At 40.1% G+C, this 102,672-nt stretch overlaps 3 protein-coding genes and 1 long non-coding RNA gene across 22 annotated transcripts in view; 3 read left to right on the top strand and 1 right to left on the bottom strand.

Annotated features, from left to right (window-relative positions):
• The window catches only part of COL4A3 (collagen type IV alpha 3 chain), a 161,038-nt gene extending 151,876 nt beyond the window's left edge, over positions 1-9,162 (top strand). Inside the window, exons 46-53 of the mRNA XM_043444777.1 lie at positions 2,207-2,278; positions 2,368-2,493; positions 3,564-3,662; positions 5,528-5,740; positions 6,667-6,844; positions 6,972-7,086; positions 8,032-8,204; positions 9,037-9,162. Coding sequence (XP_043300712.1) covers positions 2,207-2,278; positions 2,368-2,493; positions 3,564-3,662; positions 5,528-5,740; positions 6,667-6,844; positions 6,972-7,086; positions 8,032-8,204; positions 9,037-9,121 — 1,061 coding nt within the window. The 3' untranslated portion in view covers positions 9,122-9,162. The remainder of the gene's footprint in view (positions 1-2,206; positions 2,279-2,367; positions 2,494-3,563; positions 3,663-5,527; positions 5,741-6,666; positions 6,845-6,971; positions 7,087-8,031; positions 8,205-9,036) is intronic.
• A 6,652-nt stretch (positions 9,163-15,814) lies between these two features.
• MFF (mitochondrial fission factor) lies at positions 15,815-44,418 on the top strand. 19 transcript variants are annotated; one of them, XM_043445281.1, is made up of 14 exons: positions 15,819-15,952; positions 16,866-17,040; positions 19,125-19,236; positions 20,021-20,196; positions 21,132-21,352; positions 22,402-22,571; positions 26,706-26,794; positions 29,669-29,743; positions 30,554-30,628; positions 34,262-34,420; positions 38,073-38,105; positions 39,619-39,678; positions 42,618-42,702; positions 43,553-44,418. In XM_043445281.1, the coding sequence occupies exons 4-14, from the start codon at positions 20,159-20,161 to the stop codon at positions 43,682-43,684; spliced, it is 1,137 nt and encodes a 378-aa protein (XP_043301216.1). In that variant the 5' UTR covers positions 15,819-15,952; positions 16,866-17,040; positions 19,125-19,236; positions 20,021-20,158; the 3' UTR covers positions 43,685-44,418. The 19 variants fall into 19 exon arrangements, with proteins under 19 accessions (XP_043301222.1, XP_043301215.1, XP_043301224.1 ...); XM_043445287.1 differs by lacking the exon at positions 16,866-17,040 and having other exon boundaries at positions 15,815-15,952; positions 20,021-20,109; XM_043445280.1 differs by lacking the exon at positions 16,866-17,040 and having other exon boundaries at positions 15,815-15,952.
• A 4,247-nt stretch (positions 44,419-48,665) lies between these two features.
• Positions 48,666-59,349, bottom strand: TM4SF20 (transmembrane 4 L six family member 20). Its single transcript, XM_043445305.1, has 4 exons — positions 59,089-59,349; positions 52,745-52,810; positions 50,613-50,764; positions 48,666-48,957 (listed from the first exon to the last, which is right to left on the bottom strand). Exons 1-4 carry the CDS (start codon positions 59,269-59,271, stop codon positions 48,666-48,668), a joined length of 693 nt encoding a protein of 230 aa, XP_043301240.1. The 5' UTR covers positions 59,272-59,349.
• Positions 48,933-56,838, top strand: LOC122426405. The gene is made up of 2 exons (XR_006265155.1): positions 48,933-49,147; positions 52,496-56,838. It is a non-coding gene; the product is annotated as an uncharacterized LOC122426405 (long non-coding RNA).
• Positions 59,350-102,672: the final 43,323 nt, after the last annotated feature.

The raw sequence follows: 102,672 nt of genomic DNA, 5'->3' as shown, positions 1-102,672 counted from the left end.
GGGATGGGGAATACATGTAAATCCATGGCTAATTCATGTCAATGTATGACAAAAACCACTACAATATTGTAAAGTAATTAGCCTCCAACTAATAAAAATAAATGAAAAAAAATTAAACCATATCTTAAGGATGGAAACTAGAAAAGCTTAAAACAGAAATAGTTTGAAGTGGTGACCTTTGAGTGTACTGATGTGTGTTGGGCTAGAGAATGGGGAACTACATCAATAGCAGCAGTGTTGCTTTGAATGATTTATTTTACTTTGTGCCTGTGTGATAATTTTAAAAAGATAAAAATCTAAAAGAATATTCACAAACTGATCATGGGGAAGTGTAAGTAAATTTTTATATGCATATTTAAGTGTTTGGTTTTTTATGGGGCACATATATTATGTTTTTTAATCAGGGAAATATAATTTGGAGTTTTAAGTTTAAAACATTCATACACATAAAATTTAAACTTCATGTGTTCAGAAAATCCCCCATAATGGTAGTATGACCTCAAATGACATTTTAAATATTGGATGTGTTGTCTTAGCAGGTTGAATCCACTGGGATTGTTTTGTGTGTGCAGGGAATTGATGATCATATTATAAATAGATGCTAAATTAGTATTAACCAAAGTGAACAAAAGCACATTTCTATGAAAGACACTTTTTCAGTTCTGAGGGAGGACAAGGTGGAGGTCAAAGATAGCCTTTTCAGTTTTTCAATCACTGGCTCTTCAAAGAGCAAAATAACTAAGGAGAAACCAAAGCAAGAGATTCTGAGAAATCTCACTAGCTGCTGGGTGGGTGAACACTGGCAGGCAGCCTGGAGAGGATGTGGACCATTTGTCACTCTTCCAAGTCTCAGAACAGGAACAGCTAAGACTTGAAAAATTATAGAAATGCTATACCAAAGAAAGAAATATTCTGGTGAAATATTTAGATGTAGATCGAGGGCATATGTGCGTGCATGCTAGGTTGCTTCAGTCATGTCCGACTCTTTGCGACCCCATGGACTGTAACCCACCAAGCTCTTCTGTCCATGGGATTCTCCAGGTAAGAATACTGGAGTGAGTGGCCATTTCCTCCTCCAGGGGATCTCCCCGACCCGGGGATCAAACCCATGTCTCTTATGTCTCCTGCATTGGCAGTTGGGTTCTTTACCAGTGGCGTAACCTGCGAAGCCAAGGAAGATTCATAAAATAAGAAGTATTAACCAGTTCTTTTGAAATATGTTCCATGAAACACATTCAGTTATTCTCTTAGATGTCAGAATAAGACTGTCCATCATCTGACACCACTAATGAGTTTGAATTCTTTATTTGGAAATTTTTATTCCCCAAAAGATTAGGCATCTTCTGGTAGATATAAGCAAATATTAACGTATCCTCAAGTTCTGATATCAAGTGGATAATTTATAGTGTGATTGCCAGTTAACTTTTGATAATATAATTGTTTTATTACATTTCTGCTATGAATATCATATTTAGTATTAAGTTCTAAGTAATTAGATGTTATAGCAACCCACTCCAGTATTCTTGCCTGGAAAATCTCATGGACAGAGGAGCCTGGTGGGCTACAGTCCATGGGGTCGCAGGCAGTCAAACATAACTTAGGGACTAAACAGCAACAATGTAGATATGATATGTACATTTTGTCAAGATTTTTAAAAAGAGTGTTTCTCCAAACCAATGTTTCTTGGTAACTTTTTATTCATGTCAAAGACTGAGAGAGAAACCTTACCACTTTGATAGTTTTAATCAAACAAGATATTCCATATGAGCTCATGAGAGTTCCTAATATAACTAACTTTGGGCTATTAGTAAAGCCAGAGTAAGAAGCCAAGAAAGTAGATAACTATGACAACCAATATAACTCACTAGGAAGTGCTAAAATAAGATTTAATGTCACTTCATATTTTACCTTAAATATTAAATTGGTTTCTGAACTTAAAAAGTAAGAACTCTTCCCCTTCAATGCTAAGATACTAGTACTTAATGCGTACTTCTAGAATACATTTTTAATAAACACTACGCATGACCAGTTGGGTCCAAATAAAATGCTACAACCCACATGAATATAACTAAGTCGCAGTCCTTGTCATGCAGCTCACAACCTCCAGTCAGCAATCCCAGAATCTCCCCTTAGAGACAGTAATCAATCTGAAGAGCTAGGAAACCCATTGTTCTATGTGGAATGACATTGCCTTTTTTTTTTTAAGGGGAGAAGGGTAATTCAGGATTTCCAGGACCACCTGGACCTCCAGGGCAAATTGGGCCAAAAGGACCACCTGGTAAGTATATTATTTCCTTCATATTGCTCTCAGTGAAGAAAGAGTAGCTCATAAGGAAAGCCATCATCCTCTTCTGTTCATGCCAATAGGTGTACGTGGAGAGCCTGGCACAGTGAAAATCATCTCCCTTCCAGGAAGCCCAGGCCCACCTGGTTCTGCTGGAGAACCAGGGATGCAAGGAGAACCCGGGCCCCCGGGACCACCAGGAGATCCAGGTGTGGGATCACTAGGAAGTCGTTGAACCAAACTTCTTGTAAAGAGATTTGGAAACAAACAGTACAACTTCACAGAAAATGTTATACATTATAGTGTTTTTAATAATCAGCTTTCAGTCATTTTAGTTCAGTCGCTCAGTCATATCTGACTCTTTGCAACCCCATGGATTGCAGCACGCCAGGCCTCCCTGTCCATCACCAACTCCTGGAGTTTACTCAAACTCATGTCCAATGAGTCAGTGATGCCTATCAACCATCTCATCCTCTGTCATCCCCTTCTTCTCCTGCCTTTAATCTTTCCCAGCATCAGGGTCTTTTCAAATGAGTCAGCTCTTTGCATCAGGTGGCCAAAAGACTGAGCTTATTTTACTCTAGACCAGCAAATCAAAGACCTTTTGACCCTATTGACAACTGGTGTTTATAGTATAAAGTTGAGCAAATACACTATAGGGCACTCAGGATTGTTTTTTATTAAGGTAAAAGTATGAAGGCTTCTCTGAAAACTGCCAGTCTTAGAGCTATTTCTAAATGATTGCCTGAATAAACCCGAGTTCTATGTAAAATATTTATACCTTTCCAACACTTTGCACAGCCCTTGGAAAATTAGTAAATGCAAATGTACTTACTACTATGAAATCTTTTAAAATTATTGGTGCATGGAAATTGAACCAACCCCTTTCTATTGGCCTAGCATATTGTAATAGACCTCTGGATGGAATTGTGTTCTAGGTTCACCTGAATCACCTGAGAGATGAGAGATTTTATTACTTTGATCATACAAGGGCATAGTGAATTCTGGAGTAGCATTAATCTAAATGGTAGCACAGTATTAAAATGCTGTATTTCATATACCCCTAGTTCATTCTTTAGTCTTTTTTCTCTCCCTTGGGAAGTAGATTGTAGCATATTGGATAACCAGTTGTCCCAGTCTGCCCAGGGATGAGGGTCTCTTCTATTTGCAGGACTTCTATTATTGACACTGGGGAAGTCTTGGCTAAAATGGGATGGTTGGCCACCTTGCCTTTTATCCTATGTGAACCATTCAATACAATGTTGGTTTTTTGCTTTAGGACCCTGTGGGCCAAAAGGTAAACCAGGGGAGGATGGTCCACCAGGACCTCCTGGACCAACTGGAGAAAAAGGCAACAAAGGTTCTAAAGGAGAGCAAGGTAAAACAAAACAAAACAGCTGACTGCTCTTCTTCACTGAGGGAGAGCTATTCTCTGTATATAGAGAGAAAGGAGACTTGTTTGAACTTATGAGAACTCTAAATATTTCAGTGTGTGCTGTGCAGAGAAGACTAAGCCAGGGGCAAAACATTCTTTTTGAAATAGACAATCAAGAGTTATTGGAATATACCATTATTCCTATATCTTAACTGGGCAAATGTACTCCTGATTTTTAACCTGCAGGCTCATAGACTCATAGACCTAATGAAACACCAATTCTATTTTCAGAAAAGCTGATACTATGTACTTAGTTAATAACATCTACCTCTAAGCATGGCACCTAATTTTTGATACCTACTGTAGAAAGTGATGATCTACTTATTTAAGATTAAGGTTTAAAGACTTCAATTAAGAATGGGTTTTACTTATTGGCCTGTTGATACACATGCATCTTATGAGATAAGAGCATGGCAGAGTTAATAAAGCACATAGATTGATATAGACTTTGCAAACTATCATACTTATATAAATTTTGCTATTGTAAAGTCAAAATCACCTTATAAATTCTCTTCAGTTTAATTTTTACTATTAAGCTAATTTACAACAGAAATATATGAACTGCACATGTTTTTTCAAAGAAAAGAAAAAGAGTGGCAACTAAGGCATAGTTGGAAAAATATTACTTTGGTATGAACAGAAGAGCAACTTAGTATCATTATTCAGGAAAGCCATCTTCTAACTATCCCCTTGAATACAATTCAACAACTCATGTGTGTGTCCTGAAAAGGGGCCTCTTTTAAGTACTTCAGGCTGAACATAAGCTTATATGTGTCAATTTGATATGCCTGAATCAAAGTCTACCTTCTGCAAAAGTTTCAAAACACCCTTCTAGAAAATATCTAAATGTCCAAATCTTATTTTTTAGGATTGAATCTTTGTTAAAGTAAGAAAAAATTCTAAATGTGATTTCCCAATTCATTGACATATGCCCAGATCTACTATGACACAACTGTATAAAGATTAGAGATTTGTCTTTAAAAATTCAAATATAATGCTAGCTAATAATAATAATGGCACAATTGCTCATGATTTAGTACTGTCCTGACTGCACTTTAAGACACTATTAATCATTTGACTTTCACCAAAGTATGTTTTTCAAAGTGGTAAAAACAAAACTTTTAATAATAATTATATGAATTTAAAAACTTTACTGGCCACATCTGGCTTTCAAAATTGGGCCATAGCAAGATTAAGGATACTACAACACAAACTGTGTTGAGAATTACTAGCAAGTAGACAGAGATGGTCTTGATGCCGGGCACCAAAGGACAACATAGAGATGAAGAGCTGATCTCAAAAAACTCATCATCAGATATACACAAATATTTATAACAAGAGGCATCTGTAATAAAATAGTCAACATTTAAGAAAGTTCTTTGGCCATTTTATAAACCATACTTCTTTAGGACTCCTTTCTGTAGTTGAGGCTTAATGCTGCTGCTGCTGCTAAGTCGCTTCAGTCGTGTCCGGCTCTGTGTGACCCCATAGACGGCAGCCCACCAGGCTCCCCCGTCCCTGGGATTCTCCTGGCAAGAACACTGGAGTGGGTTGCCATTTCCTTCTCCAATGCATGAAAGTGCAATGTGAAAGTAAAGTCGCTTAGTCGTGTCCGACTCTTAGCGACCCCATGGACCGCAGCCTACCAGGCTCCTCTGTCCATGGGATTTTCCAGGCAAGAGTACTGGAATGGCTTGCCATTGCCTTCTCTGTGACGCTTAATAAGTATATGTAAATATTTGAATTAGTATTTTGGATAACCAAGTTTGAGGTATTGTGTTGCCACATGTATAGTGTGTTTTTTAAAGGACCACCTGGATCCGATGGCCTGCCGGGCTTGAAGGGGAGGCCTGGCGACACTGGACCACCAGCAGCAGGGACAGTGATGAGGGGCTTTGTCTTCACCCGGCACAGCCAGACCACAGCGATCCCCTCCTGTCCAGAAGGGACAGAGCCACTCTACAGTGGATTTTCTCTTCTCTTTGTACAAGGAAATGAACAATCCCATGGACAAGACCTGGGTAATGCCCCCTGTTTAATTTCTATCTACTTCGTTCCACATACAGACAATACATTTTTATGGCATGGGGTACTTCCCTCTGAAGTTAGGTGTAAACAATCCAAATATCTTTAGCACTTTTGTTTTTATTTTTTGTTTTTTAATTTTTACAATGTTGTGTTGGTTTCTGCCATACAACAATGTGAAGCAGCCATAATTATACGTCCCATCTCCTGCCTCCTTCCCCTCTCCCCATCCCATCTTTCCAGGTCATCACAGAGCGCTGCTCCACAGCAATTTCTCACCAGCTATCCATCTTACACCTGATAGTATATATCTGTATTGATGCTACTTTCTCCATCCATCCCACTCTCTCCCTTCCCTACTGTATCCACAAGTCTCTACATCTGTGTCTCCATTCCTTCCCTGCAAATAAGTTCATCAATACTTTTTAAAGAGAGTAAATAAGACATTGGCCTCATGTCTAATATTCATTCTGGATTGTAAGCTCTAGAAGGAGCCAATCTAGTTGGTCTTATTTAAAAAAAAACAATTTTCACTTAAATAACCTGTCTGCTATTCAGGCTTAAAAGTAAAATCTTTTCCAAAGCTTGGCCTGGTTATTGGCCATCGTATACATATGAAGAACTGGGGATACTTTGAGGCAAAGACATTTTCTCAATGACCTCTGCTAGTCCTCAAGTTCTAGATAATTAGAAAGGGCCCCAGAAAGTGTTAAAGGTGGAAGAAGGAAGATTTATGTCCCTATTGGATCTTTAATTCCTATCAGTATTAAAACTTTTCAATCACACATTTTGCAAATAGCTCTTTTGTGTCGTGTTTCTCCAGTTTTTGCCACACGTTATGTTTTAATTAGCTTCTATCTAGTAATGATAATCAAAATATTGGAATTCACTGAAAGTGATACCCAGTCTGATGTTTTATTAGGAACACTTGGCAGCTGCCTGCAGCGATTTACCACAATGCCATTCTTATTCTGCAATATCAACGATGTATGTAATTTCGCATCTCGAAATGATTATTCATACTGGCTGTCAACACCAGCAATGATACCAATGGACATGGCTCCAATTACTGGCAGGGCCCTGGAGCCTTATATTAGCAGGTAAAATCCCAGTCCCTTAGTTTCACGATGGCAACAGGTGAATCACTTCCTTTGCCACAGAATGTAAGGCAGCACACCGTGGTGCAGAAAGTGGTGATGCACCCGTATTTTTTGTTTCATGTTACAGATGCACAGTCTGTGAAGGTCCTGCAATTGCCATAGCTGTTCACAGCCAAACCACTGATATCCCCCCCTGTCCTGCTGGCTGGATTTCTCTCTGGAAAGGCTTTTCTTTCATCATGGTAAGGAGAAAAGGAACAGTACATTCATAGTAAACATTATCCATGGAATCTGACATTGGGCTGGGTGAGATGTGGTCTATTGTTAGACATCAGCATGCACAATCTGCTGTGAATATTTGCTTGAAAATCTGCAAATATGCTTTAAGTTTGTTTGTTTTTGTAAATAATGGAGCATTTTAAAAAACAGACTTCTCAGAAAGAGATTACCCACATATTCTAAGTAAGGCCCTTTGAAGTTCCTTATGAAGATGGGAACTAAAAGAGAAATAGCCTTTTAAAGAAAAATTCTCCAGATGCAAGTACTAAATGAAGAAATCTATGGATTGACATTTGTGATTTTGATACCTGCACAGATGTGGTTGGTGATTATTCATATTTTGTGTAACATCATTCATGATACTTTATTCTCCCTTCTCTACACAATCACTAATTCAACAAATATTTATTGAATGCCTACTCTGTGCTATGACCATTCTAGGCACTAGGATACCAGCAGTGAACCAAAGTTCCCGCTCTCATGGAGCTTCTTTCATAGTGGTAGAGATATAAGTGAGAAGACAACATAACAACGGTAGTATGTAGCGAGTTCAGATGGTGAGCAGTCCTATGGAGAAAATAAAGCAAGATAAGAGGAGAGACTTGATAGGGATAAGGTCAAGGAAAGCTTAGTGGAGCAGGCCCCTGAATGACAAAAAAAGAACAAGTCAGACCTGGGGGGCAGAAAGCATTCTAGGCAAAATAAACAGCTTTTAGATTATTTTTGATGACTATCCTTCAACTTGGAAGGTACCTGGAATGTTATAGTAAATTTGGGTAAATAAGCACAAGAAGTTCGATGCATGCTTTTTTTTTTTTTTTGTCTTCTATTAAGAAAAAAAAAATTAGAGCATTGAAAGTGTGAGCACTATGCACAGAATTCTTATTTGGATCCTTTTCTTGTGACAGTTCACAAGTGCTGGTTCGGAGGGTGCTGGGCAAGCCCTCGCATCCCCCGGCTCCTGCCTGGAAGAATTCCGAGCCAGTCCATTTATAGAATGTCATGGAAGAGGAACATGCAACTACTATTCAAATTCCTACAGTTTCTGGTTGGCTTCATTAGACCCCAAAAGAATGTTCAGGTAACTATTCAAAGTTAAGTTTAATCTGATGACTCAACTGTGTAACTATTCAAAGGTTGCCTGTGTTAGATTTTCATTCCCTGTGTGCTGATGTACTCACATTAAAAAAAAAATCTCCCTGTGCCAATAAAATCCTGTTTAGCTTGGCACTCCCAGTGTACAAGTGGTCTAGAGTCAACAAGTAGCCCTGGTTTGTGCTACTTTACCAAAAAAGACCAAAAAATATGACTTTTGTCATTGTTAAAAATATTTAATATTGATATATGAATTTACAGACTACTGAATAAACTACTAAAATGAAAGTGTTAGTTGATCAGTCATGTCTGACTCTTTGCGACTCCATGGACTGTAGCCCACGGACTGTGGCTCCTCTGTCCATGGAATTTTCCAGGCAAGAATACAGGAGTAGGTTGCTATTTCCTCCTCCAGTGGATCTTCCCAACGCAGGGACTGAACCTGGGTCTCTTACATTGCAGGCAGATTCCTTACTGTCTGAGCCACCAGTGGGCTCAAAAAAAAAAAAAAAAAAACTATTAAATGATCTACTGATTTTAATTTATCATGTTGGAAGACTTTTAAGTATTACAGAGAATTAAAAGGGTAGGAGTATTTTTTCAGAAAAAAAAATCTGTAAGTTTGCATTTATAAGTTACTGCTAAATACAACTAAAATGATAAAGTGTTGACACATGTATCTTTTCAGAAACATACCTCCCTGAAATAAAGTTTAAGTGAGCTACCATATTTATTAACAAAACTCAGACCCAGGAAGTTTTTCCCTTTTATCTATAAATTGATGAGATTTTTGGTGTTCTTTTTGCTTTTGATTTCAGAAAACCCATTCCATCAACTGTGAAAGCTGGGGAGTTAGAAAACATAATAAGTCGCTGTCAAGTGTGCATGAAGAGGAGACCATGAAGAAATAAAGAAAAAATAAAACTGTTACTTTTCATCCTAAATAACCAAGTAATATTGCAGAACATGCACTTATTTAAGTATCTTTCTCTCTTGGAACACCAGTACAAAGTTTCTATTTGTTTCCCCACATAACAAAGCCTTCTTTTAAGTTGGTTCTGTGATACTGGTCTATAAATCTGTACTGTGTCCAAGTTCCCTAATGCAAAGCACTAAGCTTTTCACAAAGTATCACCAAAATCTTGTATTTCACTTTTATCCCATGCACTAAGTAAATGGTGATTGTATAAAGTTTGATACTACAAGTGAAGAGCTATTTGGTCCACTGGATTCCCAGGATTCACCCCCTTTCTATTCCAATCTTGGAGACTCAGGGAGGCTAATTCTGTTTTAGATTGCCTGATCACCTGATTCCCAAAGCTTTAGATCCTGGGTAGGGAAGGGGATGAAATGGGATATTAGAGCATCATGAATAAACTGGACTTTCAAACCTGGTGAGTAATCTAAGACCTAAGGAAACCAGAATTGAATTGAGGTTCATGGATTGTCTAGTGCTTTTTCAAACACACCCAAGACTAAGGCCAGAAGGGGGTTGCCCTGAACGGAATAATAATAGCCTTGGAAATACTGTATGGTTTTGGTTTACATTTTTTAAAAGACATTTTTGTTTGTCCATTGAATTCATTTTACTACAGCAATATAGCTTGCTTATATTCAAATAGATATAATTTTTGCCCTTATAAATTAACTACATCCACACAAATAACAGATTCCTTGATGTGCACTTTATCCCCATCCCTATAAATGTTGGTGCATACCTTATAAACTAGCAGGTCAGCAACCCATGGAATAACTGAAGGCATTTGTTGGCTAATCAGGCTCAAAATATTTTTCATTTGCTCTAAATATTCCATTTAACCTGGGTGTTCAGAGATGTATTCCCTTGTTAACTACATAATTCTTCCTTTGTTAAAGACATGTTTTTGATATTACATATTCTTATAAACCATTTGAAGAGTCCACTGTGTAAAAATTTTGATGTACAAATTGTATAGTTTGGTGGTTGTATGTCTTAAAACTTGCTTTTCAGTGTGTTGATAACATTCCCAAGTTTACCTAATTCAATTTAAGATTTTATTCAACACCAAGTCATATCCCAGGCGCTGCACTAAATTATAGACTCTAAGAGGATGAAAAGAGACTTGTTTCTGATCCAATATCTCAGAGAAGGTAACTTACTGTTTCTGTTAAGAATTCTACTTGTCTAAGTTGTTTTTCCTCCTTTTTTCTCTTTGTTCTTATATTTCATCAGAATAATTCACCAGGCCTCAATAAAGGTTCAAAAATAATATTTATGCCCAGGGAAAGCCCAGGACATCTAGCTTCTCCTAGGCATTACAGAAGCCAAGGTCTGAAAATGTTAAGAAAATGAAAATCTACAAAACCTTAAAGACCATTTATACTTGATAGTAGCACTATTTGATGAATCTCAGAGACCAGATGTCCAGAGATAAAGCTCTGCAGGTTCTTCTTAATCCACCGAGGTGGAGTTGGTGGTGCTGATATTTAAATTCAGGTTATTGCTTCAACCTCAGTTGCTTTGTAAATGAAGGTGTGACCCCAGAGGAAAGCACAGACTGTGACCTTGGTTGGCATCCTTCACTGCTCATGTGACTGCTTTCAAGCAATTTTTACATTTAAGCTGAGAAGTGCATTTTACTTAGATTATTTGCTTAGACTCACCTTATACTAAGACTTTTTTTTTTTTTTGCTTTAAATATATCCAACTTTCTTAATTGTACCATAATGGCATAAGGTTAGCTGATCTACACAAACCCTCTGTAGGTCAGCAATTCTCAAAGTGTGGTCCCTGGACCAGCAGCATCAGCAGCATCTGGGTGCTTGCCATCAATGCAAATGCTTAGCCTAGACATTTAGAATCAGAAACTCTGGGGGAAAGGCCCAGAAATGCATATTTTAACAAGCTTATCCAGGTGATTTCTGATTGAGAAGAGCTGTTCTAGGCAAACATCCGAGAAACTATTCTACAGACAGTTACCACTGTCTGTATAAATAAGGCCAACCAATATTGCTCCATCCATACCTCTCTTTAAAGTCCAAAATCACAGGTGACCTCAAGGTCATCTAATTTTACTAATGAGTTAAAGCCCTATATTGGTGCTAATGGCAAATGACTGGCCTCTGCTTGTCCCCAGGCTCCCTCTTTTCTTGTCCCATTATCAGTGTTTAACTTCTGAGGAAGACAAGTGATGCTAAAACATTAGATCCCAATGAAGCCATATTGAAAGTGGCTCAGTTCCCCTTCTAAGACTGAGCATTGAAACACAGCTCATGAGCATTACTTTCCAGATACCCATCAGTAGTATATAAAGTTATGAAGATTTAACTTTGTAGATAAAATGTAAATAACTTGGTTCTTTTAAATCTGGGGCTTCAACTTTGGAATTTCACAGTGTGCTGAAATAATGGGTTTCTCAGAGGTGTTTTTGCAAGATAAACATTATTAAATAACTTATTTATAAAAGTATTACAATGATTCTAAATTTGAATTTTATTGCTAATTTAACTTACAAAGATTTTTCTATGCATCCAGTGCAACTTACTGCTACTAAACTTAATTTAATATTTACTCTATAACCAAATGAAATATATTTAAAATATATTGAATATTTTATATTATTATATCATGACAGAATTACAATGTTGTACTAATATTTCTGTAATTACACCTTAAATATTATGTTGTTGTATTGTCTAAGAATAAAATTGAAAAATTTATATCTGGTCTTATTTTTTTCAAAATATAAACAAATTAATTTTTTTGGATTGTAAAAATAGTATATGTTCACTGTAAAAAATAACAGTAATTATGAAGACTATATAAAAATTGCCATGATCTAACCCCTCACCCCCATCCAAAAAAATTAAGGTATTATCATCTCAGACTTTTTTCTTGTGGACATATTTTTCAAATCAATAGGTAAGAACTAATCAGTATTTATATGGATTTCTCTACATAAATCAATGAATTGGCTGACGTTTAGTTTTATTATGGATGTATTATGAACATTTTATTTCATATTTGTCCAATTGTTTCCTCAGGATAAATCTCTAGGAGGAAAACTGCAAAAATCAAAGGAATTGCAATCTTAGGCCTTTGAAATATATATATTTTTTATACAAATACATACATGTTCTCCAGAAACATTGCTAGAATTTCTAGTTGCATCAATACAATGTTATGAAAACATTCATCTCCTTATGCTTTTACCAATATTGGACATTGCTGTTCTTTCACAGTTTTGCCAGTCTCAATTTACATTTTGCTCATTATCATCAAGGCTGAACATTTAGCACTTTAAATTAGTATTGGGGTTTTTATTTTTCTTAATTAATAGAGTTGTTTTTTCCTGTGAAAGACCTAATCATATCTTTATGCATTTCCTATTGAGGTATTTAAGGAGTTTTCATAAATCAAGAGGAAAAGGTATAAATTACAGAAGTTATGGATCTTATATTTTGATGTTTCCCATTTATAATGCACCCTATTCAAGGAAAAATATTCATAAAATTTCTAAGGTAGAGAAGTGGTAAAGATGAATGCCTTTAATATACAAAAATCTGAACTCTCATAGGTAAGGAATTTTGGGGTGTGTCAAATGACAATAAAGATATCATCATATGAAAACATAGAATGAATGGTGATGCTGGGTAATAATTCCAAGAAAACCAAGAAAATTGTTACCCAAATATTTAGAAACAGTTTCATAATTGGACCAAAAAATCTAATTGGAGAACATTTTGATCAAAAAGTATACTAATCCATTTTAATGAACTTACTTTTACAAGCAGAGGAATGAATGCTGTGTTGAGTCCATTCTCTCTACTTAGAAGCCTGTTTAGAAAGAAAAGTCTTCATCAGTCTCTAAGGGATTCCTTGTAACTCACTGACAGGGCACTTGCGGAGCACTCAGTGTGCCTCCTTCACCTCAGTCTTATCCCAGCTCTGCTTACTGGAAACTAAAAGACAACCAGACACAGAAGGAAAAGCAACTGATTTTGAATCATCATCAACATCATTCAGTCAGTCGTGTCTGACTTTTTGCGACCCCAAGGACTACAGCACGCCAGCCTTCCCTGTCCTTCACCATCTCCTGGAGTTTGCTCAAACTCATGTCCATTGAGTCAGTGATGCCATCCAACCACCTCATCTGTTGTCCCCTTCTCCTCCCACCTTCAATCTTTCCCAGCATCAGGATCTTTTCCAATGAGCCGGTTCTTCGCATCAGGTGGCCAAAGTATTGGAGCTTCGGCTTCAGCATCAGTTCTTCCAATGAATAGTCAGGGTTGATTTCTTTTAGAATTGATTGGTTTGATCTCCTTGCTGTCCAAGGGAGTCTCAAGAGTCTGCTCCAGCACCACAGTTCAAAAGCATCAATTACTTAGCACTCAGCTTTCTTTATAGTCCAAGTCTCACATCCATACATGACTACTGGAAAAACCATAACTTTGACTACACGGACCTTTGTTGGCCAACTGATGTCTCTGCTTTTTAATATGCTATCTAGGTTTGTCACAGCTTTTCTTCCAAGGAGCAAGCATTTTTTAATTTCATGGCTGCAGCCACCATCTGCAGTGAGATTGGAGCCCAAGAAAAAAAAGTCTCTCACTGTTTGCACTGCTTCCACTGTTTCCACTTCTGCCATGAAGTGATGGAACCTGATACCATCATCTTCATTTTTGAATGTTGAGTTTGAAGCCAGCTTTTTTCACTCTCATCTTTCATTCAAGAGGCTCTTTAGTTCCTCTTCACTTTCTGCCATTAAGTGTGGTGTCATCTGCATATCTGAAGTTATTGGTATTTCTCCCAGCAATCTTGATTCCAGCTTGTGCTTCAGTCAGCCTGGTATTTCACATGATGTACTCTGCATGTAAGTTTAAAAAGCAGGGTGAAAATATACAGCCTTGATGTACTCCTTTCCCAATTTGGAACCAGTCTGTTATTCCATGTCCAGTTCTAACAGTTGCTTCTTGACCTGCATACAGATTTCTCAGGAGGCCAGTAAGGAAGTCTAGTATTCCCATCTCTTAAAGAATTTTCCAGTTTGTTGTGATCCACGCAAAGGCTTTAGTGTAGTCAGTGAGGCAGAAGTAGATGTTCTTCCAGAATTCTCTTGCTTTTTCTATGTTCCAACAGATGTTGGCAATTTGATCTCTGACTCCTGCCTTTTCTAAATCCAGTGTGTACATCTGGAAGTTCTCAGTTCACATACTATTGAAGCCTAGCTTGAAGGATGTTGAGCATTACCTTGCTAGCACATGAAATGAGTACAACTGTGTGGTAGTTTGAACACTCTTTGGCATTCGTTCTTTGGGACTGGAATGAAAACTGACCTTCTCCAGTCCTTTGGCCACTGCTGAATTTTCCAAATTTGCAGGCATATTAAGTGCAACACTTTCACAGCATCATCTTTTAGGATATGAAATAGTTTAGCTGGAATTCCATCACCTCCACTAGCTTTGTTTGCAGTTGTGCTTCCTAAGGTCCACTTGACTTTGCACTCCAGGCTGTCTGACTCTAGGTGACTGATCACACCATTGTGGTTATTCGGGTCATTAAGATCTTTTTTGTATAGTTCTTCTGTGTATTCTTGCCACCTCTTCTTAATCTCTTCTGCTTCCGTTAGGTCCATACCGTTTCTGTCGTTTATTGTGCCCATCTTTGCATGAAATGTTCCCTTGATATCTCTAATTTTTTTGAAGAGATCTCTAGTCTTTCCCATTCTATTGTTTTCCCCTATTTTTTTGCATGTTCACTTAGGAAGGCTTTCTTATCTCTCCTTGCTATTCTTTGGAACTCCGTGTTCAGATGGGCATATCTTTCCTTTTTTCTTTTGCTTTTTACTTTTCTTATTTTCTCAGCTATTTGCAAGGCCTCCTCAGACCAGGCTCAATTTAACCATTCAGATAAATACTACCCTCTTTAGGTTTTTTGAGAAAATCCCATGGACGGAGGAGCCTGGTAGGCTGCAGTCCATGGGGTCGCGAAGAGTCGGACACGACTGAGCGACTTCACTTTCATTTTTCACTTTCATGCATTGGAGAAGGAAATGGCAACCCACTCCAGTGTTCTTGCCTGGAGAATCCCAAGGATGGGGGAGCCTGGTGGGTTGCTGTCTATGGGGTCGCAAAGAATCGGACACGACTGAGCGACTTCACTTTCACTTTAAATGGTTAGACAGCAAACATCTCTTGGAAACTAAACAGGGTTTCTAACTACTGTGAAACCAGGTTAGTAAAGCAGGTCAGGGTTAAGGACGACACAGAGGGCTTGGAAAATCGTCAAAATTGGAGTATAGTGTTTAAGAATCACGTGCAGAGCTAGCGAAATATGCAGATTATTAGGCCTCACACCAGTCCTGATTTTGATGCGGACAGTCCTGAAATCTAAGTATTTAACTAGCTACCGAAGGTTTACCTTTTAAACACGAGATGCGGTGGGCGCACTTTGCCCACAACAAAGATGTCGCGGAATCGCCGTCGCACAGCCCCGCTCCTCTGCTTGGGTCTTACGTCCGCCCTTCCTCGCGTCACATGACCACGAACCTGTCTCAACTACAGCTCCCGGAAGGGACCAGTCCCGGGCGTTCTCGCGTCTCTCTTTCTCTCCCCGCCCGCTGCGGGCGTCTCCGGCCGGTGATTTGCCCGGGCGCCTCCGTGCGCTCGGCCAACGGCCTCTGAGACCGCCCACCCGAGCACCCCGGGAGCCGGCGGGCGGCGGCCCTCGCCGGGGACCCTCCAGCGGGCCCAGGGGTGAGTGCTGACGTCTTCCCGACCCGGGACCCGGGGCCCGAGCCGTATGCGGGGCCTAGCGCCGCGGCCCGGATCCTCCGGCGATGGAGGGACCGGCTGGGACGCCAGCCGGTCCGTGGTGCAGTCTTGGCCTTCCCCAGTGGCCTCCCCGCTTCAACCCTGACCTTTCCTCCTCCTCGGGGCGTTGCTCCCCCCTTTAGAGTCTGAGGAAAGCACGGGAGAGCCGCGCACCCTGCTGCAATCGTCCTGGGGCTAACCTTTTCCGCTTTAGTTCTGTGCCTTCGTTTGGTCGAAAAATTGAGTTTTCCACGTAGAAAATAGTTTCTGGCGTGGGAAACCGTAAGGGCGTCCTGAGAGCTTCAAGCGAGGCTTGAGTGGTAGTCTCCTCTCATGCTTCCCAGCCAAGGTCCTGGTACCTTCCAGTATGACCTTGAACCTGCCGCCTGTCTCTTTGAAAGTGGTTTTTGGTTTGTTTTTGCTTTTACTTTGTGTGTGGGGAGGCGGGACGTGTTGGAAAAGAAAGGCCTTGTTGGAAGCCCAGGCGCCCCGGGGAGGCCCCTGGTCGCGCTGATTAGGAAGCATCCTTGCTGCAGGTGTGGATGTCGGGAGATGGTCCAGCGTTTCCTTCCAGGAGCTGGAAACTGGAGAAAGCTCGGATTCACCTTCCGTCAGCGTGTGACCTTCTTCGTCTGCAGGACGAGTTCCCCTTCTGTGGTAGAAGAAAACCCCTGGCTGCCTCCTACGAGAGGCATTCTCGAGGGAGGAGAACCCTTTCAAAAGTGGTGGCGTCTTTTAGTTGCAGAAGATAGAAAGCCTTAGCGCCTTTGTTTCAAATATAGAACCAGTTGTATACAGGCCTCTCACCCCACAGAGAGACTTTAACTGAAGGATCTTAAATGTTTTCTCTCCCTAGATGGAAAAAACATTTCTTTCGGTGTTGATTGCATCACCTAATGAGATCCCAAAGGAAAAACCCTTAGGAAAATAGATTTCGGAGAGAATTGAAACGATTTAGTTGTACCTCGGAGTCTCTGCCCGTGTAATTAAATTGTGTGTAGGACCTGCTATCTTTTTGGTTGCAAGCACTTGTGAGTTGGTTTTGCTCTTTTGTTTTTTTTCCCAAAGGAAATTGTGTTTTCTATCCCTTCCTGTCTGATAGGGCTACCGCATTTTATGATTACAAAGTTTAGCGGTTACTGTCTTCCCTTGTGGTGTTGAAACTTGTTTTCTGTGGATTGATAGCCTTATTTTAAAATTCGTTAACTGGTATTTTCCCAACTTTTCAGTGACTTTTCTTTAAAAATAAAAATGAATCCTGGGTTACTACGCTGTGATTTTCTTATACACCCATTATTTAAATATGAAAGTGAAAGTCAATCAGTCATGTCCAACTCTTTGCGACCCCATGGACTAGTCCATGGAATTCACCAGGCCAGAATACTGGAGTGAGTAGCCCGTTCCTTTCTCCAGGGGATCTTCCCAACCCAGGAATCGAACCCAGGGCTCCCAGATTGCAGACGGATTCTTCAAGTATAGATGCTTGAAAAGAGAACTGAAATAGGGTGACCGGTATAAAAGCCTTGAACTAGGTCCACACAATAAGTGACAAACAACCTGACATTTTTTTTAGTATTTGGGGAATTATAGAAATCTTTGTAACCACAATCAATTTGACCCAAGTTCTTTCTGTGACTTCCTGGGCTGTGTCTTTCGATCCCAGCATTCTAATATAGAAAATGAGAAGGTAAAGCTTGATTCATTCCCCAAATTGGGGACACTTTCCATCACAAGAAAGTGGATGTGACTTGACTAGGTGGTTTGCAGGTGAGGGGTTTTTTAAGAGTTATGTTTTTGTTACCTGTTTTTGTATGTGTACATTAAAGGATTTTGTCTCTTTAGTTATATCACAGAGACTCATGTACCTAATAGATTGTAAGTGACAAAACTGGAGTTAATGTCTTAACTCCAGATGAGAAATTTATTTTCTTTTTTGCTGAAAGATACTACCAAAAATGTCATAGTCTAATGAGAGAGAGAAAAAAAGAGATTTTGATCTAATTTACTTAAGCAGAAAAGCCAGTAATTGGAATAGTAAAATGTTAAATCTTAGTAGAAAAGTTTAATCTACCTTGTAAGTAGTTCAGATTGGCTACAGGAGAATTTGGCTTTTTCTAGAAGTTGTCTTTTCAGTGTCCATCTTTGGTGATTTAAATCCATGATACTTTACAAACTCAGAAAGTCTTGTAAGCAAAGATGTTGCTGTATAATGAAACGTTGAGACCCCTGGTATGTAGTAGTGGAAAGTTAATACGAAGGTTGAAAAGTAGTAAATGGAGTGAGGAGAATAGCACATTTTGGGGAGATACTGTTCTAGCAATTTGCATCCCTTGTTTATTATTATAAAATTTCAGTTTATAATGTCTTAAGGCTGTACTCCTTTTGAAGTGTCTCTTTCAATGTTATTTCCAAATACAAGCTTTTACTGTGCTTCAGGTACATGTATATGTAAGTATAAGAAGGGTATCTCATTTCTTATTTAGAATGATGCACAGAAATTGATGAGAGGCTACCTCTGGGGATCTGAGTTGTTACATAGTATAGGATCAGTGGGACACTTCATTGTTCTGTATCATCTTGTGTACTTTGTACCATGTGCATGTGTTACTGGTTCAAATTAAATACTGAATTAAAGTTATGAATGAAATTAAATACTGAATGATGGGGAATACGTGTAAATCTATGGCTGATTCATATCAATGTATGACAAAAAAAAATAAATAAATAAATACTGAATGAAAGTGGCTGGATGAAAATTTCGCCAGTGCATTTGTTTCTTCTTAATTTGTTTATGTATATATACACACATACATGCCTAAGTATTAAGATTCTGTTAAACATATATATATTTCATCAGCTATGTTTTTCTAAATTCAAATCAGAAACAATAATCTTTTATCTTGCGTTAACTAGTGAATGGTTGTAGGGCTCTGTCTCCAGGCCTAAAATTGGTGGGAAGTTTGTTCATTTTTTTCTTTATTTATTTTAGTGGTTTTTTTAAATGTAAGGCTATGCATCTTTAGTGGCTTTCATCATTCAGAGGATTTCCAGCAATGAATCTCTGATGTCAGTATCATCTAGTTTTTCAGTTAGCTCCGTTTTTTTTCTCCCCCAGGGACAAAAGTGGCTCTAAATCCAGCACGTGAGTACTGAGGCAAGTTAATGGATTTAATATGAAGCACAGAAGCAGATAATGCCAAAGAGCAAGCAGTAATTGGTACACATTTGTGAGTAAAAATTTTCTCTTTTGGGTCCGTTGTGTTAGTCTTTAAACCATTTGCATGCCAGATCCTTAAAATTCACACATTTTGGTAAAGAATAAAAGGTGCAAGTTAGAAGTCATAATTACCAATTGTCAGGGTTTAACCCCTTAACCAACCTCTAAGAACTCTCCAAAGCATGTCAGTGACGTGGAGTTTGAGATGTGTGATGTGTCTCTGACATGGAGTTTTAAGAAATGTCCCCACTGTGACTTAAATTTATACTCCTTAATTTTTTTATTGTCTTTAATTTTTATTGACCTTGACTTAAATATAATATCTTTCACTGAAAACTTAGTGTAATTTAGCTTTCAAAGTTATTTGCTTTTAAAGAAATCATTACTTATACATCAAATATTAAGTTACCACAAATACATCTTTCTGCCCTTTACATTATCTTTGTGATTTCTTCATTTTTACTTAGTCTAAAAAAGAAAAAGATTTCCCCCCCTTCAGAATATAATACTTAGAGGAATTTTGTGACAAAATATTTTCTTCTAATCTGACTTCCCATTTGCATATATGTTTGATTAGCTTTTCTTGACCCTGTTTGCAAAATCATAGTCTAGTGACTATGCCTAAAATGGCCCTTGTCATTTTTGAGGTAGAGAAGAACTCTTTTTAGGAGAGATTTGAAGATTGGTTTTGGTTGAAATCCCAAAATAATTTTAAGTAGATATTTACTTTGATTCATAGTTTTCATATGAAATGAATTGTTGAAATACTGATTTTTATTCTTTCTTTTTTACAGCTGGAAAAGCAGTGTCCGTGTTGTTATGTACACCTTCAAAAAAGTTCAGATCTGTAGGGGAATTGTTGTGTAAAGTAAACAACTCCAGGGTAGCAGTATTTTAATAGCTTTTATAGACGTGTATTTACTGTATTAAAAATGAGTAAAAGAACAAGCAATGACACATCACTAGGAAGGTCAGTGACGTTTTATTCAGTTGAGCTGGTATTATAGGCTTGAGACATAATGGCTTTAAAGCTGATTGCCCACGGGCTAATCATCTTTTACATTTTGATCAACATTTTTTATCTCTGGCAACTTCCTTTCTGCTGCCTTTCCTTGGAGCATGGATTCTTCTCTAATTAGAAGATTTTGCAGTGCATATGTTTTGCCTTTCCCTTTGAAGGCATGTCATGTTTTTTAAAAATATACATGCAAATATGATATTCAGTACAAATGATGAATAGTGTGAACTTTTCACACTATGGTCCCTCAAAATGAATGCATACATTAAGGATTTATTAATGTATATTCTTTATTTGATTTTCAAAATTTCATCTCAGTCATCAGGTATAAATTCAGTAAGAGAAGTTTTAATTTGTATTTTGTGAAACTCAGGGGGTTGCTTCTCTTTTAGTAAATTTAGAATTAACGTTATTTACCTTCTGAATCTGATTTTCATCATAAAAAAGTTTTATTTTTTCCATGCATGATAGCAGTTTCTAATTTCATTTTTATAAAGTCCTAGCAGCTTCCCTTCAAATAATTCACTAGGAAATTTCTATTTGAGTTTTATTTTCAGCAGTTTTTATTTATAAGCAGCATGCCTATCTGTTTATGCAACGAGGAGGAGAGTGTATGTATGTGCATATTCATGTTGTAGTTATACACAAATTTTAAAAATTTGCTCCTAAATAATAACCTCAAGGTGCAACTTCAACTAAGTGGGATGGTATTATGTTGAGAAAAGCGTTTTCTTCCATCTTGTATTTTTCCTTTGTATGTGTTCAGTACTCACAAACGAGAAGTCTTCTTGTGCTTTTTCTAAAAGGTATTGTCTTCTAACTCACTACATAGAGAAGACTGCATTTTAGCACTCATTCACCCCGTTCTGTAAATTTTTTGCCCACAGAGTGAGTGGGGCCGCTTTTCCTTCTCCCACTGCTGCTGAGATGGCGGAAATTAGTCGAATTCAGTATGAAATGGAATACACCGAAGGTATTAGTCAGCGAATGAGGGTCCCGGAAAAATTAAAGGTAGCACCACCAAACGCTGACCTGGAGCAAGGATTTCAAGAAGGAGTTTCAAACGCTAGTGTGATCATGCAAGTTCCAGAGAGAATTGTGGTAGCAGGTATTTTATATTTGTTTATAAAGTTGTCTGATAAACCTTTATTTTATCTATTTTTATGAAAACTTTGGGAAGTTTTCGAAAGATTTAGAAAAAGGATTGGGGCCCACTCCAGTATTGTTGCCTGGAAAATTCTGTGGACAGAGGAGCCTGACAGGCTGTAGTCCATGGAGTCGCAAAGAGTCGGACACGACTGAGCAACTGAGCACACAGAAAAGGGATTGAGAGGTGCAGCTTTACATTTTCTTCAAAAAGTTTATTAATTACCATAGTCTGAAATTTCAAATAGTATTTGTTAATAGTTCAGCTAATTATTGAAGTATGATTTGCATACATAAAATGTGTGTAATTTTAAGTGTATAGCCTGATGATTTTTGACAAAAGTATACTCCTGTGTAACCTCTACCACAGTCCAGATATAGAACTTTTCATAATCCCACCCCGAATGGTTTTTTATTCAGTTCTTACCCCTCAATTCCAGGCAACCATAATCTCCTTTTTATAACCAGAGATCAGATTTATCTTTCCCAGAGTTTTGTATGAATAGAATGATAGCACTATATTATATACTCTTGGGTCTGGCTTCTTTTGCGTAGTGTTAAGTTTTTGAGAGTCTTCCATATTATTGCTTGTATCGATTGTTCTTCCATTTTATTTCTAATATCCCACTGTGTGGATATACCACAATTAGTTTATATATTCACTTGTTGGTGGACATTTGAGTTGTTCCTTTTTTAGTGCTATTAAGAATAAAGCTGCTATGAAGACACATGTTTTCATATCTCTTAGGAACAAGTTGCTAGATCACATTATAAGTTCTAACTTTTAACTTTATGAACAGCTGTCAAACTATTTTTGAAATTGATTGTACCCTGCTATGTTCCCATCAGTGACATATGAAAGCTCCATTTGCTCTGCATCCTTGCCAGCACTTTGTATTGTTAGCCTTTTTAATTTTAGCTATTCCTGGTGGGTGTGTAGTGGCAAATACATTTGAATAAAACCAGTATCTTTTTAAAAACCTCCCTTCTCTGTATTGTTTTTACTCTCAGGAAATAATGAAGACATTCCATTTTCAAGACCAGCAGATCTTGACCTTATACAGTCAACTCCCTTTAAGCCTCTGGCTCTAAAAACACCACCTCGTGTGCTTACACTGAGTGAAAGGCCGCTAGATTTTCTGGATTTAGAAAGACCTGCTCCAACCCCTCAAAACGAAGAAGTAAGTACTGGAGCTTTAACAGCATCTGAACTGGAAATAACATAGACAACTGCAAAAGTTAAAGAGGCAAGAGCCTATAAATCCTGTCATTAGCAATACGTAATGATACCCTTCTGCATGGGCCATGGATTGCTATAAATTCTGGTTTATAGATACTCGGAATAAGATACTGTGCTTTTTTTTTTTTAATTTAAATATTATATTTCAGGAAAATGACAGTTTTGTGGAAGGCATTAACAATCATGGGATCTTGAAGGAAGAGCTTTTATGGCTAGGAGTCACTTTTAGCAAAAATTTGGGGAAGTTTAGCATGGGAAAAAATTAACACATCACTTTGTTATAAAAGCTGTCTGGCAGTTGGCAAAAGCTCTTTTTTCCCCTTGACACTACCTATTCTCTTGCTTGCTCCAAAGTTTCTACTGAGTTATTGTGTTTTGTAAGGTTACTAGCCCTTTTGACCTAAATATGGCAGTATAGGGACTAATAAGATGTTAGTAGCAAAAAAAAAAAGATGTTAGTAGCAAAGTTCAGATTTTGCCTTTGCTGTTGATTTAGGGCCAGTCTTGTAAAATTCCTTTGCTGTGATTTCTGTAGTTGCAACTTCATTTTAATTCCTGAATTCCTGTGTTGTCATGATTCTAATAAAAGACAATATGCAAAGATAAGTTTTTATTGATAATGAAACTGCCTTTGTCTTTCATCTTTCATATAGTCCTTCCTAAGAGAGTACATCATGCACATAACCTACAGGAGTGCAGTTTCCCGGTACTAGGTATAGCCTTTTCTTAGGCTGGAAGTTTTTGCTGAGGTGACTCAGATAATACACTTAGAGGTGCCAGTTTAGACATTCCATATATTTGCTTGATGAAAAGTACCAAATTTGAGTCTTCACATGATGAAAAGGCCCGAGGTGCTTGCAGGACTGTATTTAACAGACATCTTCTGAGCTTTTGTGTAAGACAGTGCAGCGAGACACGCTTCCTTCACAGTGGTCTGAGTGAGGGAAAGACCCTGACGGCTGTGAATAATACTGTCTTGGAATGAGAATTCTGCCAGAAGAGAAACCATCCCTTTGATATTCCTTTAGTTTTGTTTGCCTTCTGATCTTCATGATCCCACTGTTTTAGACACTGCTTGGTGTGAATAACCAGCCTGAAAACAAGCTGAGCACTGTCATGAGTGACCATTTTTTAATTAAAATAATATTTTATTTTAAAATAATAAATAAGTGGCACTTACATTTTTGTAAATCACCCCCTTTTTTCTGAATGATTAAGGATGAGTGATAGAAAATTTTTTACCAAGATTTCCCTCAGTAGACCTAGATTCTAAGCCTGTGTGAGGTTTACTCCTGCAGTAATTGTGATATTTAGTCAAATGTGATAAATGTCCAAAGTGTATAGCACTGAAGCGAAAAACTGAGCCTGAGAATTAGTCTTAATTTTGAGGGCCTACTTTGCTGCTTACTAACCACATAGCTTTCATCTAGTTGTTTAACTGTTCCAAGGCAAGGCTCATCTCTAAAATAAAGAATAATGCCAAGTACATAAGATTATTGAGAGAATTAGGTATAATAATATGTATAGTATGTTTAGCACATGGTTCTAATTGATGTTAAAAGATCAATAGGTACAAATATCATTGTTATGAAAGTTAGCATCCTCTGGCAAAAAAATATGGAAATAAGTGTCTTATCAACAGATAAATGGATAAAGAAAATGTGAGATACACACAGAGAAACACACAAATACAATGGAATACTACTCAGCCATAAAAAGAATGAAATTTTGCCATTTACATCAGCATGGATGGACTTGAAGGGTATAAGGCTAAGTGAAATGAGTCAGAGAAAGACAAATACTATATGATATTACTTATATGGGGAATCTAAAACATGCAACAAACTAGTGACCATAACAGAAAAGCAGCAGACTCACAGACACAGAATAAACTAGAGGTTATTAGTGGAGGGGTCGGCATTAAGAATTGGGGAGTGGGAGGTACAAACTATTGGGTGTAAGATAGGCTACCAGGATGTATTGTACAACGCAGGGAATATAGTCAGTATTCTGTAATAACTATAGAGTATAACTTTTCAAAATTATACGAAAAAAAAATAAAACGGACCATTATAGGGGAAAATACTAAGGAATCTGAGCAGATTCTTGAGGGAGAGATAAGATCTGAATAAATCTGGAGAACCAGTAAACAAAGGCCTCATGGACATTGATTTGTCCAGGATTCGTTTTTATATATAAATACCTTCAAGTGATTTTGACTTTTGGTTTAACTGTAAAGAACTCTTGCAGTAGGCTCCAAGCCAACTCCTTTTCTGTTTTTTTTTTTTCTTTTGTTCAGATAGATAAGTGGTTCATAATCATAACCAAATCTAAGCCACACTTTGAAGTTATGTGCCACTTAGTATGATTTTAAGTTTTATTGGCATGAAATACAGGATTTTTTCTGCTCTGATGGTGCTTATACCCTGGTGATCTAGTCCCAAGTCTTTTTTACCAGCATTAATGGATACTGGGTTTGCATTTTTGAGAATGTTAATCTTCAAGTCTGTTGGTTCACACACCAGTTGTCATTTACAATAAAATCTAAATTTTTTTTTAACCATTAAGTTGCCACAGGTGTTTCCAGTAAAAAAAAAAATATATTTTTAAGCAGAAAAGTTCATGATTACCATTGTTTGTTATCTCCTGTGTGCGTATGTGTGTTAGTCACTCAGTCGTGTCTGACTCTTTGTGATTCCCATGGACTGTAGCTTGCCAGGCTCCTCTGTCAATGGAATTCTCCAGGCAAAATACTGGAGTAGGTTGCCATTTCCTTCTCCAGGGGATCTTCCCAAACCAGGGATCGAACCTGGGCTCCCACATTGCAGGCAGATTCTTTACTGTCTAAGCCACCAGGGAAGCCCCACTTATCTCCTGCTGCCCATTAAACCACCCTAAAGTTGGTGGCTTGAAATAGAAAGAAATTGCTTATTTTGCTCATGGATTTTTTGGGTGAGGTATTTGCATCAAACATAGTGGGGAAAGCTTGTTTTTGTCGTATATTATCTGGGCCTAGGCCAGGAAGTCTCAAAGGCTCGGGATGACTCAACAGCTTGAGGCTGTAGTCATCTGAAGGCTTACTCACTCATAGGTCAGTTGATTCTAGCTATTGTGTAGACCTCGGCCAGGATTGTTGACTGGCATAACGGTACATGGCCTTTCTGTCTGGCCGCTTGGGTCTTGGTGCTGTTGTTCCAAACAATGAAAGGGAAAGAAAGCAGAAGCCTTAGTGTTGTTTCTCACTTAACCTCAGAAGTCACATTTATCATCTCTGTAGCAGTCGCTAGCCCACCTAATTTCAAGGGAAGGAAACGTAGATTCATCCTTTAATTCCATCTCTTTAATGGAAAGCGATCAATGATAACATTTTGTAAGAAGAGCATGTAAGGTGGAAGATTGTAGCTATTTCTAGAATGCTAAAACTTTTAAGCGTGTAAGATTTTTTTAGTTTTCAAATATCTAATCTGAGTTTGTTTTAACCTCAGAAACCTTATTTGTAATATTTACAAATATATCCCATTTCCTATAGTGTAAGTGCTTTTAAAAGCTGTTGTGAATTATTGGTAAGTAATGTAAGTACTGATGCTGGGAAAGATTGAGGGCAGGAGAAGAAGGGGACAACAGAGAATGAGATGGTTGGATGGCATCACCGACTCAATGGACATGAGTTTGGGTAAACTCTGGACTTGGTGATGGACAGGGAGGCCTGGCGTGCTGTGGTTCATGGGGTCGCAAAGAGTCGGACGCAACTGAACTGAACTGAATAAGTTTATTGCATAATTATAATAAGTAAAAATATTAATAATTGTACCAGGTAAGATTGAGACTTAAAAAGCAACTGGAAGTCACTATTTTCATAAAGAAGATAAGCATTCCGAAGTTTATCCGCATTATAGTAAGCAGAGGTTTTTTTCTTAACATGCCCTGCATATAATACACACACCAAGTAGCAATTCATGGTTGTGTTCTTTCTTAATTTTGTGAGTAGCCTTAGATTAAGGTCCTTTTGATGCTAAGCAACTACTAGACTACTAAGAATATTTTCTGTTCCTTTCCCTTTCTTTGTGCCTAACAGATCCGTGCAGTTGGCCGGCTAAAAAGAGAACGCTCTATGAGTGAAAATGCTGTTCGCCAAAACGGACAGCTGGTCAAAACTGATTCCATGTGAGTAGAACCACTAAGCATTGTATCTCATTCATAAGTTGTCTCTATACATTGCCTGTCCCATCCTTTTCTAAATGATTTACTTACTCTCAAGTATTTAAAAAGAAAAAAAGGATGAAGTGTATGTTTTATACCTAAGAACCTGAAGAAAAAAGTCATTTACTTCTAATAGTGTTTGCAGTTTATCATGTAATACGTTTACATCAGTTTTGTATTTTTGTAGTACTCTTCATAACCTTAAATTTGGGGAAAGAAACAAAATAAAGCATAAAAACACTTTGTTAAGGAAACATCTTCATTTTCAGGTTACTTAATTTGTGATTAGGTTGTAAAAGGACTAGTCGGCTCTGCTTCTATTGAGCCATGGTAAAGAATATAGCATAACCAAATGGCATTGTTTTTGCTTTCCAGGATTATTTTTTTAGCTCTCTTCCTACTGAGTGACAGAATTCTTAGATCCTTCTCATTTTCTAAAAATTTAAGTACATTGTTTAAAGGACTATTTGTGTAAACCTTTCTTTCTCATTTGATTATGTTATCATACCCTGATCTTAAAAGCTATCCCTACCATAAGATGTTTTAAATTGGACAAGTGATTTTTGTTGTTTTACTAAAATTGATTGGTGTTTTAAAATAAAATATCCCTTTAAAAACTGGTCAGAATTTTTTAAGTCTCAGAGCCATTGGTGATTTAAATTATATAAATTGCTGTTTCTTCCTCATTAAATTTTCAACTTTCGTGAGATCATTTATCATGAACCTGATTTGATGTCAGACATCACGTTAATCTCTCTGGGAACTAAGAAAGAATCAGGGGGTGATAATGTCTCTCACAGCTTGCAAATCTAGATAAAAAGCAAAACATTTAAACTTACATGGAAAATACCACACAGTACAATTATGCCATTTGTAGTAAACTGTGTGAAGTTTTAACCTGGGCTTGACTAAAGAATATAGGGATGCAAGAGGGACTTTGATGGGGATTGAGTCTCTCTTTTTTTGCATTAGGTGCAAAGGAGAACTGTAACTGTTTTCATTTCTTGGGGAATCTTGAAATGCCTCCTAAAGTAGTTACAGTTATTCTGAAGCATTATATAGGAAGATAGGAAGTTTGAAAGAATATATGTCTTCTTCAGGGAAGGCTTATCTGAAAGGTTCAGCCATTTTTAATAATGAATTTTTTTGTGATAATTTTATGTTTTCCTGCAGGCCCATGGCTGGCAGTGATAGCCAGTCCATGGAATTCCTTTTTCTAGACTGTGTTAAAATATGTTACACAAGTGGTGAAAAGACTACCTAATTTATGGTGAAGGTAGCTTCTTGATGTTTAGAACCCTCTCAGAATGATTAAACATAGACCTAAAGGCTTCTGTTATTTTCTATTTGTAATATTTTTGAGGGCACCAAAAGTTTCTAATTAACTTTCCTGTTATATAAAGATATTGCTTTTTATTTAGTCCATGATTACTTTGAAATTTCCCATAATGAAATAAAAATAGGACTATTTTACTATAGCATCACTTTTGATTTTTTCCCCCACAAAGTATATATTACTGATAGCTAAGTTCAGTTGACAAGAGAGGAAACGGCTCTGCTCTGTAATACATAAAAACCAGGCTTGTGAAGCATGAGCTAGAGTAAATGACTAGTTCATAGATACTTTTGCAGTTACCAGTGATGAAAGTTCCTCAGAAAAGATGAACAACAAAAAAAAAACAAAACAAACAAAAAAAAAGATGAACAAAGTTAGCTAATATTTGAGTTCTTTGTTTCTTTAAGTCCCTTGAAAGGCATTTTCTAGATCAGGGGTACCCCAGTCCCCAGGCCAGGAACCAGTACTTGGCCGTGGCCTGTTAGGAACCAGGCCACACAGCAGGAAGTGAGCAAGCCTGCAAAGTTTCATCTGTATTTACAGCCACTTCCCATCGGTCACATTACAGCCTGAGCTCCACCTCCTGTCAGATCGGTGATGATGTTAGATTCTCATAGGAGCACAAACACTAACCCTAGCGTCAAGGCAGAATGTCCTGAGATCGCCACAAAATAGAAATAAAGTGCACAATAAATGTAATGTGCTTAAATCATCCTGAAAATCCCCGCCCCTGCCCCTCCGTCTGTGGAAAATTTGTTCCATGAAACCAGTCTTTGGTGCCAAAAAGGTTGGGGACTGCTATTCTAGATGTTTAATGAAACAGAATCTCATGTTTTAATTTTCAGTTGTAAAAATAGCATGAATATTCAACTATACAGTTTTTTGCAATAGAATGCTTACCTTCCTTAACCATACTTTTTGTTTCGGTAGTTATGTATGTTACCATGGTAAGATACTTAACCATGTTTTTGTTGATAACCATCTTTTTGTTGATAGTGTGACCTTGCCCTTTCTTCTGCTGCTATTAATTTTATTATTTATAATTGTATTCATGTTTAAGAATCTACATTTGATAAACTTTCAAATTTTTATATAATGAGCAAATTATGTATTTAATGCTGGTAATGTGGTAAGGAAGAAGCTATTAACATGGTTCAGCTGTATTTTACCTCTGCCAAAGTAATCATTGGACTCTTCCTGTCTTTACCTACTTCAGCCTTTTCTCTGTGATCTGATCCGATTATGTGTCATTGTGCGTGAACCTTTGCCTGCCTCCACTTTATTTTATTCCTTGGATTTAGGAATAAAAGTCCATAGGGGTATAAGAGCAGGAGCGCTGACCTTGTTCTCTCACTTACTTTCTTTTTTTTTTTTTCTCACTTACTTTCAAAGAGACAATAGGGCTTGTTATTGACACAAAAATGATCAGTAGATTCGTATTTAGCTTTTTTCTTTGTGTTATAAAAGCTGAATATGTAAAAGAAGCATAATTATTATTTAAGGTGGTACAGATCAGATTCTGCCCCAAGAAATAAAATTTCAAGGTTCCAGGCACCGATTTCTGCACCGGAGTACACGTAAGATTTTTATCTGTCTGCTCTGCTTTTCACAATTAGGAGTTGTTTTAATTTTGCAGGCTTAATGTGACACTAATATTTCACCAGGTAATTGGCATGTACTGCCCTAATTCTCTTACTGTTTGGCTTTTAAGTACCTCTGTTTCAGGATTTCTCAAGCTGTTATCATATACTTTGTTTAAAAAAAAAAAAAGCTAGATCAGCTAAGGAAGTTATGTATGATTTGCAGTATAATGGTGAAAGTAGAATGGAATAATTCATACCAAAAATCCTTTCTAGTTCCTTTATTTTGCTTTCATTGGCATATTAGTTCTCTGTGGATTCGGTTCAATCAGATTCAGTGGTTTCAATCTTTAAAAAATTTTAGCACACTATCTTTTATTGTTTATTTTCACTCAGAAGGAGAAAAGGAGTCTAATGAGTCATTTAAGTTTTTTTTTAAATTCCATATATTAAGATTAAGCTTTGGAAGAATATTGTGAGATCATTAAACCCACTCTTTCTGTGTGTGTGATACAGCAAGGGATGGGAATGACTGGCCTCTTAAGGGGAGGGGAAACTTTGGCATGCAGTATAAGATTCAACAGCTAGTGTAGTTCTCAAGTACCAGAAACCGTTCTGACAACCGGTGATTTCTCTCTTAATTCTGATTCTCTTATACTTCTAGGAACCAGTAAATTACCTAGTGGCAAGAAATTAAAACTTTATCTGTATTTAAAATTTCAAGAGAAATGGTGCAAAATTTGTGATTCAGTGAAATTTTTTTCTTCCCTTTCTTACTGTTTTATCTTTACTATATTTTTGGAAAAGACTGGAGCCTCATCAAAGAGATTATCCTCGCAGTTTGAGAAACACTATTCCTATGAAAACCCGTGGAAAAAAGAGGTGTTTGACTTTGGACTTATGTTATAATAATAGCTATGCCAAGTCAATTTTCATTTAAATTTGAGTTCTAACATTGACTAGTGTTGTTTATTCAACACTCGCATAGTAAGAGTTCATATAGGCATGAGAAAGAGCTATTACTAATGAAATAATATGACACACATAAGTACATTCTTCAAAATTTCCTTTTATAAAAGAAAAAGGTAAAGCTGAGATTTTGCTGTTTTGTAACGTTACTAAGATGAATTTATCGTCAACATGCATTTTTATTAAATCACTAATACTGTAACATTTGCTTGAATAATCTCAGTACCTTTGCAATATGTTTACTTATTTTTCATAGGAGTTCATCTGTCAAAACAAAAAACCAAAGTCACTCCACTTTGGATGGGTGGGCAGAGATGAAACTCAGCTCTGAAAGCACTGTTTGCTGTCACGGTTAATGCCACCAGGGCCGGGCATCCCAGCTAGCATCAGGCCTATCACTAACATGGGGCTTATTCTTTTTTTGTTCTTAGATTTGTTTATTTTTAAAGAGACTCGCAAGACTGCTTAAAGCTTTGAAAAGAAAGAATTACTAGACTCTTTCTTCTAATTAGTGTAGCTATGATCATTTTATGCTTTAGTCATTCAGTTCATCTGTAGATAGAAATAGATTAACCATTAAGGGCATTTAATCTGTACGTATACTGCCCAAACTGGTCATCAGTGTATGAAGTACTTCTACTCTGATTTTGCTGTTTATGAAAGATTGTTTATGAAAAGTTAAGTTTCTTAACTAATCTTTGAAACTTTTGAGAAAAAGTTTTCTTTTGAGAAACAACCTGAAATCCAAATATGATTTTGATGTTAATCTTTGATGAAATATCTTTACTAGCATTAGTGAAGACTTAATTTTAATTTTATCTTTCTACGTTAATATGTTTTCTTACTAAGTTACCATTGAGGACTGTGATGGTTTTTTTCCATTTAATACCATATTCCAATTTTATATGATCATAGAATCTTAGAATTGAAGGTGATCTTACAGACTTTTTAAAACTCAGTCTTCCGTGCATTCCATCTGAAGAATGCTTTGCAATTAATCTGAAAATAATTTATGCTTGATGACCTGATTTCCCATGTATGGACAGGAAACACTTGTACTTTTAGAATTTAAATAAACAATTCCTATTGCTTATTTCTGACAAAGTGAGTTTTCTCCAAGGAAGCCTTCTTTCCTTTTGAATTTTGATGGGCAAAAATCCATCAAAGCTTTTTCATGGATTTGGATTCAGTTTGTTGGCATTTTTACTCTTAATATTATAATTCTAAATAGTGATCATTATAGACTTTATATAGGTAGCTCATTTATATACTGTTTCAAATTGGTATATGCAGTGTTCAATGTAAGCCCCAGAATATGAAGACAAAAGCTTCAATTATGTCAGTAGATACTGTCCTGAATAGTCTTTTAAAACTTGATTAAGTCAGTTTAGCTAGGTATGATGGTGTTGCTGTCGAGAACAGTGTCAGATGGATGCCTGTTTATGTTGATGAAGAACTGGCCATTTTATTCCTGCCTCTGGTGACACTTTTCTAACATGAATTGAGTCTGTTTTCTTAGAAGGAGCAAGAACTTCAGGTATTCTCTATGCTGCCTGAAGAGAATGTTGAGTACAAGCCTAGTACCTAGACTTTGAGTCCCAGATATACTGTTTCTTTTACTCTTTTTGGATACCCAGTTTGGGTTCTGCTGAGTACCATGGATCAGTTGATATTTATTGTTGTTGATAAGTTATATATATTCCAGAAGATTCCTAGTCTGTGGACAGATGTTTCAGGTAACCATCCATGAGTTTGCATCTGAAAACTTGCATTTATCTTGACACCATGAGGCCTCATTCATATGGTGAATCAGCCCTGACAGATTACTGGAAAACATGGTTTTCATGTATTTTGTACTTTTTGCTTTGGATCATCAAGACATTGAAAGTTATTCACATAATTGTGGAGAAGATTTCGTTTTTAACTTTCTGGGACTCTGGGAATAATATTAGATGACAGTTACCCTTTCAAAAATTATCCCACTCATTTTGTGGTTCCCAAAAATATTAAGTAAGAAAAAATTACACGGATCAAAGTACAATCTTTTCTCTTTTTTAAATTTTTTAAATTTATTTTTATTTTTTCCCAATTATTTTTATTAGTTGGAGGCTAATTACTTTACAATATTGTAATGGTTTTTGCCATACATTGACATGAATCAGCCATGGATTTACATGTGTTCCTCATCCTGAACCCCCATCCCACCTCCCTCCCCATCCCATCCCTCTGGGTCATCCCAGTGCACCAGCCCCAACATCCAACCTGGACTGGCGATCTGTTTCACACTTGATAATATACATGTTTCAATGCTGTTCTCTCAGATCATCCCACCCTCGCCTTCTCCCATAGAGTCCAAAAGTCTGTTCTATACATCTGTGTCTCTTTTTCTGTCTTGCATATAGGGTTATCGTTACCATCTTTCTAAATTCCATATATATGCGTTAGTATACTGCATTGGTGTTTATCTTTCTGGCTTACTCACTCTGTATCATGGGCTCCAGTTTCATCCATCTCATTAGAACAATCTTCTCTTGCACTTGTTCACTATCTGCTCCACCTGCACTCTTCTGTATATGATGAGCAAGGATGAGGCTCAGTCTAAGATGTTCTTGCCCTGACACTGAGAAAATTATTGAGCCCACATCCCATAGTTCTCTTATTGTAACAAATCAGATGCCAAGTCCTTAAATCAGTTAAATACCTCATATTGCTGATCATGCTCTAAAATTAGACAGTTCTCTGAAAATAAGAATCCACATTAGAACTGTAAAATCACTTCTTTGAAATGTGCTTAGCTTTTAGGAGAAACTGTAAGTGGAACCAAAGACATTGTAAGTTTCAACTCACATATAAAAGAATGACCAAGGTTATTGTTACTGAGAAACCAAAAAATGATCATTTAACCTCCATCTGGATAATTTAAGAAGTATCCTTGCCTTTTCATTGTATTCAGGGAATGTATGCTTTAATTGAGTAATCAAAATGCTTTTTGTTAGCTTTCTGAAACGTTGATTCATCTTTAAATTTACTCGGCATAAACTAATTGCTTCATTGTCTTTGTGAAGTATTTGAAATTGGCATTTTCACGGAATCCCTTTCGTTTTATGCATGTAAACTTTGCCTGACAGCTGTTTACTGAAATTCCCTATCTTACTCTTCTGATCATCTGTAAGTTGCAGTGCCGTGTTGTTTGTTAGAGGCTTGGGTTCACGTTTCTCCAGAGGCGGGGGCTGCAGTTGCTCTGAGGTAGTTCTCTTCCCTTTTAAAGTTGTCCTTTCATATTCAGTCTGTTTAACTTGACGCTTAAAGCTACGCAGTTACAGATGCTTCATGGTAGCTGGGTTTTAAAAAAACCACAGAAACAATTTAACATGTTTATTAACTTATTTGGCCTGACTCTGTGGGGACAATGAAGGGTGGGGGAAATGGGCAAGAAAACTAAGCTAATTTTTAAAATATGGGTGTTTGGGGAAAATGTTGAGCTGGGGTTTTACAAAAATCTGACGTGAGTGTTTTTCTCTTCATTTGCTGTGCTTGTGTGAACAGTGTGACACCATCGCCACCGCAGGTCCGGGTTTGCCCTCCCCGTATGTTACCTGAAGACGGAGCTAATCTTTCCTCTGCTCGTGGCATTTTGTCGCTTATCCAGTCTTCCACTCGTAGGGCTTACCAGCAGATCTTGGATGTGCTGGATGAAAATCGCAGGTGATTGGCCATCACTGACTCTTGCCAACTTTTCTGCATTATTTTTTGGCTCCTTTTTAGTGGACTGTGGTGTCTTCCTTTTATGTTTGCACCTTTGTCTCTTTCTCAGATGCAATGATTTAAAGAGCTTGCTTTGCTTTCTTTTAATTTGAAATTATTGTCCAAAATTCACATTTCAGAAGATTCTGTTAGCTTCTCTTCAGTTGAGGTACAGCAGGAGGGGGTGGGATACAGTTAGTAACTACCGATACACAGGAAATATATTGATTTTTCTCCCCCAAGACCTTGCTGAGCTGTTCTAAGTACTTGATTCCATTTTGGATATGCTGAGGGGTACTTTTGGATCCAGTGTGGGATGTTGGGCTGAATTGTACTCATTTTTATTAGTAACTCTTTAATCATTTATGATACTAATGTGGTTGGATTAGTAAGCAAATCTTTGAAGATGAAGTCAGTGTAGCTGCCAGGGCTTTTTTTTTTTTTCCCCCCCCTCTTCACTAGGGATTTCTAAGCCTGTGCTAAAAATCCCAGGTGCTGTTGTCTCTTTGTTAATAATACTGATTGTTCTCAATATGGATGGCGTGTCTCACTTTTGAATGCCTCCAGTTAAAATCACTAGTAGTGTACCTAGAATTGTTCATTCAAATGAATTTTTTGCCATTATTTCGAATAGCTTTTTCTCCTTGCTTCATTAGTAGATAGTGTTTTAAAAAGATGAAATTTGAGAGCTTTTTGGCAGAATGTGAGGAAAGTACAGTCAATTTCACTTCAACTCTAAACATTTTATGTAGTAATAACTCTGTTGAGTCAGTGCTTGAATTTTCATAATCATTTTATTAGGATGTTAACTTTGCTTTCTGAAGAATTTCCAATAAATTAAACAGGCCTTTCCAGTAGACCTTCTTTCTTACCTTGGGAACTGACATGTCTCGTGACTTGCTCTGAACAAACTTTTGCTTGTTACCTGCTCTTGAGCCTCACACAAGCCCCAGGTGTTTCACCGTCCATGATGAGCACCCATCGTGCCTCTGGACTAGGGTTCCTGACCCTTCCCAGGGTTCCCATACGTGTGGGCCCAGGGACTTAAAGCCATACTAGAAAGAGCGTAACAGAGAAAGTTCATGGCAAGGGCAAAATTGCATCTATGTGTACCTGTATTCATGTATGGGTGGGGGTGTGTGTGGGCGTGTATATATACACATTATGAATATATACATATATGTATGTGTATATATATCCCTCCCTAAGGGTTTAGAGTCCCTGTTACACTCTTTAAAGCTTCAAGGACTATATTAGATTATAAGAAGCATCATGGTTTAGAACAAAAAGCTTGGATTGAAGGGATTGGATTTAATCTTGGTCCACCGCACCGAGTAATTTGCCACATGCTGACCTTGAACAAATTGCCTAGCTTCTCTGGGCCTCGTTTTCTTCATCTGTTAATACTAATATTACCTAGTTTTCTGGATTCTCGTGAGGACTCTTCTTTCCTCCCCTGTCTTTATTTTAAGATATAAAGATGGCCTCAAATTTTTTGTTTAGTGTCATGAGAGATACTTAAAAAGATATTTAATATAAAGTACCTGGCACTTGACTAGTATTTCCAAATGCCTGTTTTCTTCTCCCTCCTTAACATAGATTTATTCTTTACCAGTTATCCTCTTTAACTTTTAATTATAATAGGTCCTTACAAGAGGCTAGTTTATTAGGTCAAATTTATTTTATCAAATGCTATTACAGTGAAAATATCTGAATGGGACAGATGTTTTATAAATCCTATATAGATGACAAAGATGCATCCCCCTGCATACACACAGCTCAATGCAGTATATGGAAAAATAGTTGTATTTTTTTTTAATCCATAATGGAACAGTTTTGCCTTAAATTCAAAAGTATCATAAGAAATCTTATTAATTGTAAAATTTGCTTTGTATTCTGTTATTTATGAAAAATTATCTTGAGCTTTAAGTGATTTTTTTTTAATTGAAATAAATTGATAATTTTAAAATTCCCTTTTCTGTGAAGGAAGTATTTTTCTTATTAAGTGAGATTTTTTAAAAATTCATAAAGTAGTTGTAGTAATAATTCTTTGCTCCTGTATATATACCTGGGAACCTGGAAGAATAGATTATCATTAGTATTATTGGTTGCTTTCAACTTGAAAGGTTTTTTTTCGCCCGTTGTATTTACTAATCTAAATGTTGTGCAAGATTTAATCAGAGTTGTAGATGTCAAATTAGTTTTTATTTCTGCTAGGAGAACTGTCTAGTTTGACTTATCAGATACAAGAAATAGGAATGTGAAATTTGGATAATGTTCTACTTGCATGACTATTAAATAATATTGCATATAAAGTTTGAAGTGCTTTTATGTTCCTTGCTCTGTATATCTTTTTTTTCCTTCCTATTTTTTATTCCTGGCTGTTATGCTAATGCAGTGTCTTATCTTTGGTCTTAAGCCATTGTATTAGATACAGTTAATAAAGTTAGAACTGTTTGACAGAAAGAATGAAAAAAACCTTTCTGCCTGTTTTATTATCATAAAATAAGGCATTTTCGCAGTTGCTTGGCATAAGAATTATTTTTAGTGTATACTCTGAGGGTCACTGTTGAAAGGTTTATGTATTTTGTTTTTATTTTCTCATCTTGAGAACTTATATGACCCAAAACCAAGTTCAACGTGAAAACAAAGTTAAATTCTAGGTATGCGTTAGAAAAGTTTACTTACATAGGTCGGTGCTATGCATTTGGAAAACTGAGGTATAAGAAAAAAAATTTACCAAACCATCTGAAACAGCAAGTACCAGGTGTGTTCTTTGGATTTAAAAATGCTGTTTAGTCCATGCTAGTTAGGAAATGCTCACATCTCCTGACACCTTCGAGAGCTCTGTATCTCACTCTCCAATACAAAATATTAATGTTTTTAAAAAGAAACTTAGTACCTCTGAAAGAAAACTATTTAAGTACTCAGATTAGTCATGCTCAGCATGCTTAGGTTTTATACTTCCTTGACAGTCCAGTAATGAAGACTCCACTCCTCACTACAGCTGCTAGGGACAAAGGTTCAAGCCCTGGTCAAGGAACTAATATCCCACATGCTGCCCAAGTACAGCCAAAAAAAAGGAGGGGCTTAATTATTTCTGGCTTTGATTCAATAGAGTAAGAAGCCAATTTGTAGATAATTTATATTTTTTGCAAGTATCCATGTAAATACATTACTTGGAAGACCTAGAAATGCAGAGTTGCAGTTGAGACAGTATCTGTTATTTATAATGTATCTTTTTAAAAAATACATGTAATTCCTGGTACATCTACCCTGTTTACTTACTGTAGCAGTTTCCATGTTTTATTTTGTTTTGTTTTTTAGCAAAAAAACATTCTACTAAGACCATTTATTTACTGAAAAATGTTGATATACAAGTTAATACTGGAAGAGCCTTGAATCTCATTCCCTTTTACCACTTTAATTACAAAACTTATTTTCAAAACTGAAAAGATTTTTTAATACGTTAAATCTTACTTATTTTCAAACTTAAAATGATTCCTTAATGTATTAAGTCATATTTACAGTAGAAAGTGGTACTTGAATAAAGTTTCTAACTTTGCCAAACACCTGTCTAATTTACTTTTATATTATATGTGTCAATTGCCAGTGTGAGAAGACAAAATGAAATACGTTGTGAAAGGTAAAGACTGTATTATTTTCTGGCTCTGCATTATAAAAGGGAAATCTCTGTGGTGGAATATGTTGGATATGGCAGATCCTTTTGAGCATATACTTGAAATTTTTAAAAAAGCTTTAGGTAGCACACAGCAGTGGCTTCACTTTTAACCTTTCTCATGTTAGTGTGATATAGGATCAGAAAGTAAGTTTTCCTAATGTCACAGGATAAATGAATTAGTAGGGTGGGATGAGTTAAAAAACCTGCCTCAAGCATTATGATTTCTTACAGTTCTTTAGCCAACAAAGGAGAAGTCTAATATCTGACTCAAAAGTCCTTTCCCCTCTAGGTTCTATAAATTTCTTTAAGCACCAGTAGTGCCTTTAGGAAACATACAACCTAAGCATTAAGATTTTCTCTTATAAATTGATTTGACATAAAATAGTGGTCTATATTGTAACAAAAATTCTACAGCTGTGCCAACTTACAGAAAAAAAAGTAGTAACATTTGGTGTTAAATGTTTCCTCTAAGAATTGTGTTGATACTTAAATTCAGGTAAAACCTGATAAGCCTGTAGAGAATGAGACATTCAAAATAGAATAATAATTCTTCAAACCCTCAATGTGGCTTCTGCACCCCACCCTCCTTTCTCTGGTTATAAGTATTGCTGATTCCTTTTGGGGGAGTTGACCAGTGACCACATAGAGCCTTTGTTTCCTGATTTAAAAAGTAAAATTTACTGAAGAGGTTATCTCTTACCAGTAGAGAGCTAATTGTGCACTAAAATCAAAGTATGTGCTCAGTGAAAATGCCCACAAAGTTTCCCGGTGCGCCCTAGTCTTCATTTCCAGCAGCCCCTGTGTGTCTCTCCTGGTTGCCCCTCGGGATCAGGCGCACACATTCAGTTGCACTTCCTGTGATGTGCTGTATTATGCCCTCAAGATGTGTCCCCGACCTCCTCAGCTCCAGAGCTGAGCTCCAGTTCTGCTCTTGGGAACTGAGGGTTTGCGTGCGACCCGGCTGCATTAGGATCCGAGGCAGGAAGCAGAGTTCATGAGGCGGGAGGCAGGGAATTGTGGGAAGTGGGAGTTACTTCAGGTTTGTAGCTTTCGAGATGGCTGTTGATACCAGATGAGCAGCCATGACCATGCAGGTGCTGCTAACCAGTTCCTGACACGCTTCTGAAGTTGCCGATGGTTGTTTTTTTCCCAACTCAAAGAGAGGAGTTACACATTTTGAACAGAATTAGTAGGATGTCAAGTACAAGCACCAAAAAATTAGTTTGTATGTTGGTGCTGTTTGTTACGAAAATAAGAGGTTCCCTTTGTTTTCTAACTCATTGTAAAATGCTCAATTCATGAAAGCCATAACATGGATGACAGCGAGACCAAGATACGTAAAGTATTTGAAATATATTGTATTGAAACATACAATATAATCCTATTTGACATTTGTTTGTCTTATTTTTGCTTTTATTTCATTACCCTCTGTTTCCTGACTCTGTCTTGTGCCTTCTCCTGCAAAAACCCGCCTTAGACCTGTGTTGCGTGGTGGGTCTGCTGCCGCCACTTCTAATCCTCATCATGACAACGTCAGGTAAACTCTGAGACTTTGTAATTACCAGGGTGAACAGTTGGTTGAATGTGTTATTTTGCAGGGCGTAATGCATGCAGTAGCCATGCCTTTAGATTATAGCTTTAAACTCTAGAGTTTTCTCTAGGTGGACCCCCTGCTTTTCTCTGAAAACAGTGAGTCTAATCACTCGTGACATTTGGCCAAGAGAGTATAAGGAAAAAGTTATAATACATCACTATGTGAACGTCTGAGCCGGTGTATTTAAACACAGTTTTAATGGACGATCATGCTAGTACACAGAAAAAAATAATCTTAAACCTTGCTTTGTGTGCATTATGTTAATTGTTGCCTGAGGTTCTGTCCAGCACTTCCTTTTTAGTTGTTAATTGTCTATAATGTCACTTTGTCACTTTCACTGTATAGATAAACATGTCTGTAAAGCATCATTTCAAATTGGGGAAATTAGGATTGACAGCCTGAGAGGTTAAATGGTTAGAAAGAGAATTTAGTTTTTAAACATTTTTGTCATCTGTTGATGAAGCTTTTCTCTCTTATTTTGTCCCTCTCACTTTGAGTTATGCTTAGCCTAAAGTAGGCATTTCTTCCTGTCGTGCACAAGGACAGATAGAATGGCACATACTAATACTTAAGGTTCTCAGGTACCCAAATTCTCATTTCCAAAGTTGTACAGTTGATAAAAAAAATGGTTGGTACAATAATGATACCATTACTGTAATTTTTTCAGAGCCAATTTTATTTATTTTAAGCAAAATCATCAGTAGATTTCAAACTGGCAGCATTATTTCAATGATGAGAGGAAGCGAGCTGGCACATTTCATCTTTAGGTAGAAGAGAGAAACATGGGTTTCTCGTTAATACTAATTTCTGATTGGAAAATTGAAATATGTGTCCTTAGGAGTCCCATTCCACTCAACTGACTAGTTTATTTTTACATTATTAACAAGTTTTTCCTTGTGTATTTCTCATAAGTTTGTTATACTTTTATTTTTCTGTTATTTTCAGCCAATGATCTGACTTAGAATTTCTTACAGAGATTTTAGGTCTGATAAATACATGTTTTGGTTAAAACACATGTTTTAAGTTGAATTATACAGGTAGAGTCTTTTGCATACCCTTAGATTTCTTAGCAAATGAAGATTTCCTTTACAGATGTTTAAAACTATAGTTAGTTCAGAATGTAAGTTGTGGGGAGTTCCTTTCAGTTACAGTTCATTTCTCTGCATTCAGTCTGGGTCCATTTACCTTTGAAGCAGTTGCTTCTGTTTGATTTTTTCCCCCCAATTATTTATCTAATATATGACCTCACAGAAATAGAAAACTTTTATTTTGAGGATAAAGTGTAGAGAAGAGGAATCTTCAACCTTTATTTTTTTCCACTAACTGTTTAATAATTCTGGTTAATGTTAAGAGGAATTCAGATGTTTATAAACCCATAGTTCTAGCACCTACTGACTTAGTAGCTTACGTCTCTACCCGATGCAGTTATTCTCAGTATTCCAGTATCTTTGCTCTATTCCCATGAAGGAAAGGGCAGATCACCTACTGAGTTGGTAGCTTACTTCTCTACCTGATGCAGTTACGCTCAATATTCCAGTATATTTGCTCTATTCCCCCATAAAGGAAAGGGCAGATTAGGAGAAAGCCAGTTAATTTAGCCATAAAAGGAGTGTTTAGAGATCATTCTAGGTTATCTGAAGTCAGTACACACCAAGTGTCATTGAAACCGCAACCTGTATAATTCTATTTGGTGTTCAGAATGATGGCACTGCAGGATTATAAAATTTAAAATTGTTTCACATTTTTTTTGTTTCACATTATTTATTAAAGTATTTTTGAATTATTTTCAGTAGCATTTATAGCAAAAGGATTTTCTAAATAGACTTGTCTAACATGTTTGAATGAAAAATATAATTCTCTTCATACGCCTTTGTACCCCTTTGTATGGTAATGTGCTTTTTGTTATGGGGACTTGCTTAGAGTATTAAAAACATGATGTATGTGCCAACTCTAGATTACATAGGAGTAACTTTTAAATCTGATTTATTTATAATCTGCTCATTCAGCAAAGTTAATGAGCCCATTTTATTGAAATAGCCATACAGGATTAAATAGACTGTACACGTGTGAGGTGAATTATCAGGTATGTAAATTGTATCTTACTTAAAATATATTTTAAAAGTGGAAGTCGGGACAAAGAGGAATAATAGCATTTGTGTGTTTCTCAGTAGTTGTTTGTCATTTATTTAAAAATCAATGCCCCTTTAGAAGTAACTGCATTTGAACAAGAAGAACTTTTTAATGTTTTCTCAAGAGTTTGTCTTAGTGGCCTTCCAGCATTATGTTATACACAGCTCCTTAACTACAGTCCTTAAATTCTGGATCTGAATGTAGCGGCAAGGTGTGTTCAGGTTATTTTAGAACTGCTTCTCTGGAGATACAGGAGAGATTAGATAATTGGAAATAAGAAGTGAAGAGTAGAAATGGCAAGAGGGGAAGTAGAAATGGCAGTGAGAAGAGATGGAGAAATAAAAAATGATCAGTCTTAGGCTTTTAGCTGGAGTTTGTTTACTTGGTATTCCCTGCCAGTGAGTCTCAGCAGGGACTTCTGAGCAGAATGACAGCTCTCAGATCTTTTCAACCATGTATCCTTTTTTAACACTGCCAGTCTCTCTGAGTTGAAAAGTGTCTCCTTATTTACATCCTTAGTCAGGGTTTCTTCTCTTTCTCTGACCTTTAAGACACTTTCCCAGGATTGTGGGTAGTTGTTCCCTTAAGCTCTTCTCTTTATTAATACCCGTTCAGATTGATAAATATTTTAATAATTTGTACGGTTAAATACCAGTCTTTATAACAGTCCTCTGAGCATTACATAATATGTTATGTGACTTGCAAGGTACTTTTAGTTCTGTTCTAATATTAAATCGTGTTTTATTTCTCAGGTATGGCATTTCAAATATAGATGCAATGATTGAAGGAACTTCAGAAGACATGACAGTTGTAGATGCAGCTTCATTAAGACGACAGGTATCTAATGTCCCAAACAGCATGAGACCCTAAATTCCATTGATGCTACATGTAAAGTGGTAGTTCCTAACATTTTATCCATTTTATCATTTTTCTCTCCATTGTAACCCATGAATTAAAATACTTTCTCTATCAAACTGTTTATTAAACCATAATTGATATTCCCATTTTGATTAAAGATATATTAAATCACAGTTTACAGGTTTTCATCAGCATAAAACAGTATTACCAAAATGGATTGGTGTAATTCTAGCCAGTCACACAGGGTGTTAACATTTTAAGCAAATCTATACAGCTGTATATTGCTCTGAAGCTGGGATAACCCTTCAGAGTTGGAGCGGGGAACCTGGGCCTTTAACACCATCACAAACCAGTTGTTGGATGCACAATGTCTTCATAAGGGAGCATGAACTTGGCGAGACAGTTGTTTGGCCCAGGGCTGCTCATAGTAACGACCAACAGCCAGGAACTGTGCTGTTGACCAGTGACCCTCCTGGCAGGTAGAGAATCAGCATTTCAGTCCTGAAGGGCCTGGGTGGCAGGTCACAGGGCCCACTCCAGTAGGTTAATACATGGAGCCCTCTGAGTAACTCAGAGAAAGCATAAAGCAGTTAAAGCAGGTTAAATAGGAAAAACTGAAGCTGAGTGACAGAAGCTTTTAAGAGAATTTAATGAATTTAAGCTGTCTTGGGTAACATTTTTTTCCCTATATACAACTTTCTTTTTTGGTGCCGAATGAAACTTCTCATGTTTATAATAATTCTTTTGAGAAATTAAGCTACTTAATAAGAATCTGATTGCATGATGCATTAAAGCTTCTATTCATTTTTCGATGTTGTTTTTCACTCAGATAATCAAACTAAATAGACGTCTACAACTTCTGGAAGAGGAGAACAAAGAACGGGCTAAAAGAGAAATGGTCATGTATTCAATTACTGTAGCATTCTGGCTGCTTAATAGCTGGCTCTGGTTTCGCCGCTAGAGGTAACCTCAGCTCTCAGAAATATTGTCTCAACAGCTGGAAATATAAAGAATTTGCAAACTTCTTTGTTTTCTGTCTTTGCATTGTATGCCATTTCACAGTCCACGCCCTGAAAATGTATTTCTCCCAGAAAGGAGGGGGAAGGACTTACATTTGCAGAAGTAAAGGTATATTCTGTCTCTTGACTGTATTTACTTTTAACCAGTTCTACCATAACACCTACTTAAAATTCACACTTTGCATGTTTTGTAAATAGGATCTAGTTGGGTTTTTTTTTTTTAAGGAATTTTTTTTTGCCTCTTCAGTCTGCACCACTAATTCTGAGTGTGAGAAAGTGTATAGAAAATGGGTTTAGCGAAATGTCTGTAAAGGAAAAATAGTACTTCATTTTGTCCTATTTGTAGTGTTTTCTCAAACCCCGTTAGATTAAACAATTTAGTTAATAGACATTTTTGCATCCACATGTCAACATTAACACTACTGAAGTCCTGGTCTGGTGTCAGGTTTAATAAAATCAAGCTACCCCATGTTTCATGATCACCTCCAACAAAATAATTCCTAACATTTTAAGCGGTTTATCTAAAATGTGGGTAAAAATGTGCATTTTTATTTTTATTTTGCAGATGGTTTTCTATAAAGTACATTTTTACTAAGTCCGTGTGTGAATGATTTAAAAAAAATACAGAATAAGGTACAAATGTAGTGTATTTAATAAACTGTCAACCAAAGCTGTATTTGTCTGTTTGAAAGATTTTATTTCATCATATTGTGCTGTGTGCTATATTCCATGTCATATTTCTTTATATGCACCTAAGTCTTCCCATCTCTGGAGCAAATAGTGCAGTTAATGACATGGCAGGTAGCAAGTCAGATCTTCATCCTGGTAGTGGTAGACACTGGTTTTGTTACAGCTGTTTTTCTAACATGTATTGTCTATAAAGTGATTCAGATAGAAGCACCATCAGTTCTGTTGCTTCTTCCGTTGTGTTTAGCTGATGTTCTAAATTTCATGAGATTAAAAGCATCAAGGAAACCAAATGCTGGAGCCTTTAGTTCCCAAACTATTTGTTTTTTTCCCTTTTTTTTTTTTTTTTTTGGTTCAGAAATGGATAGAATTTTACTTAGGTACAGCATTTGCCATACATCTTCAGTATCTTTCTACCAAGGCAGTAAGTTTTGAGAAAGGCAGTTAGGGGAAATTCCTTAGATAAAGGTGTATTCAGCTGTTCTTTTCTTGCTTCTTTCCTGTCCTTCAAAAAAATACTTGGAGGAGGGATTCTTTTCTTTAATTCTTAGGGTGTATCATGAGTTTGGTGGCAGTTTGTTTTTTTTTTACCCATGAAAGTCTTCTGACTTTTATATTAATAATATCCTTGTGATATCATTCATTATAGCAATTCTCTTTATATGTATATCTCAAGGTAATTTCTGTGAATAATTGAAACTACAAAAATAATTTAAAAAACAGTCAGGGTGGTCAGGAAATACATCTTAGATATTCAAACTGAATCTCAAAGTAAATAAAGATGTGATTTCAACAAGCAGAGAATGAAGAAAAGATCTCAGATGCAGGAAACAGTGGGAGAAAAGGATACAGTTAGGGCCAGTAACCCATTGTTCAACCTCCCAGGCTCACTAGGGCCATTAACAACTAAGTGGCAAGTACAAGTGTAGCAAGTGCCACTACTTTCAGAACTCTATTTAAAGGTTGGATTTTTTTTCACTTCTCGGAATATTTGTTGAAGCATTTGCTGGTTATTTACATTTGGGGGATGATTTTATGAAAATACATTTGCAAGAGAGCTTTCCTTCTTTTCCTGCATGAATGTCTGTTATCCAGCTTCTTAATTATAATTGTCATTGAATTTGAACTTTTTCTGGCCTCAAGTTTGGAAAAATGTAATTACTGTAACTGTTCTTTTACTTACAGTTTATTCTGCCAATGAGCAGACACTCCTGTGAGCACAGCACTGACCTCAGCAGTAAGCAGTTTCAGCAGATACACCACCACAAGCCCCATGGTTAAGAAATTGATAGATTGATGGAGGAGGAGGGAAATAAGGCTCATTAATGAATTAGAGGATTATAAAAATATTTTATGAAGGAGAAGGAACTTGAGATAAATGCTGAAGAATAGGGAGAGACTATTTCAGATGGATACAGTAAAAAAAAAAAAAAATTTTCCAAAATGAGATTGAACATGGGGGTGGAAGTGAGAAATAAAAAGCAATGAGCTTTGTAAGTAACTTAGGTGCATATTGGGCTTCCCTGGTGGCTCAGACAATAAAGAAGCAGCCTGCAATGCAGAAGACCCAGGTTCAATCCCTGGGTCAGGAAGATTCCCCTGGAGAAGGGAATGGCTACCCTCTCCTGTAATCTTGCCTGGAGAATCCCATGGACAAAGGAGCCTGGTGGGCTACAATCCTTAGGGTCACAAAGAGTTGGACACAATTGAGTGACTAACACTTTCAAGTATAGGTGCATGTTGTTGGGTTGGGGGTGGAGGGCGTTTTTACAGACATGTGTTTGTAATTTTAGGTATCAGGGTAGAGATAACATGTAGCCAACCCACCGCAAGTGGCCCATCAGCCTTAGGCATTTAAGGGCATTTAGGTGTATCTGCTATACACCATGGTAGCAGTTTCCACAAGACCAAAATAGCAAAGAAATAACTTACCAGCCATTTCAGCCAATTGTGCTACTGCCAACCATCCTTTATTTTGCCCTCCAAAATGAGAGGCTCAAGTCTCTGTTCATGACCCTGTAGAGAACTGGGGTCATCTCAGCCATTTCCATGCTGATGAGGATTATATACATCACCACTGACTTGTTTAGTCAAGTTCAGGGAGCTGTCACATTTACTTGTGTTTTAATTTTATGACTTAGCAGTTTAGCCTTCATTTAATATGCAGTGAGTCTTGGCTAAAAGCTGAGTTCTAAAACTCGGATTCATTTATGCAATAAAGTGTTCATAAGATTGCTACTTTGTATCAGGTACTGTACTTGGTTCTGACTGTACCAGAGTGAATAAAAGAAACATCCTTGTACCCGTGCAGCTTATGGTCTTATGGGGGAGAGTGAAATTTAAGGAACAAGCAGAAGTTAAAATGCTGTTGCCATTGTGATAAGTACTGTAAATGAAAGAATGATGAAGGAGAGAGGATGGGAAGCCCACTTTTCATTAGGCTATTAGGGAAAGCCTCTCAGAACAAGTAACTTGTTACACTGGGACGTGACATGAGGTATGATAACAGTGGTTTCGGTACCTGCTGATTTTTGTTGAAATCATGCACTCTAGGAAGGCTTTCTCAAGTAGGAGATGTTTAAGGGTAAGTAGGTATTTATAGGAGCATAGGGAGAAGATCTTTATAAATTGGTTCAGAAAAAAAATGCCTGTAAGGTCTTGATGTTACTGATTGGGGGACTCAGGCAGCTATAGGAATTGTAAATTATTTCTAGACTCTTAAGCCCAGTAAATATAATATATAAGTAATTGAAATAAAAATGCAGGCATGATCATAATTCAGAAAATGGTAGATTTTGAATTTTGTCTATAACATTTTAATATGGCCAATACACTGTTTTGTTACCCTGCCTTTTGAACTTGGCATATGTATAAGCCAGATTGTGAAAGACTTGATTTTCCCCCCAGGTATTTATTGTTTTTTAATTACTCTGAAAAATGCAAACATAAGAAAATTGAATCATGTAATGAATTGCCATATACCTGTCACCTAAATATAATAATTAACATTTTTCCACTGCTTCATTTTTTAGCTGAAATGTCTTAAAAACGTGATGTTTTCCCCCAAACGCATAAATATGCATTTCTGAAAAATAAAGACATTTTCCTGCATAACCATAAAACCGTCATCAGTCATAAAAAACGAACAGTAAGTCCTTAATAATACCTAAACCAGTCCTTGTACATGTTCCCCCAGTTACCCCTGACAAGGTCCACATAGTCCCTTTGCTTGAATCATACCTCTCTTTGGTCTCTTAATGTAGAATCGTTCCCTCAACCCATCCAACTTTTTGTTTTCTTTCTTGTACTACATTTTCTTGTTGAGAACAGTTGACTGTTATGTGCTATCCCACCTTTTGAATTTGTCTGAATATGTCCTCTTTTCTTGGATTTCCTGTAAGCTGAATGAGGTCTGAAAACTTGATTATATTCAGATTACTTTTCACACTTGAACAGCTTGGTCGGTTAGGGGCACCAACTTTCTACACAATCAAATGTTAGAAGTGTTAGTTGCTCAGTCATGTCTGACTGTTTGTGACCGCATGAACTGTAGCCTTCCAGGCTCCTCTGATCATGGGATTTTCCAGGCAAGAAAATGTTGCTGGCCATCCATATAATATGCCTTTTTTCCATATCCTTGGTTTGACTGTATCCAGGGCTCTTGTACCCACAGATTCAGTCAACAGCACTGAAAATCATGTGGTACTCTGGTATTTACTGTTGGGGAAAATCTGCTTCACAAGTGGACCTGCACAGTCGAAACCCCAGTTGTTCAAGGGTCAATTGTATATATTTATCATCTTTAATTATAAAGAAATACAAAAAAAAAAAGAAAAATCCCATACTTTGGCTTCTATTATAACTTCTGTCCTTACTCTCCCTCCCTTTCTCCACATATGAGAATATAGTTAGAAAATCCAAATAATACACCAGTACAGAAAGACACAAAATAACCAGAAAGCTTCTCTCCACTTTTCTCCAAAGTCAATGACTGATATTTTTCTTTCCATAGGAGAATTTGCATTTACCAGCATGCTTAACTGTGATTTGTTTTTTTAATTATATCAAAGTTGACTTTAAAAACAACCTTTGAAAAATAAAATAAAAACAACCTTTGGGCTAAACTGACTCATCCACAGCTTTCTAGGTAATGTTCTATTATTGAACTTCTAAAAGCATGTCTTTTAAAGGTTCTCAAATGATTTAAGCTAGTATTTCCATTTTATTGTTATTAAACTACACGATTTGGCTTCTTCGCTTAGAGACTCCTCCACACAGACAGCCAAGGAAGCCAATGATGATCTGACTGAGTCCAAACAGCATCTCGAGAATGCCCACGAGCAGCAGGCCTAAAAATACTGAGACATGGATAATCCTGTGTTTGTTTTCTATAGAATTGAAGTGCAAGTTGTGTACTCTCCAGTTACTGGCTGTTGTGTTGGTGATGGAAGGATTGTTGGAATCTGTAGGAGGAACACAAGAGTCTTCGAAGAACCACTGCAGATCAAAGGATTCGTGGTAATTGGTACTGGAAAAAAAAGAAAGAAATGATAAAAAAATAAATACTCAGAAATACTACTGACCATCTCGAGAATGCAGCGTGGCCTCCAGAAAAGGACATGTCCAGTAAAGCAGACACTGCTTTTAAAATATTGTGCCCAGAAACTGTCACTAGGATCAGGGTTCCAGAGGATGTACCCCTGTAACAGCTACAAAAGGTTGATTCATTATGTATCTCATCAACAAGCACTTCTAGAGCTTCCCTGGTGGCTCAGTGGTAAAGAATCTGCCTGCCAGTGCAGGGGACACAGGTTCGGTTCCTGGTCCAGGAATATCCCACATGCTGAGGGCAACTGAGCCCACAACTCAGGCACAGCTACTGAGCCTGTGCTCTAGAGCCCGGCAGTCACAACTCCTGTGCCCGTGTTCCGCCACAATAACCCCCACTTAATGCAACTAGAGAAAACCCAAGCAGCAGCATAGCCATAAATAACAAAAGTGAAAGTGGTGGGTTGCCATTTCCTTCTCCGGGGGATCTTCCCAGACCAGGAGCCCAACCCGAGTCTCCTGCATTGGCAGGCAGATTTTTTTTACCACTGAGCCACCCAGGCGGAAGCCTTCTGATTTCCTATTCCAACTCTATTAGTAAAGGGAATTTCTTTGGATTTTGATTCACAACTGTGGTATGCAAATTTTGAGAGATTTTTCTTTTTTAACCATTCAAGATAGGAAAAAGGGGGAGCAATTTTTTCCCTATGACCACAAAAGTGAATTCTAGTTGTTTTCTGTACTGAACAATATATAATTAACGAATGAGATTGTTATTTTCTTTGAGTTTTACCAGTTGTGCCTAGATTAAGGCACAGAACCATTTTAGAAGACTGAAATGAACCATTACCATGTAACTCTTCAGCATTACTTGCTACTCCGCGACTTAAGCTTTTGATTCATCCCCATGCCTATAGTGTATTTATATTATGTTTGCATGATTCCACTGGCTGCTGCTCTGTTTCTTTTTTAGGGCTTAGTGGTAAGCCTCTAGATTTTATTTGCTTACTGTGTTTTTGTTCAGATTTTCAAAGTAATATATGCTTAGGTTTTACAAGTATAATTGGGCTTCCCTCATGGCTCAGACAGTAAAGAATCTACCTGTAATGCAGGAGACCTGGGTTTGATCCCTGGGTTGGGAAGATCCCCTGGAGTTGGGAATCGCAACCCATTCCAGTATTCTTGCCTAGAAAACTCCGTGGACAGAGGAGCCTGACGGGCTACAGTCCATGGAGTGTCATAGAGTCAGACATGACTGAGTGACTAACACTTTGACTCATTGCACTACAAGTTTGCTTTGATCAGAAGTAGTGCTCCCTTCACTCCCTGAGGGCGTCCTCCATTACCATTCTTCAAGGATGGAAGTTTCTGGTTCACATCTTCAGAAATTTTTTATATACATGCACATATGCTGCCGTAGATTTTTGAGAGACAAGGATAATCCGTTTTAGCCAAGACCATACCCAAAGCATTCTGAATGCAGTGATTCCTCCGTTTCTCTGAGGTTGGGCCAACTGGGGTTACTGTACTAAATCTGTAAGACTGTCCCGTGAGAGAAAACATGGCACCCGGTCAGCACCACATTCTTCTAACCTAATTAGCTGCAGCTGTGTAAGGAAGCAAACGGTTACTCACGTTAAGTTTTTAAGTGAAAATTCACAACTGGAAGTTGCGTTGCTTTGAGAGTTGCAAATGAGAGGGCCCTCCTCGAGAGCCTGGATGGACACCAGCAGGCAGTATGCAGCTCCGATGACTGTGATGGCATTCAGAAGTGATGAAAGAAACATCTGAAAAATAAAGTAGGCACGTTTGCACACATTATTACATGAGCGTAGTCTGTCGCAAGTTTCAGCAGCATATGTGGTCTTTATCATCCACCACTGCCATTGTCCAGCTACCTTACAAACCTCAGTCTTAGGATCTAGGTGTGATTAGGTGGGACTTATGCAAGAAAGCAGAGGGCAAGGTCCCTGCCATTCAACTAGATTTCAAAAGATCACTGGTTTTGGACTTCCCGTGGTCCCATGCTTAGGAATTTGCCTGCCAATATAGGGGACACAGGTTTGCTCTCTGGTCTGGGAAGATCCCACGTGCCACGGGGCTAATAAGCCTGTGCACTACTACTGACCCCACAGGCCTAGAGCCCACGCTCTGCAAAAGAGAAGTGCGCATGCTCTAGCTAGAGAAAGCCCACACACAGCAGCAAAGACCCATTGTAGCCACAACTAAAAATAAATAAATGATCATTGCCATTGTTTCTGAAAAAGCTGAACTTTTATGCTCTACCTGAACCTTGTCCATTTCAATGGACCACTACAATGTGTCAGGACCAGAGAGAGACTATAAATAACTAGCAAAGTAACTATAATGCTAGATAAATACCAAATGTCAGAAAAGGTTTTTTTTTTTAATTAATTTTCTAATTTATGGTTATCAATATGTACACTTTTAAACAGTGGCTCTTACCCCTGGGAGCATATTAGAATCACTTAAAGTGCTTTTGAAAAATACTGATATAGGATCTTAGGGAGGGCCACAAGCCATGGGTATTTTTAACATTTTCCCTAGGTGGTTCTAATGTTCCCATCAAGCTGAGAATCATTGCTTTAAAACCTTAGACAGCCAGGAATATTTACTGTGATTTCTGGTTTATTGATCTGCTTGCTTCCTGAAAGAATTGTGAGAGGAGTCCTCAGAGTTACGGTGTAACCATGTTCATGGCATAAAGACTGGGAATTTTGGAATCTGATGGTGGCGGTGTGGATACAAATCTACCTGCTAATGGTGTAACACTGGCAGTTATTTGCTTCCTCTGAGGATTAATTTCTCAGTCAATAAAACAGAAATCATAAAACATGGATTTTCAGAAAAATGAGATAACGTGCTTGAAAATGTTCTGAGTACAGTGAGAGACTGGAGAAGGAAATGGCAACCCATTCCAGTATTCTTGCCTGGAGAATCCCTTGGACGGACGAGCCTGGCAGGCTGTAGTCCACGGGGTTGCAAAGAGTCGTACAAGACTGAGGGACTAACACACACACAGTGAGAGAAGGTTAGTAAATATTCATTTTCTTTGCTTTTCAAACTTTTTTTTTTTTGCTGCACCAAATGGCATGTGGGTTCTTAGTTCCCTGACCAGGCCAGGGATTGAACCTGAGCCGCCTGCATTGGAGGTGTGAGAGTCTTAACCACTGGACCACTAGGGAAGTCCTCCTTTACTTTTGACTTCGTTACAATCTTAAACAACCTTATACATACCAAAATGTTTGGGGAAAAAAATGGGATGTTCTCTTTTTTTGGGGGGGGGGGGCGGGGAATGTTCTCTTTTAACTTAGCTGCATAAGGACAGTTAACATTCTCTTCCTAGTAAACCGGTCTTTCACATGCATAAGAAAACTGAGAGCACTTTTCCCCAAGTACTTTATACACATCTCAAAAATAACAAGTACTTGAGTATTATGAAACTGATTACAGCTCTTAGAGTGACTTATAAATCTCCTTTCTTTGAAAACCTTTAGACTGAAATTGAAGATTGAGGAAAAGGTCCGAAAGCTGGCTCCAAAAATAAAGTTTTACGGGAAAGCAGAAAGACCAACTTCAGTCTCAGTATTATCGTATAAATCCTCCTAAATAGCGTGTGTCTAGGACCAGTCCCACCACTGGAGTCACACAGCTGATGCAGTTGCTGCTGACGCCTCGGCGACTTTGCTGAGATGCCAGGAACTGCTTCTGCCCTTCTGCTCCCGGACCAGCCGCACTGTGCTCACCCCGGTTTTGTTGTTGCAGCACGCTCTTTTCCTCGCTGCCAAGGACATCGTTGTTGCTGGAATGGCCTGAAAATTACATCAACAGGAACGATGAATATGATTACTTCTCAGCAGATGATAAAGCAGTAATCTTCACCTTCTGCTTACCAGCAGTTGTGGGAAGCCAAGGCTTCAGAGAACAAGAAGGAAGTGTAGCAATGTCCTTTATCTTGTGATCCCTGTCTGGACCATAAAGATTACAAGAAAGGGCAAAGGATAGGAGATTTCAGGATAGCAGTTTCAGACTTTCCCGTCTACATTTTAACACTACTCTGAGTCATCATGAGAGAGACTTGGATTTTAAATACAGTGAGTTATTTATTAATTATGTTGAAAGGAATGTTTCTGAAAGAGTTGGTTGCATCATCCAAAATTCACTTTTTTTTTAAAACTATAATCTGCAACCACTTACCCAATTTCCCTAAAATGGTGTGAGTTAATCCAGCAAGTGTTCAGAAAGGAAATTGATGGTTTTGTCTGCCTGGCAGTTGGGAATTAAGAATTCTATCATCACCCTTCTCCCACTCCCAGGGTCACTACCAGCTCCCTCATTCCCCAAACTTGTGATTTGAGGATTATTTTTAGCTCCACATTCTCCTTTCTACTCCTGTGTCCATGGCATGAAACAGTTTCACTTCACATTGATGTTTAGAAATCTTGTATTACATTCAATATCAAAGGAATACATACTGCTGGTGAAAGCTATAAGGAATGATGTCACATTCTCAGGAGTTTAAGTTCAAATGTTTACAAATAACTAGTCAGCAGCTGGGGCAGGAGACATAGGAGATGCGGGTTGGATCCCTGGGTCAGGAAGGTCCCCGGGAGGAGGGCATGACAACCCACTCTGGTATTCTTGCCTGGAGAATCCCATGGACAGAGGATCCTTGGTGGGCTGCAGTCCATGGGGTTGCAAAGAGTCAGACACGACTAAAGCGACTGAGCAGGTGCTCATGCAGTCAGCAGGTATGACTAGAAATTCTTCCTGGAAGAAGTTTTATATCGTTGAAGGGAGGGATGTCGATTACTTCCTTCCACTTAAGAAATTTTAGCCACAGGCTTTTTTGTTTTTTTGTGTGTGTGTTTTCTTTTTTTTTATTTTTTTGCCAGCTCAGCACAGCTGCCCTTGGGTAGTTCTCTGTCCTCCCACTCTTCTTTCTAACATTTTGTTGAGTTATAACAGCATGTGTTTTAGTTTATTCCCAACCTCATAAAAATCCTATGAGGTAGGTGCTAGTTATCCCCATTTCACTGGGGTGGAAAACTGAAGTCCAGAAAGCTTGAGTAACTTGCCTGAGAAAGTGGAAGAGATGAGGGAGAGGGGGGTCAAAGCTGGCCACTAAGGTTCCAGAGCCCAGACTCTTAACCACCATTCCAACCACACTGGCCAATTCTTAACAATTCTCTTTTCCCTCACAGAGCTTATTCATTCTCATCCCTACCACCACCGTCACCTCCCTCAGTCATCTCAATGTCCTCCTAACTGCTCCTTCCCCCCAATCTATCTTTCCAATACAATGTCTACCTTTCTCCTTTCAGAGCAGATCTAAGATTGAATACCTTGGTTTAGTCACTAAGTTGTGTCCAACTCTTGGGACCCCATGGACTGGGAATCTACCAGGCTCCTCTGTCCATGGGATTTTCCAGGCAAGAATACTGGAGTGGGTTGCCATTTCCTTCTCCAGGAGAACAGCCTTACAAGGCAGCTTTCCTGACAAACTTCACCCTTCTCTGACCATGAACTGACTCCGAAAACACTTTGTATTTTTATCAAGCTTTGCTTACAGACTGCCTTGAACACCAGCACCCTTATGATTCAGAGGGCACATGTATGTATGGTAGCCTAGACCCTCAATTGCTGAGAGCCCAGAAGCAAAGACGAAAGAAATTTATGCACCCAAATAGGTGTCAGTGTTCACGGGTTAAACGTCTTATGTTCTACCTGTAAGTGATACTGCCTTCTGAGCTTAAGGAACAAATTGTTTAGAGCAGGAACTGGCAAACTATGGCCCACAGCTGCTTTTTTGTAAAGTTTTATGAAAACACAGACATGCCCATTCACTTAATTTTTCATGCTGGTTTGGTGCACAAGCAGGAGGGGTGAATAGTTGTAAGGGAGACTGACTGGCTCCCAGAACTTAAAATATTCACTAGCTGGCTTTTTTGCAGGGAAAAAAAAAAGTTAACCCCGATTTAGAAAATTAATTAATCCGTTAAAAGAAAGTTGGAGCATCCATTACAATATAATTTAAATGGATAAGTCATTCCAGGTTGCTTATTGATATAAATTAAACTCTGCTAAATTTCTTGAAGATTAATTTCAGAGATGCTGAAAGAGATACATTCTCTTACAAAGGGGTTTTATAAATAATAGCTTTTCAAAAAAATAAATAAATAATAGCTTTTCATATATGAATCCTCACCTGATTGACTTCTGGCATGTTGACACATCTTTGTTACATTATTACTGGTAACTTGATAACTCATTGTATTTCAACCATTTTGCCCATTCAGAACTTTGGAGATTAGAGGGATTCTTTATAGGATTTACATTAAAATGTGCAAGTGTGTGTGTGTGTGTGTGTGACTGAATTATAAATCTTCCAGTTTGTCTTCTACAAAAATAAGTAATCTGGAGAATACTCTTTCTCTTCAACTCTTAAGCACATTAGAATGTATCAGAGTTTTTGTGAGCCTATTTTTCTTGATAGTCTTTTGTTTTTATAAAGAAAATTAGCATTGTTCACTTTTCATTACAGAAGCCCATACTTTCATCCAATTTTAGAAATAAGGCATATGATTTCATAAGAAGTCCAGAATAGCTTTAGACCACTACAACTCTGTTAGAATGCAGATTTCTGGGACTCGTCAAAGTACTTGAATATGAAAGTAACACAAAACTGTGGTTCATTATAAATATAAAAATTGTATTTTGAAAATTCTTATTAAACAGTATTTTCTAATTTGTTTAATGTTCAACAATTTCTACTCTAAGACTTTAATAATTGATTAATTATTACACAGTAAGTGAACTCAATAAATAATCATGATTAAGATTAGGCTTATAATTAACCTGTAAAATAAAACAGTCTTTATTTTTTAGAGGAAACGTTTCAAGGAAACATTTCAAGTTGTTTTTTTGGTACTTGGGAAAAGAATGTGTATTGATTTTCCATTTAGTAGATAATACATGAAGATAGTAACTTAATATTTGAATACTCTTAGTCATGGTTTCAAAGATGAAAAGATTCGTTTCTGTTTTGGGTAAATCATAAAGCCGTAAAATAACTGTATTTTATGAAGTGATCGATGATGAATTCCATAGTTTTTATTATTAACGACTTCCTGCAAAATTCCCTGTTTTTGAAACTAATTTAAAATGCTACAGATTAGAACTGGATTTCAAGAACTATGACGAAAGTACTTATTAAGGGAGTGATTTCTTCTTCATTAACTTTTCTGTGTATATACAGTATATTGAGAGTTCAATATTTTGAACTAAGTCAGTATTTAGATTGATGTAAAGGACACAATTCCCTTTGAAAAAGATATTCTTCCATATTCTATACATGGCTGAGGATCAAGAAAATAACCCTTCTATCATCCACCTATTTGCTTGTGAGCCTATTCTAGAGTTTGAATCTCTGTCAATAAAATGTCTATTGAATGCTTCAGAGAGTGGTTGATGCTGTGAAGATGCATGATACTGAGTAATAGCAAGAACCTGGTGTGATAGCAATACATTGTTAGTATTTATTGAGGGCGATAAAGGAAACTATCTGGAAAGAAAGTCCAGATTCTCTGAAACAGTTTCATACTTATGTAATCTTTCTATGCTTTGGTTTCCTGGTTACTTGAGTTTATGGGTTAAGTTGTAGATTTTGTCTTTCCCTTTGTCAGCCTGAAATCGATGATGAGGATTATGGTGCTAATACTGATGGGAAACAGAGGTTTAGAATCTGATAAATCTGGAATTGGGTTTCACACCTACTGTGCTACCTTGTTAACATTCTCAACCTTCTCTTGGTCTGTTAAAATACAAATGTTAATAACTACTCAACCAGATTTTTAGTGTAATGTATGAAGTCAGTGGCCTCTCTTTCTCTGTTTCATATATAATGACCCAACAGCAAGGAGATCGAACCAGTCAATCCTAAAGGAAATCAACCCTGAATGTTCATTGGAAAGACTGATGCTGAAGCCAAAGTTCCAATACTTTGGCCACCTGATGAAGAGCCAACTCATTAGAAAAGACCCTGATACTGGGAAAGACTGAAGGCAGAAGGAGGAGAGGACAACAGAGGACGAGATGGCTGGATGACATCACCAACTCAACGGACATGAGTTTAAGCAAGGTCCGGGAGATGGTGAAGGACAGGGAAGCCTGGCGTGCTGCAGTCCGCGGGGTCACAAAGAGTCAGACACGACTGAGCAACTGAAGAGCAACAACAACAACAAAGACCATTTTCTTGTAAGTCAGGAAATAAGACTAAGAACAGTAACTCATCATCATTATAACACAAAGGCGCATCCAAACAAGGGTGCCTTTCTCTAGCATTCGTGAGACCACCCTTAAGTAGGCCCTCAATGGTATAACAAAAACAAGCCTCTTGAATGCTGAATTTTCCAACTTTAATTACATTCCCACTTTTACTGATATGGAAACAAAATCACAAGATAAATGATTTGCTAGTAGTAATATACTGGGGACACAACCAGAACTGAGATATTCTGCCAGGTCTGAAAACAAGATTTGTTGCCACACCATGGGTCACACCTAACCCACCTACACCAGAATCCCCAGGAAAAGGCATATAAATCTGCATGTGTTACAAGTGCCTGGGTTGATTTATGGCCAGGTACGTTGGGCAGTTCTACCTTACACTGCTCGGCTACAGACTTCAACAAAGATAGACCTATTAATAATTATCAAACTTTAAACAAGCACCATGATGTTTGGGTTGTAAGTAAGATCTGAGTCAAAAAAGTCCCTGAGGTTAGAGACAGCCAGGGTTTCAAGTCCCAAACCTCTTAGGTCAACTCCCCTAGGTGTAAGCAGTGTCATATTCATGCCTCACAATTTTCATCCAGTAGGTTCACCGGGCATGGAATGTCCCTCCCCCTTCCTACTGAGCACTTCCCGCTCCTATTGTATTCCCTGTGAATACCTAGAGACTGGGATTGGCAAAGGAGAGCTGAGGCAACGAATTCAAAAACTCTTTACTGCTACCTCTGAAGCTTGGGAAAGCAGACTTATATGAGAAGTATTGAAATGGAGCAGCCTCCTATGATCCTTGCCCCCCAGGTCCTCAGCCTGCCTTTTGTCTGTGGAAAAACTTTAGCCAAAGAATAACGTTAATTAGAGAAGTGAGAAAATGCAGAAACAAAGGAAAACAGTGAAAGGAGACTAAATGATAACAATGTAGTCATTAAACAGGCTTCCCTGGTGACTCAGATGGGAAAGAATCTGCCTGCAATGCAGGAGACCGGGGTTTGATCCCTGGGTTGGGAAGATACCCTGGAGAAGAGAATGGCTGCCCACTCCAGTATTCTTGCCTGGAGAATTCCATGGACATTTTAATTCCTTCTCGAGTGCTGTAGGTAGTATTCTGAGCCATATTCTGTGAGCTCTCTTATAGATACTGAAATCCCCGCCAGGTGGAAAAAGTTAACTACATGGCAACCAGGATGTAGCCATGACATAAGCGGCCACAATTCTGAGAACCGGCCTCAAGAAGATTGGAACGAACTGAAACTGAAGAATAACTGTACCTAAAACAATCGAGATGACTCTGGTCAGACCACTGGTGACTGATTTCAAGATGACTGTCAGAGCTGACTGTACTGTTGCATATAGCCCCCTCCCTCTGTCTATAAAAGCTCTTGCCCACTGATTGTTAGTTTGGGGGAGTTTGATTTTGGACAGGCATCCCCCCTACCTCCCCCCACACACAATTGCTGGCATCCAAAATAAAGCAAAATTTCCTTGCCACCAGCCTGAACTCTCATGGCTTTTGAGCAGTGAGCTGCCAGACATGGATGTGGTAACAGTATGATACATAATAACCCAACCAACTTTTATCAATGTATTATTATTTTTTGGCCCAAGCTCCCTAGCCTATACCACGGTTCATTTAAATTGCCATTCTTCACTGATGCCCATACAAGTTAATACCATACCCATTTCCCCGCAGTATATCCTAAGCCAGGACATAGCTCACTGCAGGGCTGAAAGGTTGTCTTTAGATCATCTTCAATATAATAAGCAGGCGTTTCCCAAATTGAGTCAAATAAATTTCACTGACCATCACACCTGCTCCAATAATTCCAGGGAACCACCATTCAAAGCAGGAGATGGGGTTTTCAAAAAATTGGTCTTCATCCACATAGTTGACAATTAGAGGTATTGCGTTGAGAATTACTCCGAACAGAAGTAGAACCAGCAGGCTGAATCCATTGCAGGCTGTCCATCCTTCGCAGCAGGTCATGGTCGCCCCTGGTTTAGGAGGAGTCCTGTCTGGGTGGCTGTTTGTCTGGCACTGTTTTGCCTTTTGTCCTGTGCCTTCTAGTTAAAGCTCAGCACTTATAAAAAAAAATTACAGAAAGCAGGTCAGAGTCCAATAGGGCAGGACATTATTATGAGTATTACAGGAAGTAAGGATGATTTTATATTATGATGGGGTGGAGGAAGATAGGTGGGAAAAATCTATGAGTGCTACTAGATAAATTTATGCATGAAAATAGGCAAAAAAATCTTTAAAAAAGTTTAAAATATACTCTTCTAATACACTTTCTTTTACTCGTATGCCATATAAAAAGTAAAAATAAGACTATCTGATTAATATAACCTATTTTTTCTTGTAGTGATATTAATATCAACTATGAAAGTTCCTTATTTTGAAGTTGTTCAACAAAAAAAATGAATACATATGAAATTGGGAGAAAAAAATGTTTTCTCTGCTGCAAATATTCTTAATTAGTCGAAATGTTAGGGCTCAGTTTCAGGCTGTATGCTCATACACACAAAACAGGCTTTCTACTTCTTAATCTCTACCCTATGAAGACTGACTCTGGGTCCTGGCTTCGTTTCTTGAGATGCCTCTATATTCTTTTTTTTTTTTTTTTTAATCTTTTAATTGAAGGATAATTGCTTTACAGAATTTTATTGTTTTCTGTCAAACTTCTACATGAACCAGCCACGGGTATACACATATCCCCTCCCTTTTGAACCTCCCTCCCATCTTCCTCCCTACCCCACCCCGCTAGGTTGATGCAGAGCCCCTGTTTGAGTTTCCTGAGACATACATCTAATTCCCATTGGCTATCTATTCTTATAATGAATTTTCTCTTTGTTAATACTTTAAGTGGGTTTCTTTCTTTTTTCTTTTCTTTTTTTCAAACAAAAGCTGGAAGTTACTAACACCAAGGATAGAAAAGTATACAGATAACTTGTCACATGCTGTACTAAAACAGCAAAAGAAGTTCAGAAAAAAAGGAAGGATTCTATCAAGATGGGCAAAGAATCAGGATTCCTCTAGGCTTTGGAAGATGGCTAGAATTTGACACAAAAAGATGGTCAGAATAGTATTTTGAGTATCGGAGTCAGTTGCAGAAAACCCAAACCCTTCTGGCTATGTTAAGCTGGAGGAAGTATAACTGGGGAATCGTGTGTACAAAACTGCTGGGAGGTCTGGAGGGGCAGGCTCCAGCGTGGCCTCCAGGAATGCCTCCCAAGACGTGGCTGCAGGGGAGCTTCTGCCTCTGCAGTCCTCAGAAAGGCGGGGAAATTGAGAAACCACCTCTGCAAGGGTCAGACTCAAGCACGCACCATGACAGTCACAGTCCAGGGAGCCACGGCCATTGCTGCTGCCCCTGCCCCTCCACACACTCAAGGGTGGTAACAAGACCCCGGAACACTGAACTTGACTTCTGCTTGTCACCTCCTCCCCCACCCATCTTCCTTCAGAGCCACAGATGGAAGTGGCTGAAAGAGGGCCTCCTCCTCCTTGCTATCTTCCAGCGCATGCTGAGTCGCTTCAGTCGTGTCTGAACCTGCGTGACCCTGTTGACCATAGCCCACCAGGCTCCTCTGTCCATGGGATTCTCCAGGCAAGAACACTGGAATGCATTGCCATTTCCTTCTCCAGGGGATCTTTCGGACTCAAGGATCGAAACCACATCTCATACATCTCCTGCATTGGCAGATGAGTTCTTAACCACTAGCACCATCTGGGAAGCCCTGCTGTCTTCCATATTGTTATCGAAAGTAGGGTCTGGCTGCTTGCTGCTCAAAAGCCACTAAAGAAGCAAACTGGGGAGAAAGGAAAGTTTGCTTTATTTCAGATGCCAGCAACTGAGGGGCGGACAGACTCCAGTCCAAAGGCTGACTCCCCTGTTGCCCCCCTCCACTGATAATCATGGTGCAAGAGCTCTTATAGGCCAAGGGAGGGGGCTACATGCAAAAAACAGCACAGTCAGCTCTGACTGTCATCTTGAAATTGGTCATCGGTGATCTGACCAGCATCATCTTGACTGCTTTAAATACAGTTAATCTTCCATTCCAGGGTTGGTTTGTTCTCATTTCCTTGAGACCAATTGTCAGAATTGTGGCAGTTTATGTCATGGCTACAGTCTGGTCATCATATGGTTAACTTCTCCCCCTGGGGTTTCAGTATCTATAAGACAGCTCACAGGACATGACTCAGAACATTACCTATAGTTCTTGAAGAGGAACTAAAGGTCCTTCTCTTTCCTTAATGACCAAGCTATCATTTGGTCTCCTTTGACTGTTTTCCTTTGTTTCTGCATTTTCTCACTTCTCTGATTAAACTTATTCTTTGGTTAAAGTTTTTCTGCAGACAAAAAGCAGGGTAACTACATGGAAGAAGAGGCAAGGACAATAGGATCTTCCCCTGTTTCAATGTAGCACAAGGACTGATCTAATCACTGCAACATCCAGACCTTAATGGTAGAGTATTCTGGAAAATGTAGTGTTTAATCATCACAATCTCTACTGTACAGAAACATATACTAGAATGACATTGATATGGACATCGAGCAAGATAATTCACCATAGTGATTCCATTTAAATGATATGGAAAGAAACTTTCTCTAGAGTATGGAGTATTACCATTACTATGTATCATTTAAGTGATTTCCATCATGTTTCTGTTTCTTCCATGGCTTGGATGTCTAGAGTGTCTAGATGTACTTACATGTCTAGGCTGACATGTAACATTCCAAATGGGAACAGTCTTAAGAATATTAGGAAAATGTGTTTCTTCAAGACAGAAGAGAGTTAACATATGAGAGAGCATGGAGTCATGGTCAAGTCATGTTTGTGGCATTGGTGAAAATAAGAGGTAATGCAAAAGCACTTTGTTCTGTTCTTTCCCCCAACCCGAAGCTTCCCCTCTTAGTCCCATGCACACTGTGGACCTAGGAGCAGTAAGGATCATAGTCAAACATCAGGGACCACGTTTCCTAAAAGTCTCTAGCTTTTACCATCTTCTCCCCACCCGCATGAAAGGTTATGTGATCTTAAGCAGCTCCAACCATGCTCTGAGTGCGCCTCACAGTAATCTGGATAACTAACCCAGGAGGAATTCATGCAATACTGAATGGGTATTAAACACCCACCCATGTCCTGTCAGGCATCCTCTTCTAAACACACTCCAGTCAACCCAGTTTTATTAGAACTTGGGCTTTATACACAGATATGGCTAACTTTTAGCTTTCATAAGACTTGGGCTTTATACACAGATATGGCCATGCTTTTACCTTTCATAAAACAATGGTTGAGAAGTGTCTGGGAACTATAGTTCCCAGTTTCCCATGCATCTAGTTTGGGCCATGTGACTTCTTCTAACCAAGGAGAAGTCACTTTCAATCTAAGACACTTACAAAGTGACGGACGTTATCTATTTTCTTCTTTTCCATCCATAGTTTGCAGACAAGTAAGCTGCCTTGGAAGTCATATCAGCTTTCAGCAACCTAAATCTCTACCAGTTAGAGGCCCCATGCCCTTCCCTTTCTGTCCATCCAGAACTGCTCAAGATAGTTGACATCAACAAGCAATAAATGTCTATAGTGTTGTCATCATATAATGTGTCAGTGTTAGTGTAGCTAGCATTACCCCCAATAAACCCAGTGTATCCCTTGTCTTTGGCCTTATAACCTTCCTAACCTTTGCTACATGCTGCCAAACATCAACAATGTCACTCTCACCTCTCCGAAAAAGTGACATCAAAACAAAACTGTGAGATACCATATTTTCCTAGAGTTTTATTCATAAATTATATTCAGGAAGATTAGGGAACATTAGAAACTATAAGAAATGTACAATATATAACAAATATAAGTAGGAAGCTATGCTTAGTCATGTCTGACCCTTTTGTGACCCCTATATGGTCTGTAACCCTCCAGGCTCCTCTGTCCCATGGGATTTCCCAGGTGAGAATACTGGAATGGTTGCCATTTCTGCCTCCTGGGGATCTTTCTAAACCAGGGATCGAACCTACATCTTCTGTGTCTCCTGCATTGCAGGTGGATTTTTTTTACTGCTGAGCCATTGAGGAAGACTGTAAAGTAGGAATACAAGTGGAGAAATCCCAGAAACAGAAAAGTAAATGTTTCAAAAGAATGAAATATCTTTGAGAGTATTATTTCTTTCCACTGAGCTCATTAATAGGAACTTTTGCACCCTCAGTACCAAGCTTGCCTAGAGAATTTTGATTAAGGGATGATATTGGATTGAGAGCTGTTTATATATACATAAACAAATTTAATGCCCGCTATAACCAAAGAATATACATGAGTCTGTGAGGTAGAGAAACTGTGGATTTAATTTTGAGAGCTCAGTAGATATATGTACTCCTAAAGCTGTAAAGGTTCATGGAGATTCTTAGCGCAATCTTTTTGCTGTATAGATGAGTAGGTAAGACAATCAGATTCAGGGAAGCTGAGGTGACTCACTCATGGTTAGGTTGCTCTGGCAGAGCACGGACATGAATTTGGGGTTTCTGACCTCCAATCAGTTGTCTTTCTATTAAAGTATAAGCTTGATGTTTAGATGAACCAGATGAGATGAAAGTTTAGGACGTCTGAAAATCTAAGTACCTGCCAAGAGGACGCTGCCTAGTGGCAGCCTTGCTACTGACAACAGCCCTTACCACACCACTGCCCCCACCACAGACACCACCACGGCCATCTCCACAACTTCCACAACCACAGCAGACCATGGTGTCAGTAGAGAGGACTCAGGAGAGGTGAGGAGCGAGACTCAGGAGGGGAGGGAGGTCTGAATTCCTGCTGCTGGAGGAAGCCCTGGTTACTCTCTTTGGCTTGGCCGTGACCCAAGCACATGACTGGTTCTCTGTTGTTTATCTCAATTTCCCTGGGAGAAGTTTACAGTGCCTCTGGTTTACTTCCTTAAGGACTTCTGGCCTCATGAAATAGCTTATATCAGTTCTGAATTTATTTGTTTTAGGGACATATTTAGAATAGGATTATGAGGATCTGAAATATATTACTGTCGTCTTTATTTTCTGTTCGATCCATGCAAGTCTGACTCAGAAGTCTTAACTGAATCATAAACATGAGTAATATTGTGACGTTTAATCTTTCCCATCTTTTGTTCAGTGTCTTCATTGATCCTTTAAGAGATGAAGCAAAGAAATACTTCTGAGGCTGATGTCTCTACCAATAAGAGGCCTCAAACTTAACATTTCCAAAACCTCCTGTGTCTCACATAAAAGGAAAAGAATAATCTGTAGGTCTTCCCCATTCTTTTCCAGGCTTTTTACTGTCCCTGGTTAGTGTTCAGATTCTACAAAGAAGGGATTCACTCAAAAGTGAAGACTCTCAGAACCGCAGGACTTTGGGTCACAGGGTCAGGATTCAGAGCAGCTGGTGCACAGAAACCACATGTGATCCCACAGCAAGAGTGAGATCCACAGATGGACCCATGGCTGAGCCTGTCAGCCCAGGAACAGGAAGCATCTTCCTCCCCAGAGCATGGTGGCTTTCCACGTGGGCACACAAACAGGATAGAGCCTCCCAGGTGGAACTACTGGTAAAGAACCTGCCTGTCAATGCAGGAGACATAAAAGACACGGGTTCAATTCCTGGGTCGAGAAGATCCCCTGGAGGAGGGCATGGCACCCCATTCCAGTATTCTTGCCTGGAAAATTCCATGGGCAGAGGAATCTAGTGGATGTCCGTGGGGCCGCAAAGAATCGGACATGACTGATGTGACTTAGCATGCAGGCATACAAACAGATGGCAGGAGTAGTTGGAAAACAGATTCAATATAATTTTTCATTTGACAAATTAAATGTGCTACCTTTGAAACACAACAAATTACAAATAAATTTTGGCTTTAAGCCACAGGTTGTCAAGGAGACTCGCCTGGAGTAGGTGCTCATGTACAAACAAGCCAGTTCAGTGACACGATCTGAGTCCTGGTTTAAAGTCAAGTCCCATGAGGACTTCCCTAGCGGTCCCATGGCTGGGACTCCACACTTCCACTGTAGGGTCACAGGTTCGATCCCTGGTTGGGGAACTAAGATCCCGCATGCCCCATGGTGTGGCCAAAGGTCAAAGTATTTTTTCACATGCTTAAAACTTAACTTTTTTGAAAAAAAAAAACTTCAAAATTACCTACAAAATTAACAGAAAGTCAAATTTAATTAGTGACCATTGTAAATTTAAATTATTTAAGTAAAGCTAAAATATGTGTATCTCTACATCCTGACCCATCAACACAAACACAAACACAACCCAAACACAAAGCATTAGTGATTAAATTCAATTGTCTTTGATATTTTGCCAAAAGTAACACATGTACACAAATTTTTCTATGGTTTTTATGATGGTATATTTGATCAGGCAAAAGAATGAAGCACATTGTAGCAGTTTCTTAGCATAATTTATTACTTTACAGTATTGCAACTATACAGTCTGAAGTTCCATGTGTTCTCAAATCCCAGCCCTGCAAATGTTAGGGCTTCACTACATGCAGACAAAAGCAGAGCGCATCCAAGCCCAAGTACAAAAGAGGTATACAGAGATTAGGGCAGGCTCAGGACCATCAGGGTGTGTGTGTCTGGAATGGAGGGAGCAGAGAGGAACAGGGATAGCAGGGGCCACAGTCAAAGAGGCCAGAAAAAAGCCACCCTTTTTTTCTCTTAATACTGTTTTTTAAATTTAATTTAATTTATTTATTCTTTTTTTTTTTTTTTTTACTGTGGTAGGTCCTCATTGCTGCCCGTAGACTTTCTCCATTTGTGGAAAGCAGGGGCTACTCTCTCGTTGTGGTGCATGGACTTCTCATTGCAGCGGCTTCTTTTGTTGCCAAGCACAGGCTCTAGGATTCACGGGCTTCAGTAGTTGTGGCATACAGGCTTAGTTACCCCTTGGCATGTGGAATCTTCCAGGATGAGGGATCCAACCAGTGTCCCTTCATTGGCAGACAGATTCTTAACCACTGGACCAGCAGGGAAGTCCTGAAAATCACTCTTTACTGTCTGGCTGACCCTGTGGAGACTGGCAGCCCTGAAAGTCGAGGTGTGAGAGGAGGAAGCCCTAACAGTGAACAGGCGGGGCAGTCAGTTAGGAAGCTCAGAACCACATCTCCTGGGAGAGGAACCAGAAGATGCTATGCCCCTTCAGTTGAACGATGGGAAGTAGGATTTGGAGAGATCCAGTGCAAATCTTGCTTTTATATGGAGTTGCACCTCTTTTAGAGCAGTGGGGTTTTGTTACTGTTCTTCTTTGAAGCACCTGAGGTAGAAAAATATTAAGAAAAAAGAGAGCACATTCTTTAAAATGGATTATCTGGTCATTTCTTGCTTGTTCAAGGGATGCTGATGGAAAAAATATCCTTCAGGGGAGTGTTGTGGAGCGTGAAATTGGGGAACGTCCTGATATAGTAGGAAAATGCACTGGGAGGCAGGAGGCAATGTGACCCCTCTATACAGTGGGCTTATGCTGGTTCCTTGCTTCCTGTGTTTTCCTCATCAGGTTTCTTCTTCACATCTTATGTTGCTGTGATGTGGTGGTCATTCCCTGATCCTCTATCACATTCCACATTTCATTGTCTGAAAACATTTCTCACAGAAAATAAACATTGCTTTTTTAAAAATAATTTTTATTGGAGGGTCATTAATTTACAGTGTTGTTAAGTTTCTGCTGTATAGCGAGGTGAATCAGTTATACTTACATCCACCCTCTTTTAGGTTCTTTTCCCATATAGACCATTACAAAGTATTGAGTAGAGTTTTCTGTTCTATACAGTAGGTCTTCATCACTTACCTATTTTACACATCTAATTGTTCAGTTGCTAAGTTGTGTCCAACTCTTTGCGACACATGTTCTGCAGCACTCCAGGCTCTCCTGTCCTTCGGTATTTTCCGGAATTTGCTCAAATTCATGTCCATTGAGTTGGTGATGCTATCTAACCGTCTCATCCTCTGTCACCCTCTTCTTCTTATGCCTTCAATCTTTCCCAGCATCAGGGTCTTTTCCAATGAGTAGGCTCTTCGCATCAGGTGGCCAAAGTATTGGAGCTTCAGCTTCAGCATCAGTCCTTCCAATGAATATTCAGGGTTGATTTCTTTTAGGATGGACTGGTTTGATCATTTTATAGTCTGAGGGACTCTCAAGAATCTTCTCCAGCCCCCAAATTTGAAAGCATCAGTTCTTTTGGTGCTCAGCCTTCTTTATGGTCCAACTCTCACATCTGTACATGACTACTAGAAAAATCATAGCTTTGACTATATGAAAAGCTAATCACTTTGTCAGTAAAGTAATTTCTCTGCTTTTTAATATGCTGTCTATGTTTGTCATAGTTTTGCTTTCAAGGAGTAAGTGTCTTTTAATTTTATGGCTGCAGTCACCATCAGAAGTGATTTTGGAGCCCAAGAAAATAAAGTCTGTTACTGCTTCCACTTTTTCCCCTTTTCTATACCATGAAGTGATAGGACTGGATGCCATAATTTTTCGAATGTTGAGTTTTAGGCCGGCTTTTTGACTCTCTTCTTTGACCCTCCTCTTTGACCCTCATCAAGAGGCTCTTTAGTTCCTCTTCACTTTCCGCCATTAGAGTGGTATCATCTGCGTATCTGAGGTTGTTGATATTTCTAAGAGAGTTGTTTATTACATATCTACTATAAATAATCATGAGTGAAATCATTGGTTCTCTCATCCACCAAGGTAATTTTCCATACTGTTTCTAATCTAGTGCAGGTTAGATGTAGAGGATCTGACTGTGGTTTTCTGTAGTAGAAGCACATGTGATGATGTTTATAGTATTCTTTAGAGTTGCGAAATTATATAAGTCATTGGGGAATTGGTTGAATTGTAACTCATTGATTAATTCAATTCATTCATCAGGTGTTTACTTGAGAATCTACTATGTGACAGGCTCTGTTCCAAAAGCACATGGGGTCCATCAGTGAATGGACACAACACAAATCCTTATACCCTTGACATTTCCTTGAGTATGGGAGGAAACAAAATAAATATAATGGGTAAGTATTGAGTACATTAGAACATGCTAAGTTCAATGGAAAAGTAAAGGAAAATTAGAAATGTGGTATGATTTTATAATTTCAAATTAAATCATATCCATACTATGTGCTATTTGCAGTTTTTAGAAAATCAGATGGATGCATATAGTACACAATGGAAGAGCTCTAAGACGAAGAGGAAAAAAGCAAATTACAGAACAATTTGCTAGGAACTCATGTAGATGTGCATGTGTGCATGTGTCTGAAAAGATCTTAGGAGATATACAACAAAACATATGTGTGAAAATCTCCCATATCCCCACTACCCAAACTGCAGCGGACACTAAATAGCCACTTTGTCCTGAGTGGGTTTTTTCCAAGCCCTCCTTTCACTGAGGATGACTCTTTGAGGGCCGACATTTCTAACAGGGGTCTCTGCTTCAGTTCCCCTTTGCCCAACCGAAGGCTGCTGCATGTCAAATTTGTAGCCTTCTTCCATTTCTTACGCTGGGGTCTGCCTTTATTCTCCTGAGTCAACTCTACAATTAAAGGGGAGCTTTTTTTTATTTGTGCAGAATCTCTAAATGTTTTGCAGAAAGGGAAGGTTTGGGGGGATAGCTAGCCTATCATATTGCCAGAAATCAAAATGATCAATAGAATTTCCAAAGCAGCTGTAAAAAGTTACAGTTTAAGACAACAATTAATTTATTCTTTCCCTATCTGTTCTTGAAAGGAATATACTGACAATAGGACGCCACATCATGGGGAGGAAATTCTTTGCCTATCAAAATATTAGCAGAGATGCTTAGAGAGGATGATCGAGCCTTCCAGCATGCCATCAGGAAAAACATGCCGCAACCCTGCAATCAAATCTGACTTATTTGTTGTTTTAGAAATGAGCACACAGCAGTAATTATAACCTGTATTTTATTAACTATAAAACAAAATAATTCTTTGGCATCACTTTTAGCTTCATTTTTAAAGATCGGGTTGTAGTCAAAGTTGTTGCTAAATTATTTGCTGTGAAACTTCAGTTCCTGTTTAGATAGATTTGAGCTTTTTGCCCCTGTACCAATTACTCCTGGATAATGAAGACCTACCAAAAGAGGATACGGAGACTCAGAAATGTGAAGTACTTTGCCCAGCATACCCCAAGCAGTGACCTAGAGCCAGGTTTCTGGGTCAGGTCTCGGTGACGTCAGGCTCGGGCCCCGCCCCTTCCGAGCATGACGCCAGCGAGGGGCGGCAGCACCAGCGGCATCGCTGCAGCCCACCTCCCCTGTGACTTGTTGCCCTGCCTGTATCTCATCCTCTCTCCCAGACCTGGGACTCCCGCTCCATTTGGCCTCAGGATTCAGGATGTAGTTTTCGGGCTGTTTTCCAGGCTTCCATCGTCAGGGCAAAAACACGCTCCTTGCCCCACCCCGCCCAACTCCAGGTGAGAGACCTCTAGTCCAAGTGGGACCTGATTCGAATGGACCAGTCTCCTTCTGGGCCCAGAGCTGACAGGTGAAGGCTGTGTGAGTGCTGGATGCGAGGTTTCATATTCTGTTCCTGTGACATCACCGTGATTAGCTAAAATCTTGACCTCAGCAACTCAGCAGAGTGCCTGCGTCAGAGGGTGAGCCGGCTGGTCATTATTACGGACTGTGGCTGCGCTGTTTCCTTGATCTCTGCCTGCCTATGGGTCCCCTTGCCCCATTATCTGGGTTCCTGCCACAGCCCTATCACATGTTCAAGACGCAGTGACTCGTGATTTCTTATCAATGTTAATGTAGTGATATAATATATGACAATATATAAGGTAATTTCTAGACTTTGTTTCTCTAACACGAAGACTATCTTTTATGGAAGATGGAGAAACCAGCCTTTCTGAGCACACGGAAGGTAAACAAACATACAGTATTATAATTAAGGCCAAAATTTCCAGGAGTGAATTTAAACATGAGACCAAATTATCCATAATTGTGTAGATCCAACTGCTAGGGACACACAGTACTGTCTTCAAATTAGATTTCATCCCACTAAAAATCACTAGTTGTCTATCTTGTTTATATAGATTCTCAAGAAAAATGGGTATTCAAACTCTTTCTGCAATTGGGGACTTTTTTTTTTTTTCTCCCCATGTCATTAACCTAAACACTTCTGTAGTTTGAGGCTGGTCTTCCTCTGTCTTTGGAATAGATGGAAAACATCTGGCAAATGCAAGAAATTAAAAAGAGCCCTTCAGATGTTGACAAAAAGTTAGTATATTACCTTTTAGCCATTTTCTTGTCTTTTCTAGAACATGTTATTCATAGCCTTATTATTTATTTATTTACTTTTTAAAAAATTTAACGGAGCTCTTTACTTTGTAATACCTTTGGAAAACCATCCTTGCTCTAGCAGCTGTGACCTAATGAGTGCCCAAATTATCTCTCCAGACCCCTTGGCCATGCCTAGAGGCTTGGATCATAATCAAGTCTCTCTTTTTAAAATTTAAATTTTAATTCATTAATTGGAATATACTTGCTTTACAATGTAGTGTTACTTTCTGCTGTAAGACCATCCAAATGAATAAGCTATATGTATACACATATCCCCTTCCTCTCGAGCCTCCTCCCAACCCCCCTCTCCATCCCACCCCTCTAGGTACTTATTTATACTTCCTTAGTTCTGTTTCTTCAATTCAGTCTTGCCCATTTTCCCCCTTTCCTATTTAATTCTCTCCCCCGTCTTAACTCCCCAGTGCCTTCTCAGAGCTTTCAGAATAAAATCCAGACTTATGGTGTTTCACAAGGCCATTCTTGGGGTGTGCGTGAATCAACTCTTCAGTTTTCCCACTACTGCACCATTTTCCCTTCCTCCAGCCCTATCAGGCTCTCTTTCTCCAATACATGTGTTCCCACCTCAGAACTCTGCACTCAGGTGTATATCAGCTGGAATTGAATCAGGAAAAGAGAAGCTACTCTAATGATTGCTTTTGAAGGAGAGAAAGATGCCATTTAGGGGATACAATGAGTTAGTTGAAAGGATTACAAAGGATTAGCTTTGCAGACACAATCGAGCATCATGGTCCCATGGGGATCAGGGAACTGCTGCTGATGGGTACAACTGCCAAAGGGGTGACTGGCAGGGATATTGAGCCACAGCACATGAAAGACCAAACCCTGCCCCGAGGAGAAAGCATATGGACCTGTCTGGCCTCCTCCCACAGCGCCATGCGTGTGTGGGTGGGTGGCGCGGGAAACACAGTTCCCGGACTTCTAGGGCCTTTGGTGGAGGGTTGAGGATGGGGGCTGGGGCTGAAGCTGAAAGAGAACAACCAACAGAGATGTTCCTTCTGCTTCAGCCCACCAGCTCAGAGGCTCTCTCTTCTCATCCAATCAGCTCTTTCTAGAGTCTTTAACCCCTCCCTCACCCAGCAACTCTTGCTTAGAAGTCCTGACTTCCCTCAGAACTTAGTTCAGTGCAGTTCAGTCACTCAGTCATGTCTGATTCTTTGCAACCTTATGGACTGAGAATGCCAGGCTTCCCTGTCCTACATCATCTCCTGGAGCTTACTCAAACTCATGTCCACTGAGCTGATGATGCCATCCAACCATCTCGTCCTCTGTCGTCCCCTTCTCCTCCTGCCTTCAATCTTTCCCAGCATCAGTGTCTTTTCTAATGAGTAGGCTCTTCGCATCAGGTGGCCAAAGTATTGGAGCTTCAGCATCAGTCTTTCCAATGAATATTCAGAGTTGATTTCTTTTAGGATTGACTAGTTTGATCTCCTTGCTGTCCAAGGGACTCTCAAGAGTCTTCTCCAGCACCATAGTTCAATTCTTCGGTGCTCAGCCTTCTTTATGGTCCAACTCATACATCCATACATGACTACTGGAAAAACCAAGGCTTTGACTATACAGATCTTTGTCAGCAAATTAATGTCTCTGCTTTTTAATATGCTTTCTAGATTGGTCATAGCTTTTCTTCCAAGGAGCAAGCATCTTTTAATTTCATGGCTTCAGTCTCTGTCTACAGTGATTTTGGAGCCCAGGAAAATAAAGTCTGTTACTGTTTCCATTGTTTCCCCACCTATTTGCCATGAAGTGATGGGACCAGATGCCATGATCTTAGTTTTTTAAATGTTGAGTTTTAAGCCAACTTTTTCACTTTCCTCTTTCACCTTCATCAAGAGGCTCTTTAGTTCCTCTTCACACCATAAGTGTGGTGTCATCTCCATATCTGAGGTTATTGATATTTCTCCCAGCAATCTAGATTCCAGCCTGTGCTTCATCCAACCCATCACTGCATGATGTACTCTGCATGTAAGTTATTAGTAATAACCTAAATGATCATATTTTTTTCCTTGTGTATTTTCTGTCTTCCACCACTATATATGTATATATAAAATTGCAGTGATATATAAAGAAACATAGGAGAGGTGGATTCGATCCCTGGGTTGGGAAGATCTCCTGGAGGAGGAAATGGCAACCCACTCCAGTATTCTTGCCTGAAAAATTACATGCAAGAGGAGCACAGCGGGCTACAGTCCATGGAATTGCAAGAGCTGGACACGACTGAGTGACTGAGCATGCACGCAGGCACAACCAAAGACCCTGTACGCACATTAGATCCTGCACCCTTGTAGACCCTGAACTCACCGTGTAGACCCAGGGCTCACAACAGTGCCTGCCATAGAGCAGAAACAGGAGAAACGGTGTCCTGCCCCCACCCCTTCCTCACAGCCACATCCAGGAGGATTCTATTAAGACAGCAGTCCAAATAGTCAGGGCTGGCTTTCCAAGACAAGTGAGCATGGTGGACCCACCATGAGAAGAGCGTGGATTGTGACAGATTCCCGCTGCTTTCTCAGCAACCATCCATCCTTTGTCTGGATGCTTGCTCACCTGCGAGGCTTCTGCTTATGCTTGTGGTGGCTGAGAGTCCCACCTGATTATACTTTAGGGTCTGTCACTCACAGCTTCTTGGAGAGAGGAGTCCTGGAAGGTATTGGCAGGCTCAGAGATGAAGTTTGGATCTAGGTTCTGCTTTTTCTGGTTATGGAACTCCAGGATTTGTTTTACATCTCTGAGGCTCAGCCTCTCCATCTGATGCCTCTTCCCAGGGCATCAAAAAGTATGATCTGGTACTGTGTATATGGCCAGTTGCTCAGATGTGTCTGACCCTTTGTGACCCCATGGACTGTAGCCCACCAGGCTCCTCTGTCCATGGGATTTCCCAGGCAAGAATACTGGAGAGGGTTGCCATGCCCTCCTCCAGGGGATCTTCCTGTCTTCCATGGCTCCAGCATTGACAGGCGGATTCTTTACCACTGTGCCACCTGGAAAGCCAGGTGGTCTGGTACTCTCAGACCAGATAGTACTTATACCATCACTATTGCTCCTTACTCTACAGAAAGGGACAGCAAACTATGTCCCCAGGCCAGTTCTGTCCTTGGCCTGGTTTTGTATTGTCCCCTAACTCAGAATAGTTTTTACATTGTAAAAGTAAAAATGTGCAGCAGAGATGGTAGATTACTGCAAAGCCTAACCAATTTACTACCTGCCCCTTGACAAGAAAAGTTTGTGACACTGCTCTAAAGGTCTAACTTCCCTTAGACTGTTTTGTGGTTTGTTTGATTGATTAGAATGAAACTGAGACTTTTTTCTTAATTAAGAAAGCATGGTTATTGTTCTGGAGATTTTCCAAAAACTGATAAAACAGAGATACGTAAGCCAGTGGAGCAGGCCTTGAGGAACCAGTGACCGATTGATGTTGTATTCACCTCCGTCATCCTCCTGGGATTTATACTATCTAGGTGTGTCTAGGAATACATAGATTAGCTATAAATATCCCTTAATAGCACCTCTTTGGGAACATTGGATGAATTATCAACTAATGATTGATCTTGGAGAATTTCCAAGGTAACATTTATAGCTTTTGCTGTAATATTACATACATAAAATATGTCAACCCTGAGGCCAGCTCATTTTGAGGAAAGAGGAGTCCAGGGTGAAGTCCACCCAGCCTGCCCTCCACCCTGGCCACTTCTGCATCTTCCCTCCCACTTCCTGTTTAGCCCTCCACTCCATGCCCCCCTCTGCCCCAAGTCTGCAAGGCACACATTTGCAGGGGAGTGGTAAGGTAGAGGACATCCATCCCTCCAGATTCTGTCTTGATCATATCAGATCCCACAGACATTTCTCCTGCCACAGCTGTACTTGTTTCTTGGAAAAAACCTTCTGGACTCAAGTTTAACAGTAGTTGAATTATCTGGGGGAAAGTCTGTTTCATAGACAGGTAAATCTGTTGATGGAGTCCTGGGTAAAAAGATGTTTTAATAATTGTTGTTTAGTCGTTAAGTTGTATCTGACTCCTTGTGACCCCATGAACTGTAGCCCGCCAGGCTCCTCTGTTCATGGAATTCTCCAGGCAAGAATACTGGAGTGGGTTGCCATTGCCATTTCCTTCTCCAGGGGAATCTTCCTGACCCAGGGATCAAATCTGCATCTCCTGTGTCTTCTGCATTTCCTGCATTGCAGGCAACTTCTTTATCACTGAGCTGCATGGGAAGCCCATTTTAATAACATGCTCACTACAAAGGGCTTTTCCAGTCACTCCACCTGGGTCCTCTCTGGACCCCCATAGCATGCCATCCATCTTTGCTCCTGTTTCTGGGATTTCTCTGAGAATCCAGCATTGTCATTGTTACTTTCTACCACTGTATTAGGTAAAATGTTTTTGTTTTCCGGTATACTCTCACAGTCAGACTCCTTAAAGAGACTCCTAGAAGCCAAGAGATCGTCAGTGTCATGGGTTCCACCCTCACTGGAAGGCAATCGTGGTTACAAGGAACAAAAGATCTATTTTGGTTCCAATAGTGGGGGTGCTAGGAAGGAGAGGCTTAGGACAGAGGGAGCTTAACCGAGTTTGTGAGTTCAGGAAGATTCCCCTGGAGGAGACAACTACAGGGTAAAGTCTGAACAGGAACTGGCCACCAACGTGTGGGAGTGAGAGTATTCCAGGCAAAGGCAAGAACAGAATCTGAGGTAGGAACGTTCTAGAATCAGAGGACTTGAGGGAAAGCTGGAGATTATGGACTGTGGAAAAAGAAAGGGAGATGCTTGCAATGAGACTGCAGGGATGACAAGGAGCAAGTCTTATCCAGCATTGCAGGACCAGTGAGAATCCTGATCCTTCTCCTGGAATATGTGTGTGTGTGTGTGTGTGTGTGTGTGTGTGTGTGTGTGTGTGTGCGCGCGCGCTCAGTTATGTTCAACTCTTTGTGACCCCATGGACTATAACTCACCAGGCTTCTCTGTCCATAGAATTTTCCAGGGAAGAATAGTGGAGTGGGTTACCATTTCCTACTCCAGGGATCTTTCTGACCCAGGGATTGAACCCACATCTCTGGTGTCTCTTGCATTGGCAGGCGGGTTCTTTACCATTAGCACCACTTGGGAAGTCCCCTTTCTCCTGGGACAGCAGGTATACTCTTGGCAGGGCAGTGAGTGGTCCCTTTGCTGCTGTGTGGAGAGTGGGTTGGAAAGAGATGGAGAGACAATGAGGAAGCCATTATGATAGGCGAGCAGGTGGGATGGGTTGAATCTAGGGGTAGAAGTGGCTGCGGGAAAAAGTGAATGAATTAAGCATATGTTTAGGAGGACAGGTAAAGGAGGGAGGGGTGCGGTCAAGATTGCTCCAGGTTCTGAGTGACCAGGTGTGGGAAGACAGCTTCGTTGTTGGGGTGGTTTTGAAAGAGGGCCTGATTGTGACTTCCTGTGACGACTTCCTGCCCAGGCCTCTCACTTCCTGTTTAGCCCTCCACTCCACACCCCTTTTGTGTAGGATTGGAAATACCCATGCGTCATCCACATGAAGATGTCAGGCTGTGGGAAGGACAGACCTGGAACCAGAAAGGGACCAAGGTGGGGTAGTCCCCGTAGGAGCACACAGAAGGAGTGGCAGGAAAACCAGGGTGGTGTCTGCAGGCGCCAAGAAAAGAAGGTACTTCAGGGGAGGGTGAGTGATACTGGGAAGGCCGATTGGGCTGAGAGCACAGGGATGGGGCTGGCCGGATATGGCGCAAAGTATCCAGCAACATGGCAGCAAGAAAGGGCCACCGAATGCTATGACGGGCTCCATTAGAGTGGGCTGAAAAATGGAGGCAGCTGTTACACTGAGATTTCTCTTGGATTCTCCAACCAGGAAGAGCCCTGTCTCAGGCCTCAGAAAAGGGAAATGTCTTCAGGAATCACTCTGAAACTCCAGTCAGTCAATCTGACTGGGCATCTTACACGCTTCAGAGCAGGCCCGAAGACAGAGTTGTTACGTGTTTAATCTTTAATCTTATCCCTTTTACAGAAGAAGACTGTGAACCCACGAGCTCTGCCCTTTACCATTAATCTCAATTTATGCTAAAGAGAAAATCAGAAAAAATGATTACCGGAATAATTAGCTCAGAGCAAACAACACTCCGCCTATGCTAGGTAGATTGCTGTGATTACCACTGCCTGTTGGAGCCCCTGAAGGCAAAGGTCAGATTTATTCTGGTAACTGGGCACAGTTGGACCTTTGATCAGTGAGAGTAAAGAGAGAGAGAGAAGTGAGAAGCCTCTTTTCACAGAGATGACAAACACAGACACAGAACGCCTGCTTAAAGGGCTATTAGAAATGTCATGCTACCCAAATACCTGCCTCACCTGCTGGTCACTGACATGGTCTGTAAGTTTCTCGGCAGAGCTTTGTTCCCTGAAGTAAGGGATTGTGCACCCATTAAAAACAGGTGCACCTTGAAGGACAGAGGATGGAGCAGGCATAATGATCAACAGGGAAAAGCACAGTAATGGTGGAATGAGAATCCAAGAGGGGCCCACGCACCTCACCAAGAGAAGTCCCCACGCACCAATGAGACAAAGCCCATGGGCCCCAGTCAAGAGCCCGTGCCCCTCATCAAAGACCCAACTCAGCCCCGCAACATAAGAAATAAAAATAAATTTAAAATTTAAGAGTTAACCTGGAGAATGAAATGGCAACCCACTCCAGTATTCTTGCCTGGAAAATCCCATGGACAAAGGAGTCTGGTGGGCACAATCCATTGGGGGTCACAAAAAGTCAGACAGGACTGACTGCATGTGCGTGCGCACACACACATACACACACACACACACACAACTTCTGAACATTAGCCAATCTGACCTCCAGGAGACTAAGAGGGTAAGGTTGAAACTTGCAAGGCAACCCCCCAAGTGAACTCTGAACTTCACTAGCTAGCTCCTCTGTGGAGGCAGAGTGCCCTGAAATAGACAGCGTAAGAGAGAACTGTGCTGTTATTCTTGTCTGAGGTCGTACTCCAGATCCTCTTTCATAAGAAAGACCCGATTTTGATGAACTTCTTAAACGTGATCGTGTTGAGTTCATTGATGTTAGTGTCCTCTTTGCTGTGATCAGTAGACTGATTTGAGAATTGTATCATCACTGTGTAATAAGACTGGACACCACTGTTTGCCATCGTTTCCTCTTGTCATCCTGTGTATGGGGGTTGAGGGAGAGGGAATCCATTCCAGATTCATGAATAAATGATTTTTAAAATTCTGCCCTGAATAAACTGCAGCTGATAGTAAAAAATAATAATAATAATAAAATTTAAGGGTTAAAATTTTTTTAAAAATTAAAAGAAAAAGAGAATCCAAGAGGAGAGGTAGGAAAGCCCTAGTCTGATCGGTTCAGTTCAGTCGCTAAGTTGTGTCCAACACTTTGCGACCCCATGGACTGCAGCACGTCAGGCTTCCCTGTCCATCACCAACTCCCGAAGCTTGCTCATACTCATGTCCATCAAGTTGGTGATCATCCAACCGTCTCATCCTCTGTCGTCCCCTTCGCCTCCTGCCTTCAATCTTTCCCAGCATCAGGGTCTTTTCCAGTTAATGAGTTCTTCACATCAGGTCGCCAAAGTATTGGAGTTTCAGCTTCAGCATCAGTCCTTCCAATGAATATTCAGGACTTATTTTCTTTAGGATTGACTGGTCTGATCTCCTTGCAGTCCAAGGGACTCTCAAGAGTCTTCTCCAACACCACAGCTCAAAAGCATCAATTCTTCGACGCTCAACTTTCTTTATAGTTCAACTCTAACATCCATACATGACTACTGGAAAAACCATAGCTTTGACTAGACGGACCTTTGTTGGCAAAGTAACGTCTCTGCTTTTTAATATGCTGTCTAGTTTGGTCATAGCTTTTCTTCCAAGGGGCAAGCGTCTTTTAATTTCATGGCTGGAGTCACCATCTGCAGTGATTTTGGAGCCCAAGAAAAGAAAATCTGTCCCTGTTCCCATTGTCTCCCCATCTGTTTGCCATGAAGTGATGGGACAAGATGCCATGATCTTAGTTTTCTGAATATTGAGTTTTAAGCCAGCTTTTCACTCTCCTCTTTCACTTTCATCAAAGGGCTCTTTAGTTCTTCTTTGCTTTCTGCCATAAGGGTGGTATCTGAGATTATTGATATTTCTCCCGGAAATCTTGATTCCAGCTTATGCTTCATCCAACCTGGCATTTCACCTGATGTACTCTGCATATAAGTTAAATAAGCAGGGTGACAGTGTACAGCCTTGACATACTCCTTTCCCAATGACTTAGCACTCATGCAAGCAAAACAGGGTTTTAGAAGCTTAGTCTGAACATCTGTGCTCTTTTGTGGAGAAGGTATTTTATGAGGGCTGCTTCATAAGGATGGTCAGGTTGTGCATGGCACACCTCTGAAACAACATTTATTTCACAGCCAGGGTCTCCTGCAGAGGCCCTAACTGCAGTTTTCTGAAGGTGAGGTGCACTTGTCTGAGAGATATAGCCACAGGACATACATTCCTACAATGCAAATTCCTACAGTGTCTTTTTAACTGTGCAGGACAACACACAATTGAGTGTTCGGGAGATAATTTTTTAATGTCAGTGGTGGAAGTGTCTTTCATTCTAGTTTCTGCTTTAAAAGCAAATAGAATAGAGGCTCAGATCACCAGTCTCATCCAGGCTGTTCTGGGCCAGTGATCATGGGCTTTCAGATCCAGATGTTTTTCTGCTGTGCCAGAAGTTCACCTTGCATCCGCTGAAATGGTTGGAGAGAAGAGGACTGGCCATGGCAGAGATCTAGGGTTTTCCCTCTCCAAGCCAAGGTGTGTGAGGAAGATGAACAGTCTTACATTGTGACTGAGAGTGCAAACCCAGGGAATGGGTATATTTGTACCTCACACCACTTGCATATGTGGGTGTGTGTGCTGTGAATGGACAATGCAACTCTCCCCCCCTCCAAAAAAAAGAATTTGAAAGTGCTTCAAGGCAATGAATTGGATATGAAGAATCTAGGAGTACGTATTCCTTTTCTAATTCATAATTTCAGTTTATGGAAATGTTCAGCTCCATTAGAAAGCAGAATTTTCTGTCTCTGAGCTCTTGAATTTGAATTTTATCATGCCTGATTTTTTTACTTTATTTTCAAAGCTCTGAGTTGGGTAGTTAGTGCCACCTTCAAAACATTCTGGGCTATTCTGGACATTCAGGGCAATTGGATGTGTTTGTTTGCCTCCCCCTCAATACTGAGGTCTTTCTGCATGAATGGCGTCACTTGGCTGAGCTTTAGCGGCCGCTGGAAGCTACATTGTCAAATGCATCATAGACACAAGAGGGCGGTGTGTGCTTAGGAGTCAACGTGGGTGAGACATGCACCCCCTGCAGCAATGTCTGGGTTAACTCCCAGACCTAAAAGGGATTCATAAAATAGGTTCTCGAGGGGCGAGATTGGCCCTAAACTTCATCAAAGAGGCCCCAACATAAAGTCAGCATAAGGAGACAGCCTGGCAGGAGCTGGGGAGGAATTCACATTCTTGTGTTTGGAATCATGGCCCTGTCTGTGCCACAATCTATGCTCATGATGGTTGTAATCGAGACACGGCCTTGTGGGACTATTCAGAAAAGTCAGACTTCAAGACTGCAGAGAGTCTGCCACTGTCTCGATACCTGATCACAGAAACCTTATTCTGAGAAAGTCCCTCCTTCATTTGTGGGAAACTTATTGTGCACGTGCTATGGGCCAGGCCTGAGCCTTGGGACTCAAACAGCCCTGAGTCAGATAGCCCTGGCCCTAACCTCCTAAAGCTTACTTTCCAATAGGACAGCGGAATGAGCAAACAGGACACAAATCATTAACTTCAGAAACATTCAGTGTTCCCATCTTGTAGTTTCTTTTCTTTCTCGGCCGGTCCCAACCAGCACCATTTACATTGTCTATTCTTTTATATTAACTGAACTATAGTTGATTTACAATATGATATGTTACAGGTATATAACATAGTAACACTGTAAATCAGTAATGCTTCTGTGAACATTGGGGTGCACGTATCTTTTTGAATTAGTGCTTTCATTTTCTTTGGATATGTTTACATACCAGGAGTAGAACTGATGGGTATTATGATAACCCTATTTTTTGTTTTTTGAAGAACATTCATATTGTTTTCCACAGTGACTGCACCAATTTACATCCCCAACAACAGTGTACAAGGGTCCCTTTTCTCCACATCCTCGCCAACTTTTGTTATTTGTGGTCTTTTTGATGATCGCCATCCTGACAGGTGGGGCTTCCCTGGTGGCTCAGTGGTAAAGAACCTGCCTGCCGATGCAGGAGATGCAGGTTTGATCCTTGATCCTAGAGGATCCCCCGAAGAAGAAAATGACAACCCACTCCAGTATTCTTGCCTGGGAAATCCCCTGGACAGAGGAGCCGGGTGGGCTACAGTCCATGGGGTCACAAAAAGTTGGACACAGCTGAACGACCAAACAACAACAATGCTGACTGGAGTTCAATGGTATCTCATTGTGGTTTTGATTTGCATTTCTCTAATAATTAGTGATGCTGAACATCTTTTCCTGTGCCTGCTTGGCCAGCTGTATGTATTCTTTGGAAAAATGTCTCTTCAGGTCTCTGCCTGTTTTTTAATGGGGTTGTTTGTATTTTTGAGGTTGGGTTGTATCAGTTGTTTACATATTTTGGATAGTGATCCCTTATCGTTCATATCATTTGTAAAAACTTTTTCCCATTCAGTAGGTTGTTTTTTTATTTTGTTGATGGTTTCCTTTGCTACACAAAAGCATTTAATTAGGTTACATTATGTATTCTTATTCTGAGAGAGAATGCGAGTCACACATTCAACTCCCAAGCATGGCTGCAGGCCACATTTTTAGAGATACCATCTGGCTGCAGTTGATCTGACAGTCTAGTGGAGAGTGGAGATTGCAACAGCCTTCTCCCAAATGAAAGGGGGTGAGGGAAGCGTTTCGTGATTGCCATGGAGATGGTCTCTGGCCTGGCCTGTTTGCATTCAAATGACTTGGGGCTTTACTCAACAAAGTGATATTCATTGGAAGGACTGATGCTGAAGCTGAAGCTCCAAAACGTAGGCCATCTGATGCGAAGAGCTGACTCATTGGAAAGGATTCTGATGCTGGGAGAGATTGAGGGTGAAAGAAGGGAGCGACAGAGGACGAGGTGGTTGGATGGCACCACCGACTCAATAGATATGAATTTGAGCAAACTCTGGGAGATAGTGGAGGACAGAGGAGCCTGGCATACTGCAGTCCATGCGGTCACAAAGAGCCGGACATGACTTAGCAACTGAACAACAGCAAAGTGAACAATGCCTGCTCCCTCTTCCATGAAGCTACACCTATTTAACCAGAAGTGAGTTCTGATGCTTTGTACAGAGCTCTACGTTCTGTACAACATGACACTGTTGGGGGAGATGACGGCTACTTCAGATCCCTGCCCATGGCATCCTGTTTTATCTCAGTGCCAGGTTCTTCGTATCCTAACCCAGGGATTGAACCCAGGTCTCCCACATTGCTGGCAGATTCTTAACCAGCTGAGCCACAAGAGAAGCCCAAGAATACTGGAGTGGGTAGCCTATCCCTTCTCCAGGGGATCTTTCCAACCCAGGAATTGAACTGGCGTCTCCTGCTTCCCAGGTGCATTCATTACCAACTGAACTATGAGGGAAGCCAGAGTCTGCTCAGCCATTATCTATTTGAAAACTTGGGATCTGAGGAAATGGGAAGCAGCTACATATGTTACACAAACCATCCCCCCTCCTTCACACACATATCACCTATTGGATGGTAGCACCACGAACCCTCCCCATGAAAATCCTTTCATCATTCATGAATGCTGCAACCACAAAGTTCATAAGGCCCTGTGATAACCAGCACCTGGCTTGCTGGCTCCTCTGAGTTCAAGTTCCAGGTGTGCATGTTCAAGTTCAGGGTTTGTCATTGGTAGCATTCTTCCAAAAAGGATCAAAGGGCCCAGCAAAGACAGGCATTAGCTGTGACCTAAAACATAAACCTCATTCATTTCTGCCAGGAGGTCCAGGAAAAGTTTACCTTTTTCGTCCCGCCGAGTGTTGCAATGGGCAATTCTGCTACTATCCCTTTCTTCTACTCTCTGTTGCATTGCTCCATCTTCCAATTTCCTGAGACAGTGGCATTCACAGCTCACCCCTCGCCCCAGGGCACTGGGAACTGCAGTGCAGTGAAAATTTCAGCCTGACAGCACTATGCTTCCAACCCAAAGTGGAACTCAACTTTTACGTCCGTCAGTTTGGAAGAAATGAAAATAGAACTCCATGGGTAGGTGGATGTGGACGGAGACTAGGTTGCCCTGATTCCAAAAGGCGTTGATTGGTTGAGTAAATTGATGCTAAGATGGACGATATCATTCTAAACATGTTTAGCTTTGTGGTTCTAGCTCAGCTTGGGTGAACAGTCCAAATTCTGTCAGACATGTTTTTCTTCAGCTGTCAGCACCGTGTCTGTGGCCAGGATTCTTCCTTCTCTCCATCAGGCATAATTTTCAGACTTTGCCTTTCCTGTCAGGAAAAGTTTAATTCATCATTTTCCTCAGGCTTTGAGAGAATTTCTTTAGAGGGAAAGCAGTGGTGGGGAGTGACTTCATGAGAAAAATAAATTACAGCACTTTATTCATGTGTAATAAAAAATACTTATTTTTGATTAGGTAATACATACACATGGTACAAATTCAAAAAGTTCAAATGTGAGTTCAGGGGAGAAAACTCCATATTCCTACTCCTGTTTCCCAGGTACCTGGTTCCTAGGAAAGACAGAGGCAGGGTCTTTTGTCTTCCTAGAAGTGGTCTGCATATAAATTAGCAGAGATATTCTTCATATGGGCCTCCCAGGTGACTCAGTGATAAAGAATCTGCCTGCCAACACAGGAGACCCAGGTTTGATCCCTGGGTCAGGAAGATCCCCTGGAGGAGGAAATGGCAACCCACTCCAGTATTCTTGCCTAGAGACTCCCTTGAACAGAGGAGCCTGGGGGGCTACAGTCCATGGGGTCACAGAAGAGTCAGACACGACTTAGCGACTGAGCATGCATGATGCATTCCTCACATGGCTTCTGAAAGTAGCTTTTTCTCATTCCTAATTCAGATGAATTCTGAAACCAATATATAAAATATACGTTAAATGTACCAAAATGGGTTGTCCAATGAAAGCCCTGAAGCTAGACCTCGTCATTTGTTTGGTGTTTGCTTTTATTGCTTTAATAGAAATGTGACTGAAGTTGTAATCAGTCTGGAAGCGTTTTAGGTACTCTGGAGTTTGATAAGGCAAGTTTCTTTCTTTTTTTTTTCAGTTGGAATATAGTTGGTTAACAATGTTGTGTTAGTTTCAGGGGGTACTGCACAGAGATTCAGTGAAACACATACATATATTCATTCTTTTTCAGGTTCTTTTCCCATATAGGTTGTCACAGAATATTGAACAGAGTTCCCTGAACTATACAGTAGGTCTTTGTTGGTTTTCTGTCTCATACACAGTAGTATATATCTGTTAATCCCAAATTCCTAGTTTATCCCTTCCTGACTTACTCCTGATACAGCATGTTTCTTATCTCTTCATGTCCAGTTCATCATTTCTTAGTTTTGGCTACTACTCATATCCCTTTGAAATGGAGGGTAGGGCCTCAATTCTTGAAAATGAGAGAATAGGCTGATTCATGTCAATGTATGGCAAAAACCACTACAATTAAAAAAAAAGAAAGAAAGAAAATGAGAGAACAGATTTTTTTAAGGTGAGTTCTTTTGCCATTAAAACCCAAGGGAAAAGCTAGCTGGAGATCCACCTGGCCATACTCTAAGAGGGGACCCTTGGTCACTTGGGGCATATTTATTTTCTTTTTTTTAATCGGAGGATAATGGTTTCACAATATTGTGTTGGTCTCTGCAATGCATCAACATGAATCAACCACAGGTACGTGTATGTCCCCTCCCTCCTGAACCTCCCTCCACTTGGGACATATTAAACAGTCCAGGGAATCAGCTGGGTCTGGAGGACACACCTGTTTTGTTCCTGAAGCTTAAAATGGGCTGGAACCACAGCAGCTGGTTGAGTGGCCTGATCTTCAATGAACAGGCCTGGCCTAGCCCCACCCCCACACAGCAGGTCTGGTCAGCTTCTTGCCAGAGGTCAGCTCTCAGGCCCAGGAAATGTGTCACTTATCTTTCTCTTTGCCCTACTCCACCTCCAACCACGCCTAAGGGAAAGCTCTCCAGGGCTAGGAGTGGGTGCAATTTGTCTTTTAATTGCTCTATAGCATCTAGAAGATAAACCTATATAAAGTAGGCCCTCCTTAAATGTTGACTATCATAAGGCAACAAATTAAAAAATAAATTTTTATAGCATGTACTGTTATTTTATTTTATCATTTTTAATTACAATTATTCACTTTGATCTAGATGGCGAGATACCTGGTCACCAGATTGATTTTGCTGGGTACTTTTTGATGTCTGAGAGAAGAGTCTGATTTCCTTGCCTAGGGATTTGCCTCAGGTGCTTTCAAATTCCCCTCCTCAGTCTATGGAGTGAAGGGGACTCCGGTGTACACAGGCCCCCTCCCCCACCCTCTGCTGTGTTGGGTCTGGAGAGTGTTAGTCGCTCACTCTTTGTGACCCCATGGACTGTAGCCCACCAGGCTCCTCTGTCCATGGGATTCTCCAGGCATGAATACTGGAGTGGGTTGCCATGTCCTCCTCCAGGGGATCTTCCCAACCCAAGGACTGGACCCAGGTCTCCTGCATCACCAGCAGATTCTTCACCTGGAAAGCTCTAACTATTGGGTTGGCCAAAAAGTTCCTTGGGTCTTCTGTGAGATGTTATGGAAAAATCCATCTGAACTTTTTGGCCAACCCAATACTTGTGACCTGGTGACCGATCAAATGCTTCTAAAAAAAGTCTCAGCTTCCAAGATTTTATTGTATCAACATTCTAACTAATTTCTCAACCTCGGCTGTGGTTCAGTCACTTCTCTGACTGAAATGAAATATCCATTGAAAGGCTGATATTTTTGGTGCCTTCCAGCAGCCCATGGAGAAGGCAATGGCACCCCACTCCAGTACTCTTGCCTGGAAAATCCCATGGACGGAGGAGCCTGGTAGGCTGCAGTCCATGGGGTCGCGAAGAGTCAGATATGACTGAGCAACTTCACTTTCACTTTTATGCATTGGAGAAGGAAATGGCAACGCACTCCAGTGTTCTTGCCTGGAGAATCCCAGGGACTGGGTCGCACAGAGTCTGACAAGACAAGTGACTTAGCAGTAGCCAGCAGCCCAGTATGTCTGTCACATCATAGAGCCCCGCCTCCTTGTTGCTGCAGGCCATGAAGCTGGGGAGGGATCCTGGAGACAGAAGGGGAATCCTTTCCTTTGGATTAATAATATAAAATATACCTGTATTCCTCATCGGGGATGTGGTGCTTCCCTCTTCATTCCCTTTGGGGACCGTGGAGGAGAAAGTGTATAGGACCTCCCGAAGAGAAATGATGGAGTGGAAAGATGTTGAGTCTTTCCAATACCATCCAAGTTGAACATTCCAGGGCAATAAATAGCTCCACCAAGCCAGCCTTCCTCAAGAAGGCACAGGTGTGGAATGAAATGACAAGCAGCTATGCCTGGGGCACAGCCAAACTAACCCCACTGCCTTCTTAGACACCTGTTCAGTTCAGTTGCTGAGTCATGTCCAACTCTTTACAAGGCTTTCTTGTCCATCACCAACTCCTGGAGCTTGCTCAAACTCCTCCTATCCATCAAGTCGGTGATGCCATCCAACCATCTCATCCTTTGTTATCCCCTTCTCCAGCCTTCAATCTTTCCCAACATCAGGGTCTTTTTCAATGAGTCAGCTCTTTGCATCAGGTGGCCAAAGTACTGGAACTTCAGCTTCAGCATCAGTCCTTCCAGTGAATAGTCAGGACTGATTTCCTTTAGGATTGACTGACTTCTCCGCCTTTTGGTTAAGATCAAGTGTCGACCCCTGGGGCCTGAGTAATCCTTGAGACTTCCTGGTGTAAGCCCAAGGTTCTGGTTATTCTACTGTGACTGTGTTTTGACTCATCTGGTTCCTAGGCAAGCCAAGGCAAAAACGAAGTTGCCAACTCCTACTTCAAATTCACTGAACGAGACATGGGATTTCTTTCTTTCTTTATTTCTTTTTTAATGAATTTATTTTTTAACTGAAGGATAATTGCTTTACAGAAGTTTGTTGTTTAACGTCAAACATCAACATGACTCAGCCATAGGTCTGGGAGGGAGGTTCTAGAGGGAGGGGACATATGTATATCCATGGGATTTCTTGGTGTTTTTATCTGTTGTTCTCCAAGCAGAAATTTCATTCCAGGAGCATTTCTCAGTACCTGATCTCATTTGCTTAACAATTTTTACGGAGTCTACAACCAAAGCCTTGATATTGATCCCCCAGCTGAGTGGAATATCCATGCACATAACAGCCCCGAGTGCCCTGAATCCTACCCCTTATTTCTGTTGGCGCCGCTCCCACTCCGATGGATCAGGTTAGAGTAAAGCCTCCTCCCCAGTAACCAGATAGAGCAGGAGTCCTCCCCGTGATAGAGCAGAAAGGGCGAAGCATGATGCTCTGTGGAGATTCACTTCACTCTCATGCCCACTTGGATGCACCTCACTGTGGAGGCTTGGCCAGGCTCCCCCCAACTTCTGCCCCTCACTGTCAACCTCTATACCCTCACTTGGCTTTGTCTTCACTGCCTGTTTCCCCAACCAGCAGGTGAGCCCCCCGCAAGCATAGAATCGGTCTGATTCACTTACTGCTGTTCTCCCAGTGCCTAAAACAGACCTGCCCCATTTGTGGGCACATAAAAATATTTACTAAGCAAATAAGGAAACGCTACTAATGCCAGCACTGGGTCAGGCCCTGTCCACACACTGTACATTCAACACAAGTGAGTATCAGCTTCATCTTTCTACAGGTGAAGAAAATGAGGAGTCATGAGGTTAAGCCACTTACTCAAGGTCATAACAGTTAGCGAAGAGTCAGCTTGGAATTTGAACCAGGAATGTCTGCCTCTAGGGCTCTATCCCTTCTCCTAGACACAAAAGCTAAAGATATACATAGACTGTGAGTGTGTTCACTCTTCAAATGACCTAAGTTTTCTGCATGAATAGAGTGTAGGAAAATGGAAGGAACGGCAGAATATACATTGAAATTAAATTAGGAAACTAGGAGAACCATGATGAGGGTCAGATTTAAACTAACTAGCACAATCTAATCCAAAATACTTTGAATCAAAATCAGACAACAATTCTTACTATCTCAGAGAGTTTAATTCTTTTACTTAAGTTCTTCCATCATTCCATATGTATTGACCGAAGCCCTAGTATATGTATCTGCTTCCGTGCTAAGTGCTCAGAGGACAACAGATAGGACCTTAGCCTCCCTTGGGTTTACTGTCCTCCAGAGAAAACAAACACACATAAATTTCTGATTACAGACTGAAGAATGAGGAAGAAATACACAGTGTGCTTACAGAGCAGGTAAAAGAGGGTTCTGACCTAGACTGTGGGACAGGGAGGCCAGGTCAGGGGAGGTGAGCCCATGGAAATAGTTTTAGAACAAAATTAATTCACCCTGGAGAATATCACTGTGAAAGAAAAACAAACAGTAAATCAACAGGACACACAACACAAAAACTACAGAAACACTGACAAGAGGGACTGCGGAGGTTGTTAGGTTCGTGGGCAGGAGCGCTGAGAAAGAATGAGGGCTGGGGCTATATATTTGGAAGTCTTCAGCTTACAGAGGGTACTCGAAATTGGGGGTTTTAAAGAGATCACCTTGGAAGAAGGGAAGGGAGCCAGCACTGAGCTTTAAGACAGTCTAGCTTTGAGTGGCCTCAAAGAAGAGAAGGTGCCAGCAAAGCAGACAAAAGGGAAGGAGGCCAAGGAATGCGGCCTTGCTGAAGTCCAGGGGGAAAAGACTCACTAGGAAGTCACCTGCGGGAAATGACAGTGCTGGGAGCCAAGGGAGCTGGGGCCATGGGTGACCTTATAGGTGGAATGATGTGCCCGAGAGTCCAGTGAGAGCTGATTCAGAGCGGGTGGGAAGGGAGGAGAGGAAGCCAGTGGAGACCAGCCATCTGCCAACCTGGGTCCAAATCAGGCCGCAGGCCCAGTTCTAGAAACTTTCACAGGAACACAGTCCCCTACTCATCCACATACTTAGTATTTGTTATGAGCTAAGTGGTAAAGAATCTGCCTAACAATCCAGGAGACACAGGTTCGATCCCTGGGTTGGGAAGATTCCCTGGAAAAGGAAATGGCAACCCACTCCAGTATTCTTGCCTGGGAAATCCCATGGACAGAGGAGCCTGGCAGGCCACAGTTCATGAGGTCACAAAAAGTCAAACATGACTTAGCAACTGAACAGCAATGACCTCCACCCCATACCCAATTCATATGTTGAAGTCTGAGCCCCAGTATCTCCGAATGTGACTGCACTGGGAGTCGGGGCCCTTAAAGACACGACAAAATTAAAATGGGCTCATTAGTGTGAGTCCTGATCCAATAGACTGGTGTTATTGTAAAAAGAGGAGATTAGGACACAGACCACACAGAGAGATGGACTACCATGTGAAGACACATGACCATCATTAAGCCGCAAAGGGTGGCCTCAGGAGAAACCAACCCCTCCAACACCTTGGTCTTGGACGTTTAATCTGCAGAACTGTGAAAGAACAACTTTCTGTTGTTTCAGCCACTCAGCCTGTGTTACTTCAGCATGGCCACTGTAGGAGATTAACATATTATGTCTGGCTGTTTGGGGACTGTGGGAGTTGCTAAGAGTTGAGAAATTACAGCAGTGGGCAAAGTGAAAAATATCTATTAGCTGGCCCTTTATGGAAAATGTTGGCTGACCCTGGCTGTAGACAACAGCTTCAGGGTCACAGAGCTGGTCCATTACCAAGCCAGGGTTTGAACCCAGCTTGGCCCCCGTGAAGCCTGTGCCCCGGCCCCTGGAGCGCCTGGTCTCTTGTCAGGCGAGAGAGAGCCGAGTCAGCTGATCCTTTCATTTTCATCAGTTCATGCTCTGTCCCGTGGGCAGCTGCTGTGGGGAAATGCTGAGTCATAAATAATTCTTACATTAATGCCAAGGCAGCCGGAAGGGAAATGTCAGTAGGAAACAGTATTTCAAATAAGTGCAAATTTCATAATTCAGCCAATTGCTTAGACTATTTATCATAGCAATTTTGCCTTAATCTGAGCGAGGGCGGAATGCTCAATGTGGAAGACACTTACCTTCATTTATTTGGACCTTGAGCCTGGGTATAGAGGTGATAGAAAAATGAAGGCATTCTTCCTGCCATTTAGAACCGGCTGAATGCGCCAAGGCAAAGAGAGGAGCCAGCCATCCTCTTTACAAAACTTGACCTTTGTATCTTTCAATCACCCTATCCAGGTGCAGCCTTGTGACAGCCTCTGTTTGAGTTTATAATCGAAAGGCTCTTGGAAACTTCGATTCCTACTCAGCAGAATGGCTCATCAGTGTAACATTATCCTTTCAGAGGTACATCACACAGGGCTTCCCAGATGGCTTAGTGGGAAAGAATCTGCCTGCAATGCAGGAGACATGGGTTCAGTCTCCCATCTGGGAAGATCCCACATGCCTCGAAGCAACTAAGATTTTGATTCTGTGCTCTGGAGTCCAGGAGCCACAACCACTGAAGCCCTATGGCTGTGCCCGTGCTCTGCAATGAGAAGCCAATGCAAAGAGAAACCTGTGCACCACAATTAGAGGGTCACTCCCACTCACCACAACTAGAGAAAAACCCGTGCAGCAATGAAGACCCAGTGCAGCTAAAAAATAAATGAATAAATTTAAAAAATTTTAAAAAGAAGAAGAAATATATCACACACATCTGCCCTCACCATCAGCTTCTTTCCCAGGAAGTCCCTTCTGGGTAGTGTCCAGAGAGGTGGTTTGGGGGAGGTTTGTGTGCACACGCCAGTGTCCACAAGGCCAGGCTGCTGGGTTCAAAAGCAAGGCCAATTAGGTGGAGAAACCTGCCTCCCTCACCAGCACACTGTGGCCCTGAGGAATCTTGGGCCTGTTTTATCAGGTTCCCAGATCTGCTTTATCATGAGAAGCTGGAAACCCAGATTTGATCTGAAATTTCCCAATGTCTAAATCTTGGCAATGCATTACATTTAAAAAAAAAAAACCCTACCTATGCCAGACTTTTTTTTTTTTGTCTATGGGCTGGATCCAGCCATAAGCTCTCTTATGACTCCCTCCCTGGCCACCCTGTCTTGCAAAGTTGAAGGTTAAAATCGCTCTGAACTCACATGTGCTCATCATTGTCCATTTCAAAACCTCGCTTCAGGGTGGGGTCTGCCCATGTGTGTTTTAGTGTTGTATCTGACTCATCCAGTCTCATACCCAGTTTCTCTCTCTCCCCTTTATTTCTGGAGACTGAAGTTCTTGGGGTTCTCTAAGTTCAGCTTCTGAACCGTGCCTTCCCAAGTGAGGAATCAGGGTGGTGGTGGTACTAGTGGTAAAGAACCTGCCTGCCAATGCAGGAGATGTAAGAGATGCAAGTTTGATCCTTGAGTGGGAAAGATTCCCCTGGAGATGGAAATGGCAACCCACTCCAGTATTCTTTCGTGGAAAATCCCATGAGTGGAGGAGCTTCTGGCGGGCTACCGACCATAGGGTAGCAAAGAATCAGACACCACTGAAGCGACTTAGCAAGGAATCAGGCTGAGCTAGGGCAGCAGGAAGGATGGGACTAGATTTTTCTGTCACCCTGACAATGTTTTCTAAAGCTTGAGTGAGGTTTCCTGACTCAGTCTCTGTCGCGTTTCACATCAGAGTTGCCAAGGAACAGAAGAAAGGATACTAAAAATATAAGCTTTGTCATCTCTCTGTTCTTTTTTATTCAAAGCTTTTTCTCCACTAAATGCTTCTACTCGACCCTGAATTTCCATTTGTTTTTCTCGTTTGTTCATGTATTCAGTCACTTGATAAACATTTATTAAGCAAGTGATATGTGCCGGGCACTGTTAGGAACTGGGAAAGTCAAGATAAGTCAAACCTGGCCCCTGTTCTTTAAAAGCTTATAATGATCTGGGTTCCTGGATGTCAAAAGCTAAAGTTTGTCTGGTGACCAAAGCCCCTATATTCATAACCCTTCTCCCTTACCACTCCTTCCTAGGTCTGGTGAATGTGGCTTGGAAGGGTGAAGGTGAACAATAGACCCTAAATTAAAAGGGAAACCATACAATTCCTTAGGAGAAAAACATCATCATGGTGGATACCTTAAAACCAAGGATTGATTTCAGCAAAGAAATTTTATTTTTTAGTTTTCTTAATAGATTTTTATTTTTTAATATTTAAAAATTTTTTATTGGAGTAAAGCTAATTTACAATGTGGTGCAGATTTTTTTAAGGCAGTTTTCTATTCACAGAAAAATTGAGCAGAAGGTAAAGATATTTCCCATATCCCTGCCCCTACATATACACAGCCTCCCTCACTATCAAAATCCCACTCCATTCAGCTCATTTGTTATAATCAATGAACCTGCACTGAAACATTATCATCATTCAAAGTCCATAGTTTACACTACGATTCACTCTTGGTGTTGTACATTCTATGGTTTTTGGTAAATGGGTAATGATCCAATACTTCAGCCACCTGATGCAAAGAACTGGCTCATTGGAAAAGACCCTGATGCTGGGAAAGATTAAAGGCAGGAGGAGAAGGGGGTGACAGAGGATGAGATGGTTGGATGGCATCACTGACTCCATGGACATGGGTTTGAGCAAGATCCGGGAGTTGGTGATGGACAGGGAGGCCTGGCGTGCTGCAGTCCATGGGGTCGCCAAGAGTCGGACATGACTGAACTACTGAAATGACTGACTGATTGATACACATCCACAATGATTCCATCATACAGAGTAGGGTCACTGCCCTAAAAATCCTCTGTGCTCTGCCTATTGGCATTAATTTTTTTAACTTTGAAATGGTTAAGAAGAGCCTCAGTAAAATGTTTGTAGCCCAAGTGAAGGCCAATTTGATCATTTTAAAATGTGAATCAGAAAAAATAAAAAATAAAATAAAATGTGAATCAGGTGGTATCATGTCAGAGTTCAGAGGGAAACCGCAGATTCTGATATGGGAACATAGAAGATTTTCTCCAAAAGTTACTAAGATTATCAAGTAGCATTAGGCAGTTAAGATCCCTTGGAGAAAGAAATGGTACCCCACTCCAGTATTTCCACCTGAAGAATTCCATGGACAGAGGAGCCTGATGGGCTACAATTCATGAGGTTGCAAAGACACGACTAAGCAGCTAACACTTGGATGTTCATTAGTCAGTTAACCTTGTTGAAATAGCTTGCGAGGGATTAGTGAGGGGACTTCCCTGGTGGTTCAGTGGATAAGACTCTGTGCTCCCAATGCAGGGGGAAAATTTTCCATTCCTGCTCAGGAAACTAAAATCCTACATGCCATAGACCTGGCCAAAAAACAGAGAGACTAGTGAAGCCATGGAAGTTGATGGAATTAGTACTACCTCCTCCAATCCCTTCTCGCAACATTTACTGTTCAAAGTATCTGGATGTCTTGAGTGCTCAAAACATTGACAATCCCCTTCCCTTTTTTTTTTTCAAGAAAATGTTAGTTGCTTAGTCATGTCCAACTCTTTGTGACCCCGTGGACTATAGCCTGCCAGGCTCCTCTGTCCATTGAATTCTCCAGGCAAGAATACTGGAGTGGGTAGCCATTCCCTTCTCTAAGGATCTTCTCGATCCAGGGATCGAACTCAGGTCTCCTAGCATTGCAGGCAGATCCTTTACCATCTGAGCCACCAAAGATAGCCCTAATTTTTAATTCAATGTGAATGTCCTTGTTGCAATGAGTAACAGCTGTATTTGCTGAGCAGATTTCCCAGTAAAGAGAGGGATCTTCCATTCAAAATCTATTGGATCTATATATTAGGACATCTCAATTAAGAAAAATCCCCTCCAAAAAATAATTGCCCAAACAGCTTTGATATTAAATGTGTGGGTTCACATTCTTAACTGTTTACAAACGTATCCACTTGAATTTTATTTTACTGTCAAAATAAATGTCTACAGATTCATGGTTTGAACAGACTTCCAAAAGTGGGGTAGAGAGTAAGCATTCAACTGCAGTCTGTTCAATTTGTGACTTTTATCCAGAAACCAAGTAGGTCTTAAATCTGGAGTCAGCTGACCTTGAGCCTACACCTGACCCAGCCAGAAAGTAGAGGTGTGTCAATGGCCGGGGAAGGAAAGAACCTTATATAAAATTAGCAGAATGATGTAGTTAACCATGCTACATTTTGGGTCCGAGCAACTCATGTAAGACAGCAGAATCCAGATGACGTGGAACTTCTCTCTGCAATGGGAGGGAGGAGATGAGAGTGGTTAGGATCTTCGTATCCCTGACCATTGCCTTAGATACAGGGGCAGAGTTGATATCTGCTCATGAAAGACCTTCTTACTGTAGTTGAGACACACCTAGCAGACCCACTAGAAGGGAAAAGAGCCAAGAAATAGGAGCTGATGCCCTGCAGTAGTATGGGTAGGAAGAGGAAACTGAGGTAGTGAAATGATAAATTAACAATGACTGCAATCCAGTTTGCCCCTGGGTGACCACCCAGCTATCTTCTCTCAGCTCCAAACCCAACCTTTTCCATTTGGCTTTGTGATTCTGGGGCTGGGTCTCTACAAACCACATTTTCGTGTTGGAGTTGGTTCCCTGTAAGGCTGTGCCTGCAGGACTGATGCTAGGGGAGTCTGCGTGGAGGATGGAGAAAGTCATACTCCTTCCCAACCACTTCTCGCTCCTGGCAGCAACATCCTGGCAACACATCTTCACCCCAGCAGCAGCAATTCCTGCCCATGGCAACCACCGAATCCAGTTTGCAGTATTTCCAGCGCTTACAGAGATGGTCTCCTCACACCCCTTCAGAGACACCAGCACGAACCAGCTGGCACTCCTCTTGGATGGTTTGGTTTGCAGCTCTGTGGGGTTTTTCCGTCAAGCATCTAAGTTTCAATCATTTCAGCCTCTTTGTTCTCCAAGCCCTAGGGGTCATAGCCATTTCCTACTGTTGCCACTTCCCTAATAATTTGCTACTTCCCTAATAATTTGGCCACTTCTGGTTTCTAGTCCACAGATTTGTACTTCATTAACAATTAAGTCTTCTCAATTCAACTATTTCTTCACTGGAACCTGACTGACTTACTCTTAAGGTTTGCTCTGTTCACATATTCATTCAGCAACAATGTAGTGAGTTCCCACTGGGTGCCAGGCACAGTGCTCAGGCCTGGGGATGCTGTGATGAACACGCCAGACAAACTCCTTGCATTCAAAGGGGGAGAGATAAATGCAATTAACAAGCATATGGAATCTTTTAACCCACTTCCAATTACTGCAGGGAGAAATTTAAACTCTTAATTTCTAATGTGAATGCTTACTGCTCATTTAGCTTCTCAGTGAATTTGTAATACTGAAGTAGCCATTGCTTCCTACATCATCATACAAGCCTCATTGATAGATGTCCTTGTCAGGCTGACAATTATGCTGGCAAACGCTCTGCTCCCACCAGTGGAAACCCACACTGATCAAGAGTCAGTTGTGCTTGCTCCCAGTCCTATGTCTGCCACTTATATTTACATTTCTGATTACATTATTCAATGAAACTATATGTAAACCAATAAAATGTAAAAGGATGAGCATTACTTTGTTAAAACTAAATTATTTGAAGGTTGTTACAAGCAACTCATTTGAAGAGGATGACAGAGGATGAGATGGTTGGATGGTATCACCGACTCAATGGACATGAGTTTGAGTAAACTCTGGGAGTTGGTGATGGACAGGGAGGCCTGACGTGCTGCAGTCCATGGGGTCACAAAGAGTTGGACATGACTGAGTGACTGAACTGAACTGTTACAAGCAATAGTGACACAAGAAGATATTATGTGTCTGAGAGAAGCATTTCATCTGTGTGTTCTTTCTACAAATCTATAACTGCAGTCTAATCATGAGAAAAATATCAGATATTGGGAGACATTCTACAGTCTTTATTTTAAATGGACTCTTATCTTAAAGTCCATTTTGTCTGATATGAGTACTGCCACTCCAGTTTTCTTTTGATTTCCATTTGCATGGAATACTTTTTCCATCCCCTCACTTTCAGTCTGTATGTGTCTCCAGCTCCAAAGTGAGTGTCTCATAGACAGTATGTATACAGTCTTGTTTTTGTACGCACTCACCCAGTCTATATCTTTTGCTTGGAGTATTTAAGCTCTTTATATTTAAGGTAATTATTGATATGTACATTCTTATTGCCATTTGGTCAGTGGTTTTGTTTTTGTGGGTCTTTTTTCCTCCTTTCCTCTTTTATCCTTAGTGATTTGATGACTCTTCTGTGCTATGTTTGTATTCCTCCTCCTTTTTTGTGTGTATATCTATTATAGACTTTTGGTTTGCAATGACCATGAAGTTTTAATGTAGCAGTCTCTCTCTCTCTGTATATATATATACACACATATATATGTATATATATACACACATACATGATTGTTTTAAGTTGCTGATCTCTTAATCTCAAGTGCATTTCAGATATCCTGCATTTGTACTCTCCTCCTCTCACAATTACTGGTTTAGATATAATATTTGTGGGGGAGACATTCTACAAATACCTGGTCAGTACTTCTCAAAACTGTCAGGATCATGAAAAATAAGGAAAGAGAAACTGTCACAGACCAGAGGAGACTGAATGCAATGTGGCACCCTGGATTAGATCATGGAATAGAAAGAGACTATAAAAAAAAAGACTTTATAGAAAAAGTGGTAAAGTCCAAAGAAAGCCTGCAGTTTAGTTAACAATAATGCAGCAATGTTGGTTCCTTAATTTTGACACATGGAGATGGTAAGGACAGGGAGAACTGGGTGAGGGGTAATCAGGAACTCTGTGCTATCTTTGCAACTTATCCATAAGTCTAAAATTATCCTCAAATAAAATGTTTGTTTTTTTAAAAAAACTAAATTACATGCCTTGGAAGATTAGATAATGGTAGGTTGTTTTTAAACAATGCTGTTAAATTAGGCGTAGGCAAAACCTAATTGTAAAAGATACAGAAAAAATTCTCAATCTTGCTTTTACAAGTTTCCTTATGTTCATGCGCCACTTGAAAGAAACTGAAGCTGGAAATTGTAGATGATACTTTTTGGCTATAATTTATGTAAGAAAGATGATACTGAACTTGAATTAACAAACACATTCAAAATTATGCTGTTGTCTCTGAGTTAAAACCGAGGTAAACAAATGTGCCTTTATTTATATTTTCATAAAAATATTTAACATAAGTAAATACCACTTTTTATGATTCCGCAATTTCAGTATCTAATTGATAATCGACTTACCCTCTACTGGTGTCAGTTGAGTCAAATAAGGCTGCAGCTACTAAAAATTAAACCAAAATAATCACAGGATCTGAATGGCATTCTGAAAGACACAGTCAGGGTGTGAAGAGTGGTGAGGTAATGATCTTATTTGCAATGCGGCAATAGAGACACAGACTAGAGAATGAATGTGTGGATACCAAGATGAGGGGATGAATTGGGAGACTGAGATTGAGGGACATATACTACTGACACTACGTATAAAATAGATAACTTGTGAGAACCTACTCTATAGCACAGGGAACTCTACTCAATGCTCTGTGGTGACCTAAAGGGGAAAGAAATCCAAAAACAAACAAACAAACAAGAAAAGGAGATATATGTATAGCTAATTCACGCCGCTATACAGCAGAAACTAACACAACGTTGAATAAATTTAAAAAGAGTGACAATGTTAGGGGTGGAGGGCTTCTTGGGGACATCAGAAAAACTGAGGAAAAGACATTTGAGTTGAGGTCAGAATAAGGCTTAGGGCATTTTGGTTGACAAGAGTTTAAGGAAGGAGAAAGTCATGCAAACAAATAAATACAGCAGTGTCAGGAGATGGTTGTGCTGACGCTTTGTAGCAGGAACCGACGGGGCGGGGGCGGGGGTGCTCATTTCTAACAGAGGACGTCAGAAGAGGCTGTCACACAGCTGGGCTTTGCAAGAAAAGAAGGTGTTCCCTGGGCAGATGCGAAAGGGAGCGGGAGCGATTTCTGGCAGTGGGAGCAATATTAATAAAGCCCAGAGGTGTGAAACAGCCTGTTATGTTTGGGGAACCATAAATAGTTTTATACAGGGGAGTAACACGGTGAGATTCACATTTTTGCAGGAGCCTTTAGCAGCCATGCTCCTTAAAGTGTGACCCGATAACCTCGAACAGCCGCATCGCCTGGGAGCTTGTTAGAGATGCAGAGTCTCAGACTCCTCCCAGACCGACTGAATCAGAATCTGCATTTTAATAAGAATCCTGATGACTCAGATGCGCATCGCTGTTTAAGAACCATTGTCTAGAAGATGGATTGGAGGCGTGTGTTCTGAAGTCAAGAACGGATCTCAGAAAGTATTATAATAGTCTGGGCAAGAGACAAGACATCCAGAGGTAAAAAAAAAAAGAAAGAAAGAAAGAAAATACACTGGCACTGAGGAGGGAAAACAAACGTTACAGAAGTTTAGGGATGAAATTATAGGACCTGGGGACAAATTTGATGGGCTGACATAAGGGACCTGTGAGAAGCAGCAGGAGATGTGATGGTAAGTTTATATTGCCATTACAAAATCAAATTATATATATTTAAAATAAAATACATTTTGTTAAAACCAATGGTAACACAGTCTCAAAACTCATCACTTCCTAATGATCTCACTACATTTTACTCTTTTCCAAGTTCTGGAGGTTATTTATATCTGCTGTATCTGTCTAATGGACATAGCATTGAGTAGGGCATTTCTGCATCTCTCTCTACCATCATCCCCAGTAGCTTGAAACCTGCCATGGTGGGAATATACAAACACAGAAATTGGTCAAGGCTACAAATTAGGGCTCAGTTTGTTGTTTTGTTGATTTTCTAGCTCAGGGGTCAGCAAACATTGATATGAAGGGCCAGAGAGAAAATATTTGGGGCTTTCTGGGCCACACAGTTCCTTTCACAGCCATTTAATTATGCTGTTGTCCAGTGGAAGCAGCCACAGAAAATCATAAACCAAGAGTGCTATTCTGTTCTGATCACATTTTATTGATGAAAATAGGCATGTATCCTTTTGGATCATGTTTTTCTCTGAATATATGTCCAGGAGTGGGATTGCAGGATCATATGGTAGCTCTATTTTTAATTTTTTTTAATAAGTAAGAAGTGGATTTATTCAAATACAGAGGGAAGCACACTCCACAGAGACAGTGTGGGCCATCACAGCAGGCAAGTGCTATTTTTAATTTTTTCAGGAACCTCCATATTGTTCTGGGCTTCCAAAGTGGTGCTAGTGGTAATGAACTCACCTGCTGATGCAGGAGACATAAGAGACATGGGTTCAATTCCTGGGTCTGGAAGATCCCCGGAGAAGGAAATGGTAACCCACTCCAGTATTCTTGCCTGGGAAATCCCATGGACAGAGGAGTCCGGCAGGCTACAGTCCATGGGGTCATGTAGAGTCAGACGTGACTGAAGCGGCTTAGCACACATTCCGTACTGTTCTCCATAGTGGCTGTACCAATTTGTATTCCCACCAACAGTACCGGAGAGTTCTCTTCTCTCTACACCCTCTCCAGCATTCATTGTTTATGAATTTTTTGATAATAGTCATTCTGACTGGTGTGAGGTGATATCTCACTGTAGTTTAGGACGTAAACACACTGCTATATTTAAAAATGGATAACCAATAAGTTCCTACTGTAACAGTACAGGGAACTCTGCTTGATGTTATGTGGCAGCCTGGATGGGAGGGAAGTTTGGGGGAGAATGGATACATGTACAAATATGGTTGAGTCCCCTCGCTCTTCACCCGAAACTATCACAACTTTGTTAATCAGCTATACTCCAATACAAAATAAAAAGTTTAAAAAAGTAGGCAGCAGCCAGTTTTTTCGTTTTGGTTTTATGCCCACGAACCATTGTTTGCCAACTCCTGCTGTAGGCTAGAAAGTGATGGAGAAAGTGTTAATAATGTAAGTTATACCTTAAAGAGTTTTATCTCTATAGCCAGGACATAATAGTGTGAAAACCTGAGGAAAACTCTTCCAATATTGAGATCTGTCATCTGATTCAGCTGAGGAGTCACTTGCATCACTGAGGAACAGATGACGTTCCAGTGTGTGTCTTCTGCTTCATATTCACCATTATAACAAAAACATGAGCCCACCTCTGTGTTGGGGCTGTGACCAAATTGGACCGAGACCCCCCGGCTCCATCAGGAGGTTCTTTCCCTCTCAGTTTCGTGCTGCCAATGACGAGACTGAATTTGGTGCAAGCAAGACAGGCTTTTATTCCGTGGCCAGAAAATAGAGAGCAGGAGCTTATGTTCTCGAAGAACCTTCTCCCCAAAGTGAGGAGGTGGGGGGGAGTAAGGGAATTTTAGGAGTTATGAGCCCCCAAAAAATCATTTTGGGGGGCTCCCAAAATCACTGCAGATGGTGACTGCAGCCATGAAATTAAAAGATGCTTGCTCCTTGGAAGAAAAGTTATGACCAACCTAGATAGCATATTAAAAAGCAGAGACATTACTTTGCCAACAAGCGTCCATCTAGTCAAAGCTATGGGTTTTTCTAGTAGTCATGTATGAATGTGAGAGTTGGACTGTAAAGAAAGCTGAGCGCCAAAGAATTGATGCTTTTGAACTGTGGTGTTGGAGAAGGCTCTTTAGAGTCCCTTGGACTGCAAGGAGATCCAACCAGTCCATCCTGAAGGAAATCAGTCCTGAATATTCATTGGAAGGACTGATGCTGAAGCTGAAACTTCAATCCGTTGGCCACATGATGGGAAGAACCGACTCATGAGAAAAGACCCTGATGCTGGGAAAGATTGAAGTCAGGAGGAGAAGGGGATGACAGAAAATGAGATGGTTGGATGGCATCACTGACTCAATGGACATGAGTTTAAGTAAACTCTGGGAGTTGGTGATGGACAGGGAGGCCTGGTGTGCTACAGTCCATGGGGTCGCAAAGACTCGGACACAACTGAGCGACTGAACTGAACTGAAGAGTTAGGAGGCAGATGTGATCAGGGCTCTAGAAAAAGGGTACTCACAGTCTTCCACACTCCTTTGCGTGTGGCACAAATGTGCCTAGCAGAGTGCAAATTCTCCTTTTGGGTGGAGACTGTAGCATGACAAAGAAGCAAAGGTAAGTCTCTGACACCTCCAGATTTAACCTGCACAGGTGCATTCCTGTGGTCAAGCCAGAGCAGGGCTGAGGCAGTTGACCATCCTATATTTCTCAAAGCACGTATCTCTCAAAGTATAGCAGCAAAACATCTCTACCAAATGCCAGGTACTTTTGAAAACAAACACAGAGATAAAGCAGGTCCAGTGTTCTTCAGCTCTCAGGGGTTGGTATGAGAGAAAAGGCAAGGAAATTGATGGCCTTTCGCCAACGTTGCCCACCATCTTGGATTTAGTCCATTCAGCCTGGTTTTGTCTCAGGCCTTTGTGTCATATTGCTGATAAAATACAACTAGTCTATATGGTTAAAAAAACAAACAAAGAAAAAACAGTTTCTGCACCAGGGGCCTGGGCTGCATAGCATGGGTGACAAGGCCACAGTCGTCCAGCAGTTGCACCATAGGATGGCTGTGGTTACAAGAAGCTAATAAACATCACTGAAAACATTTGGTAAGCATCGATGGGCTTCCCAGGTGGCTAGTGGTAAAGAATCCACCTGCAACGCAGGAGACCCAGGTTCGATCCCTGGGTGGGGAAGATTCCCCCAGAGGAGGCCATGGCAACCCACTCCAGTCTTCTTGCCTGGAGAATCCCATAGACAGAGGGGCCTGGCGGGGTACAGTCATGGGGGTCACAAAGAGTCAGACACAACAAAAAGTGACAGCACGCATGCACAAGCATCAATAGGCCACATGGTGTGTGGTTGCAGTGTTTTAGTTGCTGAGTCATGCCTGACTCTTGTGACCCTGTGGGCTAAAGCCCTCCAGGCTCCTCTGTTCATGGGATTTCCCAGGCAAGAATACTAGAGTGCATTGCTGTTCCCTTCTCTGGGGGATCTACCTGACCCTGGGATTGAACCCAAATCCCCTGCATCGCGAACAGATTCTTTACTGACTAAGCCACCAGGGAAGTCCCCAGACCACATGGAATTTACAGTAAAGATAAGAGTATGTTTTATTATATGTGTAAATTGTGTGCCATATGTTCTTTCTCTTAAGATTTTATTACTTATGGTACATCAAGCATGAACATAATATTGTATTGGTTCTCCCTCTCCCAGTTCCCACTGGGATGACACAGAGGGATCCACCTGGGTATTATGCATTTATCTGTTGTGTAACACTGAGGAACACTGGGTTTGAGGCCTTCACTGCCAGTTTTACTTCTGGTTTCACCACATGGCATTCTGGATCTTAGTTCCCCGGCCAGGAATCAAACCCATGCCCCCTGCAGTGGAAGCACGGAGTCTCAACCACTGGACTGCCAGGGAAGGCCCCACACATTCTTTTTATCAGAAAAACTCCTAATAAATGTATATGTATATAGGGGTCCTCTTTGATTTCTGGAGAGTTGCAGTGCACACCAGTACTCAGGTTTCTGGTTTAGGTGAGGAGTGGGACTGGGTGAAGGGGTCCAGGAGGATGGGGAGAGGGAGAGGAACAGACGGAGCAAAGAAAATTGAGCTCAGTTTTCAACATATTTCCCAATTGTAATATATGGCTTTCAAAAGGGTAAAAAGCAGAGCCCACTCAGAGCCCAATCTCAATTTCCATGAGCAACCCTCTTTTCTCCTATTTTCTTTACCAAATCTTAAGTGGATTCTTCATCAGTAAACTGAAGCCTACGGGCTGGATTTCCCAAAGTGTGTCCTGCTAAACAAGAAAGGTTTAGGTGGATAAAGTGTTCTGAGGTCACTT

The sequence above is a fragment of the Cervus canadensis genome, chromosome 24, assembly GCF_019320065.1.
Source record: "Cervus canadensis isolate Bull #8, Minnesota chromosome 24, ASM1932006v1, whole genome shotgun sequence".
In the NCBI taxonomy this organism is placed as follows: domain Eukaryota; kingdom Metazoa; phylum Chordata; class Mammalia; order Artiodactyla; family Cervidae; genus Cervus; species Cervus canadensis.
This window is presented reverse-complemented; position numbering and strand designations above follow the sequence as displayed.

Excerpts from the sequence above, each read along its gene's own strand:
- MFF (XM_043445280.1), top strand. The coding sequence starts at position 20,159 with ATGAGTAAAAGAACAAGCAATGACACATCACTAGGAAG. Across the intron at positions 29,744-30,553 it reads ATTTCTGCACCGGAGTACAC|ACTGGAGCCTCATCAAAGAG; the intron begins GTAAGATTTTTA and ends TTTTTGGAAAAG. Across the intron at positions 38,106-39,618 it reads AATGAAATACGTTGTGAAAG|ACCTGTGTTGCGTGGTGGGT; the intron begins GTAAAGACTGTA and ends AACCCGCCTTAG.
- TM4SF20 (XM_043445305.1), bottom strand. The coding sequence starts at position 59,271 with ATGACCTGCTGCGAAGGATGGACAGCCTGCAATGGATTCAGCCTGCTG. Across the intron at positions 50,765-52,744 it reads GCTGCAACAACAAAACCGGG|ATGTTTCTTTCATCACTTCT; the intron begins GTGAGCACAGTG and ends TTTATTTTTCAG. Across the intron at positions 48,958-50,612 it reads TTTTCACTTAAAAACTTAAC|TACCAATTACCACGAATCCT; the intron begins GTGAGTAACCGT and ends TTTTTTTTCCAG.